This window comes from Botryllus schlosseri, chromosome 8 (assembly GCF_051294905.1).
Source record: "Botryllus schlosseri isolate E-star chromosome 8, Bs_hap1, whole genome shotgun sequence".
Taxonomy (NCBI): Eukaryota; Metazoa; Chordata; class Ascidiacea; order Stolidobranchia; family Styelidae; genus Botryllus; species Botryllus schlosseri.
Window position 1 is genome coordinate 12,103,311 of NC_137243.1, and position 144,179 is coordinate 12,247,489.

Below are 144,179 nucleotides of genomic sequence, written 5' to 3' on the forward strand. Positions count from 1 at the left end.
ATGTCGGGAAATAGGCTCAAAATGTTTTCGTAAATCAGCATATAGTCAATAATATTTTTAAGCAGATTTTTGCTATTTGAAATCTTTCTTCGCGCTGCGCGCGATTCAGTGCAATGTAAATCGATACTTAATATGGGGACCACGTACCGCCATCGCAAAAAATGTAATCAAAAATTAAAATAACCATAATTCACTGAAATAAGTCTGATTGTAATTGCAATTATACGATGTATTCCCGGAGTTGGTTAAGGCCATTTGGATGCTTTAATCAAAGACAGTTGTTCTAAACCTGGTGCTCGTTTGCCATTATTCTGGTGATCGCGAAGATGTTGTATCTTATCAGCTTCCAAAATAGGCCGTGAGTAAGTGCGGGCACGTTGACCTTTTCAGTAATCAGCAATCAATTTAGTAATCAATTTTTGAGCTGGACCACGGTATATTTTCAAATTGGAAATGAGGTCGCGACCATAAAAGGTTGGAAACCTACGGATGTGCAACCTGTTTATTGACAGAATTCAGTCACAAAATTTAACAACCAGATGCATATAGTAAGCCCCCAAGAAGTTGCATGGATTACCCTATGATCGGCCAAATATCAGTGCTTTTTTAGGCGGAAGGGGGCAGAAAAAATGCTGTTTCGAACCTGGTTACAACCAGAGGTGGTCAAAGTAGTCAAGAAAGCTACTTAAGTAGAAGTAGAAGTAGCGAAAAATAATCTACTCAAATACGAGTAGAAGTACTTCTTTCATAAGCAACCTAAAACTACTTGAAGTATAAATAAAATTGACTGTCTTTAAATCTACTCAAGTAAGTAAGTAGTTGTGAAAACGATCGTAATTCGTTTGCATGGACTGTCAAAAGCTGCAAATGGAGCTATACGGAAGGTGTAGAGAGCTTGATTCATATTGATGCATCCCAGGAGGTGTCAATTTTAGACAGAATAAGCAGTCGTCCACATCATGGGATGTAAATGATAGCATTGATGTGGAAATGCGATACTAATTCTTTGTTTACTCGAACACCCCGTTTCAGAGAATATCATGGCGTGGCACCCACGCCCATATTATGAGGCCCCTAGTTCAGTCGAAGAGCAATAGTTGAGAAGTTGTGCCGGATACGGATTTAACACTTTGCGCGATTAGTATACGTTAATTAAAAACATGGCAGATCGTGAAAATGCCATATAGTGAATAGCAGTGGTCGGGAACCTATGGCTCGCGAACCATATATGGCTCGTTTGGGTAAAAGATATGGCTCTTTAAGAAATTTTCAATTTTGTACTTAATTTATCAATATTAAAGCAACTCGTTGGTAAATTTTCATGACGGCGATAATAATTATTCTCGTGGCAGCATAAGCATGTCTTTTAGCGATCAAGACAGTGGGGTGTCCAGAGTTAGGGGCTCGTGCCACCCTCTTTTCAAAATCCCCAAAATTAAGTTGCTGTCGCACCGGCGACTAACACCACTCGCGAATTCGATCTAACCACCATCGCGCGCCTAGAAATCTTGGATTGCACGATACCTTGCTTGACGAAAGAGAATAGCAGACATGCCGACACTTGTAGGGAAATGCTGTTTTCAAATACACATTGTCTTCCTTATCTACTCCGAGAATTAAAATGTCTTGGAAGTGACATTCACAATTAAAAATTCATATTAAAAACAATGCCATAGCAATCCATTTTCTTGATTGGTTAGTAGCTTTCGAGCACCGCCGTAAAATGGAGGTGTGTTACACCGAATATTTTAGAAGTCGCGATCGATAGTTGGATTTTCAGAATCAACGCGACAATTACATTTGATTAATATCAGTCATCATAAATTCTAAGCTATTTACGACAAGTTGCGCTGTTACACACAGGTAAGTCTTGGCCCGTCTGTGCCTCATCTGAGCCTTACCTCTCCTTTGGCGCTTTATTTACGAACAATAAATATGAAAATTCCGTGATTTTTGGAATAGAAATATTCAAAATCTAGTCATTCATAAACATCGATAGAAGATACCAATAACCATTGACGGGTTCACAATTTTCTTCACTCATCCCCAGGCCGTGTTATTTTTGGCATTTCAGCAGCCAGATGCCAAAACTGCCAAAAATAAAAATTTGAAAATGCCAAAAATAAGCAATTTTTGGCATATGCCAAAAATAACACAATCTGCCAAATAGTGTATTTCGTTCATGGTGTTGTGTTAACAGGACCGCGTTACAAGCGATAAGAGCGTTTGTGAAAGGCAGGTTTCTTAATCTGGGCCCAGCCCACCCATTAGGGGTGAAAGCATGGTGTCCTAAATGGTGTGGGCACAGCGAGATTGAACGGCTGACTGCATTTGGTTTACGTCATACTTGTCATTTGTCCAAAGGCAATTTTACGACCATTTTTGATCGGCTTGTCGAGCGCTAAATTTGATAAAACGTGTATCAATGAGCAGCTGCCGCAGTACTGATTATTAAAATATAAATTATATTCTGCTCATGAAACTGGAACCCCCAAAATCAACCACGATTTTTGCATTGTGATCAAGTTGAACATTGTGACGCAACAAACTGTCTGGCTAATTCTGAGCTGCATAGTCTCGTTTTGCCAGACAGTCTTGTTGCGTCAATGTTCTTAAAACAAGCTAACCTTCCTAGGACTCTTCCATGCGAGTTGGTAATATTAAAGCCACCTGAAGTGACAAAAGTCCTCCGAAGATCTATCGGTAGACTGAAGGAGAAATGATAGTCGGGCTACGACATAGAATTTGTTGAGAGACAACACAGGAAACTCCTGGAAAAGTATCGGGAAGAAAATTCTTTCCGCGATTAGATCGATGGCACTGGCGAAGTGATCTCTTTTCATAATGCATGGAGGCCGGTTCGGCCCTCCAAAGATTTCGAAGCTCTGAAAACCTTTTGTGGATGACTGGCAACATTATTTCCCTCAACGGCTACTGTTGAGGCCGATATTTCCCAGATTCGCTGGGCGAGAAATGAATTTAGGAGAAACTTAGCTGACCTGAGTTTGGAAGCACTGTTACAGTGCAAACGATTTAAGTCTATTCAACAGCTGTAACAAACAGCTGTTGAGCGTGTTTGTTAGGCTTTTCTTTTTTTTTGCTCATTGGCACCGATTCCGATGGACACTGCATATTTTGTGGTTTCGTTTGATATTATTAACCTATGAAATCGTTGGGTATTTTTTTCTTCTTATTGTTTGTTGGCACTGATTATACGTGGATGCTGCACATTTTGCGGTGCCTTTTGACAAACCAGCCCAAATAAAGCGTTTTTGTGACTAATTCGAGGCTGAAACTATCTATTTAGAGGACGATGCCAAAACTGCCAAAAATAAAAATCGAAAAATGCCAAAAATAACTTATTTTTGGCAGTTTTGGCATATGCCAAAAATAACACGGCCTGCTCATCCCTGATGACCTATGAACAAGCCTGTTTATTTCTGGATATTGGGTTTTATTTTTGGAGATTCTCCAAAAATAAAATTTGAAAACATCCAAAAATAAGATTTTTTTGGATGATGTTTTTTCAAGTTTTTCAGTGAAATAAACAAGGCAGAGCGATGTAAACAACCAGGAAACTGATAAAAACAGTATGTGTGTGAGGGAGGGGTCACCGAAACGCTAAAACTACTTCCACTCATCCCACTCCACGTTTCTGCTGACCTTGCCTTCCCGCCCCCTCAGTCTTTGCACTCCTGTAAGTTTCACAGTGCGACACGTAGAGAAGACGGGCTGGCAGCCTGAGTGAGGCAAAGGGAACGGCGAAATCAAATACCACCGCCTCTGTCACAATCACTTCGTCTACACAATGACGGGACCTATTGGCTGCCTCAGACGGCAACACAACTTGATCCAGGAGATGGAAAGTACGTGTCCCAAGTTTGTTGACGCCCGTTGGTTGTCAATGAAGAAGGCGGCCTCTTGGTTGACTGGACACCAGGTGAGGACTGGGACAACGACGCCCGCCACAAGGAAGGTTATCTGGTCAGAGGGTGTTGGGCTGTCAAGTTCAATGAGGCACGCATCTTCGTGGAGGATCTGAGGTTTCAAGCGCATTACTGTATTACTACGAGCGCTTGTCAGGAGAAAAGGCTCAGAAGTTTGAGGAGGTTGGAGAGTTTGCCACCCAGCCGTTTTTTAGCCCCTAGGCTCGACGTTTCCCACAATTGCGACGGTCGAGGCCGATATCTCGAAAGGGATAAGCGTCTCGGCCGGGTGGGTGTCTCTCACCGATTTTTCTTTAGAGGGCATTCTCCAGGCCAAGGACTTAATTTGTGACGAATGTATTGGAAAGTTGGATCAAGATCCCTGATGATGTCGATGTGTTAGAAGACTTTAATACATGATAATAACGTACTTTCGGTGGAGTTTTCCAGTAGTAATAGGGCTAATAACACCTTCATTTCTTATTTTTGGAGATTCTCCAAAAATAAAATTTGAAAACATCCAAAACTAAGCTATTTTTGTTATTTTTGGAGAAATACAAAAATAAACAGGCCTGCCTATGAAGCACTGCTTCACTTGCCTCCCCTGACCACACGTCACTGACGTATCACACGGTGTGTATGTATGCACTGCTGTAGTGACCATGTTTGGCTCCACCTACCCATGTGGTCAGAAAAATATGGCGTACATTACGAATCCCATATATTAGCGCTACTAACACGTCATTGATGTTTAATTGTGACGTAACAGTTGATTGACATGTATGACTCTTTGGGAGTTACAATAGAAAATATCGGGCCAATATGGCTCTTCGGTCGAAAAAGGTTCCTGACCACTAGTGCATAGCCTTATTTTCGGAAATATAAGGCATTACTTCATTTGCACCTATACTTCAACATGTATGTTTTCCAGACAATAGAACTGAAACTATAATAGAATTCAACGTATAATACTTGTATTGAAAGAAAAATACAAATACTTCTTCTAAAAAGCGGTAAATATATTTAATGTCTTTTGCCAAGAAAGTTTCAACGGTGGTCTGCTAAAACAGGTCTAACGTTAACAAAAAGTCAAAGTCCACTTTTTCAGATTAGAACACGTCATGGGCTGCTAGGTAAAATAGGTTACTGCTAGATTGCGAAACGATAGTTTAAAACGTTATGGGGGGCCATACTTACTGTGATGAAATATTTGGTATAGGCTACAATGCAGTGTGAACTGTGTACGGATCCACATAACCCGGTATCTAAATTATATTCATCGATACTTTCGCTAAGACATATTTGTCGGTCCATAGCTACTGTGCTCGAAGCGCAACGAAAATTCTGGGTATTGCATGAACTTTATGAAAATTAAATGTTGGTACTACGTGAAAATAGCCCCAAATTCCTTTTAGACTATCTTTCTTATTGGGGGATTAAACTACTTCTACTTGACAAACTGAAAATATCGAAAAGTAGGTAAGTAGTTCATAGAATATTACGAAGTAGAAGTAGAAGTAGCGAAAAACAGATCTACTTGAGTAAGTACTAGAAGTTCAGGAACACTACTTGAGTGTTTGGAAAAAGTAGAAGTACTTCGTTACTGACCACCTCTGGTTACAACACGCACCCAGATAACCGGACCGACCTAACAGTATAGGAGGGCTGTCAAGCACACGATTTCATCCGGCCCGTTATGAAATCTGTTGCAAAGAATGCAAACCCAAACAATCGCCAGAGTTCACATTATAAATTGCCCAATCTATCTCCGTGTCCGTATACAGTCGATAGGCGAAGCTTCGCCAGTGCGACGTCATATTGACTGACCGCTCGCGACTTGTTCCTGAGTATTTTGGAATACCTACTGGTTCGTAATGCTGACAAACACCGTATTTTTTGTGAAAGCAATAAGTCTAAAAGAGACGAGATATTGGGTTTCGTCATTGCACTGGGAGACCAAACAGCACCTATATTTTCGCTAAGTACATAAGTACAACATAAGTACAACATAAGGACGATACTGGCATTCCAGTGCTATACACGGTATTGCTTCCATAACACCGAGCATCAAACTACAGATAGTCACACGGCGGTGTTATTATTATTGACGTCTCGGTAATTGTTTGCATCAGACCAATGGTTACGTCAAGCCAAGGCGAATTCGTTATGCGGTCATCAGCCAGTTCGCCGTCAAATACAACCTGCTGATGTTTCCGACAAGGCCCGATGATGATGAGTGCATATTATAATTAATATTATTATTGGCAGTAGTAGTGATAGCGATATTATTATGATCTTGTTCACCGTTGCGAAACTGAAATTAAACCCAGCATTAAAATATACATTCTCGTTCGTTTCAAACCAGCCGTGGAACGCAGGATTTGACGTGGCAGGCCGAGGATTGCCGAGTGGTGGCCTACGCCTACGTCGTATGCGTATCCAGATTCAAAATAAACCAATATAGACGAGTACGTTTGTAACAAACTAAACTATACTTGAAGACGGTATCGCTCAAGCTGAACACGACAGATACATACAAAAACCATTCTTAGAAACAATAGGAAGCTGATGACATAACATTGACCATCGCCTGCAGTACTTAATACTTGGATTTTGCCGAAAGTGATGACATTTTCTGCTCAACAGCATCATAATCTGGGCTGAATTACGTTGGTTGATGGTCATAATGTTAGTCATCTACTTCCCAAATATCACACCCAGTGTATTCCAAGTACTAGGGTGCCGCAAACCATGCTCCCTTTTTAGAGAGTGTCGCGAGGTCATAAAGTAGGCTTACCATATTTCCTATTAAAAGAGGACGTATGGTAACCCTATCATAAAGGTTGAGAACCACTGTTCGGAGATATTGCGAGACACCACTAGTGCCGATTGGGTGGCGATGAGGAACCTAGATCATAAAGTATCCTTCTTTGATTGTGTCGAGATTACAATTGCTACCGAAGTTATTATCGGCAGTCACCAATCAAGGTAGCAATCAGAGTTTCTGGGCTTCTTTAGAGGAAGGGCTTTTTTCGCCGCTGCTTGATATCACTAGCGCAGAGATAGCGATTAGTTCACAGTCATTTCAGGCGTATCCGGACTGTAGAGCCTCCTATCCGACGTGGAAGTTTGAGTACCTTCCACGGTACAGAACGGTAACAAGGTGGTAGGAGCGTAGATAGTCGTGGTATTGATTTGTGCTGATTCGCTGATGAGCTATCCGCTTTAGTTGTCCTTGATCGTTGATAAATCGTCTTTGGCCAGGAACCCTTGACGACATGACGCCGATGTGTGTATTTTCTATGCACATCGCAATGATCCCTTCGGGCTATTGGCTTCGCCGGCTAAGCGACAGAAAAGGGAAGGTAATACCCTGCCGTTTACCGCTGTAACCCCTGACGAAGTGCGGTAAATGGTTCGTTGGTCATCGTCGTGTTCCGGGACTGGTTTCTGGATACACTATTCGGCTTTTCGTAATTGAATGAACAATTCCAATTCCAACAGAATTATTTCTTTCAAAATTCTATGTCTGGCTAGTTTTTGGTGTGGATTGTTTACCAGCGATGATACGAATCGTTTCTTGGGACTGACTGTCGGGTTGAACGATGCCATAGCGATCATAGTTCGTGTCGACATCAGTGCTGTGTCGCAATTGCTCTAGCACTCTATCTTATGGACAATACGTTTGATTCTTCATCTTTCATATAGTTCATATACTGATGGATTTGGATAGTGTGCGAGTGTTTTTCTTCGATTACAAGTCAATCCCCGCGTGATCGTGAGTGTGTTCCGGATGGGTTTGTGCAAAGTGAACGAACGAGTGGTTATTCGCCAATACAGCATTTGCAGATCTCTTCAACTTCCCTCAATTGTGTTGGGAGTGCCTATGTGTGTTTGTTCTATTTTTGGTTATTTATCTGTGTGCTTGTGCATAACGCTCATGTTCTGTTTCGGTCGTGTTGTTGGATCGACGGTCCTTGTATATTCCAGTTTCACCCTTGGTAGATCGTCGATTATAATTTCACCCTCGTTGCATCGTCGATTCTTCAATATATGAAAGTTTCACTGACGGTGATTGTAGTTTCACCCTCGTAACGAAGATTAATAGTTCCACCCTCTTAACGAAAATTGTATAGTTTCATCCACGTTGTTCATTTGTAGATCTCTCAGCAGTTTCAGCCTGGTTGTAACGAATATTATAGTTTCACCATCGTATCGAAAATCATAGTTTCACCCTCGTTGTTGTAGTTTCACCCTCTCGAAAATTGTAGTTTCATCCACGTTGTTTCATAGTTTCACCCTCGTTGTTGTAGTTTCACCCTCTCGAAAATCATAGTTTCACCCTCGTTGTTGTAGTTTCACCCTCTCGAAAATTGTAGTTTCATCCACGTTGTTTCATAGTTTCACCCTCGTTGTTGTAGTTTCACCCTCTCGAAAATTGTAGTTTCATCCTCGTTGTTTCGTAGTTCACCCTTTGTTGTAGTTTCACCCTCTTAACGAAAATTGTAGTTTCATCCTCGTTGTTTCGTAGTTTCACCCTTTGTTGTAGTTTCACCCTCTTAACGAAAATTGTAGTTTCATCCACGTTGTTTCGTTTATTGACAGTTTCATCCTCGGTATATCGTTCCATATTTTGACATTTGCAGATCTCTAAGCAGTTTTAGCCTGGTTAATCATAGTCTCACCCTCGTTGTTGGTAGTTTCACCCTCTTAACGAAAATTGTAGTTTCATCCACGTTGTTTCGTAGTTTAACCCTATTTTGTTGTAGTTTCACTCTCTTAACGAAAATAGTTTCATCCACGTTGTTTCGTTTATTGACAGTTTCACCCTCGTCGGATCGTTCAATTTTTCAACATTTGTAGAAATCTCATCAGTTTCAGCCCCGTTGTCGCGATGATTATAGTTTCACCCTCGTTGCAACTAAGATCATAGTTTCATCCTCGTTGATCTCGTTGATTTAATAGTTTCACATTCGTTGGATCGTTCCATTTTTCAGCATTTGTAGATCTCTCATCAGTTCCAACCATTAACGAAAATTATAGTTTCACCCTCGCTCGATCATTCCATTTTTCAACACTTGTAGGTCTCTCCTCAGTTTCAGCCTCGTCACGAAGATTATAGTTTAATCCTCAGTTTCACCCTCGTTCATTATTCATAGTTTCACTCTCGCTGTGTCGCTGATTAATGTCTCACCCTAGTTGGATCGTCGATTCTTCGACATTTCTAAATATCTGTCACTGTCTCCCGCGTGTGTGAGAGTGCAGGATTTTTAATCACATTTTTGTATCGTTGTTGGCGGTGTGTCGGTGTCTTATTGTTTATCTGTCCGTCGGTATTTGCGTGTTGTTCAGCTTTCTGTGGTGTTGCCGCGTCGTCCAAGTTGTTTTATTTGTGTGGTATTGCCGCGTCGTCCAAGTTGTTTTATTGCTAGTGTATTGTGTGCATGTGGTTCCCGTTTTTGTCTGCTATTTGTGTTACGGGTGGATGTCCGGTTGATACATTTCGACTTCGCTAACTATGATCGCTGTGCAGATCGAAGTAGATTGCAACTGCTCCTTCGGGTTATTGGCATAGCCGGCTTCGCCACAGAAAAGGAGGAGAGGTTTATCCTTCCATTACTGATATAGCTCCTGATGACGTTCAGTAATGGCAAGTTGCTCTGTTTCAATCTGATCATACGGGTACATTCGGTCTGCTATCAGACCAGGAAACGGTTTGTAAAAGTAATTTTATCATTTGCCCTTTCCGCGAGATCACCAGCAGTCCTGTGTATATGATTTGATGCAGCTAATTGATTTACTCGATTTTCCAGCTGAGAGCTGAACGACAAATTGCTTTATCGTTGCAGAGTCCTAAACGTGGAGATCAAGATGATGATCGGTTCGTGATGTTGTGAATTGTGTCAACGGTGTGCTGCGGTGATTATCGCTAGGCCGAGACTTGTCGTAAGCATCAGTCGTCGAACAAGCATTGTCAAACTGTGAATGTCATCGGTGATGTGCTGCGGTGATTATCATTAGGCCGAGACTCGTCGTAAGCATCAGTCGAACAAGCATTGTCAAACTGTGAATAATGAACAGTTCATTTTTTTCAGACGGGTCAGTTCGTTGAAGAGGTCATGCAGCGTCGTAGCCTGTGATTATACGTCTACTGGTTGTGGTCTGTGACCAGACCACATCCGTCTAGTTCTTCGCCTTCCTTCTCGCAGACGGTTTCATATTTTCAGATTGGTGCTAGCACCTCCGAAACTCCAACTATTCCGTTAATCACCTGCTGAAATGCGGGATTACGTCGATGTCAGATTACCAAACCACATCGGAGACAAAAGCGCACAAGTACAGCGGTGAACAACTACCATATGATCAGGACTGAATACAAGATAACGCATTTCTCAATCAAGTAGGCCTATGCCGGACCCCAATTGTGGAACAGCATCTCGCCGGATATCCGACAGTCGTCGAGCATGTCCGCATTCAAGTCGAAATACAAGCAATTTCTTCTAGATCAGTACTAGCCAGTCTTCAGGATTACCGGACCACGACCTAACGCTGACCCCACCCTCCGCCACATGCCACCTCATTTTGTCGCTCGCGTTTTGTATTCTTCTCTGCATTACTTTTCATTCAGTGTGCATGCCTCTTATTTACTTCGCCTAGGCTGGCTAAGGTGGGTGTCTGATCTTAAAGGCTACTCACAAGTTGTTTCGACACCTTCCTATCTTTTCATTGTATCGCAATCTTGTGATGTTTTGAAACGATGAAAATATTAATAAACCTGGTTGATCGTGTTGCGATATGGTGTCGTGTGTCCGCATATGAACTGTTCCTAACTTGGAACATGTCACATACTTTTATATTGACCTAGTTGCACTCGTTATTCCACATGGAATGCGTATAATTTATGTGCTTGTAATATTTACTTGCCTGGTTCCAAGATAAAAAGACGTTGATGCAATTGCCTATTTGTAAAGATGAAAAGACGTCAGGAGGGATATAAAGTTGATGAATGGTACATGTTTGCAGCGCACCAGCTGTCGTGTGGGCATCCACGCTCGTGTCGATGTGTCCCAGCGCCGTAGGTGTTGTATTTGTGCGCTGCCGGAGTTGTATTTGGTAAATCGTTTCACTTTTCCCCCTCTGTAACCCGTTAGCCCCCCTCTGTAACCCGTTAGGTCAATGGTTCTTCACCTCTCCTCCCCCGCCCACATGCCATATTTTAATGACGTTATTAAAACGAGGGGTGAAAAAGTTAGAAGTTCGGTCGAGTTGGGACTTCGATATTGGAGCAGGGGACCGCTGGACTTATTAACGCTATAATAATTGTATGTGCTATATCGTGATCACATCAAGGTTGTTATTACGGCCATCGGTATGGGCTCATACCATCTGGTCGATCAACTTCAATATGAATGTATTCCAAAGCACGCAATCCATATATAACGTTCAGGTAAGGCTGCGGGTCGCAACCCTTAACAGTAGCATCCTTCATGATACGATGTAGAAAAACTCTGAACATTCAATTTTTTAGCTCTCAAATACTAATATTTAGTCAACTATTTTGACCAAAAAGCTTCAAAGCATCCGTAATGTACAAAGGGCTATCACTCTCACACTTCAAAGTGGTAGGGTGCCTCTTCGATTTTGTCCCGCTGCTCGCTAGGGCATAAACTACCTAGTTCAAAAGATTTTGTGGAAAATAACCGAGGTAGCGTGATGGAATAAGTTGTTTACCGGGGAATTGGCGATCTAAAGGTGCGTGCGAATTGTCTATCACTTTTGTAATGAATTGATAAGAATTTCTGCAGGAAAGACTTTCAATAAATATTCCCCCAAGACAGCGAATGTCGAGCAAGTTCGTAGGCCACGTTATAACCACCCGACTACGGCGTTGTAGTTTAACTCTCTCTAATTCGAGAAGACTAAAAGTGCACACTGAATTCAGAGTTTTATGGAAAAATGGACCAAAACTAGCTATTCACAGAAGTGAAAACGGCAATGCGGAACCGTTATATACAATTTACATGGAGAATATATTAGTTACACAAATATTCAAATATCTTTGATCACACTGCTATGTCACTTCCCAACCATAAGTCCCCGGACTTGGGAAGAGAAACCCGACCCAAATACATACGCCCGCGTTTACAGTTTGTTTGTTTTTGGGGTATTCATGGTGTTTGTCGACTACTATGGTCATTTACACCAGGCCGATATTCTTTTTATTTTCCGTAAATGCCGACTTATAGCACGGCCCACCTCTCGGCTTTTGTAAGACACCGCTGACGCGGATGAGGTGACGAGGAGGAGCCTAGGTAAACCTCCAACACTCAAGTATCGGAATTCGGAAGTCGACCTCGGTAGGACTCGAACCCGCACCCGCACCCGCACCCGCACCCATTGGTGTTGCAGCCGCGGATTATACCACTGCGCTATCTCGCCACTTCGCGTTTACAGTAAAATATCTTGTATTCCTCACAGCGCATATACGCTGGGCTAACGGCGGATTACGACAACAGCAAAGGGATATGGAAATATGCCAACTTATATCGTCGTTAGCGCCACTGTTTTATCGGCTCTCCACTGTATTCAACCGGACAATCATCGTATTTTACCAATTCCATAATTCGCGAATATCGGTGTTGCGATTTGGTAGAATAGAAACCCCATGATCCTTATTTATATATGCTTGATAATAAATTATTCAAGTGAAAAGCAAGGATACGAAGTAACATTTGAGAATTTGTTAACTGGTCCGGCTCGCGGGCAATTTGAAGGCTTGAATCCGGCCCGCGACGCAATTTGAGTTTGACACCACTGCTCTACGTTAAAAGTTCTGACCCGTTAAAGCAGGGGTGGACAAACTATATTCGGATCGCGGGCCGCATTCAACATCTGAATCCATTCGCGGCCGCAATATAGTATAATCGGAATTATAAGCCGATACGCAAACTTTTATTCGATTATATAGTAGTCATGGAGACATGGAGTTGTTACCTAGATATGGATTAAAACAATTCAAACATTGATTAGATGATAATGTTCATGTGTCAGAAACATTAACTAGATTTTATAAGATGGTTTTCTTCAATTAATTCAATTTCGGTTGTGTTAGGTTGTGCCGATTTTCAGGACAGGATGGAAATTTGAGAGCAGTGATGGGCTCATGAATATGCTGATTCTGTGTTTGGTCAAGCTTCAGAACACACAATGTTAAACTCGCCTTCTTCCCGTACTTTTGTGAGGACGGCATCAACATATTTTCCTGTCGTTTCAAACATTTGAATAATTCGGTCGATTTATTTTGCACCTTATAATTTGATATATTGAGCCTATAATTAGAATGTTCGGATACAAGTGATGCTTAAAATTTCAGCATCGAACTCATTAAAATAATGTCATATTATGACAAGTAATACATATTGCGCCGAAACAGAAGTACCTACCAGTTGATTCTTTATTGATTGCAAAGCATTCATCTTCAACTTTTCTCTGTTTGTATTGATTTGGACAACTTGTTATGAGTGAATTGAGGCCAAAGTTGTTATCAATGTGCACCTAATTGCATATATATAAGACAAAATGTACCCAAACCGCGCAATAAACGCTTTTACCAGTACCCAAAATCACAATTGCTATCCGAACTAATTCATTTCCGTTTTGATTATCTTGGATGTTTAGCAACCGAAACGTTTCAAAACACATGGGTCCCGACCCAATGACGGGCTACTGCGCCAACAACTCCTGGAGATCTCAGAGAAGCGCGAAGTAGTGTCCGTATGAACACCGACCAAATAAATCATATTTTATTAAAAAACCGCGACACGCGAGATTTATTTGCCGGAACTTTCGCAATCGATTTATTACCGACAAAGCTACCTAAGCCGTACGCAGTCGTCATAAATTACGACCCGAACGCGATGGGCGGCTCGCATTGGATCTGTATCTTCGCCGACCGAAATGGCACGCACTTTCACGACTCATTCGGGATTCCGCCTCTGAAGAAGATCTATAGGTTTTTGAGTGCGGGCGATTATACTTTCACTAGTGTGCAACCAAGGGCGTAGCCAGAAAAATATTTTTTTTTTTTGGGGGGGGGGGGGGCGAAAAATTCGATAACGTAAATGAACCCCCTCCCCCCTATAAAGATAAGGAAAATAGGTAAAAAACGATGGTCTTGGGCCCCTATTGGATGATTAACACAGCATCTGGGGCAATCGTTATACATATATTCTGCTCACAGGCATGGAGTGATGCGATAATATTATGATTGCGAAAAACCCGGGCGTATAAACATTGGCGCGAAGCGCGAAAATTTTTCTTGGTTAATGGATGCAATTAGTTCATTAGATTATTACTTGCGTATTGCAAATACGTTTCCATCGTCAGATTTACCGGAAGGGCTGATAGAAGTGATGTCATCGAACATTCAGGGGGCATTTAATTGTACACCTTATATATGTTGATACCACACGGCAAGACTATTTATGAATTTCTAGAGGGTGGGCGCCAGGCGGGACAGTTGTCATTTATGGCTGTTACTTCATGGCTTGCGGAGAAATCTGTCTCCATTCAAAAGATCACTCACGCGTAAGGTCGTAGCCACGTAGCTAGAAAAACAATTTTTTTTTATAGGGGGCTAGTTATTTTTGAGGAGCTCCCCCGTGGGAACACCTCGCAGAACCGTTGATCCTTCCATGGGCAATTTCATTACTACCTTTTTATGCACACAATGACTATTAGACAGACACACACACACCCCTGGAAGCTTACAGTTGCCAACTAGAGAGAGAGAGATATGATATTCTTTTTCGCCTGCACCATCGAGATGCTTTGACGACGGAGTTGCGATACGGCCCCATGAGGTCATCTAGTCTGCGCCCCCGTTTTTTTTCTCCTCCATGCTATCCGTGATTGCTGAGCGCCTAGCAGGATAGCTGCGGATACCAATTTTCGAGTCTTTGGTATGACCCGGCCGGGGATCGAACCCACGACCTACCGCTCGAGAAGCCGGACGCATAACCATTACACTATCTCGCTCGGTAGATTGTATACGGCGATCGTTTCACGAGTGAGCCCAAATCGCTGACATTACGTAATTAACGATGAGTGTGAATTTCGGGTCTAGTCGCGCGGAGCGTTAAGTTTTTTTGAATAAATGAAAGAATTTGATTATTATTATTGGCGCGTGTGTATGAGTGGTGTATAGCGGAGCCGCGTGTACAGCCTACTCTAGTATGTCTTCGTGTGTCCCGGAACGGAAATTGCTAGAACTACCAGTCCCCAATCCCCATACTGAACTGACACCCATAGACTCAATCAACTCAACGACCTCGGGCTACTCTATAGAATTTATCTATACTATGGTACTGTGTATTCTCATAATTGAGAATGCAGCTAAATTCAACTATGGGTATTTGCAGAAGAATGTTTTTTCGGAATACCGATAATAAAATCAAGACCTGTTTGGCCACCTAATCGCGCGAAGCGCGAAAAAAATTTCAGGTTGCATTCATCTGCCCAAAAATACTGTTATATTTATTGATTTTACAAAAAAATTGCTAAAATTTGGGGGGAGCGATCGCCCCTTTCGCCCCTCTCTGGCTACGCCAGTGTGTGCAACTACAGTCTATACGTTCGTTTGTGTGTGGCCAGCATTGTATCGCCTTTCCGATAAAAAAGAAGTCAAAGTGTAGAGACCCTCGACTATTTAGATGCTTTTGGATCTAATAAACGTGTGAATGATCGTCTTGTTTTTGATTTTGTAAATAAAGAAAAATCCACTTTGTGAACACTCGTGACCTATCGTGTATTTTCGGGATTGTGTAATATATTGTTCAATAAACTTTGTACAGCATTCGATATATTCTTTTTACGCACGATTGGAAGCCTTTGGCGATCGCTGTATACCTGTAGAGATCATACCCGTTACCATCCGGGTTGACAACAAAGAGGTAAACTGGAAAACATAGTAAAATTACTAATCAATTTACAAGATGAAAGTAGAGTCGAGTATGATTCCAGTATGACACAGACCGCAAGCGTGACTTTACACAGATTCGCCGAGCGCATTGACACCCCACGCAACAGGAGCTCACGGGTCAGGAGAAAACTGACGTCACGACAGGTAACTATCACCAAGCCTCGACGTGTACGATCGAAGTCGGCTGTAGATCGCGGAAAAATACAGTAAAATTACAATGAATTATAATAAATCATATCCCAAGTTTCGTGTCTGGCCGAGTAGAGTACAAAGGTCAATCGAGGCGATATGACTCAGATATATTCTTAGCTTATTATTTTTCTCTGTAGCGTCAATTATTTCCCCATTTTGATTTCCGCACAGAGGGTCATAAAAGTATTGCTTCAAAATTGGGAATCACCTATTTCTTTCATTCTCTATTATATTGAAAGTATTTGTTTGTTTAAGTTAAATCGTGTTTTGGCACATTCCACCCAAACTCTATACTACTGCCCCGGAATGTGGCCGTAGTCTACATGAGTAGTCGAAATGCGGCCGTGAATGGCAAAAAGGTTGGCCACCCCTGCTATATAGGCTTTGAAAATTTGGTGGACTTGACCCGCCACTCGACTTGAATGATGTTGAAATGGCTTGACTTGACTCGAGTCCCAACTTGCAAGGATTCGAAATGTCTTGCAACTCGAAGGTATAGCCATTTGATCCCAACACTGGCATAAAGAGGCCTCATGTGAAAGCTCTCTCACGATTGAAGATGGTTTCATATTAATTGTGTAGCTGTAATTCATATTGCATCCAAATGTCTGACATCATATAAGTGAAATCACACGAAGCCTTCAACCTAGAAGAGAGGTGCAAGAAAGACTGTTGAAACCAATCGCTAAATATCTTCTCTCATCAGCTATTTTATTAGGTTGTTTACAGATTGAAATGTTGTACCACGTTGAATGAAGATTGCCAATAATATTCAATATTTTGATACAATGATGACGCGTGAAATGATACGCCACTAAATCCTACTACCCCGCAATATAGAGAAGGCATTGTCGTATAATTAACAGCGTCGGCATATCTTCTTGCAGTTGGCTCTCACATATTGGTTGCTCCAGCAGTAAGCTCTCCAGTGTCGACAATTTCCATCCAAGTCTCGACAATCTAGGTAATGGTATAAAATATGATGTCAGACCTGGAGGTGGGATGGTTTGATTATGTTCACAATAAGGGCAGTCATGTTCAAAATAAGTTCAGCTATATTCACAATAAGGTCAGTCCACGGATAAGAATAATTGTCATTGTGGTTGGGGGGATGAGGGTACTAAGGACCCTAACCAACACGCTAAGGACCCTATACCCTAATGCTCATCACGTCAAACCACACCCTATCCCTAAGGACCCTCACCCCAACCCAGACCCTAACCTCAAGGACTCTCACCTACAGCCCTAATGATACTAACCTTCACCCCTAGCCATATTTTCACTGTAACACTTAACCGTGGACTGACCTTATTTTGAACATGAGACTGTCCCTATTGTAGAAATGCCGACCTTATTTTGAACAAGAGACGGTCCTTATTGTGAACATGACTGATCTTATGGGGAACATAGCAACTGACCTAATTTTGAACACGATTCTTGAGCACCCAAACTGATCTTTTTTGTGAACGTGATGTCTGATCCTAATGCCACATGCGCAATAGGGACAGTGGGCGCATATTAAAGACCATCACCCCAACCCTAACCCATATTGACCGCAACCCCACACCCTAATGACCCTACCCCTATAAGGACACTCACCCTAAACCCTAATGACACAATGACTCTAATAATAGAGGAGTGACCTTATTGTGAACATGGCGACTGACCTTATGTTGAACAAAACTGACCTTACTTTGAACATAATCAAACCAACCCTGCAGCAGACCGGACATTTTGATTGATCTGTTATTGATATGCATGTTGCTGAATAGAAATAAACTTACTTTCTTGACCGCATTGATTACAGCTCTTTTTGCATTTGTCCAGCATATAGAGGGGATTTTTCTGGCATTCCCCCTTGCCTGACCAGTCGGAGCACCACTTGTTTTCATCGTGACAAGTTGTAGGCACACTAGTTGTCGTGGTAGACGTCGGTGTTGTTGTAGAGGGTTTTACAGAGATTGTTGAGTTTAAAGTTGTGGTGGGAGTTTCCGTTGTCGGCGGCGTGGGTTCTGTTGTTTTGGTCGGTGAAGTCGTCGATGTTTTCGGACCTGGATATTTGAGGTAAATTCTGACACTGCTACATATTGTCTCATTTAGACTATGCTCTCTTGGATTATGCTGCCCTGCTGCAGAGATTGACAGATACATTATTGAATTGTTCTAATTCCGGAAAATGTACCGCGACATGAATTGTTCAGCGATACCTATCTATAAGTTGAAATGCAGACAATAGGCCCATAAAACGCATACGTACGTTGAGTTTCGAATATATAAATTGTAAAGTAGGTGCATGAATATTTACCAGAGGTGGTCAAAGTACGCAAGAAAGCTACTCAAGTAGAAGTAGAAGTAGCGACTGAAAAATCTACTCAAGTACGAGTAGAAGTACTTCTTCCTTAAGCAACATAAAACTACTTGAACTAGAAGTAGAATTGACTGGCTTTAAATCTACTCAAGTAAGTAAGTAGTTGTGAAAACGATCGTAATTCGTTCACATGGACTGTCAAAAGGTGCGGATTGAGCTATGGGAAAGGTGCCGAGCTTGATTCATATTGATGCATACCAGGAGGTATCCAATTTTTGACAGCATAAGCATTCGTCCGCATCATGGAATGAAAATGATAGTATTGAAATGGAAATGCGATACTAATAATCCTATGTTTAATCCAACAGCACGTTTTAGAAAATATCATGGTATGGCGCCCTCCCACATATTATAAGGTCGGTAGTTTAGTGGAAGAGAAATACGGAGAAGTTGTATAGGATACGGTGTAAACACTTTGCCCGATTAGTACACGTTAATAAAAAATATGGTGGATCGAAAAAATGCCATATTGTGTAGCTTTATTTCCGGGAATTAAAGGCATTACTTCACTTGCTTTTATGCTTCAACATGTCTATTATCCAGACAAAAGAACTGATATTAATTAGAACTCAAAGTATATGATACTAGGAATTGAAAGTGAAATCTAATTACTACTTCTAAAAGCAGAACATGTATTTCATGTCTTTAGTCCAGAAAGTTTCGAAGGTTGGTATGCTAAAACAGCTCCGAAACTAAAAAAAAAGTCACAGTCCACTTTTCAAGATTAGGACACGCCATGGACTGCTAGATTACGATATGATAAGTAAATGCTAGATTGCGAAACATCAGTTTCAAACGTTATGATGAGCCATATATACTTTCATGAAATATTTCATATGAGTGAAGGGCGACAATGTTGCGTGAACGGACCGCTACCTAAATTATATTCACCGATACTTTCGTGAAATCATGTCGGCCACTCCGTAACCACTGCGCGCGAAGCGCGACGAAAATTCTGGGCTTTAATCAACTTTTATGAAAATTCAATGTTGATACTCCGTGAAAACAGCCCCGAAATTCCTCAGGCTATCTTCCTGATTGGAGGATTAAACTACTTCTACTTGACAAACTGAAAATAACGAAAAGTAAGTAAGTAGATCACAAAATATAACGAAGTAGAAGTAGCGAAAATCAGATCTACTTGAGTAAGTACCAGAAGTAGAGGAAAACTACTTAAGTACTTCGAAAAAGTAGAAGTACTTCGTTACTGACCACCTCTGATATTTACAACGTAACATATATGTTGTTATACTAACGCAATTCTATTTGTAGTCAAGTATGATATGAGGGTTACTGTGTGTAATTCTTCTTTATTCTCGAAAATGACGTAAGCGAGAATTAAACTAGGCTCGCCTTGACCAAATATACTTGAAAGTATTTCCCTGAGTACTTTTCACATCTCTCGCTTCCTGCTTCTACTTATTCCTTATGTTCTCTAATTAGGCTATGCGACAGTCGTCGAGCATGTCCGCATTCAAGTCGAAATACAAGCAATTTCTGCTGAATGAATACTAGTCAGCCCTCCCCATTTACCATACCACGACCTGACATATCGATCTCGCCTTCCGTCACTTGCCACCTGATTTTATCGCTTGCCACTTTATATTTTGTTTTTTTACTCTCATTCAGTGTACATGCTTCCTCTTTACATCGCCTATAGGCCCAGGTGGGTGTCTGAGCTTAAGACTACTCCTAGTCGTTTCGGCATCTTCCTATCATTCATTTTATTGCAGTCTTGTGATGTTTTGAAGTGATGAAATTTTATTAATAAACTTGAACTTGAACTTGAAGGTAAGATTGTATGATTGCATGGAAATGCTTTTTCTAACTCTAACAAAATGCTGTCTTGAAACTTCGGTGTGGTTCAATCGCAATTGATTGACTTGTTTACACAGTATTTGCATGATCTCCCTGAGATTCTCATGACTAAAATAGATGAGGTAGGGCATGCTAAATTTCACTTTACGCGGAATAGTTAGTAATTATTTCAAGTATACCGTTCGCTTACTGTCGGTAATTATGCTACTGAAAGATTGCCCTGAGAGAATTATAGTACCTGTTGGACATTGCCGGCAACTCTGTTTACAATTAACCAGCATATAATCCGGATTCTTCGTACATTCTCCCGTTCGAGCCCAAGAAACGCACATACTGTTATCATCGGTACATTCCCCAGTGCCTTTCGTTGTTGTTGTTGTTTTTGTTGTCGTGACACCTCCTGAAATAATTTCGTGGCAGCGTCTATCATCAATAGATGTTCACTGTCCAGTTGTTTACTCACCTCCTTTACAATTCGTGGACATGACCTGATTTAAACCGCGAGTCTGCCGAATATCTTGACACCTTTTAACAATGGAGATTGAGAACATGGAACCCTAACCCTAAATGACTTCTAAATCAAAAAAATATGCAATGATCTCAATATAATATTTCAAATGTATTTAATTTCACGAGTTAATACTATTCTGAATTTCTGCATGCAACTATAATACGCTTTTAGGAAAGAGAGGGATGTCTCCTAACTATATTGTAATTGTTCCAAGTGAATTTACGTCTACATTGACGTTTCGAGGTATCATTACGTTTCGAGCCTTCATTCATATTTAGATTGAAGTGCAGGTTTGTCAATTAAATCGTGATACATTTGTTGCTATACTTGTTATGGCTTATTTCACTAAAACAACATGGGTGAAGGAATGACAACAATGTCGAGTGAAGCCTGGGATTGAATTAATATATTGATATCAATTTTATATCCAGCAAGACAAGTTTATCTGATAGGATGCAACGAGCCGTCGTTGGTAAGTCAGACAGCTGCAACACCAATAGGTTGCAAGTTCAAGTCAGACGCCAGAATTACGACTCAAGTGTTAAAGGTTTATTTAGTTTAGAGTTTAGAGTTTAGGCTCCGCCTCACCATCTGATCCGCGTAAGCCAGGGGCGGGCAACTTCTCCTGTCGTCGGGCCTTATGTAAGAAAATAAATTTCTTGGCGGGCCGGATTACAGAATCGATACATTTATCGCGTATTTATCCACTTACACAAGGAATAAATCGTATATAATGTAAACTTTAAGTTTAAAGCATAGAGACCAAAAACGGTATTTAATAAATTTATTAACCTATATTGTACTTCAACAGCTGTTGAATTCAATCAGACATCTGAGGTGGATCAAATTTGTCAACGAGTTCTTTGAAATCTTGTTGCATGTCGGATCTAGAAACCCGTCGTAAAGACTGCACGCACACGTGAACATCAGTATAGGATTGGAACGCAGCTTTTGTCTTGTTAATGTTCATAGAAATGTTTGCTCGCAAATGTATGTAGACCCGCGGGACATATCATGATGTAAGACCGGAAACTGTTTGCGTGCCTTGTCTTGTTAATGTTCATGGTCGAAAATTTTTGCTCGCAAATGTATGTAGACCCGTACAGAATAAGTATAGTTTCATGACCATCTTTCTCAGGTTGGCAAAGTTGGATTCATGATCTGACGCATACAATTTGTCAATAAACTTTCAGATTAGAATTTCATTTTCGCGGTGGAAACTCTCCGTGGGCCGCTCAAAATCCCGTTGCGGGCCTGATGTTGCCCGCCCCTGCGTAAGCCCTTAGCGTTGTCTTAAAAAGCCTTGCTAGAACGAAAGTGGAAAATGATTCGTGCATGTCGGCCTATCAGAAATCATAATATCGGCCTGGATACCAAAAGTCAACTAAATGCTATTCGAATCAACAGTAATTTATCCGTGTGTTAATTTGACTATCACAAGATTGCAACATTATGAGCACTGATTAATGAGCATGGGTAGCCAAGCAGTCGAAACTGTGACGAAACAGATCATACGCGCTCCTCCGTAGTTAGTGAGAATATACGTGGACTTGAAATGGAACATATTACGGGCGGAACGCATTGTACTTGATAATTGGACATTCTTGAAAGACAATTAGCTTGCTGTGGTGCAGAGTATACGCATAAACGATGTTTACGATATTCTCTAGATACGAAATGCAGCAAGAAAGGCGTCACTCAACTATCTCAGCCAGCAGCCGATGATTATGCTATAGCCTAACCAGTGGTTCTCAACCGGTGTGCCGCGGCACACTAGTGTGCCATTTACGTCTCGCAAGTGTGCCGCGAGCGATTTCTTCGAAAGTTTGAAATTATATGCAAAATAATTCTAGTCTACAGCAAACGATCAATAATAATCTAAATCGAGCTTGATGTGAAGTTTGTACATTTGACAAATCAAAATTGATGTTATGCCCGCAATCAATATCCCCCTCGAATTCACTCAACCGGACAGATCGCGTGCCTTGAAGGCTGAATTCAGTTTTGCACAATACGTTGATTGATCGCAGAGAAGAGCTGACATGGCACTTGGCAGCGCCTGTATGACTATCCAGTTTTCTAATCCTCACCGCATTGTCTACCCATTCCCCAATCACCAGCGAGAAATGAACTCCTTTGGAATTGACGTTCGCATTTACAAATTCGAATTATAAGCATGGCAATCCACATTGCAATCGTTATGTATCGTGCGGCACTTCCGTAAATGTAGGCTTGTAGCACATTGTTGTGTTATTGTCGACGAATAAGAGAGTTGAAAAGTAATGTTGATCAAATTATATCAGTTAACAAACCTCATCGCCGCCGAGGTTATAATCTTGGTTTGTTGGGAATATAATTGAACTGCGGATGACTGTCAGTAGAACTATTGACGTATGGCTATCCTCACGCGTGTTACACGATCTATGTGGAAATGCATTGTGTAGCCATGGTATATACGCCTCCGTATTCGTTAGCGGCGATCGTGCGTGACCTCTTCGACCCAATGCGGCAGTGGGCAGATTTATTGTCAAACAAATATTATGAAATAGTATCTGAGGGCAGCCCGAAGTTTCTGTGAAGTCGCATATCAAACTGACCACCTTTACTTTCGTCTGAATATACGCCCTGTTTGTTGTAATCACGAAGGAACGATATTCTGGCCCGAGGAAAACGACTTTCTATCACGGCTTAGTAAGCTATATGAGGGACGCTTTACGTACAAAAGTTTACATTTAGAAATATTAAAATGGAGAAGTTTATTTCAAAAGAAAGGAAGTGCAGAAACATTTTGGATGCACTGCAGAGGTGGTCAGACTGGTCACATTAGTCGGCGTTACAATACTGGGTGCTAATAAGTATTCTGGCAGTTTGCAGTTGCCGCAAAAAAGTTCAGAACCACTGTGATGGTGTGCCGCGAACTATTTTTTATTTCCAAAGGGTGCCGCGAGGTCAAAAAGGTTGAGAACCAATGGCCTAAACCAGTGCTTTTCAACCTTTTTGTGCTCCGTTCGCACGTTTTTTGTAAAATAAATTTCATTCGCACAAACTAATCGAAAATTGTTATACAAAAAGTAGACGAAGATAGGCTTACTTAACAACATTTTGTTCAAATGTGCAACAAATTGGCTACTATGTAGCTTAAGCTGTCTCAATAAAAAGGCAACTTTTTCGCTCGTTTTGCCTCCAATTATTTTCCTAAAACCCTTCTCGGCCAAACAATGTTGTTGGGAATTTGTACAAAAACGTCTACTACTGCTTGGATGGCCAGGTCTTAAAATCTGTTCTGCACTCCTTTTCAAAATACAGCGTATTTTTCGCGAGTGAAAAATGCTTGCTGGCAGAAATCGTATTTGAGAGCTGACACAAAGGACCCGCGAGGCTCCAGTCTGTCGAAAGGATGAAAAACCCACATGATTGTGTTGCGGCTTTTGCTTTATTTCTTTGCAACATAAGGTACAAAACGATCCAGGAGAGTAGTCACATTAGAGCTCGCTACCTGATGATACGTTGCTCCAATTTCTGTCTCGCAAGTTTATGAGAAGAGCAAATAACTCACGACACATTCCTGTGTGTTCTACTCTTTAGCTCAATCTAACTTGAGAATTCATGACAGTTTAATAACGGTAAAGCAGCTTTTAGACTACCACCAAAATCTGAGTTTTTGTGACATCTCGCGACCCGAGCCTCACCCATGAAAATGAATTTATTTTTAATATTAGAGTTGTATGCTACGATGTTACGGGCATGTGTGACATACAGAACGCGCACGCCACCCAACACAGCTCTACTAAACATGTCTGACGCACGCGATTTCAAATTAGGGCGAATTAAATTCCTCTGCATATCGCAGTTGTACTACTTACTGTCTACTCAGATTGCAAGAACGGGACTATTCCGTGCAGACAACGGAGCATATCCAATCAATCTCGAAAGGTTTGGCAATCCAGCATCGGTAATTTTTAGGCCGAGGTTTTGTCGCCGCTTATGTTTTTGGCACCGCATTTTATCAGCGGTTTGTTCGCCAAAACTTTACGTCTGCATGTGCCCCGACGCAGAAGGGGTTGGCCTCGAAATGAATGAGTCTCATAAGCCTGAACTCGCTCGTTGCACACCCCTACCTACACTAGTTCATCGCAACTGCCTTCGACCATGTTTTCCAGATAAAAAACAGTGGGACAAATCTTATCATGAATTCTCTCACTCTGTGTCGACCCAAAATTATACCCTTTTCGGTCCATACTTTAATAACCCTTGAAGGGGTAAAAATTTGCCTTACAGTAACTTGCAAATGTGAGTCTGTAATGATGGTATTTACTACTATCCTTGTGCCTCGCGCAAATCGAATAGTTATTACGAAAATATGATGATTGTTTAGCAAAAGAGAGCAGAAAGTCAATTTGGCGTCATTTTTCCAGCCTGTCGCAGGCTCAGACGGGCTGATATACTGTATGTCTGCCACAATAGAGATTGTACAGTTCTCAATACTGCCACTATACTCCAGCTTCAAACCAGGCTTTTGGGTACGTAATAATTAGATTGCGGGAATATTAATTGACTACGGCTTGTGAGAGCTACGATGAGTGGTGCGTCGTATTAAGTTTTTATGATTGTGTCGCAACTACAAAAGTTACACCGATCTTAAATTTCCTATTAGGTTTATTTGAATTATTCCACGTCAGAAAAGTTAACAATTAATCACGATTTTCATTCGCACTTGATCTGGATTTTCAGTCGCACTCTTCGCACCACCTTCGTCATTCGCACTGCATTGTTTTTCATTCGCACAAGTGCGAACCGTCACACAGGTTGAAAAGCACTGGCCTAAACCATTAGCTCAAGGTGAATCGGAACTGCACCGTAGAATGTTTTAGGAAGATTAAATAGACACAGTAGTTAGTTAGATTGCATTGCGACATACGCCGACCCCGTTACCTCGGTATGTATTCGTTTGAGCATGGAAACAGATCGTTTACGATGCTATATAAAGCGGGGTCGTACGAACGTAATTCCTCTCTCGTGTCGATGTGGTTTTGTATTCCGTCGCCACCGACGGGTCCTTCCCGCTGTTGGTTGAAGAAAGCTTGAATACCTGCATGCATACGTATGAGTAGCAAGGATGAAAATTTATAAGGGACTGTAGAAAAATTTGGTGCGAGGAAGAGCAAAATGTTTTGAACTCTTAGGTGACGTCACCGATCAATTGTAACAGAGAGAATATACAGGTGCCGTCACTATCAAGTCAGAAATCTGGAGAGGAAAAAGGCGACTTTCGGTCACAGTTGGCTACACCAGTGACTGCGTGTTTGAGAAAAGGATTGCATTTGCATTCCATTTACTTTTCGGGATTTGAATATAGTGATAAGGCCGGCCTATAGAAGTCGGAAGTTCGGCTACTCTCCAGAACTTGAGAACTAGAGTCAGAGTGAGAGAGAGTCTTTTATTTTCATCCAACCAGAATACATAACAAACCGACGGCAATGATAGTGGTACAGAAAACATACACGCGCAGTATTCGGTATCAGATAGGAATGATCGACACGACCGTGAAGGTCAACTAGTCTGATCACACCCGCATCAAACAGGCCGCCTACATTTATCTCTATACAGTCTGACTGTAAAAATGCTAGTTAAAAAAGGAATAGAAAAAAGAAAAACGATGGTAGCAAAAGATCAAATGATCAATGAAGCAATGTCTGGGCGAGGTAGGCAACAGTGTTAATATAACGACGAGAGGTGAATATAACGACAAGTCGTGAATCTCGACTGAAATGTCTGGCAATCGTAATTTGCAATCACAGAGGGAGATGTTCGTTGCAGGAGGAACCATGGATTCTATTGACAAAGATTGAAGACGGTATTGAAGAAAATTACCACCCGATAATTCCTTTGCAAAACGGCGAAGAGTCTAGTCTAGTCTCATAAACGCGTTGTCTACGAATTCGGTGTTGGCGTGATGCAGTTACGGACGTCAGTCTGTAGAAAAGTAAAATTACCTTCAGCAAAATATTCTTTGTTATTCGTGTTCGCGTAGGTATTCCTCCACAATCCCCTACGCCGAGCCGACAGGAATGCCCGCTGAAGATCGGAATTGAAACTTGGCAAAGCAGTATGACACGCAATTAAATGAACGCCGTGCGCGAATTCATGCATGAAAATGTCCTGGTTCTTGGCGTAGCTAAATCCGCGGAAAAACGGTACGAATAAATGCAATATGTGATCTTTACGTAGGGTATGGTTGTCTTGAATAACAGCTGCCTACCGATCACCGCTTTCGCAAAGCATATTTTCTTCGGCGCCGACGTTGACTGGGATCTGGAATGTGCCGCCGGCGGCTCTGCTGGTGAATGTGGGAAATATTCTCATCTCCGGAACCTATAGTTCAGGTGTTATGTGGATACTGTAAAACCTTGTAAACAGGCGCGACCTCATGAACATAGGATAATACCCACCATCGGCACTGTTTCACGTCTACCGATAATTGCCACTCTTCCTTTGTTGTTGTACATGTGGTAACGAATATCAGCTCGGTCTGCGAGCATAAACCTCACCACGTAGCAAGCTCGTTGAAGTGCCCTGCGCATGCGGAAAGGCGCATTGGTAGGCAAATGCCTTTTAGAGACTATCGTCACCACAAGAATAAGGCCGGAGCATAGTTTACCAAGGTATTAGAATAGGTAAGAATCTCATATCAACCAATGCTAATGCATTTCATAGAAATACAGTTTCGTGAGCTTCATGCGTAATATATATTTGATGTTTGTTTGCCAATTTAAGACAATATTATCATTTTTTCACATTATTTCAGCCCATACCGCAAAAATAATTTGAAAGTCGGTACAACTCATTCTCTTTCATGATTTCACCGCAGTGCCGCGGCTCATTGTGAAACTTTTACGTCATCAACCTTAATTATTTTTGCTTCACCTGTCGTTCACGACTCGGGAACTCAATATGGGTATTCCGTAGGCGCTTGTATACTTGTAGTAAAATGATGTGTCAAGTCGGTACTTGCGTACGACGTTTGAAGGGACTCTTTCGACCTGGATATAATGTATTTTAAACCTTCTAGAATCTAGATAGAGATAGAGATAGAGAGAAATATAGATAAAGAGAGGGGAAGACAGGGAGAGGGAGAGAGGGAGAGGGAGCAATGCTAAATAATACGTGGATGCCGACTATAGTATAGTTCTATTCAGAAACGATACATCGATATGTCCTACGAATTGCGTAAAACAAAATGGTGTACAATCCATTCTTCGCTTTCGAGAAGGAATTACCTTGACTTTCATCGTATGACCAGAGGATATATGTCATAGACATATTCTAAGACCGAGTGGTCGATATGTAATGCCTGAACTGATGTTTTACGTATACCCACTGTTTTGCACGTGTCAGTTAGAGGTGGACTCTCCTGATTCCAGTCCAGCGATACGTCAGCCTGCATGGCGCTTTCGATCGTCATAAAAAAGTGTTGGGTTGCAGCGACACCTAAGGTAGATTCGGCTCATATTTACTTTTGTATTGTTACTTCAATGCCACCTCGAAGCAACTGAACCTGCTCTCGCATAAAACTCAAACGACGGCACGCAGCTTCTATTCACGGTATCGATCATATCCAATTGAATCCTCCAATATGGCGAGCGGCGTGCGAATCCACTGTACATTTGCGAACCATCGTCCATAAACGTCAGCTTCTATATATACGCACAGAATCGAAAGGTATAACAGTTCGTGTCACGGCTGACAACTCAGATAAACATGATGAGGAGCGCAAGGTCCTAATGCCCGCCTGACCAACTTTTGACTTGGACCGTGTGACGTCATTTGTTGTCACTGCGTCACAATAGATATTGATCGAGATCTAGCTTACTTCTATTACTTACTCAAGTGCTTATGTTTTTAAACTATTTCCACTACTCAGCAGTGTTGTCGATGCAACTTCCTAATTTTTACACGTTGGATTTAGTAAAGAAGAAAATAGTTTTTGATATGATGATATGGTGATATGACCTTCATGAGCGAAATTGTCTTATGAAAGTGGGGCCAAAATCGATCTCTATGCGATCACGCTAACTGAATATACTTCCGATAATTGCACCGATCATTGGTTATTTTCCGTTTGTCGCAAAGATACTTAGTGCAATTTCGTATGTATAAACAGCTGAAAGCATGCGACCCATCGAACGAATCGACTTTAGGAAGCTATACTGACTTACTTACCCATACTCTTCAAATCTTCATGTTCTACTTCTACTTGAAGTAGTGTTGACACGTCCTTGAAATTGCTACTTCTACTTGTAATTGAGTTGGAATTTACGGCGTTACTTTTACTTCTACTCGAGTGTCAACGCTGGCTATTTCGATCGCCCCCGATATTGATGCCGTCTTGTTGTCGCAGATATTTCGTCTCCCTCAATTTTCAGTCCGGATACACCTATGCCCGTAACTTACGCATATGTTTTGTCTTTATTCGATGGAGCTTAAGCCATAACTGCTGCACTTACTGGAACATCGAATTCGATCATATTCAAAGCAGTGCTTCCATCTGGATTGATATCGCTTCCCACTGTCCCTTCCGGGTCGGTTTCATCCCACACAGCTGCGCTTAAATGGAGAACTATTTGCTCTTCACCGTCGCAACGGGGAACGGTTCGAATTTTAGAAATCGCGTAGAACGTCGGTGTGATGTACGTGAGAAGCCTGCGTATAAATGCAAATGAATAGCAAGACTTAATAAATACATGAGTGTATGCGTGAAAGGAAATGTAATCGAAAGATGCAATTCAAAACGAAGTTATGCCGATTAACATGTGTCGTTTCGATATCATTCGGTTTTAAGCCCACTCAAATCAAGGTCGCGGTACTCCTATTCTTCTTGGTCTTATTCAGGTATATGACAGGAATATCCACTAAATATGGAACAGTTTGTTGCCCTGTTCCGTAATGGACAGAAGGGATATCAAGTATGAAAGATTGGCGAAAAAATCTCAGCGAAGAGAACTCAATGTTAGGAATATCAGAGATAGGGAAGAATATTTCGTTGCCTGTATGTCTGCGGACATGAAGACTTTGAACACGATTCATGATCTAAGTGTAAACTGCTGCGCAATGTTTAATTTCGCGGACTTAAGGTTAAATGAAGATTCGATACACACCAGCGACCGACCAGTGACGTTCAACTCGAACTTGAGTCCAAGCAACCTGTATTCCTGCCTACATGACGAATCAGTATGATAATGGTATAAAGGTATTGGGCTTTACATTGCGTCGGTGCCGTAATATGTTTATGAGTTATGACCTCTGTTCAGGCTCACGCTCTATTTTAAAATACCTTGGTCATAGAGGTCTATACGCGGCCCTCATCTTTTTTTTTATAAGAAACAAAAGAAAACTTGGCAGGTACTATGGATGAGTTGATGGAAACATACCGGTTTTTTGACAATCAAATGTAAATGGTTTCAGACTTGAAACATTTTACAGCTCTACAATACCATGATTTTGTGCCTTCCATTGAGTTGGCCTGCTCCTGCGTGCGCAAAATCCAGTCGTCAGTGCAAACCCACATGCCGTCTAAAAGGAGGAACTGATAGACGTCAATTGCTCTCCGTCAAGCATAATAAGATCTCACCGAGATCCGGGATTGCTTTTTCCGAGCATCGTTTAATACCCTTTCCGACTGCGACTTGTGCTACGAATGACAGAAGCGCGAGTAAAAGGAGCCTCATTTTAGTGCCAACAATAATCGCCTATATCGCCAAGCAGTCGCTTGTATCTGTGAACGTTACCGCATCACTCATCAACATTCTAGAAAACTTGACTGGCGGGGCCAGAAATTCGTAACGGGATTGCTATGTGACGTAAAAACTTTTTGAAACTAATTACTTGAGTGCTTATGACACATCTCACTTTATACTTTTACCTGTAGTAGATTTTGCATGTCTTAAAAATCGCTATACTTACTAGGGCCTGACAGATATCGGATTTTCGAGCCCGTAACGACAACGCCTATAATTACCACGTTCACCGGTAACCCCGATATATTCGGCCGATATTAAAAAGATATGGTACCATTTTTAAAACTTGAAAGCATTATTTGAACACTTGAACAGCTGTACAGCCATTGCTGTGCTCGTACAAAACTATAAAGGCTGCATCTGTACAGTGTACACCTGTAAACAGAGGTGGTCAGTGACGAAGTACTTCTACTTTTTCAGAGTATTATTAGGTATTATTTACTTGCACTAATTACTCAAGTCAGTCAAGTGGTTGGGATTTTTCTACTTGACAATTCTCAGTTTTGCAGGCGAAACTTGCCTAAAATACTTACTTTCTTACCAACTATAAAATTGCTTCTTCTAATTGTAATTGAGTAGAAATTTATGACATTATTTCTACTTGAGTACCAACTCTGGCTGAAAGATATAAGAAATATATCAATATTCGCAGTATAACAGTGGAAGATTATGTTAGCTGACTCCATATTACCATGTTGTGACGGCATGAAAATTGCCCATATTTTTGGACTCTAACGGCCGATAACGATATTACGTTAAAGGTATGACATCGACTCGATATTATCGGTGAATCGATATTCGGTCGGGCTCTTCTTGTAACTTGTAACTTGGTAGAAATTTCCTTCTTCGTCTCCTTGAGTAGCAATGTTGATTACTTTGACCTCCTCTGCTGATGCTATATATCCGCGTGCTCACCGTGTCGCACATTGTGAAGGAGCATAGGTGGTACATATTTCAACACCGACACAGGCCTATGGATTCCAATTCACGACAGAGATAAGTTTCAAATCGATCCCAATTAGGGATCTGCGCCCTATCAACCACTGCTAATAACGTTTTCGCGTCAGAATCATCAGAATTCAGTTTCCGAACTACAGCATATATAGCTAATATGACAAGAATTATTCCAACGGCAGTCCCACGTCTCTTCTTTATTCAGCGTGGAATGACACTCCGAATCGATAACGCGGTATTGTATAATCTTGGAGTGACGCTGTCTACTCTTTCCTGAATAATATGCAAATGATCCCGATTCAAAATACCGGAAGATGGTTTCATGACGCAGGAATACTCATCTAGTCAACATATATACACTATCGTTGATAGAAATTGCTTCGCGCTTGTGAGTAATGCTTGTGTTCACGTGTGTATGGATATAACATTTTATATGGCATTACTTCCACAAATTTTCGAACATAATCTGGTCTGCTGGTCAGATGGTTAGAACCACGACGAATGAAGACTTGATATTCATACGTTATGAGATATTCCAGTGAAAAGATTTGAATAAACCTTGAACGTGATTACTTTTGCTGGCAATAGACTATATCGGGGACTGAAAGATAGAAATTTACGAGCTTAGTGGTGGCTTCTTGAGGCGTCACGTGATCTGAAAAAATTAAAATCTGATCTGAAAAAATTATGCTCTGCAAAGGTGGTCGGAGTAGCGATTCTAGTAGTAGAAAGCGAAAAGCCTGAAAATTACTCAAGTTAGACGTTTACGAGCTGGTGACAGTGGGTTAAAATTGCACCATGTGTCTTCGCGACTAACGCAGAGTGACAAATGGCGATGAAAATAGGTTCCATTTGTGAAATGATTCTTTTGGTGTCATTGTCAGAGATCTGCATCCCCCAGATTTCATTGCCATTTCACTCGGGAAAGTGACTCGAGTCTTTCCGAATACTATCTTCTACTTGATAAAACCTAAAACATGAAAAATAAGTAGTCTGAATTCAATAACTGATGAAGTAGATGTTTAATGAGTACTTGAGAAGTAGTGGATGTAGACAAATCCCACTAAAGCCATTCGAGAAAGTAGAAGTAGCTCGTTACTGACCACCTCTACGAATCAGGTGAAGTGATATTGTGCAGCAACAAATAACTCAAATGTATTCACACTAATCTTATCGACGACTCTCATCAGGAGCGCACGCCAATAAAATAAATGCGGTCAAATACGTTTGACGTTATGACGTAATAAACCTATCGTCTGGCGAACGGCATTTTGATAAATATTGAGCTTTATACCATGGCAGGGGTCACCAATGCAGCGGAAATCTTGCCCAGTGCTCTGAATGTCACTGCGAAGAAATTCAACCATACACGGGTAAACGGTTGGAGTAACTGCTGGTAGCCCTTCGCATTAATCAGTATTCGATATCCAAAAAGCAGCTCTTGGTTTAAAAAGGCTGGTGACCCCTGTGTACGATACCACTGTACCTTGGGAGCTTGTTCAAAGATGTCTTTCACGATTTGAGTACATTCGAATAGGCTGGCCCTGAACCCGGATTTTAATCCGGTAACTTGCATGCACGAGAGCGCCTAACCTCTTTAACAACAAATGAATGCACAATCAATGTTCTGTTATTATTTATATTACTTCCCAACAAGGCATATGCTTTTTTTCGCAATAATTCTTGACAGGCGGGCAGCTCGCCGTGAATTTATTCAAAATATTCGTCGCGCGGAGTCCGCCGCTCTAGCTCAGAGACGTATTAGGCGCGATAACGCGGGGCAATGAGTTTCTGTAGATCGATTTGTAGCTGTTCGGGACGCGACAACCTGTAATGAAACAAACGCGCTGTTATCATTCCGGATGCGCGCGAATGAATTCCGGATAATGTACCGGATAGGCGACTCGCTGTATAAGTCCCGTAGATTTCTTTCATCATGTTACGCAGACGCTCGTTCGGGATCATTTCGACGTGTAGGTTCTTCCAAATGTCCGCCGAGTTTCGCTGCTGGGCTCTCTTTAGGTTCCTGTCGGTGACGAAATTGTGTTAAATGAGAGACAATCCTGAAGCTTGTGTTTAAACACAAATCGGCGGGTACGCAGTGGCTTTGAAACTTTTGAATTTCTGTATAGAATGCACATGCACATGCGGTAAACTACCAGTGGGAGTATATATATACCTTACGCAACCAAAAATTGTGCGTTCCCGCGAAGTGTAGTGCCGATATTGAATGGTATTCGGCCGGCCGAAATGGTATTCTAACATTGGCTACGGTCTGGTACGTTTGGACAAGCCGCAAATGAGCTAAAAGAAGGGACAAGACACCGATATAGGTTAAATATGCATTTGCTGACTTTTCGCGTGGATATTTTTGACCAATTTTACTCCATAACCTGAAATCTGTTTTGACGCTTAGCATGATATACCACCAGGGATCAATAATAATAGTTATGTTTAGCATTTTATTAATAAGTCACGACATCACCGATACCAATTTCTGAGAAGATGGGCCTTGCAACCTGTAGAAAATCTATGTGCGACTTGCGGTTCGACCGCATTGTTTAAATCTGGCCCGCTCACGAAAAGGTTGCACAGTACACACACCTGTACTAAATGACTGAAAGCCAATCCACTTGAGCAAAAGTATGAGGTGATATATATACTTGAGTAATCATATGATGAAGAGGCATAGTTCGGTACTGACCATACATCGACATTGCAACATATCTCCGAGCGGAAAACACATAACTACACTACAACCCAGATATTGGATTACAGCTCACAACTGTTTCAATTAGAGAAGTGGTAACATCAACTATCACATTGTATATCATCCACTCCGTCTCGATTAGGGTTGAATTTGAAACAAACGGCGTTTTAAAACACTTTGCTTAAAACATGTTTTAAACAGTGTTTTAAACAAAGGCCTTTAAAAGAAAATTGTGTTTTTTTAGTTGTAAAATTATGCCATAATTGTGTAAATACTTTCCAAAAAACATGTTTTATGAGCCTACGGACAATTACCACCCAATATAGCCGACGTATATCGATATGGGGTGGTTGGAACCCTCACAATTGTCGGTTCAACAGCAATAGTACAGATATTTCGTCGAATGAGCTATATATACCCTATATTTTCAATTGTCAATGTCAATCCACTATGACGTCACAGTTGAATATTCATAAAGTCCTGGCTTGAAAAAACAAAAACAAAATAAAAAACATTTTTCAGACAAGGGCCTAGTTTTAAACATGTTTGTTTTAAATTGATTTTTGTTTTAAATGCAACCCCAGTCTCGACGTACCAGTAATAATTAATTTTTGCGTCTTCTATCTTCTTTCTGATGTCGTGCAAACATTCGAATGTCTTTTTTTCCGGTATATGTATCTTCGGTAGTTTGACCCCGTAGTGAACCAATTTCAACGGATTCCATCCGGGCTGTTTCGTGCGACTTCTAGTTGATTTTTGAGTTCCTATAATAGAAATCGACTTATACAACACATGAAATCGAGGTATCCATATATAGATATCCCGGATTGCAACTTTCAGTGCACTGAGAATGGCAACATATTTCTATTTAATCATCGCGAGATTCTCAATCTTGGATCACAATAGACCAGACATCAAAATGTTAACATATAAGTATTGCACTTTTGGCTGCGCTTCAGATTATCATCGATGTACGACATTCCACTCATACGGGGTGCATTTGTGTCGGTTGATGTTTCTGCCACCAAGTGTATAGTACTGAGCGAGTTCAATCGCCACTTTGTCGAGACGAGGCAATGCATAGGGATAGTGCGAGCCCCTCAAAGATTCTGCTGGTTCGTGTGAGCTTGGCTGCGAACACGACCGTGATCATGAATAGTGAACACGTACCTTTAATGTCACATGACGTCACGATACTAATTTTGAACACTATACTAGCCTTGGAATTTCACTATAGCCGATTTCCGGGCCAAGCACGTATATAGCTGTGTCAGAAGCAAGTCATTTTATTACTCAGAGTCAGAATATCGTGAAATTTCAAGCATAGCCCTCGGAACTGGTAGCCTATATTTTATGATACAAACTTTATCATATGTTTAATCTCGTGTCCTGCTGCCACGTAATGCCAGGGTCTTCGATCACAAGTGTTGGGATTTCTGGCAATTCTATTGTCACGCAAATAGCGCAGAACCAAGTTTCGTTTGAATTTTGGACGAAGAATTGTAAATAGTTTTAATAAAGTTATGTCGCTATATTGGATGTGTAATAATGGACTGCCAAATGAATTCGGAATTTGCATTTGGATTTCGATTCGAAGGCGAAATTCAAGGCTGATGGTTGGATTGGAACGTATCATATTGCGCTGATGTCTGACTGTTGTGAACCGGAATAATGTTCCTCGTGAGAAAAAGCGACAGCGTGGGAGAATGCCCAACGGAGAGTTAGATCACTGTATTTGTAGCGCCACTGCAAAGTAATGTTTCGCTGAAGTTGCTGCGTCAACTGCATTTTCCTACTTATTGTGACGTTTCACCCCTCCTTCTATGTTTAATCCTTATTACTCAGCTACCTGAAAACGACAGGATCAGTTGAATAGGATCGGCGTACGGGCTGTTCTTCAACTTTTCGTCTTCCTCGCTCTGCGCCAGCTTCCGCATTTGCTGGATCTGCGCCAGGATTTCCTTTTCCGTCAGGGTGTGCGAACGCGCGCCTGCAGGTAAATGACACCAACAAATTCTACTAAACAATCCTTCTGTCAGGCTGCTATTTTGTTAACCGTCAGCAAAGTGTTTCACCACATGTACGTTGGGAATTAAGCTGCCGCGTTTCGAGACGACATTCAGTTTCCTCCTGTAGTAGCCGGCGATTTGACTCTTTTGTGTATCTTTCAAAGAGCTTTTGGTCAGAAATTTCGACATGACCTAAAGACATTAGCGTTTACCAGACAACGTTGATATATTTGATCAATAGTAACTTTGTGTTCGGTGCCTGATCTTACCTCATAAAGCAATATGTCTTTAAAATGCGGTTTATTTGGTGCGTGCAAGCTATCGGCCAAGTCAACAAATATATCTTCGTTTGTCATAAAGTTCAAATATTCTTCAAAATCGAGTTCGCCGTTACCGTTTTCATCCTAAAATCCAGCGACAAGAAGATGCATCATTGTAGAAGTCAGAAATAAACACTCGTATTTTGATTGATGATTAGTACGTAACGAATAGCAAGTCTCACATGCAGCACTATGAAATCCCTCGCGACGTCTTCTGCTATGTTAATTCCGACGCGGCGCAAGGTTTGTAAAAACTCATCGCAGCTTATTCTTCCCAGGTTCTTGTGGTCGAAAAGCTGACGGAACAAAACGAAATATGGCGTGGAAATGTAAGCAAAAAAGGATGTAATCCGATAGTATGCATTTGCCGCGACTAACGTATAGGTTGCCGAACGCGAAAATCACATTGCATAAAACTAAATTATCTTCCCAAGTTTATTTAGTAGTTACGCATCCAAATTTAGCCAAATACATGTATACGCGACTCGGAGGTGGTCAAAGAAGTCCGTTTTCCGTTCAATTACCAGTAGAAATAGTAATTTCAAAGACATTCCAAACTACTTCAATTGGAAATAGAAAATGATGATCTGGAAAGCATTTTCAAAATGTAGATTTGATCGAGGGGTTACTTTCAGCGGTTAATCTGAGGTGGTCACTTTCGACTAACGCAAAATGGCCAATGATACGACAAATAAGTGCGATGTTGAAGATATATATTCGGTTACAGTGCGATACATGGGTTCTGTGGTCCAGTTATAAGGAAACTTCCAGCGAAATGAAGTCAAAGGCACTCCGAAAATCAGCTAAACAACATTTATTGCACCTTAGCGCATCTGTGACGTTACAGGCCTACTAACTCGACTTAAAAGTGATTGGACATCTGTTGGTCTTATCGGTGTTACAAATAAAGTCCAAGTGTTTTTGCGGACAAAACGTAGTGCTAAATTATAATTCTTACCGAGAATGCTTCATGAAACGCTTCCAATTCAGCGTCCGTTAGCTGTCGGCTTGCAGGGATGAGAAGAGAGTCATCAATGGCAATTCTCACCGACGGCTTCTGAGATCTAACATCTTCTTCAACGTCGGACGGTGTTCCGTCGCTAAGACAAATTTGTCCAATGAGTTCACGGCACAGGGACAACTTTAGAGGGAGAGTGACATCAATTTATTACGAGCCAGATGAATTCCATAGGCGAAATTAAAATATACCGCTATTTTACCGGTGTAATGCTGCTAATAGCTCATGATAGGTAACTCTTATATTATGTCCAACAAAATCTTTACGTCGCCGCTACCTTTGTCAAAATCCGCATTAAGATAATATCATTAATATCTAACCTGATAGAATTGTTGGCCATTTCCTTACTATCGCTTCAAATCAGCGTGCCTTGATCTTTATGTTTGTTTCATGAGCCCGGGGATTGAGCAATCTACTTGATATGAACTGTATATGATTGGGCTTGCACAATATTAGCAATTTTCGATGCACCTCATTATGACGAAACAGTCAATACCAGTCGATCAACTTATTGGCGGATTCAGTAACATTTGATGAAAATAGCTTTTCTTAAAGTATCATTAAAACGCTTTACGATAAACCATATGTATTATGTACTACCTTCCCTGCTTTGACCTCAAGTTGCTTTCTGTAAGCACTGCATTTTAGCAAATATACGACTTGAAGACCCTTGAATTCAGGGGTGTCAAACTCAGATTGCGCCACGAGCCGGATTCAAGCCTTCAAATCGCTCGCGGGTCGGACCAGTCAACGGATTCCATATTGTTACCTCATGCTCTTGCTTTCTACTTGAATGCCTGGGAAAGCATATAGAGATAATACACAGATCACAGGGTTTTTAAAGTCGCAATTCGCAACACTTTTATTCGCGAATACTGGAATTGTCAGAATACATTGATTGTCCGGTTGAATACTGTTAAGAACCCCTAAATCAGTGGCGTCAACGACCCTATAAGTTGTCATATCCCTTCGATTTCGTCGTAATCTGGCGCTAACCCTGAAAATGCGTTGTGCCGAATATAACATGTATAATTGGAAACGCGAACGTTGGAATTTGGTGTATTATTATTAAACCACTAGTCCGGTTTCTCTCATATCCGGGGATCTATTGGTTGGCCGAAAGTGACATAGCAGTACGACCATGTGTCAATCATATGTCTGTGTAACTTATATATTTCCATGTAAACTGCATATAACGGTTCCGCATTGGCGTTTTCGCTTCTGTCAATAACTACTTTTTGGTCCATATTTGTATAAAACTATGAACTTCGTGTTTACTTTTTGCCTTCTTTAAATTGGATGTCAATTTCACCGATTTGTTACTAGTGGTAACTAAAGTGAAACCACAGCGCCGTAGTCGCCGGGTGGCTCTAAGAAGGGCCTATAAACATGGAAGTATTTAGGGCAGAAAATCTCAACATTTGTTAAAAATGTGCTGCAAATGTGATCAAAATTGCTTCGCGGGCCGGATCAAATCGTCTGGCGGACCGGATGCGGCCCGTATGTTTGACACCCCTGCACTTGATCGTCCGAGGCAGCAGCAAAGATACAGCAAGCTGATGGGATGTCGCACAGAACCGTACAACGAAGCTACTCAGAGCTTTTCTACAAGCTGCACCGATGTGGTGCGCTCTGCACGACGGGGCGAATATGTCACAGTACTCACAGATACTATAATACCAGTAGGCCGAAGTAGAATTTAGTTGGACAGACTGCAGTTAGTTATTCTGAAATCATCCTATATCTGCCTGTGGCATCAAGTTTTGCTTGTATGGTTTTCGTGGCTTGGGCAGATGATTGTGATAAAATGGGTATATATATCATGTTTTGTTGCTGGTTTCTATTATGGTATACGTAGAGAAAAATAGGCAAATATTCCATAATCACATCTGATCCGCAGGAATTGATGACAAAGTGACGACTGGCGTTGTTACACGGCATATTCACATGCCTTTCGTCGAATCGAATTTGCCTATTTCCTTGGAAATACCAATACTGTTACTGAAAGTATATCATTGGACGCAATGGCTCAATAAAAAGTAATAGAATCATTGAAGATTCTGATTGATTGGCTACGGGCACGCAGCACTCATCAGGGCATGACATATGGCATTATTAGTCAATAAAATGTGGGTCATATACAGCATTATACCTGCAATTCTCGGAATATAGTATGTCATGTATATGTTGAGAGCCTGTGATAGAGGGTATAGATAGACAGTAGACACCATGATTGTATGCATGTTTAATTGTTTATATGTATATTTTATGTGGATTGCGCAATGTGCATGCTTTTCAAAAAATATGCATCTCATTCCACTTGGGCGATGTCTGCGGCCCATACACACTGATATTTTCTCCCACAGTTCACAACACTTTCAGCATTGAGTGTATTTCTTTCTAGTATCTGATCAATAGTATATCAATAATTCCTGAGAAATTCTTCATAGTGGCGTTACGTTGCCTCGAGCGTATTGAATGAATACGGCTCAATGGAGTGCTGAGGATTTGTTAAGCGCTACTAGCCTGCTCGCTTGAGTGGACATCAGACATTCTGTTCTAAGAACCGAGAGCATTGAATTTGATAACAGCTCTGTAAAACAAAAGATGAGCTGTATTGGTACGAAATGTTCAATGCGTGTTGATATCGTGTATAAGCAGCAGGGAAGGTAGCGTGGTACGACCTGCAAGGGAATGTTAATTTTTAAATTTCAGGCAAGTTGGTGTGGTGTTCGACTAGGCGTTGGTGACTGCTTGATTCGTTGAATAGCGAAGCGATATGGAACAAATCGCCACGTACAGTTTCGTCGTCTCATTCACTACACCACACTGTGGACTGCGGTTAAAGTATTATGAAACTAGCTGGCATTGCACTATGAAAATATAACCTTTGAGCAACAGTGCAGTACATGCTCAATGTTTATACGATATCTCTGCTTTGCATGATGTAAATGTCAGCACGTGAGCTTCTGCATTGTTGAAAAGTTTGTTTCTTAATCAGATTCTGCAACCAAGATGGCAGCTATACGCTACCATGGGTAGTCGCATATGTTAGTCTACGTTTAGCCTCAGTATTGATCAGCTGATGCTCGTTTTGACTCTCGGTAACATCTGATGGTGTTACGCGTGGAGTAAGTGTTACGTAATATAACACTTTGTTCAGCAACACAAACTTCTAAAATTTCAATAAGCTGTCGTCTCGCACTGTTTTCCGGTCGCGCGAAAAGAGGATCTGAGCACTGAGAAGTGAGCACACGCTTGTCAACACTCAACAGCTGTTAAGTGAGCCGTAAGCGGTCAGCGGTAGCGTTGCAGTGCAGCTATTTACTCTCGTACGTCACTGTATTGAAATAGAATATGTAGATGTTTATAATTTGTTTATATTACTATGTTAGCCCAGGCTGGCGTGACTGTAGCCTTTATCGACTAGTCAAGTTTATTTCATAGGCCACATGACACCAGGAATGTATGAATTTCCTGCCTAAGCCTGCGCACGAAGTACCGCAGAGTGCACATTACATTATATGCAGTTCAAGATCGCTTTAGATCAGATGCATATTCTGACTGTCGATTTACCGCAGCTGAATAACATTTTGGTTTGTTTGCAATTCATAATTTGAGAAAATCGATACTATCTCGTACTGTTTTCTAGCACAGTTGATGGTGCATTGCTGTGAAATGAGGAATACTATCGATTTTTTTCAACTGTATTGCTTCATATTTCTTTTACAAGCCCAAAGCAGTTACCTCCCGATATAGTCGAAGTGTGCTGTTAGGCCGGAGAAAGAATAGAAGTAGGTGAAAGGTTAACTATTCTCGTGCGTTATGATTCCGTTTATCTCTTCACAATACCGTAAACATCGCATTCCGAGATCTGAGATTACGTTACGTTGCGCCTCTACAGCTGACAAGGGTTTCCGCAATGTCTACTCTGCTTTCATTGATGCCTTAAGTCAGTGGTTCCCAAACTTTTTCGGTGTGAGGGCCAAATTTAGAATTTCAGAGTACAGTCGGGGCCGCACGAATACTACGGCTATGAAACGGACGGAGTTTTATTGCCCGGCGAGATTTCAAAACTGTACACTGTTTACCGCTGTATTGGGTGTCCGTTGAGTGAATCCGCTTTTCTCGCCTAATCGCGCGTAGCTCGAGAAATTTTTTCAGTTTCATGACTGAATCGGCCAATATGATCGGGAATTGCATGTATTGCTATCAATTTTCATCGTGTCTCTGTTCACGTAATCTGATTTACCGGTAGAGCTGAGTGAGGTGTGTTTGAAAAGGTATAGGCCCCTCAATAGTAATTAAACATCTCCGGGGGTATACCCGTCGGCAGGAACGTGACAGCACTTCGTCAGGACCCCGGGCTCCCATAGGGTGATAAACTGTCCCCGCATCACGTTGTTCGCTTTTGCCACGAAATTAAAGTTGTACTGTTTAGTGAGACAGCGCGACGCACGAATATTTCGATAATTCATAATAAAATCGGTGAGTAAGATCGGGAATTGCATGGTTGTCCTCTTTGCCCACGTAATCAGATTTACCGGCAGAGCTGATTGAGAGGTGTCTTTGAAACTGCTATATCAAAAAATGTAGAATTGCCCAAACCTGCTAATCTGAAAGATCACACGATTTCAGATTGGCAGTTCTTCACTGGAATATAAGTTTCTTTCCTGCGGGATGGTATGTGTCTTGTGAGGTTCAGATTGCCAAGACAAGAACATTCGGCGCCAGTCATTTAGGCGCCTTTACGGACAATTAAACCTATATGTACTTTGTATATATAGCGAAGTTTTTGTTCAGCATTAAAGCAGTCCTTTACGGCCAAGGCTTTCTCGCTGCCGATCGTTCTGACACACTTCTTGGAGTCACATGTTACATGGCCTAAAACTTTATATGTCTTGGTGCGTTGTGGTGCGGTCATGGCCAACGCTGATATGCCCATTTCTATAAAACTTGCGTATATTTTCTTGGGGAAGAGTATGATCCAATTATCAAGATATGTGGCAAAATTTTTTGAAAAAGTCACATAAATTTTCAAAAAATACTCACGGAGGGCCTCCTTCGAGCTCGGCCCCCTCAATTGGGGGGGGGGGGTTGGGTGCGGCAGTTACAGCCCTGACTATAGGAATACCAATTATGCTGCTTTTAGCCGGCTAGGCAGTATGCATCTCAGCGTATTCAACCGTGAGTCACGTGTTGCACATCTAGTTATCATAGGGTTACCATACGACCTCTTTTAAGATGATTTGTCCTCTTTTTTGATTTTTTTTTTAAAGTGTCCTCGGAGGACGCCCAAATGTCTTCTTTTATGAGATTTTGTCTTTTTTTGAGGATTTTGGTTACATATAGGGCCAAATTCGACTGATATGCATTAAGTCAGCACTGCAGGAGCGCTACGACGGCTATTTCGGGAGCCGGACCGGAAAGTTGACCTTTTCTTTTCAGTCAACCACCTGTTAACGTGAAAGAAAAACTGCATTTTCCGGGAGTTGAGCCTCTTTCTCTTTTTTAGTTAAGCGATCACGAAGTGGGAAAAATTTACCATTTTTTCAGGATTTTTCTCCGGTTTTGAAAGTTATCAATACCTATTCATATCTATAGCTACTGCTCGTTCAACTGGAAATTCAGGGCACATTGTATTGAAACAGAAGTGACGTAACGTTAGCAGTCTATACTCACAACTTTCCTGTAATTATATAATTAAAAACTAAGAAGGCCAAGCCAAGTAAGAGTATTTTATTAATATAAATTTTATTTTTTGTCATAAATCGATTTCTTAATGTATTTTGGGGGCCGCGCTTGGGAATCACTGCCTTAAGTCCTTCGCGCGATACGTAGGCTACGTGACGTTGCTTCTAACGCTAGTAGACGCATCGCAATGATTGTCGTGCGTATGGACTTTCGGAATTCGATTCGCGCCCTTAATATTTCTTCATGAAAGTAGGTTATGAATGAATTAGGCAATGTAGTATTGTAAAATGTCGTAAAAACTAATCCAGTACTTGCCCAGAGTGGCAAACTGGAGGTATAGCATAATTTTCTGATGGATGGTTTTGTAACCTCTATTATTATTGACAGCAGTACAGAGATGGTCTGATTCCCAGGCGGGATCCGAATCTATCCGGTCCGGCCGGCAATTTGAAATTCAGAGTCCGAAAAAATCCGACCGGTCAATTTCCAATTCAGAGTCTGAAATAATCCTGCTAAAACCAAGCCAATTTGTCATATTTCAGTGGAAGAATCGTGCTAAAATCCGACACCCAAAGTAAATTCACAATATTCTTCACTTTGGTTACAAGTTCAGTGTGGAAGCTCTACAGGCCGGCAGACGCCTTTGAAAAGGACCTATGGACTTGGACTATATGTGACAACGTCCTATCAAATTCACGAAGCCAGTAACGGTTGTGGACGAAGAAGTGGACTCTGAACATGACAAAGGCAAGCATAGGAAAAGATGCGGTCATGTTTGTGCGGACCCGCTTCTCGATAACATACCCGATGAGCATTGAGCTCGTGTTATGTCGATTCGCATCCAACAGAATTCTGATTCACTATAATGACTAGATGCTACAATACACAGGGAAATACTAGGGATGGTGTGAACGTAAGGTTCACGTTCGCGTTCTGTGTGTGAACCTCGGAAATTTAGAGGTTCGCGTTCACAACAGAACCTTGGTAGGTTCTGCACTGTGAACCTTTTTCATATATTAGAATTTTCACTTCATTTTAACATCTTTGGTTCCTATTTATTGCATTTCAACTGTGGGCCACTCTATGCATGGCGCTGGCTGCATTAGAAATCAACACTAAACGAGCATGCTCCTTGACAATCTCAAAAGTCTTACTTGCTTTGTTACAGAAATTTGCTCGAAATATCCAGCTTTCCGTTTGTGAATATTCAGTGACTCTCTGCTGTGAGTTTGACCCGCAATCACACAACATCCCTAGCGAAATACGTAGTCAGCGAATGATGCTTATTCAAGCAATCAATGCGATTGATATCGTTTTTGATGCAAAAAAATCAATCAGGCGTACGGGGTCAATCTTGACTTCATATCTTTACTGCATCATTAAAATCAAATCCTTGCGATTGAGGTGTTGCTGGCTACTGCTGTATAACTTGTTAATGGGGTAGTATCGGCAGCAAGTATGGAAACCCGTTCACACGCTGCTCAATATCAATGTAGCGATACTCAGACGCCGAATACATTGTCCGGCCTGGCCTAGACCCTTAAGGCGTAAGCTTATATTCCCTGGTAAGTCCTCGTCGAAATTGTAGGCAAAGCGACAGAAGATATTGATTTATAGGAGTATCATATCCTTCGATTGCCTCAGTTGATACATTTAGCGACGTTTAAAACGCCAGCATGTACTTCGGCATTGTAGCATGATGTTGCCCGAGTCGTCGCTAGGTACCATATGCATTAATTTACGCTATCACTTCATTGAAAGATAGGGTTAGAATTAGCAATATGACGTAACGTGACGTCATTAGGTTCACGTTCGTGTTCACTCAGAACCTTTCAAAAAGGTTCGAGTTCACACGAACCTGGACCTTTCAGAGGTTCACACCATCCCTAGGAAATACCAATATACCATTCAGAAAGGGGCATCATTGTCACCTTGGTCGCTTGTGAAGTTATGAGTGCTATGTCATTCTTGGCATCATCCGCTATAACTTTACAGAGCGCCATCGGACTTCGGCCCTTTGTACTTGAAAAGATGATGCGAGTTCTACCAGCGCGTACACTTCAATTCAATTCATTGCTAAAAATTTCACCATTTCAATACACCACAAGACTGCGATACAATGAAAGATAGGATGGTGTCGAAACGACTTGAAGTAATGTACATACTGTACATTGAATATACCCTGGACCCGCCAACTGGAGACTCCAATGTTGAAGAAATAGTGAGCATGTGCTGGGGATATTCTGTTCGATGTAGCTTACAGTTGCCTTCTTCCGTTTCACTAATTATAAACCGACAAAAAAATTACTGCTGCGAAGCGAACTCTCTGAAATCTATACTCGATAGCAAAATAGGCAAAACCAAAGACGCTGCTAATTAGATCTTGGACCTGACTGTGCAATCCGTGAATATATATTTGTATATCTTTCTATTCAAGTCGCGATTGTATAGAATACATGTGACTTGTGGTAAAGTCACAGCATCGGAAGCATTCACCTGTTTCACTATTTTGAAGTCCATGTCATATCCCGTGGCCACGAATACTACGGTGGAAGCCATATGGAATCCAGTGCTGAATATGATCGATTACGAACTAGAAGTTCGCGAATTCAAGGTGCCGTGTCGGTCCTAACGAATGACAATGTCGTTGAACTGTGCAAGCCGAGTCTTTTCAAGTCATGTCTTGGCCAACGGATAAGAACGGCACCAGGGGATTCTACGGGGATTCTTTCTACAGGCATGAGTATCAGTATTGGCAGTGACAAAAGCTATCTTTTCTCCGAGGTTCACTCATGAAATGGTCAGACGAAATTGCAAGATTTCTCAGGCGTGTCTCAGGTCAGGGTCAACGACCGACTGCGTCCCACAAGCGTGGATTACAAATGCAACCATTCGAGTAAAAAGTACCATTGGTTTTACCGTACGCCAAATCGAAGTATGATCGAATAACGTTACGTGTTCTCGGTTGCCTGGTTTTCAGATCCTACAAAGCCACAAAGATCCCCGAAGAGTGTTAGCCGAAAATATTCGGGTTGATTGCAATATGAATATAATATTGAATTGTAACAGAGGTCCGGGAACCCGGAGTCACCTTGGCCAGAAACAAAGCATCGTATCAATATGGCAAGAGCTTTACGTTGACAGACGCGGAAATTTATTTATTGGATAATCCGTAAAGCGCGGTTGACGCTCACTGTCTCTAAAGAAGTGTACGAAAATGCTATTGTAGGGCTTACCAAAGTGAATGGGAAAACCGCGACATTAGTCACTCATGGGCAAAAGTTTCCGCCTCATTGTGACGTGGTTGTTATGATAAGAGGTAACGGAATATGGGAAACAGGTAGCACCTTGATGAACTTGCCGGGCCGATTGTGGACACGACGTGACATTGAGCATGGGATCGTTAAAGAGAATATGAGTGAAACGATATCGCCTTGTAACCGCTGCTGGCCAATCGACTTACGGTACACCATACATCGCGCCCAATTCCAGAATCATAGATAATATCCACCACGACTTTCGATTCTGGCGATAAGATGGGAGCTTAGGTCAGACAGTATTCGGAAAGTCATCACTAGGTGTTGCACTGTTTTGTGTTGTGGAACTTGCTATTAGTTGCGAAATTCGTGCGGATAACGTCAGTGGATTAAATATTTCTCTTCGTAAGCTCATGTCGAAATATCTATCATCCCACAGGAGCCTATGTGCGACCGTGTCGCCGCCAAGTGCAATCCTGATCCCACAGTTTATTGCTGCGTCACCAATTATTATTGAAAGCGATCAATTTTTCGGGTCTCCAATCGCTAGTTGCTTCGCTTGGATCGGTCAATGTTGCGTAATAATCGGTTTTCGCTTTATTGATGTGAGGAATGATACATTGGTGCCTCAAACGATTGATCAACATTTTCCGCTGTACGGAGATTACGATGGCGCATCGCAATCTGGGTTTAAGGTTACCAGCGAATTCGGCATTTGGAGAATTTGGCTTTGGAAAAGTAATAACTATAATTATGAATAATATTGTATTCATAAATTAGAAAATTAATGTTCGACTGGATATTAGGGCAGTGGTTCTCCACCGCCGGTCCGCGACGAGATTCTTGCCGGTCCGCCAGGTATATTACAATTTTATACTTTAATTTCAAGATGCAATGTCGAAGGCTTGTCCATTGATAAAATAAATGCAACATCAAATTTGAAACTTTTTCCAACATTTTTCAATTTCCTTTCGCGCTTTGCACGATTTAGAGTCCCTAAATGTCTTAGGTTAGGTGCCCTTCTCCGAGAAATACGCATGATTTATATGCATTTCGGCGTCAGCCATTATCGCTCCTTGACGCACCAACACATAATGAAGTTTAGGTTAACATGGGACTCCGAACAGTGGGCCAAAAATTCTGCCGCGAGAAAACCGCTTCAGTCGTGAATGATCGAAAATTTTCGCTATTGGCGCGATTAAGCTACGTGAACTCTCTGCTTACGCCGAGTAGAATCGATGTGCTCACAAGTACAGGTGAAAATATCCACCCAACTGTAGGGTCTGGGGGCGAAGCCTCCGGAAGTTTGGCTTATCGACCTGTGGGGGCCCCATACCAATGTTTTCGGGGGTGGGCTGACGAAGTGTTATTTCGACCCGGATTTGCGGATGGCCGGTATAGCTGCTGTAATGTGTTTTCTTGCGGCAAGCATTGCCTTCGTAGTTGCCAGAGTAGCCTGTGTCTGGTGGCAGTGGACAATGAGCAAGGTGCTTGGTTCGACTCCGATACGTTTCTTCTCTCGATATTGTCAAAGAGAAGAATATTATTAGAGTTGGCGTAGTCGGTTAAATCCACGGCCTTCGGCGCGAAAGACTGTAAATGTCTCTCGGCGGAAGCACGTTTATCTGAACAGGGCAATTTTACCTCCACTCGGCAGACTCACGACCATAAAAGCACATATATGCAATCATGAATATAATTAAATACGATCAAAACCCTCTAAATGTCACTCTCTAGCACCATCCAATGCAAAAAACGGTTGCATACTTTACATTTTGGCTTCATTTCAATTTTGAAAGTTCACCGGTCCGCCGCACATTTTTAAAATTTTACCGGTCCGTGAGGTGAAAAACGTTGAGAACCACTGTATTAGGGTGAAGCATGGACCGGAGCCGGATTGGATATCCGGCCGGATTTTCTCATATTTGGCCGGATCCGTTTCGGAGCAGGGTCAGTACTTTTTACCAAGAACATGACAGCCTTCCGTCTTCCACCCCCGAACCAATAGTTTAAGTGATACGCTCATGGAAATGAGCTACATGCTCCGTCCAAGTTGGTATAATTACTTCAGATAAGGGCTGGGTTTGATCTTTGAGTATTTAATTCCTTGTTTGCATTGTTTCAATCAATATTCAATACCATCCTGTGAGTAGATAATTATTATGTATCGAAGTTTTTCGGATCTGATCACGTTCATTTCTAGAATCCGGCCCAGGAGTCGGACCAGAGCTTTAAGAATCCGGCTCGGAGTAGGACCAGAGAATTTGTCGATCCGCTCCGCACTACTAGATATATCCGTAAATTGTGATATATAGCATTTGGTGTATTCTACACTACATGCGTGCAATTTGTATATACACTATGAATTAATGTATTCGGGTTAAATATTATAGGTTAGGCCCCGGTTGGGGTTTGTAGTAGGGGTTCAGGATTGGGTTAGACTTAAGATTAGGAGCCGCCAATTGCCGTATCAACTGGTAATCGTTTTGAACTATCATGAAATCATGGGCCTCGACGACTGGTTTTTAATTGAATTTGACATCCGTAGTAAGTGGCAGTCCATCTTTATTTTCACAATTGGTGAAGTGAGCCGCTTCAAGAAATCTCGTCGATTCCTGATTCGAAGTTAACGGAAACTTTCTTTGTCAATTTAATTCAGTCAGTGCCATCACAGATGGTCCAGTTTTTGGTGACTGGACACGGACACCCGGTTACTTTTGTTCTAGCTAAAATTTGTGGATTTGACCGTGCGATTGCGACGATAACTTAGTTGTGTTAATCATATTTATTGCGTTTGAGGATGATTGCAGCACAACTGTTATCGGTTTGGTGCGTGAATATGTAATTGATTCGTTTGGTGGAACCGGTGGCCGTTTATAACAGTATATACCTTGGTAATTAATTGGTAATAATAAATAACGTAAAGTCAGTAAAATATCTTGAGACATGATAGGAAATGGAACATAGGTGTTGACGTAACGTTTTGGGTGTTATATAGATTAAAGTTCATGTGGTATCTCGAAGCGTTATGCAGGAGATGATAGCCCGACAAAACATGTAATATGTGCTTGTGCATGTGCATGATGTGAAATATCGAGAGGAAATACGTATTTATATTTGTATGTTTTACACGTTAAATATTCGTGCAATTCGATTCGACGTTACGTTACAACGATTCAATAAATCTGCAAGTCTTTGGGAGCCAGAAACAGATTCACTTTGTCCGTGTGATCAATTACGGGTGTACAAGACAGACGCTGCGAGGTTGTACGTCAGCCGCCAAGCCGTGTCAACGCCGTTGGACGCTGGTCCGTCGAAAGGAACATATACGCAGCGAATCATCACACGTAACCTTTTGGAGTCAGATTACACGAGTTCAATACCATCAAGCATTCGCACTGCGTTATGTATTATGTACATGAAGCGACATTTTCACATCGGCATCGAATCCTTACCAGATCGATGGCTTGCATGCGTATTATCTCGATTCATCTCGGATTGCGAGTTGCCACCACCGTCGCATCGATCGCGCTTTTGAAATATTGATGGTTATAATAAGCCATGATTCGTACCAAAGTAGGGTGAAGATTTACGATTATCGGATAGGGTTCCAGGGCATGCTCTGTGCAAATCAGTGTTGGGATAATTGTGGTTTAACACGTACTGCGTTTTGCAGGGATTGATTTGTAATTTTATGTTTTCCGAGTGAATTGAACATTCCTATAATGGCTTGTCGATCGCATGAAGTTATAATATCATTTTTTTGCTATATCATAGGGAGAGCCGTTATATTTACGAATTATCCTGCGTGTTATCGGTAGCATAAGGTAATTTGGTATTCCTTCCTGGTGTTATTTCATGCATGGCTTACCATTCCGCTGACTACCGCTTTTCTACGTTCAGACTATTTATACCGGTACGTCCCTTGTATAATTGTACATGTACAGTTCATGCTCAATGCTCATAGATGTTGCGTAACATATGCCAACATAAAGTATAGGCAGCTCAAACACCCGAGATGAAGACTTGAAATTTTCATACTGCGCATCGCAGAAGAGGTGCAAGCGGGAGTTACATACCAGTTTAATTTCAGAATAATGTCGACTGCATAGCGCAGCAAGATTCGATCGGTTGTGTGCGTTGCGGAAATTGTCGAGTCATAGCGTACCGAACAAGGATTTAATAGGGATTTTCCAATACTGCTAGACCAGAGTGAGGGACTTGAAATGACGACAGTTTTTGTCATTATTGCTCAGTGTATTTGTACTATAGGAAAGACAATCCTCACGAAATGCATTACAAATCGATTTGTAAGGGCTTACGTGGATTGATGTCCTCCAAAGTGCCTCTGCAACTGTAACGCTCATTTCAACAAAAATCGGATTATGAAACTCCCGATCAAAATTGTAGAACGATTCGGATACCTTTAGGATAAGTGATAAGCCCGTGTTATGGTTAATGATACGAAACCCGCCCCTAGCATTATTTGACCCGACGATCAGATTATGATAGCAATTTTTCGTCTAATTGACCAAATATAGCCGATACAAACATCTGAGTTTTGTGATCCGGCCGTCTCATAGTTTTTCGTTTTTAAGGCTTACTTTGCGGTATTATGAATTTTGCAAAACAAAGTGCGCCTTGACCCGTGCGGCATTTAGTTTATACGGTGATTACAGACTAAAACAAGATGGTCTAATGATACAATCAGACCATAATTGAGACTCTAATCATTGCTTAATTTTGCAGATTCCGTATTCCGTAGATATAATTTGTGTGGCATCGCACGAATCAATTATCACGATATGAATAATTGAGTCGGAAATGGGTACCCACGACGAAGACGGAACGGTGGCCTTTCGCCGCGGCAGTAAATACAGAAACTCCGCCAAGACGCTGATCCCGTATCGGCGCGCGAAAAGCACCGGACACCCGGCCGACAACGCCGGCTGTTTCTCCACCATACTCTTCTCGTGGATCACAAGATTAGTATGGAAACTGTACCGATCTCCAGTAACGGTTGAAGATCTATGGACCACCGCGGAACCGGACAAAGCTGCGCGCAACGCCGACAGGTTGCGCCGCTTGTGGACGGAGGAGGTGAGGTCTAAAAAGGACAAGGCCAGCATGAGGAAGGTTATAGTACAATTCCTGCGCACTAGGATGATCGTGACCGGCTTGGCGGCCACGGTGTTTGTCCTCTGTCAGTTCGCCTCCAACGGAATCATTATACGCTACATGCTTCAGTATGTGGAAGAAGGCCGTAATGAGTTGGTGCAAGGCATCACCATAATCGCGCTGATGTTCGCTTCTGAAGTCACGAGAGCAATGGCATTTTCGACAGCTTTCGCTATCACTTTGCGCGGCGGTATCCGCCTCAGGTCGGCTGTGACTACTTTCGTGTTTGAAAAAATCATGCGGGTCCCGCCGACTGAAAAGTCAAGCGTCGGCGAGATCGTGAACATGTGCTCTAGCGACGGCGACCGCCTATTCGAGGCGTCTTACTTATGCCATTTTCTTTTTAACGCACCCGTCATGTTCATCGCGGCAAGTACGTACTTATGCATAGTCATCGGCCCCGTATCGCTTATCGGAGGCGGAGTTTTCGTGATAGCTATCGTGCTGCAAGGAGCCATGTTGAAATATTTGAACAATGTGAGGCAGAAAGCTGTCTTATTCACTGACAGAAGAGTGAAAGCCATCAATGAAGTGTTGTCGTTTATAAAGCTAATAAAAATGTACAGCTGGGAAGAAAGCTTTCTGAAGTCCATCAGGACGATACGACAAAGCGAAAAATCCTTACTAGCCCGCGCTCTATTTTTTCAGTCTGTCAATATGTCTCTGGCTTGGCTGTCTCCTTATTTAGCCACGCTGCTAGTTATCACTTGTAGAATCCTACTGGGAGGGGATATAACCACATCGGAAGCGTTCACTTGTCTGGCGTTATTCAATTCCATGTCGTTCAGTCTCAAAGCCATTCCGGTAGCACTGAAAAACATCGCAGAAGCCGGTGTGGCTTGCGACCGGCTCGAGAGTATTCTGAAACGTCGAGAATTCACGGATTACGTAGTTAGTTCCGTGAATTCGAAAGAAAACGCGATAGAGCTCACCAAAGCGTCGTTGTCGTGGCCGTCGGACGATAGAAATGATGTCACAAAGACCGGCGAATACGTAGACGACTCGGGGAACTCAGAAGAGAAGAAAATACTGGAAATCAACGGAGCGGATTCGCACGAATCGTGCGTGAAAGAGGTAAATCTCGAAATCGAAACAGGCACGCTGCTGGGAGTATGCGGTAAAGTGGGCAGCGGCAAGAGTTCACTATTGTCCGCCGTTTTGGGTCACATGGAATTGGAAAACGGAACGGTTGCAGTGAGCGGGTCGACAGCCTACTGCGCACAACAGGCGTGGATCATGAACGCAACGATACGAGACAACATCACATTCGGTCTGCCGTACGTGAAGGAAAAGTACGATCGCATAGCGGAGGCTTGCTGTCTGCTGACCGATTTTGAGATCTTGCAAAGCGGGGACTTGACCGAAGTCGGCGAGCGCGGGGTTAACATGAGCGGTGGGCAAAAACAACGCATCAACATCGCGAGAGCGATCTACATGGATAAAGACATTTACCTTCTGGACGACCCCTTAAGCGCGGTAGACGCTCACGTCGGTAAAGCCATGTTCGAAAAAGCGGTGTATGAGCTGCTCAAAAAGCGAGGGAAAACCGTCGTGCTGGTGACGCACAGGCTGGAATACCTGCCGCTTTGCGATCAAGTCGCCGTGATGAAAAACGGGAAGATCTGGGAGATAGGCACGCACGAGGACTTGCTGGATAGCGGAGGCGAATATTACCAACTATACAAGATGCGAAATAAAGAGAAAAAGGCGGACGGGGTTGAAGTAAAAGAATCTCATTCCATTACTGAGGCGGACGAAGATCGCGAAGTTAAACACACGGAAGCCGACAGGCTGAAACGCGGCCGCCTGATGACGGTGGAGGAAAAGGCGCGCGGTGCGATAAGCCTCGAAACGTATAAGATGTATATGAAATCCGCTGGCGGATGGTTCATGATACTTCTCTGTCTGACACTGATTTTGCTGTACGTGTGTTGTTTGCAGTTCAGCTCATTCTGGTTGTCGTATTGGTTGAAGCAAGGATCCGGCTCCTACGCACTGTCTCCGACAGGCAATGTCTCATCGAGCGTCCCCACTGTTTTAAATTCAACGAGCATTCCTACTGTTTTAAATTTAACGGGTGTACCAGTCGTGGATAACGGACGAATCGCAGACAATCCCAGACTCTACTTTTATCTCTGCGTATTCGGGCTCGCTATTGTAGCCACCGTCGTGGCTATGATATTGAAGGCTCTTGTGTTCTCTTTCGTTAGTCTTAACGCGGCTCACCGCTTACACAACAGCCTACTTGATATTGTCCTGCACGGTACCATGGAATTTTTCGACACCACGCCGACCGGTAGGATACTGAACCGCTTCCAAAAGGATCAAGACATGTTGGACACCATTATCCCGCTGCTTTTGGAAATGGTGCTGACGTTCGGTTGCATTATCTTGTCGTGCTTTGCGTTCATAGCGTTTGTGTTTCCATACTTTTTGCTATCACTTGTGGTGCTGGTACCGATCTTTGTTTTGGCGTTGGTCATGTTCAAAGGAGCGGTTACGGAGATGAGAAGGCAAGACAATGTCACGAGATCGCCCTGGCTTTCGCATATCACGACCACTCTAGCTGGGATCCATACTATCTTGGCGTACCGCAGGGCGGGCGATTTTATCGACAAATTCCGGCAGCTTTTAGACACCAACACCGTGCCTTTCTTTCTGTACGCGTCCATTAACCGATGGTTGGTCATGCGGCTTGATTTTATATCGATCACAGTCGCGATTATTTGCACAATACTGACCGTGTTCACTGTCGGCATACTCCCACCTTCTTACGCGGCATTAGCTGTGTCTTCCGCGCTTATGATGACCGTGATGTTTCAATTCACAGTACGGACGGCGGTAGAAACTGAAGCGAACATGGTATGCGCCGAAAGAATCGCGCATTACGTGCGCACAATCGCGCAAGAGCCCAGACACGGGAATTCGGATAATTTGCGCGAAAAATGGCCGGAATTCGGATCGCTGCGGTTTAAAAACGTGAAAATGCGCTACCGAGACGGTTTGCCGCTGGTGTTGAACGACATCACCTTCGACATCGATACGAGAGACAAGATCGGAGTCGTGGGCAGAACCGGATCCGGAAAATCGTCGCTTGGTGTCGCACTATTTCGTCTTGTCGAACTTTTCGATGGCGAGATACTGATAGACGATGTTAACATCGCGAATATATCTTTACATCAGTTGAGGTCTAAAATCTCAATCATTCCGCAAGAGCCGGTGCTGTTCAGTGGAACCATAAGATACAACGTGGATCCGTTTGGCGAATATGAAGAGAACGAGATTTGGCTAGCGTTGGAACGGACTCACATGAAAGAAGCAATCTCGAGTTTACCGAAAAAGTTGGAAGCCCCGGTTAGCGAAAACGGTTCCAACTTTTCCGTTGGTGAACGACAGCTGCTCTGCCTGACCCGTGCGTTGTTGCGTCGCAATAAAATCCTATTATTAGATGAGGCTACAGCCTCCATAGACGCGAGAACTGACAAACTAGTGCAAGACACGATTAACGAATATTTTTCGGACTGTACCCTGATCACGATCGCCCACCGTTTGCACACGGTCTTGAATTGCGACAAAATCATGGTCCTCGACAACGGCTCGCTGGTGGAGTTCGACACTCCCGGTAATTTGTCTTCCAATCCCAAATCTCTGTTCTCCAAATTACTCAAATCTACGGAGGTTTGACTTCGGCTTCGTTGCATATTTTGTGCCCGATGTTAATTTATCAGTTTCTCGTCAAACGCTCTTGTCATTACTCCGATACCTCGCTATTATTCGAATAACATAACGCCAGCCATCCTTGTCATATTGCCGATTTAATTCAGTGTTATTTATGGTTCCTATCGTCGAGTCTTCGACGGAAGCCCACTACTTATCGTGGGTCGCAGATCGTTCGAAAGGTTCGTGGCAAAATAATGATTTTTCCTGTGATCTTGTTATCAATCAGTATCGTCGCTACCAAGCAACAGCGATCCATTCAATCACATCGATTTTATACAGCGGTGCTTAACCGTTTTGTAAACGTGACCCGCTGCCCATTTTGAAAATATCCAGTGCTCAACCTGTCTGTTCGAAATATAGAACGATCCTCTCTCCATGATGTCTCTATAGAGACAATTACCCGTCATCAAATGACTTCGTAAATCAGCTCTCCACATTTATTCTGCCTTTCTGTTCTTATGAGAGCAACCATCGCGAAGCAGAATAAATCGGGCAATAGATATATTTTTGCATAAATAAAAGAGGAACTCAACTTTTAACAAACTTTTTTCAAAATTGCGTTGTGGCCCACCTCGAAATGCTTTTGTGGCCCATAGATTTAAAGAATTTGGAAACCCAAATGTACGTATTTTCCGTTGTCCTATTGTCGCTGTCGTTTTTGATATGGTGTTCGCGATTTTATTGCTATTGTACCCAAAGCAAACTGATTCATTGATGATTGGTGGACCAAGGTAGGAGTTTGATCGACTGACTTCAGCAATACAGTTCGACTTCTTTCTTTCTTTTCACTCTATCACCATAATATAAAATTATGATGAAGATCGTGGTGCTGTCAGAGTGTCAGGGCACATTTCCAACTTTTCATTGCATGTGATCTTGTGAAATTATAAGACGTTCACTGTTCAGTGATCGAACAATTGAAATTGAAGGATAAGGATGAACATCTCAAATCTTAATCTCGCTGAGCGATTTTCACTTGATATTGAGGTCACGTGATATAAATTATTCATTCGACAGCCAACACCGAATTTATGGCTGTATCCTGGCACCTAATAATGATATTTAGCGGCACTTTTTTTTTTAAGCTCCGTTACCCAAAGTCGTTCATCGAGTTCCACGCGTTGTTGACTGATTGCATGTAATACCGATTGCGATGTTAATTTGCGTGTGCGATACGTAGAATAGTAGCTTCGGTAGGTACTTTGTCACGTTAATCTGCTAGCGTCGAACTAATCGAAACTGATAATGATATATTTGCTTTACCGCCGGGTCGTTTATCAGCACAAGACCAAGAAACCAACGTGTCGTTCGTTTGTCCCGTTATATCGCGTTTCTTTACGATTAATGTGATTATATTATTATTCTTTAATATATTTGTATTTGAACAACGATTTATTTTCTGGTCGGACTGTAAGACATATCTATTAGGGATGGTGTGAACCTCTGAAAGGTTCAGGTTCGTGTGAACGCGAACCTTTTTGAAAGGTTCTGTGTGAACACGAACGTGAACCTCATGACGTCACGTGACGTCATATTGCTAATTCCAACCCTATCTTTCAATGAAGTGATACCCTACTAATGTACACGATACCTAGTGACGACTCGGGCTACATAATGCCACAATGCCGAAGTACATATTGGTGTTTTAAACGTCGCTGAGTGTGGAGATAATTAAGTTAGCTGATTCGGGAGAATGCTAATCGTGTGATTAAATACTGCTAATCGCGACGCATGAAGGAGAAGAGGGTTACGCGCGATGGTTAGTCGCGGTGTCCCGAGTTTTCAATCAAGTGGCGTTATCTGTTGCATCATAATGCGAAAATGCGTTATATATTGGCTGCTAGTTGGTGAATAAAACTAGAGATCCCACGATCTCCATACTGAAACAGCAGGCTGCTAACGACGATACTGCCACTGTAATAGGTAGAATTATCATCATCGCGAAACGAAAGTCGTGTCCAATTAGTACGGTACAGCTAAGAAACGGATATCGCTTTGCAATGGCGGGTAGTCCTACATAATTCGTTGATTGTTTAGTGAAGCCATAACCTAGGAGACAATCGGCACGGTCATTATCGGGAATAATTAGACGTAGGAATGGTACGCAGTTTCTATAGATAACTAGAAATCTATAGTTGTTCCAGTTTGTTAAATCATGAGATTAACACTAACTTTATGCGCCGCGATCAACCGGTTTCCTTAATCCTGGGTTGATAAATCCTGACGAACGCGCTAATCGACTTTATTGCTAATCCAACTTTATTATCTTTGCCCTAAATGTATCAACTGAGGCAATTAAAGGATATAATACTCCCATAAAATCAATATTTTCCGTCGCTTTGCCAACAATTTCGACGAGTACTTACCAGTGAACATAAACTTACGCCTTAACGGTCGAGACCAGACCGGACAATGTATTCGGCGTCAGAGTATCGCTACATTGATATTGAGCTGAATGTAAAACAGGTTTCTATACTTGCTACAAAAGTTATACACTATACAGCAGTGGCCAACACCTCAATCGCACGGATTTGGTTTTAATGATGCAGTAAAGATACGAAGTCAAGATTGACCCCGTACGCCTGCTAGATTTTTTTTCATCAGAAAACGATATCAATTTCATTGATTGGTTGAATAAGCATCATTCGCTTACTGCGTATTTTGCTCGTGATGTTTTTGATGGCGGGTAAAACTCACAACAGAGAGTCACAAACGGAAACCTGGATGTTTCGAGCAAACTTTTGTAACAAAGCAAGTAAAACATTTGAGATTGTCAAGGTGCATGCTCGTTTAGTGTTGATTTTAAATGCTGCCAGCGCCATGCATGGAGTGTCCCGCAGTTGAAATGCAATAAATATGAACCAAAGATGTTGTAACGAAGTGAAAATTGTAATATATGAAAAAGGTTCACAGTGTAGAACCTACCAAGGTTCTGTTGTGAACGCGAACCTCTAAATTTCCGAGGTTCACACACAGAACGCGAACGTGAACCTCGCGTTCACACCATCCCTAATATCTATCTTACTTTCGGAATCGTATGTGTGGTTATAATGACTAGCTGGAAAATGTAGTATAATGAAACCGACGCGGGTTTGACTTGTCCTTGGTCTGGTCATGCTATACATATTAGAGGTCGACCGATTTATCGAAGCCGATATTTGGAAATTTTTATGATTATTGATATCGACCTATGAAGGCTAGTATCGCGGCCGATATTTTATATCAAAGAAATTTCAATACTCCGTGTTGTCAATCTTCTCGAGAAATCGATGACGTAAAGGCGATACGTGACATCGGCACCTCCCATCCAATTTTTCCGCAGTAGCCAATCAGTCAGACAGTGACAGCACGCAGGAAAAAAGCGATATTGATGACGAACTGCACCTATACCTCAAAGAACCGTTATTAAATGGGCAAAAAAGATGACGCACTTGCACGGTGGAAGAGCAATAGTTCAGATTACAAGCTGCTAGCCAAAATAGCAAGAAAGTAGCCTATAGATTTACACTTGCAGGAGGACAAGTTTAACAGGTGAGCATGCGGAGAACCTGTGCTTCCAGCATTAAAGTATTCTTCTATACTGGACTGATATGCGATTCTTTATCACGTTTTGCCTTTTGGGTTAGCCAAACTTTCATCGAATGTGCGCAATTCAGAGAGAGAGAGAGATAGAGGATATTCTTTTTCGCCTACACCATCGAGATGCTTTGACGACGGAGTTGCGATACAGCCCCATGAGGTCATCTAGTTTGCGCCCCCGTTTTTTCTCCTCCATGCTATCCCACGAACCCACGACCTACCGCTCGAGAAGCCGGACGCATAACCATTGCACTATCTCGCTCGCTCAGCAACAATTCTTTCGTATTTCAGTTTGCTTGTTTGCTGTTCAGTTTTCTGTGGCATGCACAAGTGCCGTCTTGCCTAATATATAGAACTTTTTTGGGGAAAGAAATCGTTCTTCGCTTATTTTATCGGTTATCGGCCATTTGAACGTGTCGATAATAATCCGTATCGGCCTGCAAAAATCAATATCGGTCGACCTCTAAGATAGATACATGATCTATTCAAAAAATGTAGGATCAGAAGTGGTAAGTAAGGAAGAAAGCTATCTTTTCGGAGCAGCCTACTCGATACTACACAAGACCCGCGTACGACCTTTGTGGATTCCACACCCTATTCAACGTCCACTTGCAAATGAATATAACTTCAATCAATTGACAGATTATATTTTTACCTGCACAAGACACACACACAATGTACAATGCGATGTAATGAACAGATAGGGGGATGCCGAACGACCAACCAGTAGGGGTCTCTTGAACTGGCATCCACCTCGACCTAGTGCCCGATGTCAGTCTTCTTCGATGTTATTCTTTCTTTCTTCGCCGGTACTTTTTAGAAGCTATTTTACGCTCTCTTTCTTTCTTTATTGGGCCATTTTATAATCTTTTTTGTCGCCGTGAGAACAACTACACGGGGGACGAGGAGCCCAGAATAACATCCGACGGCGAAAATCGAACCCCTGCCACCTGCTTGGATGGCGCCGACGCTCACCACCACACTTATTTTATTAGTTACACGAGCTTTCGTATAAAATGTCGCGCCCCTAATCTTCATATCACAAAGTGCAACCAGAATGCTAATAATCCCAGCAGATAGTTCGATGGCATGAAAGGTTATGATTGTTGACGAGAGAATTCTCAAATATTAGATTGTTCCAGTTGATGCATTAGGTTACGTATAAAAAGTCAGCATGTACTTCAGTTTTGCGGCATAATATGGTCGGGGTCGTTGCTAGTTATCATGTAGGGTTGGAATTACGATATGACGTCACACGTTCGCGTTCGTTCACACACCTTTCAGGGGTTGACTCGAGTCACCTTTTTTGTATGACTTGACTTGACTCGAGTCACTTTGCTAAAATGACTTGACTTGACTCAACGTATCAGAAATGTGGATTAACTCGTGACTCGGAGCAAAATTCACGAGTCAATTTCAAGTCATCAAGTAATCGGTGTCGATAAAAATCACTGAATTTTGCATATGTTCGCGAAACTCTGGTGTAACCCTTGAAATCGACCAATCATTCAATGATCGAGCGTTTCATTGAGCCTCGATTGTTCTCTCATAAATAAATTGACCGCAAACGAAGTGATCGAAGATTGCAACCTTACGCTGTCGTTAACTCTATAGTAGCAAAGTAATAAAATATCAAAATGTCTATTTCTGTTCTTTTACCTGTACCAAACCTCTTGTTTTATTGAAATTGAATTCGAATATAGTTAATATTGTCCTCAACGCATGCTCGAATTGTATCATATCTATTTGTAAATGGGTAATGTATTGCGTCTTATCAATTCTTTTCTCTATTCTCTATTTTGGTTGGTAACTATAAACTGAGGCTATGCATTTACTTACGTAGTTTAATAGTTCTACGTATATGTGAGCGATGCAGCGTCTTCTTGCGTGCATATTTAACTCTATATTCGTTCATCGGTCCGGATTCAATGACCACTGAATCTGTATTTCAGACAGACATGGGGTGATTACATAATGAATGTAATCGATTGCGATTACGATTACTTCTGAATCACGCGATTACGATTACGATTACAGCAAAATCAGGAAGTAGTCGATTACGATTACGATTACATTGGAAAAGTAATCACGATTACTCACGATTACATTTATTTTGCTTCTTCGAACTAATCTTACAAGATATATTGAAGACGATATAAGGATTGCGTCGAAAAGGCCTAATGAGATAACAACAACTTTCTCAATAAATGATGCGCCATTTGCTTGTTACGTCATAATGTACTCATTGCCCAAATTAATAGGGGACGATTTATCGCATCCAACGATTCGCATTCTTGCCAGGTCCGTAACTGCCGCACCCCTAACTCCCCAATAGGGTGGTGAGAGCGCTCGAAGGGGACTTAAAATTATTAGGTAAAACCAACATAAATTAGAGAGTATTTATGTGAGATTGAACTTGAACATTTTTTCGGGCTTCGCGATTTTAATGTCTCTTGTCAGCTTGATTTTGAAATGCATACCTTTCACCCGAATGAAAAATTGCATAATGCATAATTTACAGGAATAAGCATTTCAGCGCCGGTCGTTACCGCGCCACGACATACCAAAAGACAAATGCAGTTTCGGCCAACATGCGACTCCAAGAAGTATGTTACTAAAGAAAACTTTGAGCATGTGTCCATTGTCAATAGCCGCGCTGGGTGTGCGTGACTATTATTCCTATCCTTAAAATCTGAGCCCACAATACAAATTCCACCCGGGCCACCCACTGAGGAATAAAGACAGGGCAATTATTTGTGTGTGCGTCTCACGAAAGTTTTTCTTTTCGTCATCTACGTTCGGGTGACTGCAATATCTTTTGATGTTATATATAACAGACCGGAGGTCACGAATTAACAACATACAATAAAGTAATTACAACCACATACCAGATGTTATAATTATGAATTACGTGCTCTCAGCTCCACAGGTAAATCTGACTGTCGGGGGCTGAGAGAGGATTAAAAATGAATAGTAATATAATGCAATTACTAATATTATTGACGATAATTCAGTCTTCAACTTGACCGCCTTATTGGGGCCCAAGACCAACGTTTGGAGTGGGGGACGAATTGTTGTTTTGGTCCTTATTCTAGCTACAACCCACGCTATCATCGCATATAAGCGGGTGGTTATGGCGGCAGGTAAAGAATTGCGAAATAACGATTGGCGCCCGTTTAAAGTATAGAGTCATATGAGAATAAGATAAAGTGAACATAAAATTCTGCCTTCTACTTAATACAGATATTGCACGCTGCCGTTTCGAGAAACGGCAAAGAACGGTTCGGTTATGATATATATATAAGCAGCAGTTGATTTCTTATGCTTCGTTGTGGAAATCGTAATGTTTTATTTGGCGATTTCAAATTTTCAAATCTTTGCCCGGCGTACGTACGTACTACAAAAGCCTGCTGCTCGCCAAACACCAACAGACAAACTGCGTTTAACTATAAGCATGACCTTTAACTAGGCTTACCATATTTCGGAAATGAAAAAAGAGGACACTTTTTCAGAAATTTCAGTCAAGCATAACTGGAGAAGAATTCTCAAAAACAGGTAAATTTCACCCGCTTCATGATCGGTTGACTAAAAAAAAAAAAAGGTCATCACTTCCACTCAGAGCTCAAAAACACGTTTTTCACTCCACATTACTAGGTGGATGACTAAAAAAAAAAAAGGTCTTCTTTTTTCGCTCAGAGCTGAAATCACCACTTTTCCCTCCGATATACCCGCCGGAGCTTCACTTCTGCGCTAATTTGCGGCATATCACTCGCAATTTCCTCTAAATCTGACCTAAATTTCAAAAAAGAGGACAAAATCTCAAAAAAGAGGACAAAAGGGCGTCCTCCGAGGACACTTTCAAAAAAGAGGACAAATCCTCTTAAAAGAGGACGTATGGTAAGCCTACCTTTAACCAAACATCAATACATAAGTTACCATTTGCAACTAGGCGGAGTGGTGATTGTTATCCTGCTGCGAGGTAGTGGCGTCTGGAGTGTTCCGATAACCTGATATATCGCACAGCAGGTGTACTTACAATCACACTACTGTGTACGTCGAATATCTATTTACATACAATGTGTGGATATTTTTTACGCAATCATGACCGAAGCTAATACTTTTGAGTTTTGACGTAACAATGAGCAGTGGTGTTTGTGAATCAGACGTTTGTGCCATCATTAACCTCTGGTATAATATCTTTTCTTTGTTTGCAAATGTTGAGTTTATGTCATAGTCATTGACCAAATAAAAAGTAATCGCTCTTTCACAGAGAAATCGATTAGATATGGGAAGTAGTCGATTACGATTACTTCGGAATTTTTTCGAATGTAATCGATTGCGATTACGATTACTCGAAAATGATGTAATCGTCGTTATCGATTACGATTACTAATCGCGATTACCCCATGTCTGATTTCAGACAGCTAGCAAATTGCAATGACGTAATCATGCCTCATACTTCGAAAAGGCAACTTGACTTGAAATGTGACTTGACTCGAGTCACCTCCAAAAATCGAGTGACTTGACTTGACTCGAGTCACCTTCAAAAATCGATTGACTTGACTCGAGTCAAAATGTGCAATGACCCGAAATGACTCGTGACTCGAAGGTAGTGACTTGATCCCAACACTACCACTTACTCGAGTAATTGTTTACTTCCGCCTTAGGTAGTTTTGACATATCGTGGAAATAGCTAAGACTTCTACTCGCGGTTGAATAGAAATTTAGGACTTAATTTCAACTTAAGTATCGAAGATGATTACTGCTGTGTAGGATACAGCGCAAGTTAGCGTAGTTGCGCAGCACAAATCACGGCGCAGTCAGGCATACTGTACTAACATAAATTTATGCATATCAGGTACCAATAAAGTGGCCTAATAGTAACCGTAAAAACAAGTCAGATATCGCAGTCCTTAGCGATGGCTGTATTGAGGCCTGTTTTCATACGTTTGCGGTGCGACAGCAACAGAACGCCAATATTCGGATCCGAAAGAACTAATCTTTCAGATGATCACATCACAGTTGAGAAGACATAAGGTATATTCCGGTATTAAACGCAACCGGAATGTCCAATTACTATGAATCATCCTTTATTACAGTCCATTAACCGTTGGAACGAGCAAAATGATAAAAGGCGTAAAATTTCGCTCAACAACTATATTTCGCGACAGCCAGCATTAAAGAGAGCGAAAATAGGTTTCAACAAACCAGTGCTATCAAAAAAGGCGCACGGCGAGTATAAATAAACAAGAACTATTACTAAAATACGGCCGTCGCCGACAGAGCAGTGATTCGGAACTGAAGTATCAATAAATTATCAGGTAAATATGACTTGAAGAGGTGAGCAGGCTTATACGGTATCCTACGACGCAAAAACATAATTATAACTCTTCATAACCCCAGAGACGGATTAAAATATTTACAAAATATATCGAAAAGCTACACGGGGGAAAGATATGAGCTAACGAGAAGCAAAGATTGCTGATCCAAATGCATCACACGTTGAGCAACAAGACGCAAAAGCTAAGCTATACAGTGCCCGCAAGTCTAACCTAGTTTTAATCTTTGTAGGCACAACGAAAACGATTTGATACCAGTATAAGTAGAAAAAAAGAAAAGAGAAACGGAGAAACTATGATCACATCGCCGTGGTGTCGTCCATGCCGGTGTAGTTATTTTCAAAAACCATGTCGTTACCCCTGCGATTCAGCGCGTTTTGCAAGTTCGACAAGTCGTCCGCCGGAAAATCGATCTCCACGTCATCCAGATCGTCACCGTTGAAGCTCGCCTGAATTACATTCCGGTCAGGTCATAGTCGCAGAAATCACACCTGGCAGTACCACCGGGCTAGCCAGGGGAAAAGGTGCACCCTTACGCTCTCCAATTTTCGAAATGTGACAGAGTGCAATGTGATACAAACAGCCACAAGCTTCGTTCTGATTTCGCGAAATCGACATTGAAACTATAAGGGATAGGGCTGCATTTAAAACAAACGGTGTCTTAAACACTGTTTAAAAGGCTTTTTTAAAAGAAACAAAATTGTGTTATTTCAAGTTGCATAATTATGCAATGATTGTTACATACTTTCCAAAAGACATATTGTATGGGCCTACGGAGAATTACCATCCGATATAGCCGACGTATATGTATATGGGATGGTTGGAACCCTCAAAATAGTCGGTTCAACTGCAATAGTGCAGATATTTTGTCAAAGGTGCTATATTTACCCTATATTTTCAATTGTCAATGACAATCCACTATGACGCAGCCATTGAGTATTCGTGACGTCGTGGCTTGAAAACAAAAAACAAAACAAAAACTATAAAAAACATTTTTTAAACACGATTGTTTCAAATTGATTTTTGTTTTAAATGCCCCCATAATTAGGGATATCTACCATCTAGACTCCCTGATGGATATCCCTGGAAAATTCACTTCCACATATTTATTATGAATTAGAAAATGCATTTGGCCGTATTCTGCCTGCTTGGCGATGTGTTTCCTCTTCGTGGTCGCGGATTTCAGTGTGGCGAGGACGTATTTTATTCGGGAAAAACATCGCCAACGTTTTAACGCGGCGAAGTCGACTAATTTCCACTAATCAGCGTCGTAATGTTCTTACATGAATTTGCAATGCCTTTACCCAAACACCATGACAGGCTCCCTTCTCAGGATGAAAACGCGTTAAAAACAGCACTAACGCGGCAGACATGCCCGGAACACCATGTTTGGTCATGGCGCAGTGAAAAAATATGCCACACTAAATACTATTCCTTTACAAAAATTGTCAAATGTACTTCTTGAAACCTTCTATTTCCTCTAAGAAATCACGACTTCTACTTGCTATTGAGTGGGAATCTGCGGAGTATTCCATCGTTAAAAACATTTCGCCGCAATTATTGGTTTATATAAGGAGCCTGGGTACCATGGAATGGACGCAAAGAATAAACTCAGCACAGCACGGCGACACTAAATCCCGATCAGCACAACGCACTCTTACGAGTAACACCTTGGTACTCTACTCAAGTCAAAGGCTAATTCGCGATATCGAATCAGCCAGTCACTCGCGAGAACCGGCGACAAAGTCATTGCTAGAGTCGCCACAGCGCGGGGCAAATATTCGTGTAAATGAAGATGCGTACCTGTCTCCCTTCGGAGATAGCGCTGTCTTGGCTATCCACGGCGTTGTCGTCGATCGAATTGTTGTCATCGCTCGACTCCGCTAATTTCTGCCATGCATCCATGCTGATAGTATTCTTCTGGCTCTCCAAATACAGCATGTTCTCCCTGACAACATAGAAAAACAACACAATGCATCGCGCGTGAATTCTGAGATTATCACAATTTCCCGTTACACAACACGACCGAGAAAGCATTACGGAGAATATAAGTCGAAACCGTATACACGAGACTGCGGTTCAATAATATTTTTACTAACTGATGTCCCTACATCGTGAATGGCCATTGAAAAACAGTTACAGCAGCATTTGAACTGAGAAGAATTGGAAACTAATAATTATGAAAGCAATGGTAAATTGATACATGACCCGATTGGAACAGCGTTATACGTGCTCTTTTACATAAGACTGGGGTTTCACAGGCTTCGAGTAACTGAAATCTCAGCATGCATTGTAAATAGCAATCAAAGAACTCAGTCAGTAACAATAGCATTGTGAATGGGAGGAATTGAAAGTTAATGATTAGATAAGCAATGATATAACTGGTACATGATGACCTGATTAGGATATGGCTATAAGATACACCACAATGGACATTACCGAGAACGTATAATGCCTGCAAAGGACAACTCCGAAAATGTATACGACACCAGAAGGACAGTGCGTGCACAATAGGGACCCTAACACTAAGGCCCCGAACCGCCGATCTTAACGCCCATCAATTCTCGGCTGTGTCATCTAGGTATTGGCCGGTTGCGTCATTTCCGATCTCGGGTGTTGGTTTTCGCGCGTTCCTTACCCGACTGCGTTCTGATTGGTGTTGGGAATGTTCACACTCATCTTGGGCACCCTCTGTTCTTCGACGGCAAGAGCGGTCTCATGTCCTGCTTCTGCCGCCTTGATCTTTCTCTTGTAGCTGTGAGTAAACACGAATCGCTGTATCAAACCTCGCGTTGAGCAGTTTTCCAGCGGGATTCGCATGCTTGCGCCAATTACTCAAGTAGTAGTAATCAAGTAAAACTACTTAAATATCCAGTCCTGATTATCTGATAAGAACTTTTCAAATTTTTACTTTACACATCCACTTAAAGCAGGTTGCAATGTCTTGAGTATCGGTACTTGCGGTCGTTATTGAGTAGAAACTCACAGCGTTACTTCGAAGACTATTTGGACACTAACACGAAATACTATGGCTACTCTGGGGACAGTCCAAAAAGTTGTTATCCAAACTCGGAACCGCGAGTTATTCTATACTCTATCAGCACTGTACCATCACCGAAAGGTTACCTTCTCCTCATGCAGACAAACGCTATCGCCAGTACAAGTAGGAACAGCAAAAGTACGGCCGACACCACGGCCAATATCGCCTGTAATGAGAAGAAATCAGAATAGCAAAAAAAAACTCGATCGCATTACAGAATTATTCACCTTCAACAGATCGGTTTCCGAGATGGTCGGCCCCGTGTCCACTTCGCTGGTACCGATAGAGACGATAGCCCAGGTTATTAACAGGTCATTGTTCTGGTTCGAGTCCAGCTCTCTACAGATATTCACAAGAGAGCATTTATGACCGCCAAAGCGAAACAGATTGGAGATACTTACGCGGCGATTTCTTCTGCCGGAATCAATCTAGTAGAGTTCCACTCTGTCGCGTGGAAATGTATTTCGGTTCTGTCGAGATGAAAAATTACAACACGTCATCTCATTTCAAGGGATGTGCTGCGTAATATATATGTTGGGTAGGGTTGTTCAAAAATACCCTGATTTAGATTTTTGCGGCAGTTAGCTAAAATTGTTAGGTTGGCTAAAGAAACGCTGCAAACCAAATGTGTCTCAATTCCAACCAGTAGAATTGAAGCTACAAGACTTTGAAAATTTTGAATTTAATATAGGATTTTTTTTTAATTTTACTGAATACTCAATGAAATTGTTACGTTGTCTAAAAAAGTACGTTGTTTAAAAAAAAACGGTGCAGAACAAATTTGACTCAATTCTAACCGATAGATGCGAACTTATTTGAGTTTTTCGTTAATAATTCTGGGATTTCCCACCGTCAATGCCATATTTTCAAATCCTAAACTTTCAACTGCAATAACTTCGGCTCTACCGATTGGAATTCAGCCCAAATTGAAAAAAGAAAAGGACGCTATGTATTTTTGTCCTTGATGTTTGTTCGGCGCATATACATCATGATACACATACGATCTGTGCATATCCATACCACGAGATGTGTGAGTGGAGTGCATATGCCGCTGGACAAGGAAGGTGCAGACATATAGCCTTGTAACGCTTTCCAAGTCTTGCACCACCCTTCCAGGCTATTCCGGTAATGCTGAGCGGCAAGCGGAGAAGTCATGGATACCAGTGTTACTACTTTGACCATCCTAGAAGTGCCGAGCATGAACTGCTTTCACTTTTACATCAATTGTAAAGGCAAATCACACATAAGACAATCACCATTTGGTAAAGCTACCGTATAGCGAGCGACCACGGATCGAAAATTACGCATTGCTTCCGTTTTTCCCAACCTTGTCTCCCTGCTCCATAACATACGATACCTTGTAGAAAAAATGCTACCCTAATATTACTACTACGCTTCGAGTCGAGTACTCGAGTATTTACTCATGATGACGTCACAACAGCATGTACTACGTCACAGTTCAAATATGTACCTTTTACGACACCACAAAGAACACAACGCCTGTTATCCGTCACATCAAAGATTCTTTTGGTATTTTTTCGACTATACCGTGTATTCATTGCACTTCTTGACAATGTTGTGGGATGATCAGACACGTTCGTAGCTTTGTACTATATGTCTCGTATGCTGCGACATGGCCAATCAAGATTTCAAAACTTCCTCAGTGGAAAATAGTATCTAAACTATGATTAACGTTAGTAAATTAACTTTCAGTTGCGAGGAGCTTATATTTCAGTACCTGAAAAATCCTCTTTTACTGCTCGACTAGAATCATTAATACTAATACTCGATTCAGATTCGAGTACTCAAATAATTGTGCCCAACACTGCTCGTAAGCTTAAACCGAACTACACTCTTACATTTGTGTTTCGTCTGCGCGTGCTGCCTGATTCTGGACCTCCTTCGGGACGATCTTGTCGATTACAACATCAGCATCCAAAGCATTTTCCAAATCTCTGAATGACGAGAAAAAAGTTTACAAGCTCTCACGTCCATCCCGCGGCATGGGAAGGCGTAAAATTTGATCAATTGCGCGATCAGCAATGATTGCTATCTTTATGGTGACCAGTGAAATCGGTTGTTGTTTGAGGTATTCATGGTGTTTGTCGACTACAATGGTTATTTATACCAGGCTGATATTACTTATTTTTGATTCCGTAACTGCCGACTTGTAGCACGGCCCACATCTAGGCTTTTCCAAGACACCGCTAGCGTGGATGACATGACTAGGAGGAGACTAGATAAACCTCCAACACCTAGGTAGGAGTTCTGGAGTCAGAATCGAACCCACAATACATTGGTGTTGTAGCTGTGGATTATACCACTACGCTATCTTGCCACTGTGAAATCGGTATGTTGGATTCGGCACTTAGCGACACCTAATCCTAATCCTAGTCTAACCCCAACCTCACCACCAACCCAAATGCATAACAAGTGAAGAGTGCCAAATTTACCAAGTGCCTTACAACACAATTCAAGATCATATTCGTATTCAGCTTAATATTAATATTACACTTCCAAATGCCAGAAACACAAAGTGCCGAATTAACTGGTAACCATCTCAATAACTCCCACGGCCGATTTCGACACGGGCGCTGGGATATAATCGGCAAGAGTATATCCACTTTAAGCATGTTACACCGGGTCTTCGAGTCAGTAATTATACTGCTCAAAGCTTGTACCATGTCCAATTTTTCAAGCATATTTCACCGTACTGATTAAAATGATGTATATTCGAAATGTTCATAAATATGTATCCTTCCTATTTCCTTCCTTCTTCACCCTGTATAACGTATGTGCTGATCAAATTCTATGGAGATATAAATGACCTTGTGACTTTATGATGTTTCAACAATCAGGCACTCTGGTTCCGTTTGAGATGAAGAATATCATCATCATATCACCGGTACCGGTCAATACCAATCAAGCATTGTTTCGTACCACATATTTGCAAGTTTATTTTCTCTAATCCATTGACAAAATCTCTATCTCTCTCTCTTTCTCTCTCTCTCTATATATATATATACCGATAAAATTAGGTTCAATCAGTATGAACTCAATTGATCGGCCGGACTCTATCGTTTTATTACGCTTTCAACACACATGTGAGCACACACATACATTTCAATTTGGTCCCGGCTCTCCTCCAATTCGTCCTCCCTATACCGGCTCTCCAATATCACCGTCTCGGTCTCGTCGAATATTTTGATGTCGAGATTCATCTGGTCGCTTAGACCGCCGCTGCGAACAACAAACCAAAACCTTAATTTCGGCAGCAGAGTTAGGATTAAGTCACTACTGACAGACTTGCAAGTCACTTCGAGACCATGCAAATTTTGACTCAAGTTTTTAGTAAAGCATACCTTTCTAACCATGGACCGAAAATGTAGATGTAATTAAGCAAAAAATAATTATCATGACGTGGTCACTTCTTAATGTGCCTGAGAGGTTCAGAATACTCTGCGAAATAGAATACTCAACGACTCGAAAATTTGACTCTGAGGCACACAAGTCATGTCACATTTTTCATACATCGAATCCAAGTCAAGTAATTTTACGGTAGTGACTCCAATCATCAAGTCAATTCGTTCAAAAAGCCATGATGATCATGGCTTGACTCAAGTCATCATAACACCGACGATTCAAATCTTTCATTGACGACAATCCCGGAACGCGTATAAGAAACCTACCCGTCCACCACTCGGATGACAAGCTTGAACAACCCGCCGACCGTGATCTCCGTCTCGAAACTGACAGTGGTGGTTTTGACCTGCCCGTTGCCGGAATCAATGTCGAAATACGGGCCGCCGACCTGTTTAGAAACGAGATGGCAACCTTCACTCGGTTCGACACAAGCAATTATCGCACCTGCGCGGCGACGGTAGAGTCCGGCCTGAAATACGTCTCGCTCACTATCTCATATTTCAGGGTTGCGTTTTCACCCGCGTCAGGATCGGTTGCGGTCACGATCGTGACGATGTTGTTTTCCCCGTAGCTTGTCGCGTAAAGAAGATCTGACGGGGACAAAAATGAGAGAAATAGAGATGCCAGATAGAAGCGCTCGGTTGTTTTCAATTGTTGTAACTTAAGATCCATGGCGTTTGCTGTACGGTCACTAGGGGGCTGGGCAAAATCGACTAATAGTAATATTATTTGTAACAATAATACACGATTTACTGTGAATAAAGAATATAATAAAATAGTATATTCATATTGAAATAAACCCGAATATTTTCGGCTGACACTCGTCAGTGGTAATCATCAGCAACTAGTAGAGAATTGGAAAGAACATAGTACATCAACAATCGTACCACAAAATGTGACGTCACCAGCATGAAATTTCAAATGAGAGGCCGTTCAATGTACTATTTTCAGGTGGTACGATACGATGATATACAATGTTCTTTCCAATTCTCTGCTAGTTGCTGACGATTACCCCCGACGAGTGTCAGCCGAAAATATTCGGGTTTATTTCAATATGAATATACTATTCAATAGTATATTGAAGTTCTGTACCTCCGAGAAGCTCGTCAAGAATATAATAGTAAAAAAATTCATGGATCACTCAATATAGCAATAAATAACCCCTAATCTACGGCGCTGTGTACACCAGAGCATTAAAACATAAAAGTATAACGATATGTATAATAGACGGCATGCGTGGTTATGGAATGGCATTACTGTAGATCAGGGGTCGCCAACACAAAAAGGGTCGCGGGCCACTTTTCAAAATTTGTTGAGGCCGCGGGCCGCATAACTTTAATATCGCGATATAATTGGGCAAGGCAGTATCACAGCTATAGGTTTTTATAACTCTACTTCAATACAACACTGTTCTCTCTAACATGGGCAACGGGCATGTTAGCTACGACAGCATTCCAGTGCATTGTCGTAACGAACTGATTGGGGGCCGGATACCCACATCAAACTGTCAAGTGTCCATGCCCATTGCCGGCGAACTCCAGACTAATCGATTTCCTCACATCGGCTTACTACGCGCACCAAAATGCTATAAACAACCACAGGACTTCATATCCTAGTTGCGCGAAGCGCGGAAATGTTTTAATTTATTGAGTGAATTTCGTCATTAATATTACTATAGTTTCAAATATTACTATCAAATATTTATCCTCTCTTAGCCCACGTGATCAAATTTACCGGAATAGTTAATGCAGGAAGTTTCTTAAGAAATTTAGGGAAGTTAATAATGTTGTACTGCATCTTTGGGTGGGCCCATTGTTATTAGTCCCCTTTGACTAGAACACGATTGCAAATTGATATTTCTTTATGGGGCGCAACATTTTCCTCTACTGTTCGTATTTTCACTGTGGGGCTCAGATTACAAAGGACACTAATCCGTTAAAATCTATAATCAACTCGCATTGAACCGCGCGTAGCAAGAATAATTTCAACCTCTTATTAATTAGGGAGTCTGCATTTCAAAATGCTTTGGTAATCGTTCTTCCGAAATTTCAAATCAGGTCGCGGGCCGCAAAATATGACCTTGCAGGCCGCATGCGGCCCGCGTGTTGGTGACCCCTGCTGTAGATGGAGTACGCGTATAAAACGGTTATAATTTGAAGCTTGAAAAGATCTGGTGCAGTGGTTCTCGACCTTTCTGGCTTCGCGAACCCCTTTTTGACCATCACGGATCCTCGCGGACCACCTCAAATTTTCCTTCAAATTTAGCTCAATTATCGTGCAAGCGTGATATGACTTGTGCAAAATTTAACCGTAGGACAGTGATAAACAGCAACGCAATGAATTATCTTCTACATAATATCATACATTATGTAGAAATTGCATCGACTTCTATTATTTCAAAGCGAATTTTGCAGGTGCATTTATTGAAATAAGTGGTTGTATCTTGAAAACGCGCGTTTCTATTTGTTATGAACTAGTGCTTAAAATTCATTTCCACAAAGATAGGTGGTGGCGAAGGTAATATTAACTCATCCATCATTTCGAAAATTTGAAGGTCTTGCGGTCCCCCTGAAAATGCTTCGCGGACCCTCGGTTGAGAACCACTGATCTAGTAAGTCAGATAATCTGATAACAACCGGAAGATTGTTCCACAGAATGGCAGAAGAAGACTAAACAATTATGTAGTCATAAGTCGAGGTTTTGCCTCTCTTATGACCGAAAAAAGTCTCTGTGACCGAGAACATAATATCCTTCTGGGATTGTAGATTGTCACAGGCTCGCGAATATACGCTGTTGGGGTCATAAGAGCATGAGCGATATGGAAGTTCGAGTAAGGAACTTTTTATGCGGCCGCAAAGAAATTCATGGCAGCTCTACACCACAAAGACAATTCGATACTACAACTCATATTTCAGCTTTGCCGTGCCACCTCAAATTGCATACCTGTAGTATCGGCTGCTCTCTCGAAAACCGGTGCGTTGTCATTGATATCCTTTACTACGACGTTAACGGTCGATATTTCGTTCGAAAAATTTCCAACGTAATCTTGATAGTTCGTGCTCGCAATAGAATCGTTTCTTGTTGTCTGCGGCAAGGAATACAAAACTCGAAGAATTAGATTTCTTGTGAATCGCACAATGCCCGGATTATAGGTTTGCCTTTAAAACATATGGCGTTTTAAAACACTTTGTTCATGTTCAAACAGTGTTTTAAAAAAATGCGATTTAAAAAAAACAAAATTGTGTTTTTTCATCAACAATTGTATTACTGTGCCATAATTGTGTATATACTTTCGAACAAACATGTATTATGACTAGGGCAAGTTTTTGTTGCAGTTGAATCCGTGGAAAGTTGCATTTATTTTTAACAAAAGCTGCAGTAAAAAGTTGCATTTATTTTTTCACAAAAGTTGCACCAAAAGACCACATTTTGCTCGGTTGACTAAAAAAAATAGAAATGGGCAACTTTCCAGCTCAGGTCCCGAAATACCCGTAAGAGCGTTACTTCGGTGCTGATTTATGGTATTTCAGTCGAATTTCAACAAAATCAAAAGTAACTTTCACGAAAAATCGAAAAAGTTGCATGAGAAAAATAGACAAAAGTTGCCAAAAGTTGCACTATAAGATTCCCTCAAACAGCTTAAAACAGCATTCTACATATCTTACGAGTATTTAAGAAGCTGCCGGAAGCTGTAAAAAAAGTTGCAAAATTGCAAAAACTTGCCCTAATTATGACCCTATGGACGATTTGCACCTGATATAGTCGCCGTACACGCTATGGAATGGTTTAACCGACAACAATTTCTAGGGTTATAGCACATAGATATAGATAATTCGTATGGATTCGATGTTCTGATGGTGATGACTGACGGTAGTAAAAATGCTCCATTACAATGCACACCTGGTCAAATATACTTTTTGGTCCGTTTAAGACAGGCCTCGCAAGCCTTTTTCGACAAAGGACTCATATTTACCATACATTTTCAATTGTCAATGTCATTTCGCGGGGACGCCACAATGAAAGATAACAATAAAAACATGTTTTAAACAAGTGCCATGATGGTTCAATTGGAGATGAGAAAGCTAAAGTCAGTAATCAAGCACTGTTTCATTATGTTTTTGAATGATTCTTTGTTGATATGGAAGCTTTTTCAACTATCGAGAATATATTCAAAACTGTGTGTGTAATTGTCAGTGTAGCTACCCGAGTAGAATTATCAATAAACTAGTAATGTTTACTCAATTACAAGCAGAAGTAGTGATTTCACAGACATATCAAAACTGCTTCAAGGAGTAGTAGTAAATGAAAGATCTGATAGGTATTTAGGTAGTTTCAAAAAGTTGCTTTGGTTGAGGGGATGCATACTTCACGCAGTTAATCATTAGCAGCTACTTTCTACATTGCAAGATGTTTCTTCGCGATGCACGCATTATTGACTATTGACACTACAAATTGCTACAATCTTCAAAACCATACTAAGTTAGGGCGATACAACCCCGAGTACTTCGAATGAGTAGTAGTACTGATCCTCTATGATAGGTATACCATAAGTCTTCTTTTAAGAGGATTTGTCCTCAATTTTCAAGAAAACCGGAACCCGAGGACACCCAAATGCCCTCTTTTAACACGGTGATTAATAGGCGAAGACATAAGAGACAACCCGAAAATATCATATATATACAATAAATGCAGATGAAAAATGGGTTGTAATGAAATTGAAATGAAGGTTGACTAAAAAAATTGAGTCAGCCAAACGTTAAGTGGATGTGGAAACCGGTATTTAGGTGTCGACTCGGATAACCGACCCTTTTATTAGTCAACCAATGAGCGATCAGCAATTTTCGTAAAGACATCCTATTTCAATGTCAATGACTTGTTTATATTAATGTTCCCCGTCCAAAGTGTCCTCTTTCTCGGATCTCAAAATATGATAACCCTAATCTATGAGTATCACTATCCATATTATGTTGGTTGCGAAGAAGCATTCTTCTGATCGCGAAAGGGATTGGAGACTGTCGAAATTTGCCAACGCTGCGATTGGACACGCCAAACTACGGCGTGCTTTAAAACCCTTCTGTTTTCTAGTCCATTTTAATTCTGAAATGCAGTATGTGCGCACGATTTCACTGTTTCATTGGTATTTTCAAAATTCAAATTAACGAACCAGCACATAAAGAGTGTATGATCCTTTTTCTTCACGGTCCAGTGTTGGTTTTGCCGTCAAATTCCTTGTTGTCCGGTCCAGGCTGAAAACATCACTAAAATCTGCATCTTCGTCGTCTAGATAAGAATAAAATTATTTTCAAGGTATTGTATGGTAATCAATTATTGCTGTTTTACGCTATCATTGTCTCATTAATCGAAAATTCAGATTTTTTTTCGCAGATTCGATCAAAGCACGTTCATGGGGAACACTGCCACTCATCACAGATAGAGCACACTCAAAATTCCTTTGTTGATGAGTGTGAAATTTGTGTTTTTGATGATTCGCCTCATAAAGTGAATGCTTACACTAATCGTGGAAAAGTGTTACAGACATCGCTCAGAATTACCATGATACTAAATAGGAAACAAGTCCCTCGTAATGTCAGGTATGCTACAATGCTAGATTAATTTCCACTGCCTTGAAGACAATAAAGTGAAAGCGATATTAAATATTTTATTTGGGATGAAATCGTATTAAGATAACATCCAATAAATCATTTATGAATGTTTATGACCTCGATTTATACATGCTGCAAACAAACATGTCGATTTTTAGAGCAAATATATTATTAAATAAATCCCTTGTTGAGTTCCAGTTTCAGTACAATTCAGTACCTGGCACATGAAAAGAAGAAGTAAATTCAATGACCTGCTGACAGGCACATTTAAATGTTCCTTTAAAATTACATTATATTTTATCATGAGAAACAAGATGCTCCAAGTCAAATACAGCTGGTTGAAACTGGATCAGCTCCAACCATACTAGCACCATCTGGGACTTTCCCATTTTGCTTCTAAAAGAAACAATTCATAGCTTCCGCAAATAGAAAGAATATGTCACTCCAGCCCCATTGTCAAAATCTATAAACACTTTGCACAATCATGATCACATGAAACCATATGGAATCACGAAACTCGCCTCTGGAACAATATTATATTGACACCAATTTCTTATAGGTTCCTAAAATCACTCTGTTCATTTCAGGCTGTAGAATCTGCAAAAGTTTATTATACTTACTCTGGATGTATTTTATCAGTGATACATCTACTTAGGTACGTTACAACCATTCATAACCAATCCATTACCGTATTTCAGCTTGACTGTGGATAAAGTGTAAAGTTCATTCTGGGAGATTTGGATTTGAAACTGGGACAGGATTTCGATTGGAATATATTCAACACGCTCATCTCTACCACTACGAATATTTTATTTACGATTTTCTAAATTTTTGTAAAAGATGTTTACAAAGTTTTTTTAATGTATAAATTTTATTTTAATTAAATTGTATAAATTTAATATAGTAATTTTTATGTCATAATTTTTCCAAATTATGAACTAAATTGGTTGTACATGTTATTATTCACTGCGAGCATTAGCAGTCACTGCTAATGAAAGCCGATAAAGGAACAGGATAAATTTTAGCGATATCATGGTACTGTCATTTTTGTACTACAAATATTCTACAAAATTCACACTTCGTTATAAAGCCTCATCAAAGACACTAAGCAACTCTGTACCCCAAAAGTGCCCACCCAAAGCAAGATACATGGCTCCCAAACTTTGGATTTTGAACATTCCAATATCATTATCTTGGCCTTGATGTCATTATCCTGTTGTAATATAATATGATAACAGTGTAGAGACGAATTTATACTTTAGATCCGCCCAATGCCAATTCAAGTGCCTACTTGAGTTTCATCAAAACAGCAAGTGAAGTGTAATGACCTGGCATTCCACACCACACCAGACGGCCTATAAATATACAAACAGTCATGACAACAAATATTTGAAATGACACAACGTACACTAACGCACCCCACGCCAATCAATTACGCAAGACCCAATGCCTCGAGATCGTCAATGATTAAACGTACAAGGACAAATAAAAATGTGATCGGGATACACTACCGCTCTTCATTTAATGGGAAGAACAACAATCCAAGAGAACACGGATAGCTATAAACCACAGGAAACTAGAAAGTACCGGACAGACCGCATCAAGGTACATAGTACATTCTCTCGTAAGGTCAGCACGAGTGTGACACCAGCATTGCAACACATTTGTCACTATAAGATAGCGTAATGGTGAAGTGTCCGGCTCCTTGATCGGTGGGTCGTGGGTTCGATCCCCGGTCGGGTCAAACCCAAGATCATATTAGTAACACTGGTATCCATGACTTCCCTTCTTGGCTCTCATGCATTATTGGGATAGAATGGAGGTGTGGCAAGACTGGGAAAGCCGTAAGGCTATATCTGCACATTCCTTGTCCAGCAGCATACGCACATCATGCTCTCATGGTACGCATATGGACAGATCGTGTGTACGTATATCATGAGTCGGTGTATATGCCACAAAAACGTCAAGGACAAAAATAAACTACGTTCATTCCTTTTTCCTTTTTTTCCTTATCCAGCAAGCTATATCACAAATATTAACAGCTTAATGACACCGCCGTCATAAAAATCTGGCTTGTATTACTGTATATCATGATTGCATTTCTTTTAAAACCTCCAACTTGGAGAGCTAGAATTGCGACTTGTATGTTTTTACCTAACTAACATCATCTTTTCCAAATTGATTGCCTATGACATACTCAACTTGATGGCTTGATGCCAATACAAGAATATAGACAACAATTTGGTTTAAAATCAAGGTTTTCATAACTTGCGTCATGACTCGACCCCAGTCGCAGTCTTTTGTCGACTCGGCTTGACTCATTTTTTTCCGAATAGAAAATGACTTGAGTCCATTTGAGTCAATTTGCGTATCGACTCGATTTGTGCTCGAGTCATTGCGCATGACTCGACCAAGTCATATAATTCGAGACATTATAGATTAATTGATTCAAGTCTCAGTTTTATCAGGACTTATTCTTGAAAAATAGTCCCGGAAAATGTCTTTGTTCTGTTGGAATACACATGTTAAGAGTGAGAGAAATGGGTAGATTATACATACGATATCACTCAGGAGTTTCACAAAAGTTAAAACGAACCTTACTTGATGTCGATAATGAAAAGTGAACATGATGACTTGGACTCAAACTTGACTCATGGTGAATTCAAAATGATTAAACTTGACTCGAGTCAAAATTAACTTGCGAGTCGGAACCGCGTGACTTGGTTACAACCCTGCTCAAGGCCAAAAACAGACTTGTGTCAACTCTATAAGAATTACGAAGATGTAGATGCTATCCGACGGTGCGCCTCAAAAATTTAAAGTTGCATTTTCGATTCGACAGTGAGGTTGACATCTGTCATGTAATACATGCATGTCCTCAGAAAAAATGGTGTCTATTCCAAATGCAACAGCCATTTTGTTGAAAATATCGTGACGAGAAAAGGAAATCAAATGCGCAAAATTTCGATTTCCATTCGCAACATAAGTCGACACTGATTGTTATTGAAATAGAAATAAACTGGTGCAATTAAATCGTTCTCAGGAAACCGCGCTTTCATTTTCAATTTTTCACAATTTCCATTGCATATAATCGCTTCTATTTCACTTTGATTATATTTAAATTTACTACTCACAAAGTAAGAAGTATGAATTCTTCCGGTTCTCCTCAGTGTCCGCGTCGAAGGCCTCTTTGACGGCACCCATGTTAAAATTCTCGTCGTTTTCCTCGGTGATCGGAATTTCCTGCGGGCTCTGTGCAATTTTATCAAAGTTGTGATTTGAGTATATATGGTACTCACAATCACACATGTAGGACACACACATAGCAGGTTTTTCAAATATATGACATATCAACACGAAAATGTGGTGTACCCTAGCTATGTGGTTACATCACTGGTCTCACTATCCACAAGCCTGTATTGTATACATATCGGATCGCTGTCATTGTTAAGCCGCGTCAGACACTGATGGGTAAAATCCATTTCCATTCCCATTCCGGTCTTAAGCCCGCGGAAATGGTTGAGGTTACAGTAGCATTTGCCATTAAAACTTCCGGGACAACAACAATGCGGACCACTAATCTGCTGCAGAAACCCTTACACAGGTAATGCCAAATGAGTAAAATGTTTCAAATGGAAAACTATTCAGGATAGTGTACTACTACCCAAGTCCGATGAAATCAATCATATTTGTAGAGGATGTATATTTTTATGACATAACCGATTAGTGTTCGTGCAATAACCCGTGGTCAAAACATAAATCCAGCTTTCAACTTGTGAGAGACAAGACAAGCAAATTTTTCACAAATAAAAATTCAACAAACACACGCAAAGGATAAGACCGCATTTGTGGGGCATGGCGTTTGTTCTACATTTCTAAATGCATGTTTTAAATACTTACAAAGCCCTCATATGTGGGTTCATTATCATCAAGGTCCAAAATATTCACAATGACATCAACTTCCGACTCTCGGGCAAGGTCGCCGGCAGTGTCGCGCGCTCTGAACTTGAACTGGAACAATATCTTAGTTGGTATCGCCGGATTTTAAAGAGAACAGGTATAGCCAGGTCAAGTTGAGAAAGAATGACATCACAAATAAGTCATACTTTTTCGAATTTGTTTTCATTTAAATCCAAATTTCCATTATCGTTATTGTGCCGTTAACACAAAGGTAAAAAATTATACTGCAATGAATGTAGTCCTACAAAATATAGTAGCCTAATAAGAATGGTGGAACATGCTTAATAAAGGTATGCACACTGAAAGCGAAAAGGAATGTTTCAGTATCTAACCGATAAGTCGGAGTGCCAAAAGTCGACCAGGCGAAATCAAATTGCATCATGCTAGTATTTGTCCAGTAGAAAACCGATCGAATTTCGACTTGGTGGTAGACATAATTGTAACAATCTTCCGATATGGAGTAGCGTACCAATTTCATGTCACCTAATCAGTGTTACTCACTTCTCACTATAATATGAACAATACGAGTAGCAACTAAAGCCATAACCTTAACCACCATGCCGTAACGTTAACCTCTAAACTAGAGCCTTGTCAGAAAGTCTGGTAATGAGCTCCGGCATTTACTGGGTCATATTATTACTATGTCAGAACCAGGACAGTGCTGAATTGTCCTTTGCGAAATGTTAGACACAACTAGCGCACATGCCAATGTCACAATGTATACAAGCTTGACATTTCTCAACTCCATTTCCGATCCGAATAGTTAGCCTGAGCTGACTGCTACAACAGCCACAACCGAATGAAAAATGCTGCAAATTTAAAAACATAATATCGAATCAACTCATTAACTTAATAACGTGCCTCGTAGGAATTGTCGTCTTCCTGATTGAATATTAAATCGGAGAAAATCTGGCCAGTCGTAGAGTTCACAGTGAAAGGCGCGTCAGCTGTTTGTATCGAATAAGTCAGCAATGCGTTGTCGCCGATATCCTCGTCGGTAGCAGTGATGGTGCAGACGGGCGTGTCCTGTAAACAGAATCAATGTTTAAAATTCTATTGCACTGTTTGAAAATATAACCCAGGGTAATTTGCAAAATTTCAGTAACCACCCTGAGAGTTGAAACTTGGCTACTTAATAAATTTACAGGTATCGCCAGTTACCAGAAAGTCACCATGGAGGGGTCAGAAGACGACTGCTAAAAGACTTGTAGTCGAGTATAGGATAGACCAGGGATAACGTGTGCATCAACCAAATTTATTTGCCAAGAAGCAAGACGCACAAAAAGTCATTACTGCAATGGAGTGATCATGAAAATGTGCAGACCTTTGTATTAGGCCTACACAGATTGGTTTGATGTCATGATAAGATTTGTCTGAAATTGCTTTCTCTGGAAAGGTCTAACTTGCCGGGGTAATGCTCGGACGGGGTAGAGGGAGGGAAAGAGCGCGACCGTAACTGCCGCATCCGATATATTTTTTTTCATACTCATAATTTACATAAATTTATCAACTTTATTCGCAATTGTAAAAGCACCGAATATTTCTAGTAGTGTGCAACGGATATTTCGAGGCTGTCCTTTCCAGGACACATGAAGACAAAGTTTCGGCTGCGCCCAAAATCCGGTGCGAAAAACGCCGGGTAAATGCGATAAAACCTTGGCCCAAAATGAACGTTGCTGGTTGGAACTGCATTGCGTACTACTGGTTGTCTGTGAGGACTGCGCCTTCTCTATTTCCTAAATGCCAGTAAATACATAGCATACTGATCGCTAGATAAATTAAAACTCAGATTTGGGTCTCGGAGTAAAAAGTTCAAGAAGCACTTGGATAGACTATCAAAGCATTGTCCACTCGCCTTGTTTACACGGCTTTACCCTCTACAGTTAACATCAAGAAACCGCCGTATTTACATAATGGAACGGGTAGTCGAAAAATCAACCGATAGATGAGTTACTTTAACATAGAGTATACAGTATGACCCATTCGGTATATATCCGCACAGTTTACCAGTGACGTACCTCAGCCTCGTTTTCTTTAATTTCACACGTGAAGCTCTGTACAAAAGAGACAATTTCCGTACAAGAAGCTGAATGAACAAGGAATAAAACAACAAACCGTGAAGCTGCCAAAAGAGGGGTCGTGATCGTTGGCGTCGACGACGTCAAACTTCACTTCTATTTGTGATGTCATACTCGGTACTCCGTCGTCTCTTGCGTTGATCAAAGCACTAAAATTTGAGCCTGGGACGCCTTCTCGGTCTATTACTCCGTTGACGGTGATCTCGCCTGAAATTTATGTGCATTCAAAGTTGCAAAAGAAAATCTTTGTCTGTGAACCTTGCAAATCAATAACATGCATAACAAAAATGCAAAAGGGTGAAATGTGATATACAGATAAGTGAGGTATAGACGGGAAGCTTGGTGTAAGAGAGTCATCAAAGTCAAGCCACATAGGCTAGTCATTACTCTTAAAATTTAGAATAACCAACAAAAATAGAAATTATACGTCAGAAACAACTACGATTCCGGATCGAGTTTTAGCTTTAAGTAGGTCTAGTTTTCCAGTGTTACTCATTACGAAGTCATACACATATGAAAACATGAATTCGGCCACATCGTGACAAAGCGTAGGGAAGAGCGCTACCTCAAAGAAATGTCGCTTGTGCCATGTTTCAGATGCTGCGTTGTGGAGGAATAATTTTACTTGAAAAATAAAAATTCTTAGTCATCACAACAAGTGTATAAATTTAGTAGTCGAAACTATCCCACAGTCACCGAGCATGTCCACATTCAAGTCGAAATACAAGCAATTTTTACATAATCTATACTAGTCAGTCCGCATGTCTACTTTACCACGATCAGGTACATATACTTCGTGAATGTCGATGTGCATGCCTCCTCTCTACATCTGTGCCTTCGTAGATTTTGTGTACTGACTGTTACCTCGAACGCTGATCATAGCGCGTGCGACTGATTGATTGCTCGTTAAGCACACTATTCGGGAATTGGCCGATAACTCACCATCCGCAGAAATATTGACGAAAGGACTGACCACAAAAAATGTCACGGTATTATCCTTGTCGATGTCCGTCGCGAAGAGCTGTATTGGCGAAAACAGATATTTACAACAAAAATCAGCGATAAAGTTCCATGATGACACATCGTTTACACCACTGATTCCCGAACTATTTGCTACCACAGATTTAAGGGTGTGTCGTGAGTATTTTTGGAAATTCAGAAAGGAGCTGTATAAATATTAAAAATAAGACAAGCAGTCCTTGATTAGTTTCCCCGCTGTTAATGAATCAACTCACAAACAAGAAATCATTCCTCAAATTGTATAGGATTATCTTGCGCTGCAATAGTACCTCTCAGAATTTGCTGTTATTAACTTCAAATTGGTATTTCCTAATTTGTTAGCAATGGATGAAGCAATTTTCTCGCAGTAGAAAAAGAACATCATAAAAGTTTTTTAAAACACTGCTCTGCAAAAAGGTTGAGTTAGGACTGTCTGCCGAACCCTATTCCATGATCGGTGAAAAAGCAATCAAAATCATATTGCTTTTTTTTCATCTTCATGGCTTTTGTGCTTCAAATGAAATTAAAAGCAGTAAACGAGACATAGTTCTTGGTATTGACGACAAAATGCAGATATGTCAATAATGAAACCTCGTTTCAGTGGCGTATGTTCCTATAAAGAGGCACTTCCATCGCACTAACGAGTGTGAAATATTTTTTAAGCAAACTTTTCTTTTGTCAGTGTGCCTTGAGCGTTTTATAATTACTTTAGTGTGCTACATGCTTTAGGATCACTGATTTACACTCATCTCACAGTGTTGCAGCACTTACCCTTCCTATTACTGTTCCAACGGACAATTGTTCAATGACTGGAAATGGTTCTTTCGGCTCGGTGATATTTGGGGCGTTGTCGTTGTAGTCGCTGATCATGACAGTCACCGTCGCTAAAAAAATCCCGGCATTTTTAATGTTCAGTCACCAAAGAACACAAATGTAAACCACAGGAAAGCATAACCTAAATTTGAAATTTTTATGGTGACGATGTCAATCAACCACAGACCACGAGCCTGGTCGCTATCAAAACTTTGAGCGGACATCGATTTCACATATTCAAAAAGTGACACAATTCAGCTAGAGCCAATAATTAGTGCCAATAGTTGAACAATATAGCCCGTGTACACATCATTTATGTACATTAAACTACAGCTATGTACACATTGACATGAACTAGTTAGACACAAGTATTTCAAGTCTAACATAGTATATTGCACTTCAAGCAAGAAATATAAGACAGCGTAAATGAGCAAGATCATGGTAGACGAGTTGATGACTTCATCGGACAGTCCAATAAATATTGACTGGAATTAGCCGCCACTAACGGTACAGCAACATTTTACAAATGACAAGCGACAGTGATGGTCACCAGCACCAATACAATAACTAGTAAAAAGAACTTTGAAAGTCCGAGTTACTTGTTGATATCTGTTCGCGGTCCGTATCAGCATTCATATCTTCCACCTGGACTGTGAGCACAACAGTTTCCACTGTTTCGCGATCTAGTTCGCTGTTTACGGAAATATTCCCCACCTAAAAAAGTTAACAAGGTCCTTATCGATCGAGAACATTCAAGTATTGAAAAAAATTTACAGGAAATGCATTCAGTTATCAGATATGGATAAAAAAATAGAGATTGCTATTGTCAGTTGCATAAACCAGCCTACCTTATACTTGAGAGAATAATATCGACAATAAAAAAAGTAAGGTATCAAGTATCATACCTGTTGTATTGAATAAATAGACAAAAATGTCAGTGCATTTCGTATCCTAAACTCCGACACATACCTGGTCTTTTGAGGAAATAGAAAACCAATCGGTGCATTTGCTATCGCCAACATCAACATCGTTTTCATTAATGCAGCGAAATCGAACGATGGAAAAGTTGAGATTGGAGTTGATGTCCGTATCATCGGCAAATACGGAGCCGATCACTGAAAAACGGCGAAGTCTCTAATTTAATATCCAAGAATAAATAGCTCATCTGCGATGACAAAAAGCTTGGAGGAAAATTTCAAGTTTAGTCTCGAAAATGCCTCTTTTTGCCGTTTCCATCGCTGAAAAGGGATCTCTACTTTACCAGTCCTATGAACATACACTATCCAAGCCAGGGGTCACCAACGCGGTGCCCGCAGTAGCAAATATTCAAATGAGAGATTTGAAAGTCGAAGCGTGGGTTTTATATTACCAGCAGTTGAACATGGGTCAGTGGACCCTAAGAAACACACAGTTTTTGATCGGGGCGTTGCTCGTCTTCGCCCACATGAAGGCCTAATGAGATCTAGTTATTATTCCTTAATCCTGACGTATTAATCAGTACCCAAGAAGTACCTCTAGGTTTCAAAAAGGTTAGCGACCCTCAAACTAAGCCAGTGCTTCTCAACCGGCGGTCTGCGAAGCATTTTCAGGGGGTCCGTGAAGCCTCCAAGTTTGCAAAACGGTTAATACCCCAATTTGTATTTCTTTAAATTAGGAAAATCAAGAGGCAGTTCCGCTTCACCGCTGCTAAAACTTCAGGACTAAAAATTGACGATTTATTGTGGTTTGTGGTAAAATATAAAAGTCGCAGTTGTGCAGGTCAATCAAGGTGACTTCGAAATGTTTGCAAAACCCATTTTCTCCTGTGATATACATAACTAGTATTCCGGAATAACTTATAAAGCTGAGCTGCTTGATAGAAACGACTTGGCTGGACGTTATATGTTCATTAGAAAATATGCTTCTCAATCTTGGTGCCTTATGTTGCGATCATACCCAAATGTCTCACCAGAAACATTATTATTATATTTGCCATCACCTATATTGGCGGAAATGGATGCTATGCTACAGAAATCACATTCAAATAGAAGTCTACCCAATTTCTACATAAATAGTATGATGTTAAAAAAGACATTTTGCTGATGTTTATCCCTAGCCTACAGTTAATATTTGCACAAGACAGATTACGGTTGCACGACAACTGAGCTAGATTATTAAATAAACTTTGGGGGTTGAGAACCACTGATCCAAGCTATGGACATTAAATGACTGATTATAACAAAATGGCAAAGTGTGGAGGCACGACACGAAGTTTAACTAGCACCAACCCATATTGCAAATTTGGATGATAGTATTATAGGCTGGATACATCGATTTTGTTCCTCTATTTTACAGACAAAAGGCTAACAAAATACTTTGATCTCGATACAGATGTGTAAAAATTCTGTCTGGTTTCAAATAATGCAAATCAATAGAATATCCCATGAATCTACCGTGACAAATTGGTACCTGGTAAACACGGATTCGAATATTTTGGTAAGACTTGAATTCAATTCATGATTTTAGTGGAAGTGAATTTTGCCGTTCAATTTGGGACAATTTTCGGCAATCTTTGAATGAAGTGTGCTGAATTCTGGACATCACACCACAATCATTCCAATAAATACAGGGTTAGAATCTTCATTTGAAAATTTAAAAATTTCCCTAGTTGCTCGGTACAACTTACTCACATCAATACCTTACCTTCATCGATTTTAGCGCTTTCGTTTACTGTAATTTCCAATTGACTTTCATCGACAAAATACGGGTCCTTATCATTGACATCCAATACTGTGACCCTTACAGTTGCGTTGCTAGACATCTGTGGCCGTCCACTGTCCACAGCATACACAATGACATCATAAAATCCGTCTAGATCACGGTCTAGCGGTCGCCTGACCTAAGCACAAACGGGTGACATGTTGTTAAGAGTGGGAGTAGTTGGTTAGTTCATGTCCATTGACGCAAGAAACTACGTTTTGAGTGTAGACAGTAGCACATTTTAAAGTGTTGTAAGTTAATCTGGGGACTTTCTCCCGTGTGCCCCTGTTATTATGCAGTCTCCACAGAAAGCCTAGAGAAAGACCAGGTGCGAGCCGAATACAAAGAAACATAAAGAAAGGGTGAGGAAAGAGTCCAAATGAAAGACAGCCAAAAGATCAAGATCAAACACTGTCACAATGGGCATTGTACCGAGGTGGATGTTATATCGATAGACTCTACTTGGTCGTTTTGACATCATACTATCTTTTCATTACATCGCATTGTGTCTTGTGTGTCATAAGTGGATGAAAACAATAGAAGCTGGTGATGATTAAAATATAACATTGATATTATGGGCATATGACGGTTTTAACCGGCTCAGCAGGAGGTTCGTAATTCATAATATGGAGAGAACGTGGTTTATTTTTGTCATTGATGTTTTTGCAACATATACACCGACTCGTCATATACATGCACACGATCTGTGCATATGCACACCATGATGAGTGGATGTTGCGTATATGCCGCTGGACAAGGAAGGTACAGAAATAGCCTTTTAAGGCTTTCTAAGTCTTGCACCGCACCTCCATGCTATCCCAGTAATGCATGAGCGCCAAGCAGGGAAGTCATGGATACAAGTGTTACTAATCAGGTCTTTGGTCTGACCCGGCCGTGGATCGAACCCACGACCTATCGATCACGAACCATGCCGAATACTCTTAGATGTAACTAAAAAGAGGTAATGGTAAACATAAGTAGCAGCAGAGCAGAAGTATTCCACACTGTTATCAGTATTACTATGAAAAAATTACACATGGAGTACATAAAGCGATAACTTAATTTTGGTAATTTGTTCACAAAAACCTTTTCGAATTACTCTCATCAGTAGTCAACGACATATATTGATATACATAGGTTATTATCGACAGAAATGCAGAACTATTTATTAGCTTTTCAGTGACGCATCTCATGTACCCTTGAGCAATCTAGGATATACAAGATAAATATTAGCTAGTAAGTATGATAACACTGGTCAACAGCCAATTTCCAACGTATATGTGATAACATGATTCTTGAAGGTTATTCCCCACTGATTCCGAATATGCCCTTATTCTTTCCTAGCACATCAGGTTTTTGAGATATTTGCATTTAAAATTTTCTCAGTTATGCTATCAACTTCATCATAGGAAGATTGCAAATTGCACTGTAATCCAATTGTGATGTAATTAGTGAAGCATTATATCTGTGCCTGACTGATGTCGTGGATAAAGAAGGTATAAATAGACGGTTTAACCTACATTTTTGCCAAAAAAAGCAGTTTATTGAGCAGTTAATTCCAGATATAGATAGGGTTTCTGGTTTCTCATGAAAATAAGCTCTTCTCGCTGACCCGACATTATACCATCGATTGGCCATGTATACAAAAGAAAATCATATGCCTAACATTTCAAGTGTCATAATGATAAATATGATTACAACAGCTTCATCAAAATTACAACCCACAAACAACTAATAAAAGGAGTGCTTGCGCGAATAGAATTTCAACACCACAACGTTGCAGGGCGAAAGACCTGGCATTGTGATTTCAAATTAGAGTATTAAATTTGGATTACTGACTGCTTACTCACCTGCAAAACTGACTCCCCATCTTCAGACAGTCCCATCAAAAAACTATCGGCAAACTCGTTATCCACAGTGAACGTGATTTCGTTGTTCGTTTCACATTTGTCGCCATCAGAAGCAAACACCTGTTTGGGTAAAACAGTGACTGCATCAGAATTTACTGGAAAAACTACACCCTACAATGGACCTGTGATTGATATATATATATATATATATATATATTACACGATGTGAAGATTAGTAAATATTTTTCAAGAGCTGGATGCTTGTTTTTCAGAATATTATCCAGCGATTCGTATACTACACTCTTGAGTCATAATGGGATTAAGATTCAGGTTTATAGCTTGGCACATAATAAAAAACTCCAAAAGTTCGAGTATATATTTTTGACACAAGCGCAAGTACCATTATGTCAGGTAAAATTCACCGAAATACTTATTAAATTATGACATTGCGCATTGTGATATACTGTCGCCTATCGATTGCTACTTCACATCTACGGTATTTCGTGCTACAACTTTTGGATGTTGGATATGACCGATTGAGTCCTTAATTATAGCTCACACAATCTAAACGCAAATTCTCGCTGATATAACATCGGTACTCCAAGAAATTAACGAATGGTATTTGAATCGATATAATCACTATTTGATCTTGATTTGAGTATACTAATCACTGTGCCCAGCATTAACTGATAGATACATGCAAACGGTAAAACATACCTTAGCTACAGCAGTACCCTGTGATGTACCCTCATTGACACTTCCATTGTACATTGAATCATTGAATATGGGTGCATGGTCGTTGACACCCTGGAAAGGATATAATATTGACGAGCAAGAGAAAATCGGGGGGTACGATATGTATTGTGGGATTATGCCTATACAATATCTAGATCAGTGGTTCTCAACCTTTTTCACCTCGCGGACCGGTAAAATTTCAAAAAATGTCTGGCGGACCGGTGCACTTCGAAAATTGAAATGAAGCCAAAATGTAAAGTATGCAACCGTTTTTTGCAATTATATGGTGCTAGAGCAGTGTTTCTCAACCCCGAGTCCGCGAGCACAGGAATTTCAAGTAACATAATCGGACACACGTTGACAGATTGTCAACCTGGTATTTCCTCGTGTTTTTCAACCTCAAGAAACGATCATGGATCCTGATTTAGTGGTCTCAGTACATAGTTTTAGATTGAGAAGTCGAAAATCCACGGAAATGTCAAAATTGTCAATGTGTTCTTCCAATTCCGATATGATTTCAAACATGTAATTGACGGACCTACGGGGCTCGTTCACTTTCGGACCGTAGTCATTACAGCCTTACGGAGAAAATCGCTTTTTGGTCCGAAAGTGCATGAGCCCCGTCCTGGTCCGGTTTCGTCAAATTCCAATTTGAGAATTAGGCTGCGTGATTCGCAAAATACCTATTTTGAAATGTTAGTAACCTTAATAGCTGTGATAAAAATTGCATAGATACCTCAAATATGTGATTACCGTTGCTCAACTGGAATAGTGCTGGTGGCTTTTCTGGTTTCCCTTATCAAGAATTAACGGCACCATAAGAAGGAGAAAGAGTTGGTATACAAATATTCCATTAATGTATACAGCTAATTGTCTGTGTAACGTCTTCTGTGTATTGTAGAATTTGATTCTCTCTTATCCCTTTATTATGACTACCGGAGTACCGGTACAGCTGACTTTGGCCAGCTACCGTTCCTTTTTATTATTGCATTGTTACGTCCAACTTTGCCAGTTTGGATTTCGTTTGAATCTCTTTCCATATGCTTCTTATTGTGCCGTTATCTCTTGTTGTTAAGGGGCATACGAAATGCCTTCAAGTTAATAAATTATACAGCAGTGAATGTAGTTTTAAAAGCAATATTAGAGAGAGATACCTCAATAAGCGATGTTTCGCCGCGTATATTTCAAACGCAACAACAACGAAACAGCACTACAACAAATTGATCAGCATTCCAAGCAATATTCGTTCTTCTGAGATTTTTTGTGTCTTGGGCAAACCAGTTGGTTGCAAGTATCACAGGTAAAACCGGCATGTTTTGCACATCTGTAGCATCTTCCTGGTTTGATACCAAACATGCCAGGCATAAACCCCTATTATCGCCAACTGGAAATTTTCAAAATGCCCTATACATTCATGTCCGAGGTAGCCTAGTGTTCAAATTGTGATAAGCAATTCTATCATGGTCAAAGGGCTGTTCAAAAATAACCTTTTTTCCTGAATCTTGCTGGTTACTTGATTAAATCGTTAGGTTGCCTCTACAATTTTGGTCGGATTGACTTGAGGTTAGTACGAATGGACTCGGAATTTAATGCTGAGTATTCACTATTCACAATTCACGTACCGAATATGCCAGGTACAAACCCCTAGGACAGCTCTTCATACACACGTATGAAAGACCGTAACTGCCGCACCCCAAACCCCATAATTGGGAGGGCGAGCTCGAAGGGGGACCAAAACTATATTGTGCGCCGTGGGCTTTAACCGGCCACGCCAACTCGAACCAAGCACCTTGCCGTGCTACCTTACTCATTGCCCACTTCTATTAGACGCACACGCTGCTCTGGCAACTACGAATACAATGTGTGCCGCAGGAAAACACCTTGCAGCAACTATACCGGCCATGTGGAAATCTGGGCCGCAAAAGCACTTCGTTAGCCCACCCCCAAAAACGTTGGTCTTGGTCTCCCACAGGGCGATAAGCCAAACTTCCAGGGGATTCACCCCCAGACCCTGCAGGTCGGTGGATGTTTTCACCTGTAGGCTATTTGTGAGCACATTCATTCTACTCGGCGCAAGCAGATAGTTTATGTAGCTTAATCGCGGCAATACCGAATATTATCGATCATTCATGACCGAATCGGTTTTCTTGCTGCCGAATTTTTGGCACACCCTTCGGAGTTCCATGTTAGCCTATACTTCATTAGGGGTTGGTACGTCGCGGCGCGGTAATGGCTGACGCCGAAATGCCTATTTCTATCATCCATGCATATATTTCGGAGAATGGCACCTAATAAGCAAGACATTTAGGGACACTAAATCGTGCAAAACGCGAAAAGAAATCGAAAAATGCTGGAAAAAGTTTCAGAAAAATACGCTATGATTTAGGTTCATTTGCAAAATAATTTTGGGCACTTTTCAAGCTCGACTCCACTCCAATTGGGCGGTTTTAGGTGCCCCAGTTACGGTCCTACACAAAATGAATCAATTGAAAACGAATGATCGCGCAAACTGCGCTGTTTAGCGATGAGTCAGCTCGTACCTGTTCTGTACTTGTCGCTCGTCAAATAACACGTCTTGAACTTTAAGTTAAATCGAACATGTTTCAAGCCCTAATGTTACCTCACGAACTTCTGAATTATTTTAAAATTTGATGTTTTATTTATTCTATCAATGGACAAGCCTTCAACATTACATCTTGAAATTGAAGTATAAAATTGTAATATACCTCGCGGACCGGCAGGAATGTCGTCGCAGACCGGCGGTTGAGAACCACTGATCTAGATCCCAAAATTATTTTACAATCCAACAAAAAGGGAAATATTCTCTGAGCATCTTTATTCAACTCGAAAAAATTATGTATTGATATCTCGAGGGTATGAGAGTGCTGGAAAGGCTAAGAAACACTGGCTTAGAATATAGATAAGCATCAATTTACCCGAAGAAAAATAGTAATTGTGGCATTACTGCTCTTCGAAGGCGAGCCTTTATCGCGCACGGAAACTTCTAATTCAAATTCGATGATGCCGTTGGAACAATCTCCAGGCAATACTTCCGCATCCAGCGGCACCGTGGGTGTGATCGATGCACGGATTACCCCACCGCTTCCATCTGAATCTTCTGTAAAAATATTTTCATCACATCTATCAGTTATGTAACAATCGGCTTTGGTGCAATTGACGAGAGATTACAGAAATGTTTAGTTTGTTCATAGCTGGAAAATCTTTTAAAATATTTCTTCATGTTTGCATAATCACAAATATACACACATCATATTTCTGCATCGTAACATTGACTGCAATAGTATATACCTATTGCGTAACCCCGGAGACTTGATTGAAGTGTTTGACTTATGCATGACTGATATTGACATCCAGCCACTTTCTCTTGGTTGCGTTTTCAAATAATTTTTGAAGTCAATCTCAACGCCAACGATACTGTAAGAAGTGCTATTTTTCTATACATCCTAATCCTCCATCATTATCATATGATAATAGTCGATAATGTTGAGTAAAGGCTGAAGACTGAGCACAGACCAACCTCGGATATTCTGTGAATACATATCAAGGGATGCATATATATATATGTATGTGTTGTGTACTTAGATAGCTTCATTAACAGTTATGTTGAGTGCAATTTGAAAACGCAACCGCGGTTGCAATATATAATATGCTTCAATTTCAGTAAGTCTCAATTGCACCGAAATCTATATTATGGATAATTCTAACGGCTTCTTTTGAAAAAACAGTATGACTTTGAATATAATGGTCTTCTCTTTTACACCCCCACAATATGATAGAATAACTCAATTGCCGTCAGACGTTAAACAGCATAAAAATTACCTATTAATAAATCCTTGAGAAAAAGGGATTCGTCCTTGGAATAACATGCGTGATTTTGGCGTGAATCGAGCAATGAACTCGAACACATGCACAGTTATACACATTTGACAATGGGGGCTGTAGTAGCATATGGCGTACTTTCTGTAATCTTGAGACAAAATTGACAAATTGACATTTGAAAGCATAAAATTAACAAACAAGTATTGGTACACTATTGGATGACACCAGTAATACTTACAAGACAAAATTTCATGACCAATTTCGGTATGGAAGGCAGTAAAAATCAGCACAGACCAATGCCAGCTTCTTTGTATATTCGGTAAGAAGTTATAATTCAGATCAGCACAGGCCTATGTACAGTATACAAACTCGACTTCGGTAACAATAAACCCTTTTAAAATACTGATCCTTTTGGATTCGCCAAAAAACAAGCATGTTTCATCTAACAAATGAACACACCTAACACACCAAACGAACATACCAATAATCTGAAATCTACTGTTGACTTCCGGATCAGCAAAGAAAATTTCCATTTTACTGTTGTTGGTTGACGCATCATCGGAATCAAGAGCCTGAGAACAACGAATGCAAATAACACAGGGACATGCAGCACGAAAAATATTGGAATTGATTTCAAATTGATTGCCTATTCCTGCGATGTTGCGGCCTAAATACCGCTGCTATGTGGTGATGAAATTCAACTGTTCATTAGGTGTTAACAGATTATATTGATTTGATATGCTTCAGTAAACTTGGTGGTGGAGCTGTTAACAAGAAATACTAGAGGCTTTTCAGTGTGAAACGTTCAGAAATGAGACGTGGGATATTGATAAAATCTTGAAAATACATTGGGGATCGCTGAAAACTCTTCTAAAACGAAAGCTGGCATAAAGTAAGCGATAACAGGCGCTTTATTATTTATATTGATACTATATTAAAAAAATCAACTCCATTAAAATGTCGTTCACTTCTGCAATGAGTTTCAAAATATCCGTGTTCATGTCTATAGAAATTTAAAAAATGAAATACTGTTGGGATATCGGTCTACATCTAAAATGAAGATATTTCTCATTAACCAGCGACTGTAGCAAATGTAGAATACGATACACATATTAAAATCAATAACAGTCAAAGATCTTTCATACGTACAGAACATCGAGGCTGAGCTGACTACAATCATCCAAATCATATGGCATAGTGGCAAATTCCTTTAATCACATACTTTGAAAGAATGTGCCGACTCACCTCGACTTCAAGCGGATCAGGGCTAGCATCATTCTCATCCCAGTTTATGATATACTGTGTTTGCAAAAATCTGAAGGATCCAGTAATCATGTCATGGTTGGAAATTTGCAAAATCGGGCAGTATCATTTTATGAAACTTGAATAACTCTTATTCAAATGCTTCTACTTTTTAACAGCCCACAAATACCTATACTTACTTAAGCGGTTTCGTCATTGGACTAATTCGTCAATTTCATAGCCATAATTTTTCTTGCAACATCTCAACTTTTGACAATTAGACAGTAATCTCACAGTTAAATCAACACATCAACTATCAGCATGATTATAAGACAGTAACTTGTATAAGTCATGAAAATCAGAAAATTTAGAGGTTCAATCGCAAAATATATAGCCTACGAGTTGCATTGTCCTAAACTACTTATTCAAACTAAATACCTCATTTATATTCAAACCACTTCCTTTCAGCTTTCCAGATCGTGTCTTTCGATATGAAAACTGCTATTCCACTTTAGGCTGGTCCAGAAATATTTTAGCATAGCAACCTTACCATTATGCAATATTTGCCTCAACGAGTAATAAATCAAATTGTTATTTCAAAATTAGCTGCTATCTCATTATCCACTACCGATAACAGTACAGTGTGAGAAACTATCCCCACACTAACAAGATTAAGCTTAGGAAATGAAATTTCGGGAAATTACTAGTTAGGGATTTATCAACTCACTCCGGTGTCTGGTCATTAATATCAGTCAAGGTGACTGTCAGCTGTGTTGTGTTTATAAGTCCTCCGGTGTCGGTAGCTATGACTGTCAAAAAATACTGAGCCCGCGTTTCTCTGTCAAGACTGCTGCCCGGTGCTACGGAAACTTTCCCTGTACCTTCATCAATTCTAAATCTGTTGTGCGGATAGAAAATATTCTGTGTCAATTCCTGCTATACCGTCACATGACAGAATTACATGAATTATCAGCAAAGTGTTGCGTACCCAGAATTTTCAGGTTGGAGACTGTAATGAATTATTGCATTTTCTCCGCTGTCCGCGTCATCAGCCTGTCGAAAAACGGTATGGTTTTTGTTACTTTGAAATTAGGAGACATGAGTATTGAGTATCATGTGGTCAAATGTGGTTATCACAGTAATTCTATGTTGTTCATCTCAATAAATGCTCAGTGTAAATTTGAACTTGTAACATAAAAAAGAGTGAGTATTCATTCAATTTGATTTCATATCACAGAAACACCACATGAACTCAAGAAATATAGCGAACAAGCACCGGAGACAAGTTTCACATTATTACCAGTCCAAAATAGGTGGCCTCTACAGTTATGCCGTTGCACGACATTTGAGCATGTAACACATTGAAATGATACTTGATTATGCGATGCTTTGACAATGTAACTTTAGAACTTGAGATTGTAACTTAATAACCCCCAAAATACTTCAAACCTAGTCCTAACTTGAACCCATTAGCTAGAGCAGGGGTGGGCAAACTTTTGAGCTCGCGGGCCGCATTCAACATCTAAATCCATTCGCGTGCCGCACTATATATAATTGAGATTATAAACCAAAACGCACTATTGGTATTTGATTATGTAGTGAGGACATGGAGATAATATATGTGATTATTTAAAACAAACCAAACATTGCTTTGATGATATCGTACGCGCGTAAGAAACATAGTGGCGAGATTTCATACGCTGGTCAGCCACAACAACCAATTTGTCAAAACTATAGCGATGAAAGTCGGCTGTCCCGATTCTTGGAATAGGATTGAAATTTAAATCTGTGAGCAGCGATCTGCTCATAAATTTACTAATACCACTTTTGGTTCAGTTCCAGGACACACAATGCTGACATCATCATAGCCATGTTAGCATCAAACACACTTCTACTACGCGTAGATAAAATATAAATACCCCTATTCTACGCGTACCGAGAACAAATCTTCCTAAGACACGCGTGACTCGTTTTTTTTAAGCACATCACTGAAATAATTACAACTGGAGTGGCCAATCTGAAATATCACTCTTGATCCGAATTATGTCAATCTCACTTAGGATTTCTGTGATGTTTAGCAGTTGAAACCTTTCAAATTGCCTGGGCCTTGAGATTGGGCTGTCGCGTCAGAAATTAAACATAAAAAATAATATAAAAAGTATTTACCTTAGAACAGTGGTTCCCTGACTTTTTAAGACATGCCCCCCTTACGATGGTGAAAGATTTTGCCCCCCCCCCCCCTTATCCTCATATCACAAAACGCAACCAGGATGCAAGCAAACTTAACGGATAGTTTGATAGCATGGAGGTTACGACTGTGGATGATAGATTTTTAAATATGAAATTCAGACTAGATGCAGAGCAATAATTACGAAGTGAATGACAACGGGATGTGGGAAGTGGGATGCAAATGCCGCGAAGAGCGAAAAAAATTTCGGTTGAGCTCAGCTTTGCGCCCCCCTCAGATGCTTTCACGCAAGAGGGGCGCGCTCCCCAGTTTGAGAACCACTGTCTTTAAATTATCACGGTGAAATATACTAAGAAAAAGTTTAATCAGGTCCCTGCATTAATTCGATTTTTGGTAAGTATTTTAACAATATTTTTAAAAAGTTTCTATGGATACTCGCGAGCCCCACAGAATGATGTTGCGGGCCGCATGCGGCCCGTGGGCCGTAGTTTGACCAACCCTGAGCTAGAGTGACGCATGCTCCAATATCCATTGTCCCGTTGTCCACACACGAAATATGCAGTCAGATAAATATATAACTAGAATTATTTAACAACCGGTGTGTAAATTATGTAATCGATGTGAAATATACATCTAACATTAACAACACACATCAGCACAAATTAATCTGCAACACATACCTTGATAACCGTGACCATGTAATCCGATTTCGAATGCTCAGGGATGTCTACTTCGACATTAGTTGTGATGAAATTTGGAGAATTGTCATTTTCATCCGTTAAAGTAATAAGCATTTGTATCGTACTCATAATAAGATTGTCGACATCTTTCGCTGATATCTGAATGGTTATATTCAACAATTATAGCAATCATGACACCTGGTTTTCCTTGATTTACAACGAGTCGTGATTGGCACAGAAAATCAACTGCAATTCCTTCAAGATTAAGTTTACATAAGGAATGAAAAACAAAAATATCTATGTATTATGTAAGCACTCATATCTCAAAGCTATAATAAGCATATATCAAGTTAGGATTGAAATGATAATGATCTACTGACTTCAAAATTGAGATTTCTTTTTGTTTCATAATCCAATTCTTCATCACTTTTGACTTTCAACGAAAGACTGGCTTCGGATATAACCTTTTCGGATGATAATTCAAAATACCGCCCATCGTCACCGATGATTACCAGATCAAATGCAGCATTGTCTCGCTGAAGAAGCAAATGGTTCAAGGTAAAAAGAGTTCCAGTTATCATTTAATATCATTCCGAAATTTGACTTTCTCACTTGGTCGTTATCTTTCACATAAATCAATAAATCAGGGATTGTGCCTCTGGTGCTTTCACTGATGGTAATATTGTATCTGGCTGTCGGGCTTTGAAAAGTAGGGTCACTGAAATTCAAGCAATATAAGTAGGATTTTCAGATAGATCAGTTCATTATTGTGCATTTGGAAAATAGTTCTGTACATTCTGGATGAGTAATGGTAGGTTAATGTAAGATCCAATCTTTGTTGCTGACATTACCGAAAATCCAGACTCACGTAAGTAGGATGACACAAATAACTCTTATGAGAAGGATAGAGCCTTTCGGCAATAGCTTCATCCAAAACATTGGCCGAGTCGTCGTATTAAAAGTAACTTTCAGGCTAACAGGGTTCAAAAAGAGTATTAGATCCTGGAGTGTTTGGACACACCCCCTGCATATGCCAATGCCAGTAACACACATTCATCGATTAAAGAGATTGACATGAATATAGTGGTCTGATCTTGACCACTACAATTCTGAACTCCTCGCGGACCGGCTCCAGTGCACAGACCAGAGGTTGCCGGCCACTGTAATAACCGACTGCAAATACGATCACATCCCCAAAATGCAACTTAATCAAAGACTATTGGATTGGAGATTATACTATATTCGGCATAACGTACCTGTAAAATACCGGTCCGTTGTCATTGATATCTTCCACAAAAATTGTCACGATGACACTACTAGATTGCGGGCCAGGAAAGTCATCGAACGCCGGTTCTGAGAAGTCCCCTGGTTTTATTTCAGTAGCCTGGAACACATCGAGAGGGCTTCAGAAATAAATTCAGGCAGTATCAAAACCGCCAAGTGTAATTTGCAACTGTGGAATTGATCGTAAAATGGGAACCAATAATTGTATTGCATGCCACAAAATTACGTAGCACATCCCTGCAACTCATGTATTGGGTTGTAATACTTCAATAAACGACGTCTCACGACTCTTCCTTCTGGTTGTGATGACAATTTTACTTGTAATCATAGAAACTTTTCACTTCAAAAAGTTGGATTTGGTAATCATTAAGCTGTTGACCATATGTACTGCTGAAGTAGTCGTGATATGAAAACACCACAGCGAACATTTGTGTCGTAGAGGTTTTAGTCACTGAAACATATGAATGGCCGATATCCGACTAATGCTCATGAACAATTTGAGACGCATTGAAGATGGAAAAAAATTGAATTCGTATGCGACGATCAACACATTTTGCACATAAAGTGATTTTTTATCAAACATACAATAACTCATTATTCGAATTGGGTATCGTGTGGCACGTGATTGAGGATTTATTATAGAGGAAATCCAAGCTCTGCATGTGTGTGGATTAGTGAAATGAGCAAAAACCAGTGACACAGACTTGTAGACAAATATTTTTAAGCAGATCCGAGTTCTAATATTTCCATTGACTTGGCTTAAACATAGCAAATATACAAAGAATTAGAGGCAGGCTGGAACAAGCACACAATACCAACTCGTTGAACCTATTCTATAAATTACATACTTAGATATTCACATTGAACCAAACTAAGATTTCATTACTTTATAGTTTACACAACAATTATTATCTCATTCCATCTCAGGTGTATCAGCTGTGTCAGGGTGTCTGTGATGTATTTGCAGTTGTCATAAACGCTACATAAAAATTTAACTTTTGATTGCATTGTACAATGTACCTAATTCTAGAGAAATCAAGGCTTTGTATTGTTAATACGATGTTATAGGATTATTTACTATGACTCTATGAGACGTCACTATAGCATAAATACCAATAAATGAAGTAAATCAATGTTGACAATATCTTACTGTTACATTCAGGGTATAAAACCCATCGGACACTCCATCGGATTCCCTATCAATTTTGCTGCCATCTCTCACAGCTAGTATCCCGGATTCATTGCCGATCGAAAAGATGTCATCATAATTGGACAGTGTATACTTGATAGCCCATCGCAGTCCATAATCTCCGTCATTAGCCTCGACGGTCAACAGTTCGGTTGACTGAACATGCAAGATATGAAATTTAGGTTTCAATGTCAATATCAGTACAGTCTAACTGGGATCTCATTTTATCTGCAATCATGATATCTGAAATGACTGTGCTAAACATATGAGAGCATACTAAAGAGGTCTTTTCACTTTCTTCAGTAACGTGGACTAACGGTTCTCGACCACTTTCTGATCATAAACCACCTGACACTGTTCATCTGCTCCTGCATATCAACAAGTCACAGACAGACTTGATTCAAAACGAATTGAAATGAAACGACTTTACAAACATCACATTCACATTCAAACATTCCTTATTTTTTTGCATTGCAGTCAACTCATAGTTTGGAGTTGGAGGATTATACACCAGCCTCCTTACAGCCTAAACCTCAACAAAACACTACCTCAGTTACTTTTAAACCTCTTCACACCAAGCTCACCAAGCGGACTTCTGGCACACCTAATGCAAGGTTCTTAGCTTACATGTATCTGCTATTACAACCTGGAAATCTAGTTGGTTTCAAAATCAACCCAGTGAGCAGATTTAACCGAACTTACAAACTTACTTAGCAATAGCAATAAGGATGTCACAAATGTCACAAAATGGTAGCCTGCACATATGAATGCTGTTCAGAGAATCAATACACCTGGTAGGAAGAAAAGTGGCTGCATGTCTATCTTACCCTAATTATTATTTCTTAAAATTCTTGACGTGACACAGTAGAAAGTTCCCACATAAGTCCGGCGGTACACATACCACCGGTTGGCAACCCCAATAGATTAATTCAAAACATCCTTTCTGTTAAACGCTAAAAAATTACATCACCTATTGTAATAAAATTGTCAAGTGGAACCTGCGTCACTAACAGGGCGCATCTACTTGGAGCAAAGAAATACATACAAGCAGAAGAGCAAACATCTTACATCGTCGGCATTTTCTTCTACAGATCCGGAATATTGACGTGAAGTGAATTCGGGTGGGGTATCAGGACCGTCATACACATTGAGATAGACAGCTGTTTCGGCTGATAGACTTTTAAGGTCCCCACATTCAACAGATACATCTCCCCTATCCTATATTAAAAAAATAATTATTCACATGCGGTTTTCAAGAAACACAAGCAATTGTCAAACTGTAGATTACTAACTTACAGATAGATGCGCAATTCAGTCATCACTCATCATGCTTGAATCCCAAGGGAGGTCCACTGCTGAGCCAGCTAATAGCAGTATACTTGGTAGTCCTGTAGCTGGGGACCTGAGCGCTCAAATTTAATTATACTGGTCTTGATCGAACGCCAGTGTTGCACTGACTCCGAAAATACAAATTAAGATATGGTCAGGGTAATGGAACCACCCCGAAATAGCTGTCAAAGTCTGAAAATCATCATTGCTCCGAACAATCGATCGACATAATTGATCATTATTATGGTCATTGTGTTGTGACGCTTCGGTTGTTAGGAACAAACAGCTTTGATGTCTATTGCCCCGACCAGATTTTAATCTGTATTTTCGGAATCAGTACAACACTACATTTCGATTAATACCAGTTTTATAAAATTTGAGCGTTCGGGTTGCCAGCTATAGGACTACCAATTATGTTGCTTTTAGCTGGCTCAGCAGTAGACCTCTCTTGGTATTCAAGCGTGACGACTGAATTGCGTATCCATCCGTAAATTAGCAATCTATAGCAGTGGTTTTCAACTGCCGGTCTGTGGTAAGTTTTCTGCTGGACCACCAGATATATTCGATTTCTATATTTAAATTAAAAAATGCAGGTAGTTGGGCGCTTTTCCATTAATTAGAGAAATAAAACATCAAATTTTAAATTTATTCACAAGTGTGGGACGTATTTTGTATGGCGTCTCAACAGAGAGTTCATGGTCTACTTTGGGTGCGCGTCACAATATTTTAAGTGTTAAAAAAAACTGTTTAAAAGTAGCCTACTAATCATTTCAGACAAGTTATATGGGAAGGCTACTGAGACTTTTAAACTGATTTCGTTAAATTCCGACAGTCCAATTAAGCGAGGGCAGTATAATAGAGGCTATAGCAAATATCCAAGTCTCATTTCCTTTAAAAGACACCGAACAATTACAATCATTAGGCCTACTTTGCGAGCTTCGACTTGCAGAAATATCAATAGAACCACGTATAAATATCTACCATCAAAAAAGCATCAACTAAGTTGCATGCGTTTGTCTTCATTAAATTTAGGGTGAATTTCGGTTTTTGAAGGTTCACCAGACCACAACATTTGTTTTGGAGTTTTACCGGTCCACATGGTCAAAAAGGTTGAGAAACCCCGATCTATAGCCAAACTAAACTTGCGAATCAACCAACGGTCGATGAGAAACTTTGTTTCAGAGATCAGTAAAAAAACGGCTTCATCATTGGTTTATTAGCAATTTTTATCAATTCAATACACCACAAAATGCGACACAATGAAAAGATAGGAAGGTGTCGAAGCGACTTGAAGTAGTCTATGGAATCAGACACCCACCAGCCAGTGCGAAATAAAATGACTAAGATTCTGTTATATTAATATCACCATATTTAATGCATACCAATAAGACATCTTACCTTGGCAGTAAGGACGCCAATATAAATCGGACTTTTTTCATAATCTAATGTTTCGGTAATGACCACATTTGTCGGTACAGCAGTGTTTGAAGTAAGTTCGAGAACACCCCTGTCTTCCTGAAATATTTTTAAAATATTCATCACTTACAGTTTCACCTCACAATTATTTGGAGTCACCATAACATTGACAAGGTCATCCAACGGATTTACATTACTCACCGAATGTTGATTACCAAACATGCAATTCGCTTCAGAAGTGGGCAATTACGGGTATATATGATTCTACATTCTGCATTCTGCAAATGCATTTGGAATTTTTCGATATAACGCAAGACTCACTTGTAGGAACATGTCAACATTGCTCGCAAATTGCTGGTCGGCATCTGTGGCGTCCACTTGCCCAGCTACAGTGCCAGCTTCTGAACCCTGAGATTAATTCAGCAATGCTTGTTACTGGTTAATAGATATTTTACTATACAGGATAGAACAGTAAAACAGATATTAAAGTATCACGATTGATTTGTACATAAATGAGCAAGTTATATATTTGTCTGGTTATGTGCAGGCTACTTTATCAGATTTTAATGATGCTAAATTCATTGCTTCATGACTGGGACGGGGGTAATCGAATCTTAGCAGATTACAATCAGACTTGAATATCCACACAAAGATCGAATCGCTCTTTTTTAATATTCACTCCAAATAATGAAGCGAAAATACCGGTACTGGGTCTACTTCAAAATTCGGGTGTCTGATGAATGAATACGGTCATGATTCGAATAGTAGTTCTTAAAAAATTATTCGAATCCGTTTGAAATAGCTGATGCGAATTGCCTATTCCACTCTATAACTCAGCGAACATCCCAATAATGACTACCGGTAAATATTTTGTGTATCAGTATTTATGAATATTCATATGTGAGCATCATTTTCTGTGTGAATTTTTAATTTTCATTCAGTTTACTGCGATTCAAATATTTATATGTATTTTATTATTGAACGTAATATTAGATCATTATAAGTTTATTCTAGCGAACTGCAATCTACTAATCTAACGGCATGTACAAAGATCCATGCAAATGATACAGAATTCATCTGATTAAGACATAAATGAGACAAAGTGCAATACTTCATGGAGATAAAATATGTATGGTAAGCCTTGAAAAATTGGCTCATTGTCGTTTTCGTCTTGCAGGTTCACATTGATTGTTCTTTGAATCTGTTGAAAGCAAAAAAATCAGACTCATGATACATTCTAATAATACTAGCTGTGACTTTATTGATAATATCCTCCACAGCAGGGATGGGAAAACGTTTTAGCCATATGTCGCATTGAGAATCTAAATTTGTCAGGCTGATATGACGTTTAATCAGTGCGGAGCAGTTCCTTCAAGTGCTGATGTGAAGATTTCAGCTTGGAAATCTCAGCGGCATTTTCTTGGCTAAACTGCAGTTATTGTTAAGCCTTTGCAATACAAATGGAAGAGCCATATTCACCATTGCACTCATTATTTCTGGCGAAGCGTTTCTGAACTCGATTCAAGAGTTCAATTGGAAATTTCTAACCCTGTAGTGCCACCTTTGCCTAAATTTTCCAAGTCTTGAGTATACCATAAGGAAAGAAACAACACGTAAACAACACGCATATTGTTAATACCCGATAAAATGCATCGATTTATCGAGGTAAACCTCTAGCAGAATGGCGAAACGCATGTGCATGCGTGCAATCATTAAAGAGCTGCCATCAAAGGCTGAAAGAGCTGCATGTGGCTCGCGAAATATTTTTCACAAAATTAAAAATAATATTCCATGTTGTTGCTTGCGGCCGTAATTTTCCACCCTTCCCTGCATAGTAGGCTTGTGACCTTTACGGTATACATATACCATAATTGATTACCAAGTAATCTCGATTCTAATCAAATACCATCGTCAAACAAATACAGCCACATGCAAAAATAGCTCTAGAATGTGGAGTAGCTATTTCGACTTATAAATCATAATTTCAAACATTACCACGGTTAAATGTGCATAAATCATGAAGCTAGGGATTGCAGCGAAGATACTCCTTTGCTAGGATCGGGAGCAAAAATTTGTAATTTACAATTTCAGATGAAAATACATCAGCCCAAGCTTTGTCAACAAAAGGAGTTCGTGTACCATCTTAAAATAGTACATTGACTGCTCTCTTATTTGAGATCTCATTTCATGCTGGTGACGTCGTATTTCGAGATACGGTTGTTGATATACAATGTTCTTTCCAATTCTCTACTAGTTGCTGACGATTACCCCTGACGAGTGGCAGCCGAAAATATTCGGGTTCATTTCAATATGAGTATACTATTCAATTGTATATTGAAGTTCTGTACCTCCAAGAAGCTCTTTCAATTTCAGATTTACGCACCTTGTCATTCACATTGTCAGCATCAGCAGCAACTTCGGTTACCTCATAGGAAGCGACAGTCTGTAAATAGAACAGGTATCGCAAAACATGTTTGAAGTCACATTTGACTGTTGAAATACATTTCTATTCCAATTTAGACAAGATTTGACACAATCCATATAAACAATTCTCACAGCAGTCGATGGACTCCTTCGGCACAAGAACCAGTTTCACATATCCATGAAAACCAGATGAAAAACTCAGGGCCGAGGCCAATTCTTCTACTCAGTAACGATTCTCTACTCAGCAACGATTTCGATACTTGACTCGCGTCAAAAAGTATACTCGCACTCAAATGCGTCCGAATCGGCACTCAAATCTAAGTCAGCGCAGCACCAGACTTAAGTGTCAATTTTCAAGGTCGAGCAGCCTACTGCAGGCAACACCCGCCAAATACAGGAGTACCGGTACTGTCGTATATGGGTAAAACGCTATTTCGTGATGTGAGGAGTGAGGTTCTGCCGAGCGAATGAAATCAGTGGCGCTTGGACGGATGTTGTGTTTAAAATTGTATTTGTAATTATCTTGTGTACCCTTTCGACTTCTTGTAGTACGGCATATCTCGGTATACCGGAATGGTAACTTCTGCAGTCTTAATGCGCTAGCATCAAGTTCTGTCAAGTGAAGGAGTGAGATCGCACTTGGGTGGATTTTGTTCAATATGATTTTATTATACAAATTTCATGTCAACTGCGTTTTGAAATTTATAGACACAGAAATGACGACATAGGATATTGCGATCGTCGAGCAAAACCGACAAGTTTTGTGCTGCTGCTAGCACTCGAGTTTAACGCTACTGGTACTTTACGCATGCTCTTCCCACAATTAAATAGATCAGCTGAACAGACATCTTGAACAGACCCCCATGATTAACCTCAGCTGATAGAGTTCCTGGTAATATCAGTGTGGGATGGAGTGACAAACCTTCAAGCCAATCTAGACGATAGCAGCAATAAGCTACTGGAAACAAGAAATACTGAATATTTAAGGGGGAAAATGTCGGGTGGGTCTGGGTATTTCGGAAGTTGAATGGTACAGGGGCAAAGCAAATGGTTCAAAAGAGGAGCTTCAATTGGAAAGAAATCCAGGAAATATGTTAATTTTTCAATTTGTTTTCACGATAGTGATTCATTCTTTTGTTCTTTCAGGCCTACACTTACGTGTTCGCCTGCTGTGAAACTTCTGTGGGGCATAGGAAGTTCTTGGTACCTTCAAAGATTACTAATATTTCTATTGGGCAATCTACAAATGGTCTGGATGAGGTAAAGCAGTGAGAGCGACGTCTACATAGGTTTTGGGACGAAATAGCAAGAAAACCGTCTCGTTGTCATGACAAAATCGTCCATGCGTGACTAGTTCAAGGCCAAAAAAATCTGGCAACGCAATTTTGGAAAATGACAGCGTGAAATCGATACTTAACTAAGCAGAGAGAATTGGCGCGCACTTAACGTTGAGTATCGATCGATACTTAGTTGAGTGGAGATACGCATTTGAGTAGTACTTAGTTGAGGAAAAGAATTGGGCTCCACCCTCAAACTTGGAACATGCTAGGGATCAACTAACCCCCCCTAATCATAGAGTTACGTTTTCCTATCCCATATATCACTTTTCAGATTGTGTGGCGATGAACATTACTCTACCGGCTTAGATGGTAAAGCCATGGAACATTATATTTAGATTGCCCTAATATTACCAAAATTGTATTTGAAGCGCATAATTTTCTCTACTTGATCATTGCGACATGAAGAAAATCCTCAATGAAGACTAAAGGTAGTTGGTCAGACCTTAAATTAGCAATTTAAATCACCATAGAATGATGCAAATACTGTATAGTTTCCTCCGATACCAGAGCATTATTTGTTGTATAATCTACAATAGTGTTTGACTATGTATAGATTACTAACTTATGGATAGATGCGCAACTCGAGTCATCGCACTTGGACGCCAAGAGGTTTACTGCTGAGCAATGGTAAGAGCAGTATAATTGGTAGTCCTAAAGCTGGCAACCCGAGCGCTCAAATTGAATAAAGTTGATATCATTGGAAAGCTACTGTCGCGATAATTCCGAAAATATAGTATAAATCGGGTCCAGGGAATTGAACCAGCTCGAAATAACCTTCTAAATTTGAAAATCGGCATTGTTCTGAACAATTGCACCGACGCAGTACAATGAGCATAACAATGACCTTCATGTCTCTACCATTTTTACGAACAATGCCGATTTCCAGATTTTGAGGGCTATTTCAGGGTGGTTTCATTGCCCTGATCAGATTTTAATGTACATTTTAGTGATCAGCGCGACAGTAGCTTTCGACTGATATCAACTTTATTCAATTTGAGCGCTCGGGTCGCCAGCTATAGAACTACAAATTATGCTGCTTTTACATTGCTTAGCAGTAAACCTCATTCGGGATCCAAGCGGGAGTCACGTGCTGTGCACCTATCCCTATCCGTATATCAGTTATCTATAGTTTGACACGCTTAATTTAAAAAATCTGCCTATTGAAGACTAAAAAACAATCCATTTTTCTCTCTCAGGCTTTCAGAGCTCCGAAACTTTCATCAACTTGTAATGGAAGGAAATGGTCCGAATTCATTCGAGAGTATAATATTAATCAAGTATTCAGCACACACTACGCTCAAATACATATAGACATGGGGTTCCCACCCTGTGGGCACATTACAGTGATAGTACAGCAAATTTTCATATCATTGCTGTTGTATTTTCCATCAACATATCATTTTCAATGTCGCTTTTCAACAACGCTCGTTCTGAAGACTAAGCAGAGTAGTGTCATGGACATTTAATATGACATGTAGCTGACTCTTCCGATCACTAAACCAGCAATTAAGACATTGACAGAGCAAAAACAAGCTCAACCGTAACATTAAATGGATATGTGATAAATAATTTATGTAGCCTACTACTGGTATCACGTTCGTTGTGCATTCTATTTACATCTATCGGTTAAGGTATAAACCAGTTTCTAAATAAAATAATTATTTTCATTTTTTCCGTAGGTTGAAAAAACAGAGGGACGACTGATTATTGAACTTTTTCAAAAGGGGCCACAGTATACAAAAGGTTGGGAACCCTCGATCTAGTTCTAGACAATAGAATATTTTATGAACCTATTAGAATAGTACTAGCTAGACACTAGACAGATATTCATACGCAATAGCTTTTCTATTACAACCTTGATGTAAGAATACTCTGGATAGTTGTCAATGACATCAATCAGCATTCAAGGAAGTTTTCACAGTCAAAGCTCCAACAGGAAAACATGCAAGTGAGAGACAACGACTGCTGCCGAGTCGGGAGTCGCAGTTACAGTCTTATCAAATTTCCTCAAGATCAGGGGTCACAAACTCAAAATTTGCCAATTTCCGAAAAGGGGCAATTTTCCAACTTGGTAGGAGCCGTCAGCCATAAAAACCAAGCTATATCGAACAGCAAAAGTTCTATGATACTCCTGCGTTACGCGATACACAGTTTCTATAACCTAATTTCGTCCAGAATGTGTTCTGGTAGGCTACATGCGAGTTGGTGACCCCTGCTCTAGATGGACCTGGAGTAGGAGTCACAGAAATTTTGTAACACCGGAGTCAGAATATGTTAAAATGCTCCAACTGCTTTAAAATCGAGCCGTATGTTCTCAAATGCTACTAAAAATTGCCATTGCATTTCCAGAAGTTATCAAGGTACACATAGGTAGAGTGGATTTACAGGAATGTTGTACTCCAAATTTGGTGAAGAAAATAGTACAAAACGGCGTTTTTAAAGTTTCCTGAGTCGGAGTTGGAGTTGGTGGGCTATATTGAAAATGTCTGAAGTCGGAGATGGAGTGGGTAGTAAAGTGAACCAACTTCACAGCCCTGCAGAAAACAAACAAATCTCAGATACCTCGCGGTTAAGATCTTCTTTTGCACAAACACGACCAGTACTTGCGCCATTATCCGGACACATTTCAAAGTTCACAGAATCCACATTAGAGATTGAATATACAATGGTTGGGCCAGTGGCACTCATTACGTAAGCCTCTTCACCAGCCTTCACATTTTCACACACTGTTCTGATATTGATGTTTTCAGACCAATCTGAACATAAATGAGGATCTTTCAGGGTTTTCAACATTATGAGAAAAGACGCACTATATCAATAATATTTTACGATATATGGGTAAAATAGTAATCTCGAAAACAGCAATAGTCACAATAACGAGGTACCGTATTCAAAATAGCGAGTTATTCAAACTAACGAATCAGAATTCGACTTGGATTGGGTTACAGGTACGGTTAGCTTCTGTTAGGGTTTGGGGCGAGGTCAATTTAAATGGATTATAGTTGGGGTGAAGGTTAGCTTTTTTACGATCAAGGTTTGGGTTACCTTGAATATTTTGAATGACCCGACATAACAGGGGTTCACAAAGTGAAAGAAAAGCGACTCAATGCTTAACTAATTCTAGCCTCGGAAAGGTGAAAAGGAAATTTGGGAACCACTGAGCTGTAACGCTACTCTGTTTTCAGTGTTTTGCCACTCCCTATCATATCACAGCACTCAAAGTTTAGAGATTATCTAGATATCGCGATCTCTATCTTGATTGGCCGGCTATTATGACACTCTGTTTTGAATTCATTGCTACTTCTGAATGCCTCACTATTTTCACACTCACTGAGGTCTTGAATGCGAATGATTTGGTATATGGACATATAGATAGATAGCAGTTGTTTTTAATCACTAGGCTATTGATGGAATGACTGAAAACTGTGATGTGAGCGCAATAGGATCAGTGCACTTCTCCTATCGGCATTACCACATGTGTGACATGTCGTCAATATATTATATTTTTATGTGGTAAAAAAAATACATACATAAAGCAATGGATGATTATAATTTTTGTCTTCTTGCCACCGCAAATTGAAAACGTATGACTGTTCATGTCAAAGTGGTCGATAGCAGTCACTGCAGTTCATTCCCTTTCATCAATATGATTGACTCCATATACAATTTCCAGGAAATGTGGTTCAGGTGTTTTGAATTTATAAAATTATTAATGAAACTGATACCTTACTGTTACTAGTCGAGTAGTTTGATCTACTTGTACTACTTGTATGAGCATGATAGCATAGTAGCGCGTTCCCTGCCTAGTTTCATTGTGGAAGACCTGAACGCAAACCTAGGTTGAGACCACTGTTCCCTCTGAGCTGCACACGTTCACGGCCGCACACTGCTTTTAAAATCGCCACGCACAGAAAAACGTGTGGCGAGCACAAGAAAGCAGAAGTGATGACCTTTTTATATTTTAATCACTAAGCACTGTTGTCCAAGGGACCACGCAGTGAGTTGGTGAGTGCGCGCAGACTCGTGAAAAATTAGAGGGAACATTGGTTGAGACCATAAAAATTGTTATTCAGAAATTCCTTGCTCAGGTCAGCACAATATTGGTATGCTGGTAAAAAGCAGAATACCACAGTTGTAGTGTTGCAGGCAGTCACCTTCAAAATTACCAGACTTCTAATTAAGCATTTTCCAAAGGAACCTATTATTAGGGATGGTGTGAACCTCTGAAAGGTTCAGGTTCGTGTGAACGCTAACCGTTTTGAAAGGTTCTGTGTGAACGCGAACGTGAACCTCATGACGTCATATTGCTAATTCCAACCCTACATATATATTAATGTACAATGTCCATGTACAAGTACACGATACCTATAGTGACAACTCGGGCCACTTTATGCCGCAATGCTGAAGTACATACTGACTTTTTAACCATCGCCAAATGTAGGCTATCAACTGGAGCAATCCAATGATATAATAATCCCATAAATTCAATGTCTTCCGTCGCTTGGCCAACAATTTCGATGAGAACTTGCAAGGGAATATAAGCTTACGCCTAAATGTTTAGGCCAGACCGGACAATACATTTGGCGTCTGAGTATTGCTGCATTGATATTGAGCAGAGTGAAAACGGGTTTCTATACTTGCTACCGATATTATCCCATTAACAAGTTATACAGGAGTAGCTAACACCCCAATCACACAGATTTGGTTTTTATGATACAATAAACATATCAAATCAAAATTGACCCCATATAGCCTGCTAGATTTTTTACATTAGACAACGATGTATTCTTTACATAATTTCATTGATTGGTAGAATAAGCATCATTCGCGGACTATACATAAATATAGCGTATCTCGCTCTTGATGTTGTGTGATTGTGGATCAAGCTCACAGCAGAGTCCCTGAACATCCACAAATGGAAAACTGGATATTTCGAGCAAACTTTTGTAACAAAGCAAGTAAAATTTTTGAGATTGGTAAGGTGCATGCTCGTCTAGCGTTGATTATTTATGCTGCCAGCACATGCATATAATAGCCCGCAGTTGAAATGCAAAGAATTTCAACCAAAGATATTATAATGACGTGGAAAATAACAATATATGAAAAAGGTGCAGAACCTACCAAGGTTCATTTGTGACCTTGAACCTCAAAATTTCTGAGGTCCACATATAGAACGCAAAAGTGAACCTCACGTTCACACCATCCCTACCTATTATGTATTAGTAGTTTATGGCTGGTTTTGCACAGTCATGGAGCAAAATAGCTGCTATATCACAATAATGGAATGTGCTTAGGAATATCAGTCACCTTGCACAAGTCATAGCGACGCCCTAACGTAATTGTAACATTTAACATGGGCGATTACCAAATCAATTACCGTACTTAAACTATATCCATAATCTAAATTTGAATTTGTTGTAAGTTTATAGAACTACTACTACTGGAATCAGAATGTATATTTGGCTAGACTTCACTTGCTTACATCTACTGATAGTGTACTTATGGAATTCAAGATGCCATATGTCTCGAAATATTTCTTGTTTATAATTACCATTGTAAATTAGATGTTTATGTTCGGCCATGGATCCCAACTAAGACATCAGACCTCTTCCATTGAAACAATATAATTAAATCATATAAAAATTATAACATACTTGGCTCCAGACCATATGCAAATCGTGATGTGGAAAAAAGCAAAACTGACACTGCAAAAAGCAACAGTCGATTTTCGATCATCCTCCGAAAGCAGCTCCGTAAGCAGTTCCTCGGTTATAAAATTTCTATTTACAATAGCTACAGGATAAAATATTCAATATTCGGAACTGTATTATTAAAACAAAGGTTTATAATAACATCATAGCATTGGAGAAGTGAAACATTTGCAATATTCAACAACAAAATGTTGCATTGTGGCATCCTAACCATCGCACCACTTTAATAAAGTTAATAAAGTCATGTTCAATGCTCCCTTTGCTAAATCACAAACCACTTACAGAAACCTGCATTGATCTGAATCTTCCAAACTCATAAAGAGACATCTCTACATCAAATTGTCTTGCAGATTGTTTGTAAATATGTTTCGCTTAAAATAATCGCACTAATTCCTAAATTAACATCTCACTGGGAAGCATTGAGAAATGTGATACATAAAAATTTTGTCACCTCAGTTCATGTCAAATCCTACTAGTAATCATATAAATATGCCATAAATGACAATATGCCGTATAAATGAAACTATTTGATATGTCTATCCTGAGAATAATAGATAAATCGATTACTGCGTATGGTTGATAACTGCCACCACAGTAGAGAAGTAACTTTGAAATCACTTTCCGATGTCTATGTGACATTAGTTATTGGCCGTAACAAATTGGAAATAAAACGTGATAATATCATGATAAAATAAATGAATAAACGAAAGTCCAAGTAAATAGCAGAATTGATGCAAATTAGATTGGTGTATATTGCCTAAAAACCATTCAAGATTTATTGAGCATATTTTCGAATAATAGCTCAATTCTTGTACTGTGATATTATCATAATATTAGTAATCCAGTATACATCACTTTTGCATCCCACAGACATTACAACAAAATCTTCATTGTGAATAGATTTTATTAACCTTTCAATTTTCCAACCGCCGTCACCTAGTTCTTGCAGTATAGTAAGTAATCAAATCATAAAAATTGAGATTAAAACCAGAGAGTCGAAAACAGTTCTGAATGCTAAAAGTGATGATTGTACTGAGTAGGCCTATTAGAAAAATGAACCAGAACATTGGCTAATGTAATATGTAAGTAATCTGTCACATCAGTCCAGTTTCAAATACATACACCACCATCCGTGATATTTAAATACCGAACCAACACTGACTACGCCTACCCCATAGTGTACTGAAGTGATCAATTGATCATTCAAGAGTTGTTAGAAGAAGAATGCTGCGTAGCGTTTGTTGTTCGTATAACGCAAAACGCAAAACCTATCACAAGCACGAGATCTGTCAGATCTTCATATGCTACACCATCGGCTTATGCAATTCTAGAATGAAGGTGCATTTGACATCTTCTGATTACTAATCAATCATAAGGTTCGCTATAGTCGACTGTGACTTAGATTCAGGTACACAATCCACCTATTGAACAAAGCGATTCAGACGACATTCATATCACGGATAGAATTCCACGACACCTTTTTAACTTCGAATGCGTTTGTACTTCGAACGACCCTTCATCGTACAGCAATCATCTCAAATCAGCATCTATATCCGCTATGCTGAGGCTAAATTCGACAACGAATCCTTGCCTATCTGTTTTGGGCTAGTATTGTAGGGTAGGCACTTAAATACCTTGCGCTGTGAAGAGAATCTTTTGTGATGGGCCGAACAAGATTTAAAAAATTTTGATGGCACTTATCATTCGTTGAGTACTCCACAGCGGTTGATACTCAAGATCGGCTCAGCTCTATTTCTCGCATAAATAGTTAGTTGTGTAACTTAAGCGTACCTTTGAAACACTCTTACCTGGAACCACGGGTCAGGGCTGCTAACCTACAATGCGGGCTATATGTCATGAACTCGCACAAAATATGACAAGTTGTTTTTACTACTCCAATCTCACCGAGGAACATCATTACGTCTGTAACTCTCAATTATTGCAAATACACGGTCACTAAAAGTATTATGCCTTCCTGAAGATGGCCCTCCAGCTCCATGTTATCAAAATATTAAGATTGAAAAATTAAAGAAACCTGTAAATGCCTACTGTTAGGATCGCAACAATTTCTCCGTAACCAATGCTTGAAATTCGGGTAATGTTAGATTTAACACACTCATTTCCAGAATAAAATTAGGATCCTTCGGACACAACCCCTTTGCCCCCAATCCGACAAACCACACATCATAGTGGCTGCGGGTCTAACTAAATGCGAAAAGAAATCACGCGGTTAGCGCAGTGGTAACGATAAACGCCTGCGGCTCGGGCTCGATTCCGCGTCGGAGGTTATCTGTTCTTACGGTGAAAAAAAATCCGATGAAAGAACGCACTCACAAGGAATGGAAGGAGGAAAGAGCCCCGGAATAGAGACTAATATCGAAAAGAACTGTGACATCGGGCACAAGTTCGCGGAGGATGCCAGTTTGAGAGACCGTGACTGGTTGTTCGGCATCCTGCTATCTGTTCATTACATCGCATTATGTCTTACCGCATTGTACGTTACGTGTGTCTTGATCATATGAAAAGATGATCTGACGATGATTCAATCGCCACTTGGTCAGATCTAGTATTTCATCAGCCACCTACATCGTTCGAGAAGTTTTGCCATATGAATAAATAATCGGGGATGTTGGTTGGTAAAGGCTACACAGGACTCGCTGATCAGTTAATTGTCTTTAAGCACGTCCTGTCCACAGTCAAGTTGAAATAAAAGCAATTTATACTGAATGAGTACTAGTCAGTTCTCAAAACTGACGGACCACTACCTGACATATCGATCTCGTCTTCTGTTAGGCCTGCATTTCACCTCATTTTGTTGTTTGTTCTTCTGTATTATCTTCTTTTAATTTTCATTCAGTTTGCATGCATCCTCTTTACATCGCCAACGCCCGGGTGAGGGTCTGATTACAAAGACTACTCCAAGTCGTTTCGACACCATCCTATATTTTCATTGTATTGCAGTCTTGTGGTGTTTTGAAATGATGAAATTATTAACCTGATACTGAATTATTACCGCTGATTAATCACAATAGCTGATCTGAGAAGCAGGGATGGGAACGTGACCTTGCGAAGTCCCTTATATCAGTCATTCAATTTCATCGCTATGCGTATGGTGTATCAGCGAATTGCGCGAAAGTAACACAATATGTAGAAAGATTGCTGTATGCCAACTTTCAGAAAATTTGACGGTTCCATACTAATACCGAGAATGCTATTTCCGAGCATTCTCGGTATTGACCGGACACGAATTTGACAAATATAACACTTTTGTCAAGCTCAAAATATTCAAGCGAAACGCACCTTTTAAAATTTCCAAAATCATGAACTTTTTATCCAACTATGCTGGTGGGCAATCAAACCAACGACGTATGTCCGTTAATTATTATTATTATCATTATTATTATTATTGACATTTTTACAGTGGTGCTACTCGCCTTTTCCAGGCTATGTGCACCACGACACTATAGTCTTGATCTTTGGTGATCTTGGGGACGACTTCTTCTATATTTCGCTCATTCAGATGTCAGTCTCTCTCGCACTCATGCGCCCCCGTCGTGGTATTTTTTTGCTGCCGACTTGTAGCACACTCACTTACAGTCTGGGCTCTTTAATGCACAGCAACTACAGTGATGTCGAGGAGCCCAGAGAAACCTCAGACACATAGAAGTTGGTCCAAACCGGTATACGAACCAGTGCCATTGGTGTCGTGACAATGGTGCTTAACCAACTGCGCCACTCGCTTCCCATGTCCGCAAATGAATCAAGACCTGATTTCAAAAAAGTTGACAGGTAGGCTAATAAAGCGTCACTGACGTTCTTCGCTCAGTGCAAATACACGGAAGGTGAGGCTGTCGCGCGATAGGATTGTGACTTAATATCCTTACCCCTAACCTCTGTTTGCTAGAAGAAAAAAATTCTATATATGCAACGTGCGTTTTGCTGAACTATACTTGGAATCCGTAAGCAGAATTACTCGTCTCGAAATCAGCTGAAATCCAGTCACTCGCGACTCATTTCAACAGTAAACGATGTAAGGCAGGGGTGTCAAACTCAACTTGCGTCACGGGCTGGATTCAAACCTTAAAATCGCTCGCGGGTCGGATCAGTCAAATGATTCTAAAATGTTACCTCAAAATCCATGCCCTTGTTTTTATTTTCACTTGAATACCTGATTAACAAGCCTATACACGTGATTTTATCTACATTATATTATCATCAAGGGGCTCTATTCTAGCAACACCTTTATCCACACATAATGAAATTGACAAAAATAGGATGATTTGCCGGTTGAATACAGTTTTATAAACCCCTGGAAAAGTGACTCTAGCGACGATATAAGTTTGCATATTTCCATGCTCGCTTTGTTTCAGTCGGAATCTGGCGTTAGCCCGGGATATGCGTTGTGATGAAAGCAAGAGATTCAACTGTAACCTTGGAATTTTTTTCATCAGAATTAAATCGAGATTCATGTTTCTGTGAAGGCCGGGAACCCTTTGAGTCAAACCGGATACAGCTGTGTGACATCAAATATTTGAATTATATTTCGTGACTATTTTATTCTCCTTGTAACCTGCGTTTAACGGTTTCGCATTGGTGTATTCGTTTCTGTGAAGATATAGTTTTTACTTTTTAGTCAATTTTTTCAAAAACAACTGACCTCAGTGTTCACATTTTGCCTTTCTGGAATTGGGTGTCAATGCCAGCGACTTGGCTGCTAATGGTGACTAGAAAGAAACTATAACACCCCTGTCGGGTGGTTATTATGTGGCATATGAACATTGAACATATTCGATATTTCTGTCTCGAGGGATTGATTGATGGAAGTATTTCTTCCTAAAAATCAAAGCATTTGTTAGATATGTGCTGGATAAATACGGATATTGTTTATGTTTTCCCGAAATTGCTTTGCGGGCCGGATGAAATCATCTGGCGGGCCGTATGTCTGACACCCCTGATGTAGGGGCTTCGTAAGAGTTTTTTATCGAGGAGTTTTCTGGGCGGTTGCGTGTACCCACAAAATTGCAGACGCCGATGGTCATCACATCAAACTCAACTATTATGAGGCTATTCCATGCCTAAAATAAGCGGTAGTCACACTCCCACTCATGGCGTTATTCCTAAATGATAATCTGGTTTTCTAGTTTATTGATGATGTATTTCAACATTTCCCTTTCAGGAACCCAGTAAAGCTAGTTCAAAGACCCCAGTTCCAGCACCTCAGATCCAGACCAATATCAAGGAGGCAAGTTACTAGCAAAATTATTATTCCTGTGAATGAACTAACTATGTACATAAACCCCGAATCCTCTGAGCTTCTACCAATCCTGAGCTATCCATCGCGCAGCATCGAAAGTCGTCACAAATTTGATCTGTAGTTCCTCAAACCCAAAAGCCTATGATATAAGTTACGCTCAGACTCCCCGTGAAAATTTCTGCTCCGCCGTTGTACACTCGAGCGAGATGATACACCTTTGCGAAACAAGTGAAATAACGTCATTCATAAAAGCAAACACTGTATTTATATATGAATGCAACAGCCTTGTGCTACTAATACAGAAGGTGCTCCATATGAATAGCATTGTGTGACTTGGGGTAGATGGTTATTAGTTAATCATTAGTGAAACGATCATTCAAAAGCGCCAGGATTATGTTGTTACCCGCGCACCATTCACTTGCCGCGAACTTATGTCTGTACAACAATGTAAGACTAGAATTATCTTAAACTAACCGCACATGGCTACGACGCGCATTTTGTCGAAGATTACTCGTCTCGAATCGACTTCCCACCGAGAAAGCAACGTTCGACGGGTCCATGTATGATGCGTGTCGGATTTTTGATAATATTAGCCATTTAGGCTATGTTACTTCATAGGTTGACAGATCGCCAATAAGTCAATATTGATACAGCTCATACCCTATTGGCCTATTAGAAGTTTATTGCTGTCGATTTTCACATGTTCAGGGATCTGTATAGGCTCAAACAAAATGCAGTTATTGAAACTCTTGTCTCAATGACTCCGCTTACTAGGGATGGGGTTCACTTTCGCGTTCTGTGTGCGAACCTCCGAAATTCGGAGGTTCACGTTCGCAAACGAACCTTGGTATGTTCTGCAGTGTGAACCTTTTATAAAAACAACAATTTTTTAAAGATATTTCAACACTTGTAGTTGAAATTATTTGCATTTTAACATCGGATTACTCTCTAAATGGCGCTGGGACCATCGGACGAAATTCGGCAGTAAACTAAAATACACCTTGCCAATTTCAAAAAAATTATTTGCCATGTTAGAAAGGTTTGATTGAAATATTCAGCTTTTCCGTTAGTGAATATTTAGGACACTTTACGTATACATACGGTCATTGCTGTTACCTTTGCCCTCAATCATACATCGAACCGCAGTGGCTCAACCGATCAATTGGCAACTAACGAAGAGTGCATCGTTGTCTAAAGTTCAGAGGTTGTTCTTGTGCATCTGTATCGTGAAGACTTCGATATCCTGCGGACTGAGGCAAACGACATTTACAATACGGTAATTAGAAACAATCAATCTGGATTGATGCATGCTAACTTCAATTAGCAGGTTTGAAAATGCAGGCTAATACCCGATTCTTACGACCCGATTTTCTTTTCATAGCCTCTTTCACAGCACCACATTATTGTTATTGTGACGAGTTTGAAATAATTTTTACTTTGCAATATCATTGATAATATTTAAATGTAACAAATATGTGACGATACAGGTGTTTGATATTTGGTGTGCATTGTTGCTGTTGCTCTCTCATTAACACAATGGTTCTCAATCGGGTGTCCGCGAAGCCTCTAAATCTGTAAAATGATTGATAACCGTATTTTTATTTTATTTTCCAAACAGAGAAATTACGAGGCAGTTTCGCTTCATTACTGCTACAACTTCATGACTCACATCAACAGAATAACCCTCTTAGACGAATTATCCTACTGTGCAAACTCATTTTAATTACCAAATTGCCATAGCCTACTGACACAAACATATTGCTGTTTAGAAATGTTTTGTTGTGATCTGTAGAAAACATAAATAAAAAGTATGAATAGTAAGGTCAATCAGTGTGACTTCAAATGTTTGCAAAACTCCATTATTTCCTGTGATATACGTAACCACTATTCCAGAACAACTTCGAGGAGAGCTGCTAGAGTGCTAGATAGATATGACCAGGATGGACGTTATATGTTCAATAAAAGATATGTATCTCAATTTTGGCGACATATATGTTGCGATCATACCTAAAGGAGTCGTCAGAATCGTTGCCCGTTGTTATAGCATTCGCCACCAGACTTGGACAACTAGAAAATTCTAGTTGTCTAATTACACTAAATTAGAGCGAAATGCCAGTAATCTAATTCTAATCTAATTTGTGAAATGTTCCTATGCTCTAATTCTAATCTAATTTGTGAAATGTTTCTATTCTCTAATTCTAATTCTAATCTAATTTGTGAAACGCTGCTATGCTCTAATTTTAATTCTAATCTAATTTATTGTTGTCCTGAAAAGGCCTCTTTGTCTGCGACATTTCGTAGCAATAGTTAACAAGAATATACTTCTTGCGCAATGAAAACCTGAGCCAATCCGCCTTACACCGGACAGTTAGTCGTTATTGTGACAATTAATAGCCATACAGTCTCAGTAGCAGGTAGTCTGATACGACACAATGCATGCTGGCAACGCGACAATCAAGGTACAGTAGGCCTACCGGCACATACACAGCGTGTCCCGCAGTTAGTGTTCGAGTTGCGTGCAATAGCAGCGAGTTTCAGAATCAATAATTCGCACTATTGTGGAGCTAAATATTAACATGAACGAATCTCCACAAGATATGAATTGGAAAATTGATTCAAGTCATTCTGCTATAGAGAAGCGAGGCAATGATAACGAATTTTCTGAATCACTTCGCCTGTACTATGAGCTTGTCGACAAAGATGCAAGACGTCCTATTGTACGGTGTCTTCTTTGTGTGAAGAAGAAGGCAAAAAATTCCGAATTTAGGGGGTTAAAAAACTCATTGTCCAACTGGGAGGCTCATCTCTCTTGCAAGCATCCAAATGATTATAGAAAGTACGTGGAAATCAAAGCCGAAGCTGTAAAAGCCGAAGCTGTGAAAAAGTCGAACGACCGCGATCGTTTCCGTGCATCAACTTCGAAAACTCACGCAATAACAGCAAAGTCTCAGCCGATGATAACTGAACATTTTGGGAGTGACAATAAAAGGAAGTATTCCAAGCAGCATCCGAAGCAGAGGCAAATAACTAGGCTTCTACTTAAGAGCGTGGCTTGTGCATCACTACCACTATCAATTGTTGACAAACCAAGCTTTCGCGAGCTTATCGAGGAACTCAATGATAATTATGCAATTCCTCATCGGCAAACGATCAAAGAGACCCACCTTCCTTCTAGTCAAAAGCTCATCGTCAACAGCATCACAGCGGAAATGAAAGATTTAACTAGCGTGTACGTAACCGTTGATATTTGGACCAACCGCCAAATGCGTTCTTTCATCGGATTTACGGCACACTTCGTTGACAACGACTTTGAGCTAAAGTCTCGTCTTTTGTGCTGCGAACATTTTGCCGAAAGACACACTGCCGTCAACATAGCCAACAGATATGAAGATGTGGTCATGAGATACCAAATCGACGGCAAAGTGAGACGCATTATAAGCGACAACGCTAGTTCTATGAAAAAGGCATTTGAATTGACGCTTGTAGATATGAAGGATCTTGATCAAGAAGTTACTGAGATGACGACTCATGAAGACTTAGATTTTAGTTGCAAGGAAAATCTCCAAGACGCCGAAACAGATCTCAATACGCTTTTGGTACTGCTGCCGAAGAGGGTATCGTGTTTTGCTCACACAATGCAACTTTGTATCGTGCACGCTATGGAAGATATAAAAGGCAAGTTGCCCAATGAATCAGAAGATGAACTATCGAAACGACTTGTAATCCACTCTACGATTACTAAAGTATCGAAAGTAGCAAGAACACTGCGGTCCAGTACAGCAGCGAGCGAGTTTCTTCGTCAGAGGAATATTTATATATTGACAAAAAACCAGACAAGATGGAATTCGTCTTTGAAAATGCTCCGGTCATTTGCAAGGGCAGGCAAAGATGTATTGAATGCGGCCATTGGAGAATTGTCCAAGACTGAGAAGGAAAAGAGCACACTGACATTAAGCATTTCAGAGCTTGTTGTTATTACAGAACTAGTTGACGTGCTGACTCCATTTGAAGCCGCGATGTCTCAAGTTGAAGGGGAGAGCAAGGTTACAATCAGCAATGTGTGTGCTGTTGTCATCGGTTTGAAAAAGTCGATGGAAGAGATGATATTGAAACTGCACATATGTCAAATCTTGCCTCGCATCTTACTCGATCAGATTAACATGAGGTTGAACCCTTATCTCAATAAAGAAGATTTTCGACTTGCAACGTTTTTAGACCCACGATTTAAAGCCGACTGGGTCGAAATTGAAGAAGAGAGAGCTCTACTTAAAGAAGCTTCAATACAGTCGACGAAAGAGCTCCTGAAAAGAAAAGCTGCGATTGAAGTCGATAACTGCGAACAGCCTAGTTTTGACCACAAACTGTCCAGCGGATCGTCCGACTCCGATGAAAAAGAGATAGTTAACATTGGCTTGTTCTCTTTCATGCCCGCAACTAAATCAAGAAAAAAGAGGAAGATTGCTGCAGATGCAAAGAAAGAAAATGTAGAGGATGAAGTTGATAGATATTTCGCAGCAGAACGTGAAAGCATGGATTGCAACGTTTTGACATACTGGAAAAACGAAAATCGTTTTCCTCATCTCAAGGCTGCTGTTGGAGAACTCTTAGGCATGACTGCAACATCGGCTCCATCAGAAAGAGTCTTCAGCCATGCGGGAGAATTGTATAGTGCGAAACGCGCCAATCTTGGTGTACAGACATTTGCCATTCTCATGCTTATTAGAATGAATTCTGATTTGATATGAAGTGAAGTTGAATTTTGTTCTCTTTCTTTCTTATTCGGGATTTCATTGAATTTCCAAGTTTTTACGAATTCAGTAATTTTAATTCTAATCTAATTTTGAAAAAACTATGTAGCTCTAATTTTAATTCTAATCTAATTTGGAAAAACTGCGTAGCTCTAATTCTAATCTAATTTGGAAAAACTGCGTAGCTCTAATTCTAATTCTAATCTAATTTGGTAAAAAATGTGTGGCTCTAATTCTAATTCTAATCTAATTTAGAAAAGCTGAAATTTTTCTAGTTGTCCAAGTCTGTTCGCCACCTCCTATCTTTGTGGAAATAAATTTTCGGCACTCGTTCATATCAAATCGATGGCGCGGATTTTACAGACACGACCACGTATTTCAAGAAATGCAGCTGCAGAAGTCGCTATACCGTGTACCAGAGTTGGATCAATTACATTATTTCAGTTCAATTACAATTACTTTCATGCATGTTTCAATTACATTACAATTACAATTACTCCATGCTAAAAATATCAAATTACAATTACAATTACTCCTTGCATGCTTCAATTACATTACAATTACAATTACCGCTGTTGAACATATAATTGAATAATCATAAATTCAACCGTGCTCCTTGACAACCGTAGCGTCGTAATTAACAACAATTCAAGTATTCATGTTTCATTCATGATGCGCAAATACCCGTTAATTATTAAAAAGAAAAAACGTTTTCGAACTATTCCAGTATGCAGTATGTCGTTGAAAAAAGTATTATAATATATGCACGTGTTGGATTTGCGTAAATAGTATATAATTAAAGAAATATTATTATTTTTATCGAGGGACGTAGGAATTAGGATGAGGAGTAAAACAAAACCGTGCTTTGTCAGATAAGACGTTATATAATATCCAGTGGTCTGGTTAGTCAGCCAGACGAAGTAAGGATGCAGCATCGTGATCTGAAATCGTGTTGTAGATTGCCAACCCACGGATGGATGCGCAAGATGTGAGTCACGGATGAATGCACCGACAAACGTACTGCAGAGCCGGCTAAAAGCAGCAAACTTTGTAGTCCTAGAGCTGGCGATCCAAGCGTATAAATTTGATGCATCTGGTCTTTATCGTAAGCTATTGATGCACTAATTCCGAAAATACAAATTAAAATCTCGTCAGGGCAATGTAACTGCTCCAAAATAGCCGTTTAAGGCCGACTGTTCCGAAAAGTGAGAGCGCCGCAGCTGCATGACCACAACAATGACCAATTACGCCCAGCGATTGTTAAGAACAATGCCGATTCCCAGACTTTCACGACTATTTTGGGATGGTACCATTGCCTGGAAATATACTTTTATTGCGGAATCAGTGCAATTAGGACCATACATATCAAATTTCGACGCTTGGATCGCCAGCAATAGGACTATCAATTCTGCTGCTTTTAGCCGGCTCAGCAGTTCGCTTCTCGGCGTATTCAATCGTGAGTCACGTGTTGCGAATCCATCCGTTGGTTAGTAATCTAATAATTGTATACAATGGCAGCCGAGGCCAGCATAGCGGTAAAAATAAAAAAAACTTCGCCTCCAAGGGCACAGTCAAGGGCTTCCGTGAATGGATCCATCAAATTCCTTGTCGACATTTAAAGAGAATGCATTATAAGTCAATTGTTTTATGTTGTGCTTGTCAGGTCTCAATAGCAATTTAATGTAATTGTAATTGAGCAAAATTTTTGTCAAATTACAATTACAATTACAATTACACAAAATAAAAATGCTTCAATTACAATTACATTACAATCACATTAAAAAATGTAATTAATTACATTCAATTACAATTACAAATTACAATTGATCCAACTCTGCCGTGTACCCAATTTCCACATAAATAGTGTGATGTTAATTTCAAGATTAGCCATTTTGTTGCTGTTTGTCACTAGCTTACAGTAAATATTCGCAAAACTTAGATGCCAGTTGCACGATAATTGAGCTAAATCTGAACTAAAACTGGGGGGTCCGCGGGGGTCTTTGACGGTTCAAAATGGGTCCGCGAAGACAAAAAGATTGAGAATCACTGCATTAACATATATGGCCAAGGGGTCATTTTACACTGGACGATGTTAATATTGATTATTCCCGATTCGCTAAAGGCTGAGGTCGACGTTCAGTCAGGATTTGGAGTTCCGGTTTAAAACGCACTGAAAGACCGGTTGACAAACTATAATAACGGCATAAAATCGAAATATTTTATGCCTCTAATGCTGCTATCGTCGCAACATCCGGGTACGAGCGATTTCACCTCGATGTCACCTCCACTATGGGCGATTCGGTGAATTTGTATTGGGGTGTGTATTCTTTATTTGTGCGATCTGTAAGAGCTAAGAAATACTCTCAAGTATTTACAGATTGTACGAGCACTTGATTAAAATTGGAAGTGGACAGGACATACACCGAATGAAACTTTAAATATCTTAGTCATAGTGTGTCATGGCTCCGTAATGGCCGATGCATCAGAAATGCGCTGACTTTAATTCCATGCTCATGTATCGCAAATCGGTGCGTTTCGTTATAGTTTGAGTTATAGTCCTAGGGATGAATTTTCTAATTTGACTATATAGTCGCATCAATCTCATGACCATCTGGGAAGAGATTCGTAAAATTAATACAGGGCTAATTAATCGCTAAAATGCCATGCATTTCCTCTTAATTTTGAATAGTATCCACACTGATGTCTCCAGCGACCAAAATGGCTTGCTCGTTGAAATAAGTTCATGACGTTGAAATAAAGTCATCATCGCAAGTCATTGTTAAAAAAGTTTCACCCAATATTGCTTTGTTTAGTGATAGAACCTTCGGGATGAAGCTGTTGATTATTCGTCTGCATTAGGGTTCCATATCGCATACTACTTCTATTTGTAGTGTAGGTGGTAGACGTCACGAGTTCACAATCACACTGAATGGGTCTTCCAGAATTAATTAGGATCATTCATGACTAGGGCGGTTTTTTTCGACATGTCAAAATTTGTCAAAATTTTTCATGAAGTCAAAAAATTTTTGACGCCTGCATTTTGTTTGTATCGTAGATTTTGCACTGTCGGTGAACTTATAATTTGATATTTTACCGCTGTTAGCCTATTTTATAGGCCTACCGTTGTAAACGGCTAATCGTCTGCTCATCGTGAATTATAAACGGTCAAATAAAACGAATAATAGGTAGACATGGTGTTATGGTCAACGTACCGCAATATCCTAACTGAAGAAAGACTTCTTGTGCATTGCATCATTCTTATATTAAGAAGCGCATGATGAAAATTTGTGATGTAGGTAGACAACATTGTCAGAGTGAAGCAACACGGTGTGTCACCAGCACCAGCAGTGTACGTACAACTTGAGTGTTGTCAGCCAACAACTGCTGCTGTTGAACGTCCTTGGCAAGCTTCTTAGTAAGGACGTGCACTTTCTACCCAAGAATGTAGGAAAGTATTTTTCGTTGTACGACAAAATATTTTATTTATTTCTACCATAATACATATTGTAACCACTGGAATTCTTCATAGGGCAATATTGTTTTTTTTTTCATGTAAAAAGTTGCCTGTTTCTAAGCCAAAAACGCTTTTTCAGGCCAAACTACTTCGTTAGGACAGCCAGATCCAACCAGAAATGAAGATAACTGGTACAGTTTTACCATTATGTGGGAAAACACCTAATTTGCATACGTTAGGACAAAATTTGGTCAAAATTCAGTTTTTTAGGTCAAAAAAAGTCAAAATTTGAATTTTTTACGTCAAAATTTTCTTTATTAGGTAAAAAAACCCCGCCCTATTCATGACATAATTACGGGGTTTTGCTGAACAAAAAGCTAAAATAATGTATTTAAAAAAGGGATTTGCTAAAAGCTAGGGCCGGAAATACCGAAAAAAAAAACAGAAAAATTGGTAAATTTACTCCGTGTTTGTAATTGGTTGACTAAAAAAAGGTCATTTTCCGACATGACTCCAAAAATTTACACTTTTATTGTATTCTCCGTTGGTCAACTAAAAAAAAAAGGTCAAGTTTCTGGCTCAACTCCAGAAATACCCACCGGAACGGTACTTGAGTAATAATTTCGTATACCTCAGTTGAATTTTAACATACATTTAACCAAATTTTCAAAAAAGAGGACATTTAGGCGTCCTCCGAGGACACTTTCAAAAATGTCAAATAAGAGGACAAACCCTCTTAAAATAGGGCATGTGGTAACCGTACGATATCGTACACATCGGCTATATCGGGTGGTAGCCGTCGTCCGTAGACTCATACAACATGTTTTGGGCAAGTATTTACACAATTATGGCATAATTATACAACTCGAAAAAAGTTTTGAACATGTTTTAAACAAAAAGTGTTTTAAACAACCACTGGTTTGGCAAGGTATGAACATAGCCTATAGTTCAAGATGTATAATTAAGTGCCCGCTGGATGTTCGATGACACCACTTCTATCAGCCCGACAGGTGAGTCCGATCATGAAAACGTATTTGCAATATGCAAGAAACAATATTATGAGCCAATTTCATTCATTAACTGTGACAAATTTTGTCGCTTCGCGCGAAAGTGTTGATGCCCGAGTTTTCCACAATTATTATATTTTATGTCTGCGAGTGGAATGCATGTATCACCCAGATGTTGTGTTAATCATCCAATAAGGGCCTAAGACCATCGTATTTTTTTAACCTATTTTCCTTATCTTTGAGGGGTTCATTTACGTCATCGAGTTTTTCACCTTCCCCCCAAAAATATTTTTTGTGGCTACGCCCTTGGTACGAACACTCGATCCAGTATCCATCTCGGCCTACTGATGCTACTAGCAGTAATCATTGGTTGTTTGGTTTATTAGCAATTTTATCAGTTCAAGACACCACAAAAATGCGATACAAAGAAAAGATAGGAAGGTGTCGAAGCGACTTGGAGTAGTCTTTGGAATCAGACACCCACCTTGGCCTAGGCCAGGGGTGGGCAATTATTGTTCTCCGCGGGTCAAATTAGGAGCAGAAATATGTTGGCGGGCCGAGTCAGAAATTTTAGAATAGCCAGCGTATTGATCTTATTTCTAAATTGGAAGCAGTGTATTACACGACATAGAGCTCAGTGGATGTGTTGATATCGAGGAATGACGAAGTGACGGTTAATTACCCAAAAAATATTTATTTGCCTTCATATTTTGAAACAATGTTAAACATGATAGATTTTGAACTCTCTTTAAATCCCTATCCGCATTTTTCTATCAATACCAGTCCTCATCGAGATGCACGATGCACGAGATGCCTTGAACGCTCTAATCGCGCGAAGCGCGGAATTTTTTCATGATTCATGATTCAATCGGTCAATAATATTAGTAATTGCAAATATATTGCCATATTTTTTAACCTCTCTCAGCCCACGTAGTGGCCTACTCAGTTTTACCGCTATCGCTGTCTGGCGAAACGAGAGAGTAGCTCAGGACGTAACAATGCTGTCTGGCGAAACGAGAGAGTAGCTCAAGAGAAAAAGAGTCGGACACCATTGTTGCGTCCCAATGCCAATCTCCATAACAATGAAAAATTCGAGGCTGACTGTGGGAGTTCCAGGGACCAGAGATGAGCGGATTTGAAATTTCTATGTCCTAATCCAATCCAAATCCAAATCCTAATCCATAACTTTTTCATATTCAAGTCCATGTCCAATCCTAATCCGATTCCAACTGGAAATTCAGAAAAAATACTAATATATGCAATGGAGGGATTCGAAAATTTTCTTTCACAACCAACGATTCACTTGATTCAAGATAACTTAGTAACCATAAGTACAATAATAACTGATCTGAATAAAGTTTGTCGCCATTTGCCATACGACATTTCAATGCCCCAGAAAATAGGTAAATCCAATCCAAATCCTAATCCGTTCCGAAAAAAATGTCTAATCCAAATCCAATCCAAATCCGACAAAATTTCACAAATCCTGTTTTTTCAAAACCTAATCCTAATCCATGCTCATCTCTGCCAGGGACACGAGCGGAATAAAATTTATATTTTCGTAATCAGTGCAGAGTCAGCTTTCGATTGATACCCGTTTTACCAAATTTAATGCTCGTCAAGCCGGTCAAAAATGACCGTCAAATTGCCTGTAGCCAAATGGAAATTGTGACGTGATACAATTTCACTGAGGCGTGAGATTTACCTGTGTCGACACCATATAGGACACTATGGTTCAACACTGGCCGACATGCCAGACTTACCAGGGATAGGCTATCTATTTGTATATATCCCTGCAGGTGCAAACCTACGCAGTATGCTCCCTGGGCCCGGCCTACTTATTGCTCTTGTGCGCCATCTCGCCGCACACAGGCACAGTATCTGTCTTTGCAGAACAGGGAAAAGGCTACTGGCGCCAGAGCGCTGGAGCGCTGGAGCGCCAGAGCGCTGGAAATCGTCTATCTCTCTCGCTTGTTTGTGTGTTCAGGGGAGATTCACGCTCCGCTGATTTGTTTATTTTCCCTGTTTTCCCTGAATTTTTTCGTAGTAAACACATTCTCGGGCATATAGCGAATGTAAACTGGAATGAAGTTGGCTTGTGGTGATGTGAGTCAGGGATGTCGTGCACCTTAGTGTGATCGCCAATATCGAGTTATGTCTAATTCGATTTGGGCTATCTGTTTGCTTGTAGCAGTAAATTTCGCAGTCACAGTTCGTGGGGACGTTGTATTACACATAAAGTCATTATTTAACAGGACGTCTGTAAGTATCTTTGAATTGTTATGTTTTGTTTATAGTAGTTGTAATAAATGAAAACTACTTCTGGTGGAGTAGTTAGTTGTTTTATATCCGAATCATACCTATAGTATAATTATTTATGATTCTGCTCATAGACTGTGATTTCACTATAGTCGTTGCCTAATGACTTCTGTTCTTAGGTGGTAAAGGAATCTTTCTATACAAATGTTCCGGATAACACTGTGGTCATACACTATCAGCTTCATGGTGGACATATTTGTTATGCTGTGTATGACTTCGACAATGTGAGTATCCTTATCCTTATGATATTTTGCTGGCCTAGCTTTTCATGGAAATATTGATATTTATTATGACACAACTCTGAGCATTTGTTCTCTTATTTTCAAGGAATTGAAAATTTTTAAAGTGGATGTTTTCGGCGAACCGGAACTAGGCGAAAAACACTATCAGTCAATATGCTTTCTGAAAATATTGAAAAAAGACGAATTCATTCCTACTGAGGCAATGTCGAAATTACGACAGGTATGTATGTTAAGTCATAATCTATCACCGATCTATCTATTTCGTATTGTATGGAGAGTCGGCTAAGATATTTGAATACTGTATGTATTTGTGTAAGCAATGGCTTTAGATTGACAGGCGATCACAATTTGCAGTCATCAATGTTTCTAACCCAGAAATAGGCCCTCGCTTACAATTAGAAATTTGCTACTCCCAATTCGTAGGTATAATATAAATTATGAAAGGTATTTTTAAAACATTTACTGACAGTGTGAAGAGGTTGAATGAGATTGTAAAGTACGGAGTACCCATAACCTGGATACCGTATGCAACCACACATAACCGTTATATCGAACCCGTTCATTCATGTACCTACCAGTCTGATATGACAATGTTTGGAGCAGTTGCTTTTATACCAGGACACCCGTTGCATGCTTGATTTGCTCAGATCAATGAAATCAAACTTATATGTACAGGATAAGGTGTAGGCTACATACCATAGAATATCAGAGAAAAAACTGAAATTACCCTAGAATTATCTGGGCAATTGTTGTAACATTATAGATGGATAAGTAAACAAATGGTTGAAACTACGCAGAGTCCGAACCTTCAAGATGTTGCTTCCTTAACGTAACATTACACTGCCGGCTAGTTGGCGTAACCGTGTTCACTGATATTACTGTAGTGTCAGCAAGTCAAAGTAATCTAGTAAATTTTCTTGGCCCAAGTAAATATTTTTCCTTTTAAAGAATTTCAATATTTCTATAGGTAGGGGTAGTATATTTTAACTCAAAGATAGGGGGTGGGAGAGTTTTGCAAATAGTATTTTTGGATGATGTGCATGCGTCTGTTATTTAACTATGAATGGTAAACTTCTGAAACATGGTAATCGGAATGAGCCTCATTTGCATCCTAATTATAATAACTCACTCGAATTGAAAGTTTGAAAGTAGTTGGTACCATTTCGTGTGTATAACATTATTGGGCAATTTGGCTGTAAAGTCTATTCATTTTGCTGCCAATTGTCATTTGGCCGTAAAAGAGGCCTACTATTTTTTCCCAAAATTCATTGGTTTATAGCAGTTCTCAAACTGGGGTGAATAAGAGAAATTACGGGGGTACGTGATGAACTTCATTTTCTGGGACTGTGATCATTTTTTGCCACAACAATTTGTACATCATTTATGTGCCAAGCGTGAAAAAGTTTAACCTTACTAAGTGCAATGTTTAGTGCTTAAATAACCATACTTTTACGTTGCTGTGTAATGTAATTAATGAGCATTTACAGTGGCATTAAACGTTACTCGCCTCAAGTACGCTAGTTGTGGTGAATGTCTGGTTCTCTGCAGACGCGGTGATGTAGATCTATTGTAGATCTCGGATTGGTTCGATTATAACCACTAACCAGTGTCATTATGAAGTCTACTTGTGCAATCCCATCTACAGTGATAGGCAGCCTATTTATGAGACTGCCGATGATCATGATGAAGTGGATTTTCTGACAAACTCGATCTGCATTGCATCAGAACAGGGTCTTTTTCACCAGGCCACTAATACATCTTATTAGTAAGATTTCAGCCAGTTGGTACTCAAAGATAGCGCCTAAGTTCTGCAAATGCTTTTGTCTGAAGTTATTTTTTGCAGTTAGACCTGGATGTGGCTTCCAACCCTAAATATAGGCTTAACATACAGTTGTATATTACCTTTGGATTTACATTCTTCCTAAAGGGGTATACATGCCATACTTGCATGTCAATCGAAAGGGTACGCACATACAAAAAGTTTGAGAACCCCTGGTCTATAATTTGTAGATTGTATGTTGTGGTAAATTTCAATTATAATGTGATCTGAATCAGATATCTATTGAAAACATAATCCAACTTCACATATAGTAATAGGTAGAAAGGAATGGTAGCCTATCCATTGGTGTCCCTCACTATAAACACATGAATACAGATGAGAATGGTGACAATGTGCTCTCGAAAATTTCATCAGCTACAGGGCCATGTGAATTACTCCTAGTTGAGTACTAAATATGCCTAATGCCTTGCTTGAGTAATACCTAATGCTTATATAATTTCAATTTACGCCAAGCAACAATGCTTTATCGGTAATTAGTGGATCATTGGAATGGTTTTGGAGATTACCTCTAGTTCAGTTGATTATTTACCACTAGTTAAAAAGATTGAGGAATGCTAAGCTTTCAGTCCTTTTCAAAACATTGGCTGTTTCTTATCTCTGACAATGCCAAGTTACATAATATTTGCCTTCTTGGGAATGGAAGATTTATGTTTTGGGCATATGTGATTGATTTGGTGTAGTCGCTGATTCATAGGAGTATTTGGTAAATTCTCTTAGATAACGTCCAAAAAGGCTATGCAGTATCTCTATTGGCACTTGCCTGTGTGCATAATACATAACAATTTTTGTGGCAGTACATTGAAAAGAGTACCACTAAGTTGCTCTCTACCCATGCCAATGACAGGTTGCTGAGTCAGGAATTGAAATGGGCATAAGGATTTCCTATTTCTGCCATGTATTTGATCATTACTTGTGTTGTTGCTAGACTGGATTTCCTATGGAGACTAGATCTCTCAATGTTTCCCTTATTTAATCAAATTAAATAGCTGGCAGTTGTAGCTTGTATATGGCTTGATTCAAATAATTTTGTTGAATTTCAATGAACTTATAGTGATACTTTTCTGTTATTTTTTTAAACAGTGAAACAAATAGTTTTATAATTTGTTTGGTTCAATGCAGTCGGGTATGGTATTTGGATTTTTAGAGGATGTAAATCGCTTGCTCTGTAATTTTCTAGAAATAGGTAAATTATTTAGCTTGAGGCCAATATTTTTTATAACCAGCCCGTGACTGAATGTTTCACTACCTCTCACAGCGTAGAGTTTTAGATTTCATGTACAGTCACGTGTAATAGCTAATCTTCTTGAATTCCATTCCGACATGTATCCAGTCACGAAAATGACGGAATGTCTTCCACCGCAGTCAGCTTGGTTTGCGGGGTCTTTTTGACCCTTCCAAATGACAAATTTTCCACCTTGTCAAAATATCCAATTCCCGCTCGTGACTCATTTGACACGGACCTGCTTCACGGCCGCTGTAAGGGAAACAGGCCGCGGTAAACTTGAGATGCAGATTTTAATCTGCCCGTGTCGTGATGCTCGCCTTCTAAAGTTTTATATTGATACCAATCGCTCTGCACGACACGAATCGTCCATTCCTGGCCCTGCCAATTTAATTTCTGTGGCATGATTGTTGTTTGTCAGCGATCGCTCATCATTTATTTTACGCTGGTGTCGACTTTCTGGGGCGGACGCCAGTTACGGCTCGGATAAGTAATGATATATAGGTGGATTGGTCTAAGATGCGAAATGTCTTCTATCACTGGATATAACTACACCATTGTTGAAGGAAACGCGTCGACCATAACTTTGTATACACATCAGTGATGTTGTTTGTGTATAGTTTGCGGTCTGGCCGATCCAATTATTGGAATCTCAATGCCATCATGATGTTCCGTAAAAGTCTGAACGCCAGGTCTCACGAGACAGAGTTACGTAGGGTTACCATATTTTGGAATACGGAAAGGATGACACTTTTTACAAATCATAAAGGTCAGATTACCGGACTGGAAAAATAGTGATTCTAAAATATATACTTGAAATCTTGTTGTGTTGACTAAAAGAAGGCCATCTATCCGACTCGACTCCGAGTTACCCACTTTTTAACGATACTGCTGTGGCGTTGACTAAAAAAATAAAAGTCGCTTTTCCAGTCCTACTCCCGAATGACTCGAACGTCCGCATTACAGATTTCGCGTCGTTTATGCCGTTTTTTAGTTTAGCCTGGCTATCAGAGCTATAAATGAGGACGAATTTGCGAAAAGGATGGCATTTTGGCGTCCTCGGAGGAAATTTTCGATTTCCTGAAACAGGAGGGCAAATCCTCCTAAAGGAAGACATATGTTAACCCTAGAGTTACGTACGTATTGCGTATTGGCTGGCAGTGTCCAACTGTCCGCGCACCTTTGTAGCTCTTCAATGTGTCTCCAATTTTTACTTATCCCTGTAACAGCAATTTCTGTAAAGCAGCGATCCACCTTCGCAATGATCATGGTCCAGACACAGTAATCATTTACTTGTGCTCGCATAAAGAGATACATATTTGATCATTCAAAGTCATTATCAATGTGATGACATCATAATAGGTGATAATCGAATACTCTACTCGCAGCCTAATACCCGAATTGGATTTGTATCACCCAGGTATTAAAATTTTGCCCAGCCATAGTGAAAATATGCATTTTCGAGTTTATTAATACAATATCGTTGCATCGCTTTTATAGTAATCATAGTTATTACATTTTTAACGTCAAATTCGCCACATGCCACAATCACTGGTGACTGATGTGTTTTACCTTACCGCGCAGAAAACCAGCGGCACGATACAGCAGCCTAACGAAAAACTGCCCGTGGATGATTTCGAAGCGGACGTGGAGCTGAGAAACGCGGCCGAAATCCCGGGAGTGCTGGGCGATAAATTCGATCACCTCTGCTCGGGGCGCGGGTCGGTTGTTTACGCGAGAGAAGCCGACCTTCTCGCTTCGGCCGAAGGTAGGATGCCGATGATCCCTTTCGTAAATAAAAAAGCCCGCTTCTTTCTCACTTGGATTTCTGCGTCTTTTTGGTAACGGAGACCAGCGCCGGTTGTTGATTCAGCTGGCGGTGCGAAGCGCTCCATTACCAGGTGTCTTGGCTCGACCCGGCGTGAAATAACGACGCTTTTGCGGGATTCCCAACTAGGCCGTTTGATGCGTGTTGTCGTGTAAATCGCAGTTCTATCGGGCCCCTACCTGTCACGTATCGTTTCTGGTATTGTGTGTTTTAGACGCGTGATTGATTGCGATGCGATCGTATACTTTGATTTTGCGGAAGAGCCTGTCGTAAATTGCGGAGCCGGAGCCCTTTGACGCGCGTCGGAAGAGTTTTTTGCTAAGTAATGGAATTATAATCGATAATTAAGGCGTTTTTTTCGGACTCGCAGACCTGTATTTACGGTCTATTATACCGTGCTGCGATACGGCAGGTACTGTAATCACACGACATTGTTGCAGCGCATACAATGAGTCTTCCGCGCTGAAACGACTGCCGATTAATAGGAATCATTCCCATATGATACTGAGTACATGTTGGACTGGGATTTCAAACACAACTGGTTCGCTTTACTCAAAATAGTTTTTCAGGGATCATATAGTAATATGTATTCTCGCGTCGTTAGTTACGCTAGTAGCGTTTTTTGCTAAGCAATGCTTGATACCGTAAGACAACACACGATGATGTAATTTGTCAACGCAATCTTTTAACTAAGATAATCCGATTTTGTGCCATACCTGGGTCTATCCCTCACGAAATAAGAAATATCATTTATTAAATATTCTGCAAATGTAACGGTCTAATTTTGTTATCGAATTTGGTAATTTATTTAAGATTTAATCATTTAGAAAGGGAGTGCTCATCTGTGACATCTCTGAGAGCCATGAGAAATGCATGCGTGTTACATTACGGTTCTATATATCTGAATCAATCGCCTGAGAGCAGTGGTTTGGGCCGTCTTCTAGTTTAAGGCAGTCGACCGCATAAAAGGGGTAGAGGATTTCTATGTCTTTATCTTATTGCTTGTGGTTCTATATCGGTTCGATTGTTCCGGTACATGGCTGCTTGTCCTGCATTTACCATACCCATGAGAAGGGTTCGTGTGTCGAGTCGATTGCTGATTTCATATTCACGAAGCAAAGTTTGCGAAACTGACGCGGTTTGGTTCCGACCACGCAAAAGCCCAAGGAAGTGAAGAAGCCTATACACTGCCCAGCTATAGGCGGTGAAGATTCACGATTCAAAAGTTAAATCCGGCTGTTGTCGAACATGCATTCACCATTCAGGCTCATCACTAGTTTTTTTTTACCTAAAAATGGTATATTTTGACCTGAAAAATCAAAATTTAGACATATTTTGACATTAAAAACTTTATTTTGACCAAATTTTGACCTTATCTATGTAAATCATGCGCCTCGTGATGTAAGAACCAATGCACACACACTCAGGATATTGCGGTACGTTGAGCATAAGACCATGTCAGCCTATTTATTTCATTTGGCCGTTTATGATTCACAATGAGCAGAAAATGGGCCTTCTACATCAGTAGGCCTATAAAGCATAGGCTACAAGCTGTAAAATGTCAAATGATAACTTTACCGACAGTGCAAAATCTACGATACAAACGAAATGACTTTGTAAACAATTTTAACAATTTTTTGACCTATCGGTACAATTTTGATAAAACTTTTGACGTATTTTGACATGTAAAAAATAATCCCTCTACTCATCAGATATCATCAAAACCTGTAACTGTAGTGGAGCTTCGATAACACTTTCACCGCCAGATCTGTGCGCATGCGCAACCTATTGCGTTGGTTATCAGTAGCCATCTACTCTTATTTAAACGCGACACCGAAGCCTGTTGGCTCCACTCTGCGCTGCTTCTCCAGAAATTTTGGCAATGAGTATTCCTGCTCATACGTTTCCTGTCACCAAGATGACCGAGAGGATTGCTTTCGGGAATGGGGCTGCTACTGTGCAGCTAGGGAGATGTATTGTTATCGCGTTTTGCTGTAGCGCCATCAGGGATTTGCGGGAGATGGATATTGCTATTCCGTTTTCGCGAGGTAGCACAAGCCTGATGCGCATCTCACGTATTGTATTTGTAAAGTGATCATTGATCAATTGGTTTACCTTGGAAATCTCTATTTTTACTGGTACTCTTGCCGATTTGGTTCACAGTTTTGCTGTAAAGAAGCCTTTCCACCACATCATCAGTTGCGGCTCAAATTGCTTCTACCCTGTCATTACAACTGGATTAATGACCGGCACCGCGGGCATCACAGACAGCGCAAGTGTGTTAGCCTTCAACCCCTGTGCGTGACTTGTTTGAAGTCGGCTTCCTGTATGTTTTTGCGTGATTGGACTTATATCATTGTTTCCTTCATACTGCGGACTCCGAATAAAGGCCCGCCTGTGATCCGTCCGGGATGTTTTCCCGAATCGGCCTTTAACACTCAGCGCCCGTGACGCAAACACCGGTCGACACCCCTGCGCCTTATCTTTCAGCTCGGAAAAATTCCCTTCCGGCTGATTGACGTTTTGTTTTGGAACCTTCGTTTGTGCGGATATTCGACGGCGAATAACAGGCGATTCGTATGTTTGACGCAAGTCGACTGTTTGCGCAGTTTTATGTGAACTTAGAATCTTTCAAACAAAGTTTGTTCGCTAACTGTAATGAGCCTTACCTTGACAAATTGTCGGACTTCATAGGTGGTCCGGCCGTAACCGGCCTTGCTGAGTGCATGCCTGTGATTTACGACGGCTAATACCTGACAACGTGGTTTGATGCGGCTCTCGTTAGCGATACGAGACGGGTCTTATCTTCTCGAGACAAACAAAATTAGGTCAAGAATCCGCAGATCAAAAAGTACAACTTGGTTCGCAGACGCGGAGTCGTATAAATTACGACTGTCGCGTACGGCCCGTAAGTGTATCGCCGTTTGCACAATGTGTTTGGGACGTGTCGCTAATGGTTCTTGTTTCATTTCATCCCGCTTCGAGTGCGCGGATAATGTCCCATCTCGCGGAATTAAGGATCATTAGCAGTTACGCAAACAGAACAGTATTGCGCGTTCTCAGTTATTCACGGAAACACGCTTGAAATCGATAACTCCCGAACGCTGCGGTACAGTCCTGTTTACTAATTCATAAGTTAAACTACAGCGGTTTTCTGTCAAGCATCCTTACTACCTCCGGTAGGAAGTGTATTATCGGCACCAGTGCAAACAGCTCGCCTTCGGCCATTAGGATTTCGTCACGAAATGCGTGTTTCTCTTTCAATAGTCGCGATTGCGATGTGTATCTTTGCACTAAGTCGGAAGCGTCGTAGCACGGCTCTTGGTGTCCGGTCAAATTCCGTGACGTTATGTATTCTTTGACACGGCGCCTACAATCGTCGTAGAAATACTTGGTCGCAGCTACAGCGTGTTTTTGGCTTGTTTTCGCCGTGTTCCTATGTAGCGGCTTGAGGAAAACAAGGTAACACGATGCTGTGGACATCTGGGTGACTACGCGACGCGATGCTTATAAACCCTCTCGGTTTGAGCATCTGGTGGAACCCGATATGCGCCGTTGGTGCGTTGTTCAGTTAATAACTATCGTCGGATTGCACCTACCGCGTCGGGTCGACCGATTTGAACTTGCCGTCACGGCGATTTGTAATATTCACGGGAGAGGTCACTATCTTGCGTTGTTCTCTGCGCAAGATTTGCGGCCTAATCCCGGTTTCTGTTTAGGCGCAAGCGCGCATTTATGCTTGTTGTTACAAGGCAGAGTAAATACGCCAGGTCTCACCCTTGGCGCGAACTTGATTGGGTCATTGAATCGTGTTGGTATATTTAAAAATTGCGAATTTTTGGTGTTGTATGACAGTAAAGCATAGTTCGAAAGCAAATGAAAATGACATATGAGAAACCGCTACCGGCGAATGTGAGCCGCATCGCGTTCACGGATTGTTGAAAATCAGCGATACCCTAGACTTTAGTATAACGCCGATGTGCTTGAGATTCCAATTTGTGGAACTGGCTAACCGTAAATCTTGAGCACTCTCTCAAGCCTTCTTGTTATGGTAATCCTGTTGGTATATCATTGATTCCGCGTTCCACTCAGCGAGCCAAGGTCTCCCCGTTACGCTACCCGTTTTCTAGACGAGTGGCACTCGTGAAATAGGTGTTATATTACCGGAGTCTGCGCCCGCGATTTGGCAACATTAATCCTATTTCCCACACTTGACCCTTTACTCAGCGACCGTGGGCAGGTAACGCGCCCGCGATATTTTCCCACAATCTATCCGCCCGCAACGCGGCGTAGATTGATGGAAGTCCGTTTCTTGTTGATTCTGGCCGTGTTAGAGCTCGTTTTATGCTGTGAAATTACGTGGAACACGTAACGGATGTTCGGCTGGCAGAGGTGAACGTCGGCCACCGCGGGGCAACTAAGTGAATTCAGCTTGTCACCACCGCCCTGATGCTGTCACGTAGTTGGTGGGGTTGCGATCTATTGCAGATCTACGATAACGCGTTGGTTGATGTGTTGTGAAACCAGGTCATGTGGTTAAGTTTTATAATCGGTTTTATAAGGTATACACAAACTCTTGGCGCCCACGGTTAGAAGTCAGTAAATTTGCGGCGGTTCAAACGATCGCGCACTCTCACCTCTCCATATTTCTAAACCTTCTAATTGCGGCGACACAGTGTCGTTTTATCGTGTAGTGACTTTGTAGTATATGTATTTAGTTCGAACATTTAATGGGGGGGGGGGGGGGTGCTTCGGGTTTGGACGCGACGGTTCGAACGGAGTAGTAAGATAAATTTGTTTCGAGTACTGAAGTTATAAACGTCCTTGCCACTACGAGGTACTTTATCAACAACAGTTATAGCTACAATATAATTTATTTTCGTCGTGAAAGTCTTGGAATCATCAATCTTTATTTCTGTGAAAAATGCCAAATCATGTTCAAAGTAGAGTTTTGCAGAGTATCCGGCATTATATTATTTGTGTTACTCGAACTTGTGTTAGTCTGAGTGGTACTCTAATATTGACTCGGAAACTAATGCTTATTCGGATTCGAATCACGAAGGTACTCGATTTTGCTTAGTTTTAAACATGATACCACGGCCCGCTTGTTCGATGTCTCGCAGGAATTCTGTATCAACGTCAACAGTCTGCCCTGAAATCCAAAAATGTCAACTATCCGCCACGCTGTATGTTTAATGTGTTATTGCTAAATATCCGAAGAAGCTCTTATTGTGCGGCGACAAAGGGCCTTTCTGGGAGTTATTTGGCAAGCGAATTAACACCGGATGCGCCCCGTACCCAGTTCGCGCCCCGCCATTCAGACCCAACGCGAATTTTGTTTATTATTAAAACAAGACTCATCCCATTCAATCTCGATGTCGGCAGCGTCATTGCTACGTATCGAAACAGCCCCGCGCGGTCCTTTGTATCGGATGTCATTAAAAGCGATGGGGTTTGTAAATTGAATTGCCGGCACTGAAAGGACATGCCCGTGAATAGCTCAATCGCGCCGGACAATACGCCCGTCACTCAACGGCGCTGCCTGAAAGTTATCGCGGGGGCGATTAGGTTTTTGACTAATGGATCGGGCTGAGCAAAATCGTTTCACTTACTGTGACATCTTGATGGTATGGATGATGTCGAAACTCCAAATACGTGCCTTTTAAGCGAGCACGAAGAAAACAATTCCGTAGTTCTTCACCACATGAATGATAATTTGGTGTTGCTTCAACCATACCTATTTCATGGCATTTCGTGACAATGCTTGTGGGTTCATCACGACTTGACAGTGATGTCGTTATCGTTAACGTGCCTGCTGCGTAGCTTTAGCGCTACATGTTTCGGGTGCTGTGATACGGCCACTCTACGGCGAGAAAAATGTCGAAAATATAAGTCTCCTTGATATAATAATAAGGGCGATGACATGTCAAAATTGTAGCGTTAGGTCAAAAAATTGTCAAAATTTGATGTCTGTATCGTAGATATTTGCACTGTCGGTGAACTTGTCACTGATAGTTTTTTTACATCTTGTAGCCTACCGTTGTAGACGGCCCATCGTCTGCTCATTGTGAATCATAATCATAATGACCAAATAGGTTGACATGGTGTTGAGCTTCACGTACCGCAATATCCTAACTGAAGCAAGACTGCGTGGGTATTGGTTTTTATATCAAGAAGCGCATGATGAAAAATTGTGATGTTAGCAACATTGTCAGAATGAAGCAACACGGTGTGTCACCAGCAGTGTACGCACAACTTCAGTGTTTCCAGCCGACAACGGCTGCTGTTGAACGTTCTTTCTCCATTCTCGGCAAGCTACTTAGTAAGGACAGACACTTTCTACGCGAGAATATAGGAAAGCATCTTTCGTTGCATTGCAACAAATTTTAATTAGTTCTACCATGTTGCATGATGTTACTACTGGAATTCTTCATAGGTCCAGATTTCGTTAAAATAAAGTTTTGTCATCTAAAAATTTGCCAGTTTTTGAGTCAAAATAGTTTTTAATGCCAAACTACTTCGTAAGGACAAACAGTTCCAACCAGAAAGGAAGATAAGTAGTACAATTCCAACATTATGTGGGAAAACACCTAATTTACATACATGAGGACAAAACTTTGTGAAAATTGATTTTTTTTAAGGTCAAAAATGTCAAAATTTTGATTTTTTAGATCAAAATCTTCCGTTTTTAGGTAAAAAAAATTGTCCTAATAATAGTACAACTCTCAGTGGAAAGGGTCGTACAATTTTAGTACTGGACAGAATCCGTCCTCACTGCTCAACACGAATCATGCAATTAATACTCGATTCGGATTCGAGTTCTCGAATCATTGCGTCTGGTCCTACTTACGGAAATAGCGGCGAGTAGGGTAAAATTAACGCTTTTTGTTCGATGTTTATAGAAATTATCTTCCGACTCTGCCGCGTGTCGCAGAGGTGACTTTGTAACGATCATTATCGCACGTTAACGATATGACCCTGTCCGCCGCAAACTATTTCGCGGCCTTATCGCGGTCATTTGGTCGTTCAAATTTGACTGTTGCTCGGCCACTTTTCGAAATAATCTGATTTCTTTGTGTTACGAATGTTTTGACTTACTTTCGACCTCCGTTTTTCGCCGTTTTGATTCCGCTGCCGATTTCGAGGCTTTCTCGTGACGGTTTCCAAAAGTTGCTAATTTTTAGCGATAGTATTTCGGGATCATTGCGGTTTTAAATGGTGGGACAATTCTCTCACTCCCGCGAGAAGCGTTTTAGTGAGAATACAAACATGTCTAATTTATACGACTACTCGTCAACAACACGTCATTTCAAGCCCAAATCTCGCTATGCGTTATCGAGCAAACTAGCACCAGTTTCGTGAGTTAAAAATCAAATAATCAAGCTGCATCAAGTCCTAGGTTGATTGTTTTTGAAAGGCGACACACAATTTCGCTCGGCACCCACTGTGACATCATATTTGTTGCTGTTGTTGCAGCGGTGTTTGCAGTAAAACATTGGCTTGACCTTTCTAGCAACATGGGAAATTACCAGCGGCGGCGCCTATCTCCAGTTAATCCGGGAATGACAGGCGCTTTCGCGGGGATTTGCAACGCTTCTTGATGGCCCCTGCATCGCATACGCCTTGATGCCGTTTGACGAATCGGCCCGGATTCTGGTAGAACGCAATTGATTGCTTTGCCATTAAACCCAGGTGGCTCGCGCGAGAGAAATCGCGCATGCGCACATCGGTTTAGCGAGCGGCTTTTGATCTGCGCCGATGGGAGAAGAGATCCCTAATTGAACTCTGCGTTCGTGCCTAATCCCCTTTTGAAATGTCATCATCGCTTTTCGATGGGATGTCGGCAAACCTGACTGTGTTTACTGTGGTTTGCAGAGCAATCTGGGACCCACGCTCGGTGTTAGTTCTTGCAGGCACGGCTTTGGAAATCCCCAACTCCGTTAAACACTCATCGCCCCGACATTTTCTTTCCAAATATGAAAAGACTTGGCGTGAAATGCTAGGATTACTTTTTATCGGACAGCGCGGGTCACTCTCCGGGTATGTGACTAATCAATAGTAATATTTCTACGCACTGACGATAAACAAGGTGGAGTTAGTTTTAAGATTTGAGTAAACGTTATATTATTTGTCGTAGGTTCTATATTTTCGTCTGCTAAAGACACGCAATGTAGAATGCAATACAAAATGCGCTGTAATGAACATATAGAATGATGTCGAAACGACCAAGTACGGTCTCTCAATCAAGCATCCACCTCGGCCTGATGTTCGAATGTGATCTTTCAACTGTCATTTCGCTTTTTCGTTTCTTGGATTTACAAGCTACAAGTTCCTTTTGGGCATATGCCTCTTCCACGTCACCAATTTAGAACGCAGCAGTTATGTTATAGGTATTGTGGTAAAGACCAACTCCAAGGAGTGATTTAGCGTTCTGGCTGATTTTAAAATCCGATATCCTAACCCGCAATGCGATTGTTTTGACGGCGCAAAATCATACCGACTAATGGAAGAATGTGCGGCACGCTTCAGTAAATACGCGGCGCTACTCGTGATCGAGCGTACGCCTCAATTTCCGATGCAATCCGGCCGCCAGTCGACGGTGGTAACGAGCGGTTGGCCCTAATCGCGGCGAGAAGCCGCGGTAATTGATATTGAAGGTTTCTCCCCGGGCAGGAAACGGAACAAAATTCCTGGTTTCAATTGTGGTTAAGTAAACTCGCGGATGGTTTTTTTCCAAGCCGCTGTCTAAATATTGTTGTTGTAGCCGATGCGAGGCACCTCGTGCGTTTAACCGTCGCGAAATTCAAGCTATATCGCCACCCGGAGTTGGTCAGTAACGAAGTACTTTTACTTTTGCGGAGTGTTCGATTAGGTCTGGTATACCTGCAGTATTTACTCAAGAGCTCTTGTATTTAGGCTACTTCCACTTTTACGTGGTCATATTTTGGGTAAAACTTCTGCTATTTGGATTTCTAGACTAGAAAGTAATTTTGTGATGAGTTAGCGTCACTATTATTAGTGTTGTTGTCGTAACACCAGCGTGAGACATCACCTAAAATGAATATATTTTCGAAGATTTGTAGCGTCTCTATAGTCATGCGATCCACCCCCACCGATCAAGTTTTGACGCTACTTACTGTGGTAGTTTTCATACCTTTCATTCTGTACTTACACTTGAAGTGGTTTTGTCATTTTCTGCCGATTTCTCCTTGTTGTCGTTTGTGGTGTTTACGGTCTTTGTCGACTACAGCAGTCATTTACACCACGCCATATTCCCTGTTTTTCATTCCGTATCTGCCGACTTGTAGCACGGCCAACTTCTAGGCTTTTTAAGACACCTCTTACGCGGATTAGATGGTGAGAAGGAGCCTATAGATAAACCGCTCAGGTAGGAATACTAGAGTCGACCTCGTTCGGAGTCAAACCCACAACACCTTGGTGTTGCAGCTGTGGATTATATCACTACGCTATCTCGCCACTACGGAGTTAATTCCACTGCAGTAGCACCTACTCTGACTACTTTGACCGCCGCTGATCGCAACGTCGCCGATGCGTCTTATCAATGCGAATCGGCCCGCACGAACGCCTTAACCGGGACCACCCTGAAACGCGGCTCTGGCCAATTACCGAAATCACCGCGAAACCCCTGACCGATACCGACAAATCCTTTTATAACCGGCGGATTAGGATCCTTTTCCCGCTAACCGAATTGGTTCTGTGCGCGGGGCTTTCCGCGATTATTCATCGGACGGCTTGCATTAACCCGCGTTTTACGCAGAGCGGATCATTGGTCGTGATCAACGTAGTCGTTGTTGGTAGTGTTCACAATCATTCGAGCACTGGGTTCTGAATCGTGTTTTATTGTAACGATTCGAGACGATTTTTTTCTAGGACTATACGCCCCTTGATACTAAGACAGTGGTTATCAACCGGGGGTGCGCGAAGCATTTTCAGGGGATACATTTGCAAAATGATTGACAACCTAATTTGGAATGTTGTGAATTAGGGAAAGCGC

General features: G+C 40.6%; 5 protein-coding genes, 2 long non-coding RNA genes and 1 pseudogene across 9 annotated transcripts in view; 3 read left to right on the top strand and 5 right to left on the bottom strand.

Moving 5' to 3' along the window:
- Window positions 1-8,299: 8,299 nt before the first annotated feature.
- Window positions 8,300-8,569, bottom strand: LOC145445269 (uncharacterized). Its single transcript, XR_013916940.1, has 2 exons — window positions 8,464-8,569; window positions 8,300-8,398 (listed from the first exon to the last, which is right to left on the bottom strand). It is a non-coding gene; the product is annotated as an uncharacterized LOC145445269 (long non-coding RNA).
- A 7,164-nt stretch (window positions 8,570-15,733) lies between these two features.
- Window positions 15,734-30,857, bottom strand: LOC145445264 (uncharacterized). The gene is made up of 14 exons (XM_080323438.1): window positions 30,424-30,857; window positions 30,287-30,365; window positions 29,300-29,495; window positions 28,351-28,489; window positions 28,174-28,283; window positions 27,720-27,835; window positions 27,245-27,368; window positions 27,055-27,167; window positions 26,789-26,970; window positions 25,728-25,884; window positions 20,748-20,809; window positions 20,523-20,684; window positions 17,883-18,149; window positions 15,734-17,058 (listed from the first exon to the last, which is right to left on the bottom strand). Exons 1-14 carry the CDS (start codon window positions 30,518-30,520, stop codon window positions 16,958-16,960), a joined length of 1,905 nt encoding a protein of 634 aa, XP_080179564.1. The 5' UTR covers window positions 30,521-30,857; the 3' UTR covers window positions 15,734-16,957.
- Window positions 30,858-33,168: 2,311 nt separating this feature from the next.
- On the bottom strand, window positions 33,169-38,061 carry LOC145445267 (EF-hand calcium-binding domain-containing protein 3-like). Its single transcript, XM_080323442.1, has 9 exons — window positions 37,921-38,061; window positions 37,541-37,682; window positions 36,765-36,878; window positions 36,532-36,666; window positions 36,310-36,454; window positions 36,103-36,243; window positions 34,849-35,017; window positions 33,436-33,569; window positions 33,169-33,371 (listed from the first exon to the last, which is right to left on the bottom strand). Exons 1-9 carry the CDS (start codon window positions 37,938-37,940, stop codon window positions 33,289-33,291), a joined length of 1,083 nt encoding a protein of 360 aa, XP_080179568.1. The 5' UTR covers window positions 37,941-38,061; the 3' UTR covers window positions 33,169-33,288.
- Window positions 38,062-49,066: 11,005 nt separating this feature from the next.
- LOC145444653 (ATP-binding cassette sub-family C member 5 pseudogene) lies at window positions 49,067-56,837 on the top strand (annotated as a pseudogene).
- Window positions 56,838-57,584: 747 nt separating this feature from the next.
- Window positions 57,585-58,686, bottom strand: LOC145444654 (uncharacterized). The gene is made up of 2 exons (XR_013916740.1): window positions 58,588-58,686; window positions 57,585-58,551 (listed from the first exon to the last, which is right to left on the bottom strand). It is a non-coding gene; the product is annotated as an uncharacterized LOC145444654 (long non-coding RNA).
- A 5,415-nt stretch (window positions 58,687-64,101) lies between these two features.
- LOC145445383 (cadherin-related family member 2-like) lies at window positions 64,102-112,368 on the bottom strand. 2 transcript variants are annotated; one of them, XM_080323573.1, is made up of 41 exons: window positions 112,194-112,367; window positions 109,102-109,295; window positions 105,159-105,218; window positions 103,887-103,976; window positions 103,097-103,183; window positions 102,758-102,874; window positions 101,099-101,248; window positions 99,992-100,186; window positions 98,814-98,941; window positions 98,170-98,275; window positions 97,938-98,093; window positions 97,558-97,716; window positions 95,678-95,742; window positions 95,417-95,587; window positions 94,693-94,762; window positions 93,929-94,019; window positions 92,544-92,725; window positions 89,590-89,679; window positions 88,873-88,992; window positions 86,966-87,161; window positions 85,253-85,398; window positions 84,883-84,997; window positions 84,242-84,354; window positions 83,414-83,492; window positions 82,509-82,678; window positions 82,412-82,447; window positions 81,255-81,419; window positions 80,334-80,444; window positions 79,568-79,685; window positions 75,995-76,110; window positions 73,774-73,915; window positions 71,275-71,420; window positions 71,097-71,218; window positions 70,528-70,647; window positions 69,267-69,362; window positions 67,809-67,877; window positions 67,635-67,746; window positions 67,494-67,573; window positions 67,006-67,122; window positions 66,171-66,315; window positions 64,102-64,816 (listed from the first exon to the last, which is right to left on the bottom strand). In XM_080323573.1, the coding sequence occupies exons 1-41, from the start codon at window positions 112,273-112,275 to the stop codon at window positions 64,667-64,669; spliced, it is 4,977 nt and encodes a 1,658-aa protein (XP_080179699.1). In that variant the 5' UTR covers window positions 112,276-112,367; the 3' UTR covers window positions 64,102-64,666. The 2 variants fall into 2 exon arrangements, 1 of the variants encoding a protein (XP_080179699.1); XR_013916986.1 differs by lacking the exons at window positions 64,102-64,816; window positions 66,171-66,315; window positions 67,006-67,122; window positions 67,494-67,573 and having other exon boundaries at window positions 67,697-67,746; window positions 69,261-69,362; window positions 112,194-112,368.
- A 7,390-nt stretch (window positions 112,369-119,758) lies between these two features.
- On the top strand, window positions 119,759-122,317 carry LOC145445384 (zinc finger BED domain-containing protein 4-like). Its single transcript, XM_080323574.1, has one exon. It carries the CDS (start codon window positions 120,081-120,083, stop codon window positions 122,247-122,249), a length of 2,169 nt encoding a protein of 722 aa, XP_080179700.1. The 5' UTR covers window positions 119,759-120,080; the 3' UTR covers window positions 122,250-122,317.
- Window positions 122,318-128,670: 6,353 nt separating this feature from the next.
- The window catches only part of LOC145444002 (out at first protein homolog), a 21,225-nt gene continuing 5,716 nt past the window's right edge, over window positions 128,671-144,179 (top strand). The window contains exons 1-4 of one of the 2 annotated variants that reach the window (XM_080321903.1): window positions 128,671-128,975; window positions 129,152-129,256; window positions 129,360-129,494; window positions 133,921-134,104. In XM_080321903.1, the coding sequence (XP_080178029.1) occupies window positions 128,868-128,975; window positions 129,152-129,256; window positions 129,360-129,494; window positions 133,921-134,104 (532 nt within the window). In that variant the 5' untranslated portion in view covers window positions 128,671-128,867. The remainder of the gene's footprint in view (window positions 128,976-129,151; window positions 129,257-129,359; window positions 129,495-133,920; window positions 134,105-144,179) is intronic. The other variant, XM_080321904.1, reaches the window with a different exon arrangement.

What these genes read in the sequence shown, in the direction of transcription:
- LOC145445264 (XM_080323438.1), bottom strand. Translation starts at nt 30,520, where the DNA reads ATGAGGCTCCTTTTACTCGCGCTTCTGTCATTCGTAGCACAAGTCGCA. An exon ending in GACGTGAAACAGTGCCGATG is followed by an intron (nt 27,168 to 27,244) that starts GTGGGTATTATC and finishes CCTGAACTATAG; the next exon opens with GTTCCGGAGATGAGAATATT. An exon ending in GTCCACGAATTGTAAAGGAG is followed by an intron (nt 20,685 to 20,747) that starts GTGAGTAAACAA and finishes AAATTATTTCAG; the next exon opens with GAGGTGTCACGACAACAAAA.
- LOC145445267 (XM_080323442.1), bottom strand. Translation starts at nt 37,940, where the DNA reads ATGGCCAACAATTCTATCAG. An exon ending in ACTGATCCTGTCGTTTTCAG is followed by an intron (nt 35,018 to 36,102) that starts GTAGCTGAGTAA and finishes TTTCTATTATAG; the next exon opens with GAACTCAAAAATCAACTAGA. An exon ending in GCAAAAATTAATTATTACTG is followed by an intron (nt 33,570 to 34,848) that starts GTACGTCGAGAC and finishes CGTCACCGACAG; the next exon opens with GAACCTAAAGAGAGCCCAGC.
- LOC145445383 (XM_080323573.1), bottom strand. Translation starts at nt 112,275, where the DNA reads ATGATCGAAAATCGACTGTTGCTTTTTGCAGTGTCAGTTTTGCTTTTT. An exon ending in ATGTGAAAGATAACGACCAA is followed by an intron (nt 98,094 to 98,169) that starts GTGAGAAAGTCA and finishes TTGCTTCTTCAG; the next exon opens with CGAGACAATGCTGCATTTGA. An exon ending in ACCAATCAGAACGCAGTCGG is followed by an intron (nt 66,316 to 67,005) that starts GTAAGGAACGCG and finishes CTATGTTGTCAG; the next exon opens with GGAGAACATGCTGTATTTGG.
- LOC145445384 (XM_080323574.1), top strand. Translation starts at nt 120,081, where the DNA reads ATGAACGAATCTCCACAAGATATGAATTGGAAAATTGATTCAAGTCAT.